The sequence below is a fragment of the Ochotona princeps genome, chromosome 10 (assembly GCF_030435755.1).
Source record: "Ochotona princeps isolate mOchPri1 chromosome 10, mOchPri1.hap1, whole genome shotgun sequence".
Classification (NCBI taxonomy): Eukaryota; Metazoa; Chordata; class Mammalia; order Lagomorpha; family Ochotonidae; genus Ochotona; species Ochotona princeps.
The window spans coordinates 11,993,228-12,136,157 of NC_080841.1; the positions used below are offsets into that span (position 1 = coordinate 11,993,228).

Sequence of the window (142,930 nt, forward strand, 5' to 3'; positions counted from 1 at the left end):
TCTCAAAGTCTGACTTTACTGGGGGAGAAGTTGTCCTCTTAACCAAATGGCCAATGTGCAAACAAGCTCAAATTAACTCCACTAATGGTGAGTTTGGACTGAAAAAAAAGAGAGAGAGAGAAGAGAGTTTACCAAAACCTGACTAAATAAATGGTTCCAAGATTAGCAGTGCTACCTGTAGTGTTGCAAAGTGTTGTTCATATTTGCAGTCATCCCTTTAAGAATTAATGTCTGTCAATGTTATCATCTATCATGTATTTGCAGAGGTCAGAGCAGCCGGGTCTGCCCTCCTCTATGCAAATAGGTGATGACATCAAGGCGCTATGTCACAAGCCTTAGTTGAGTTAGTGGATCTGAGCTGGTTTGGAGTTTTAGCCACTCAATATGATCTTCTGACCCTTGGGTTTACAACTCTCCACTCTCTGTGCTGCATAGCACCTCTCCACTTCTGAGTTAATCATTTCTTCGCCATTATCTGCCAAGAGTTCTTATCTCTTTTGCTGTCACTTTATAACAGGGTCCGCTTATCAACCTGCAGAGAGTCATGTGATCAGACTAAACCTATCAGAAGTTCCCATTCCTCTGATTAGAAACCATCATGAAACTGGATACATGGTTTACAGCAGGTCACTAACGCTGGAAACAGTACAGAGTCCAGGAAAGACTTTCCTGTAACTTTCCAAATTCTGAATCCTTTTTTTTCCCCTTAACTTTCACTAAGGGTTACTGTAGTCTGATGTGTCTTTCCCAAGGCCACAAACTGTGTCAGGCTACACTGTTTCGTATGCTCAATGATTTTTGCCATAAACCAAAGGACTGCCCATGGTTCCAAGGAGAATGTCTTCTAGTTGCAACTCTGGGGGTTTACAAGCCTCTCTCAAGCACGGATTCACGCCTATGGGTAAGTAGGAGTTGCTATTTACCACCCAGTCGTTATTCTGTTGCTCCTGAACACGCTTAACTTAATCTCATTGATGGTTTTATATTTTAAATCACTACTTCTCTTGTTGTGTTTATTAAGGGCCTGTAACACACCCATGCGTGTATATTTCAGTTTTCATTTTTGCAGTTCAAATGCAAATGGCTATTTCATCACATATTATACATACGCTGTTTTTGGATATCATTCTGCTAGCCCAAAAGAGCTAGAAAAAAATTCAAAATATGTCAATTTTATCCTTAATGCTTTCTGATAACGTTTAATCAGAAATAATAAACTCAAACTTGAAAGTTTATCCCACTTAATGATAATTAATGAAACTTTGATAGTTTTCAGATACTGTTAAAAATCCTTTATTTTTCTAGCAAACCAAATGTAGGCAAAAGATCAGATAAGCAATAAGAATTATGAGTTGTTTTTAGTAATAAAGAACTACATGTCTTGCTTTTATAAACAGAAGTACCTAAAGCTAGCTTTCATTGAAAAAACAAACAGGAAGAGTCACAAAGTTGTTCATTTTTCAGCTAGACTCCATTCCATTAGTGACTTCCAGGTGTCCGAGCTGCCTCCTCCGCCCCCGGAGCAGCTTCCCCGCGCCGGGTGCCCCGGGCCTGGGCGCAGTGGGAGTCCCAGGCGCGGGAACCGGGGAAGGCTGGGCTGGTCCGAGCTTCTCCCGGCCCCACGGGGCAGCCAGCTGACTCCACTGAATACAATGATGGCTTTTTTTTTTCTTTAATGGGCCAACTACACTGTGAAGTATTCGTACATCAACTGAGGTAATTTTTTTTAAATATATGTACTTAAGAAAAAGAAAACTCGGGGGAGGCACCCTCAGTGCCACAGAGAATCAACTGCTTTGCAGATAACAAAGCAAACGCGGGTGGGAGGAGAGCCGGAGATGCAGGCGGGACCAGCGCCAGGAGCGGGGCTCGGCAGGGTGGGGTCCGCAGACCCCCGGCGGGCGGGGACTGAGGAGGGAAGGGGGAGGTGGGGCCAGGCTCCCTGCTCGCAAGCTGGAGCGTTCTCCGTACCCCGAGCACGGCCAGGGCGGGGTAGGGCGGGGCCCAGCACGCCCGCGGGGCTCCCCCCATCCCACTCCACCCCGGGGACCCAGCCTGGTTCGGGAGGCATTCGCCTGCCTCTGCGGGCTTACCCTGATGTCCTGAACCCGTCCCAACCCCCCTCGGCACCCAGGACGCAAAGTTGTAATTTTCTAGTCCGAGAGAGAACTCCCTCTTTCAGGATGTCTTCCTCGCAGCGCGCTCCTGCCCCTGCAGCGGATGCGGCAGCTCCGCGGTTGCAAGGTTGTCCCTTTTGGAGACGCCTCCTGTGGGTGCCGAGCCCCGCCCCCCGCCACCGAAGCGCCGAAGGCCGTGGCCGGAGATTTCTTGGCCAGACAGAGCCGTCGAATGGGGCCAAAGGAGAGGGCAAACAGGCCGCTTTCAGCCGGGAAACCAACGGCTGGGGCGAGACTGCCCCCTTCGCCAGCTGAGGACTTCCCGTAAGTGGATCTGACAGTCCAGGGCTGAGACGCCCAAGTGCGGCTGTAGGGAGGCGCAGGGGTAGGTCTGCGTGGCTTTGTGAAGGTAAAATGCGTCTGGGGTAGGGATGGAGGAAGGAGGCGTGAGGGAAAGCTTCACAGAAGGGAGCCGTTTCCTCCGCTGTGCGCCAATCCCTCTTGCCCTGGGGCTATAGCCATTTGCTTGGGTGGGGTTACTGGGGCGAGCAGAAGGCTGGGGTACGGCTGCTCCCTCTGCCTACCATCCTGGTAAAGGAGGATATGCGGTCCTACTCTGCCAAGCCCGTTCTACTTATCCATTATAACTGCACACATCTGGGGAGAAAACAGTTTCTCCCAAAGTGTCTGCCAACTTTGCACCCCATTCCACTGCACCCGCCTTAGGTTGGACCCGCATTAAATTTACACAATTCTGCAAATGAGGTGCATGTGATAGGCTATTAATGCATCTCCCTCCCCAGACTACACGGTATCCACAGGTCCTTACGTGTGCATAGTTAAGAGTGCAGAACACAACACCAGGAATTGTGTGGTCAAAGGTTTGCTCTCTGCCTCCCTCCCCCACCCCACACTCTGGGAGTCTGTTTTCCTTGGGAGAAAAGCAAAGAAAGCAAGATGTGTGCCCCCCTCGCACCGGGGTGGGGGTGGCTGAAAGCCAACTCGACTGGTTGGCGTTGCAGTGTGCAGTGCCAGCTCCCTGACCCATCACCCCAGCTCACTGCTACACCCTTGCAGCTGGACTTCAGTTACCAGTTTTGGAAGAGTATGGAGGCTTGGAAATGGCCCATCTCCTGTACTGAACCTTTGCCAGACACAGACACAACCTGAATTATCTTAGATTTGGCCTGGAACTTGAGCTGTGGAGGGGGGAGCTGGGACAGATACAAAGGTCCCAGCTTTCCCCCCACCCCACCCTCAGGCACCTACAGGGGTGGTCTGGGCTGGGCAAGTGTCACAGGCTATCATGCACTCTCCCCTCCAGCCCCCTCCCCAACTTCCAGGTGAAGGACCCACATCAGCAGAGTTACTTCTTGGAGTTGAACTTCCTCACTCTTCATCTTGGGTGGGGGTGAGAAGGAGGAGGGAACCTTCTTTAGGAGTTGGAAGGGGTGAATTGTCCTCTACAGGGGTTCCCACGGGTGAAATAAGACAGGTGAGAGTCTAAGGGATCGAACCCTGAGACTGAGCAGGTGGGCAGAAATTGATCAGGTACATTGACAAAGGCTGGGTCTTTTTTGGTGTTTTGAGAAACTGCTTTAGGCATGTTTGTGTGACTGATAAGTAAAGATGCATTCAGTATTTAACACCCTTGAATACAGATGCCTGTGGGACCTTGTCCAGCTCCACAAGCCAGCAGTGCCTCTCCCCAAGGGTCTACCTTTGATGAGTGTCTAGTGGTTCGTGCTTTGTGGTTCCCTTCTTTCCTCGTGGCTTCCCTTAACAGAAAGAAGAGTTTGAGTAGAGTCAGAGGGAAAGATGAAGAATAACATGTTAACAGTAGGGTGTACTTTGCTTTTGCCCATTTTGCTGCTTGGAAAGGTGGAATCGGGAAGGTGTGGCGGCTTGTCAGGTGAGAGTTGCACAGGGAACCCCAACGACCAAGGCTCGAGGTAGCAACTGACTGGTCCACACTCCTGCTGATAATAAGTCCTGATGGTCGACTCAGGCTGTGAGCTGACAGCTTCATCTGCCTTTTCATTCTCCCGTGGAAGTCAGCTGTGGACTCCTGTAGGATTCAGGAGGGCAGATTGGTGCTGTCAATGGAATAAGAACAGCTTCCTGGAGAGGATCTCAGAATCGGATGCAGGGTAGCTGAGGCAGAAGTGCCATGCCATGGCCATTCACAGGGCCACCCCCAGATGGGAAGACCAAACCCAGGGGAAATCCAGGGTTGTTAACAGGGCCAGTTGGGCATGAGGAAGGCAAAGAAATGACTGTAATTGAGCGAGGGAGTTCAGATAAAAGAAACATAATGTTGTCCTAGGGATGAGGGTGGACTGACTCGGGAAGATACCCTTTAGGCACCTGTGTTTAAAAGCACTTTGGGGTAAACCCAGCTGTGCCTCCTGCAGCTTTGGTCCTAAGCTCAGCCCCCCTCCCTTCGCCCCACCCACTTTCCACTGCACCTGCAGGATCTCTCCCCCACCGCAGTCCCGAAATGTAAACCTGGTCAGAAATCTATCCAAGCTAAAATCCTGGGGTAAGAGGAAGGTGGTGCAGACAAAGCGGAGTGCCAGGCTGAGGTGCAGTGTGGTCACCCCAAGAGTCTGGAATCCATCCCACCTTATGCTTTCCCCTGGCCCCAAGACTGCCACTCCTGGTCCCACCTTTCCAAGCCTTCACTTTCTTTGCTGTCTAAGGGGTCCCCAAGTGGTTGGACCAGCACAACTCTGCAAGGCCAGTGGCCCACAGGGTCAGGGGACTTCCCAAAGGGACAGGCTGAGTCTGGGACCTGTCCATTCCAGCGCTGTAAAAAGCCAAGGAATCCAAAACCAGGCAGGATATGTCTTCAAGAACCTCCCAGTATGGCTGCCTAGCCTAAAGGAACCAGTTCCCAGGCTAGCTTGAGGATGGAGTAGGGTGGGGCGGGTGGGGGCAGGGTTGCAAGATGGGAATGGCCAGGTGGGGCTGGGTGGCCTTTATCAGTGTGGGTGTTCTGGCTGGTTGCTGCGGATGGAGTCTCTGCCCCCCCTTTTACCCCCGCCTCACATCTCCACTTCAGTGGAGGGAACGGAGGGATGACCTGGGACTCGCCATCCCTGGATCTCTCCTCCAGAACCCTGCCTCCTTCCAGTCCTGGTCAGCCTTCCATTGGCACTGACTCCTGACCCTGCCAAAGTGAGGAGTGCAGAGCCCCCTGAGTTGGGGCAAAATTCCCCCTCCCACCCCAGGTAAAGCTCAAAAGTTCCTCAAGCACCCAGCGTCCTGGGAGCCAGGCCAGGCTTTTCCAAAACAGGCTCCTTGCTTTAGGGGCTGGAGGGCGAGCTGGGGAGTGGGGCGCGGATGGGGGAGTCTGGATTCCCTGGGCTCTCCCAGACAGGAACCTGGCTGAGCTCTGACGCGTGCAGATAAGCCCCTTGGCCCCCATCCTGACACGCACTGGGAATCAGATCCTCTATGTGCTGAACAATTTTTAGTTTTTAAGGGGGCTGTGGTTGGGACACTTTAAGATATCATCCATAGAAATAGCAGAAAGGTGCTGTTCCTTTCCAAAGGAGGTGCCACCGCCTACCCATTCAGGTTTGTTTTTTGTTTTTGTTTGTTTGTTTCCTAAAGCTGGGGCCCAAAAGCTAACTTATGCGCAACTTCACCCACCACTTTTACAAAAACAAAAAATTGCTCTGGGCGGGGTGGGTGGAGCCTAGGGGCGGGGGCGGGGACCTGGGTAAACTTAATTTTCAGAGAACGGCCACGACCGCCTCTGAGGGGCTTTTCAGCTGGGAGGGGCGGGAAGGACAGTCAGGGACCCAGTCGCTTTGGGAGCGCAAGTCCAGTGGAGACCTTCTGGAAAATAAATATATATATATATATAAATAAAGAAATCTGGGTTTCCAGAAAAGCAACTGCCCCGTTTTCTGAAAAGCACCACAAGTAGGCATAGAAAAGGAAACATCGGAAATTGTTCACCAGGAGGGTTTGTAAGTTTTGTGCAAGGATAGGCGGGGTCACCCGAGGCTCTCTCGGCCCAGGCACGCGGGAAAACGGTATCTGATCCAACGGAGCCTGCAGAGCCAGGACCTCTATGCAACCTTCGCAGGTCTCCGTCTTTCCGACCCCGGGGTCCTCACGAGTTTCGCGCGCCGACGCTTCTCGGGGCAGGGCGCGAACAGGCTTCTCCCAGAGCGCGCGGCGAGCTGTGGCGCAAAGGTAGAGTCGCGGGGCGGAGCGCGCGGTGGGCTCCTCGTGGGTGGGGAGCGCGAGACCTTCTCGCCTCCAGGCAGCTGGGTGAATGGGGCGCGCACCGCCCCGGAGCGCCGAGCCCGGATAAAATATGCCAAGACTGCGCTTCTTGGACTCATCAAGGCTGCGGGAGCCTCCCAGAGCCATCATCCATCGTAATTGCAACCGTCAATCAACACTTTAAGACAAAGTCAGAACCGGGAAGGGCGAGCCCTTGGAGACTCAGCTCGTCGGAAAGGAGGCGGCGGGGTGGCGTGGGGGGACTGGGGGAGAATTATTTTTTTGTCAGAAGTTGGTGGAGGCGGTAAGGCGTGCAGCCGAGGGCCCTGCGGTGGGTAAAGCGAGAGAGGGCTGCCGCAGCAGTCTCCTGGGGCGGGGCGAGGACTCCATTCCCAGTTGCCAACTCAGTTTCTCCCACTACAAAGCCGGGGGGGAGGGGGTTCCTGTGTACGTCTACCCCGGAGGCGAAGTAGCCCGGGAAGGAGGGACGGCGTCCAGTCGTCCAAGGCCGGGAATGCGAGTTGTTCGTCCAGGCTGCTGCCCTTGTCCACCTGCTGCCCTCTCGACTTGTCTCTTCCCTTGGCCAACTGGCTCTTCTCCCAGATCCCGGCCTCGGGGCCCTCGCACCTACTCCAGGATTCAGACCTAAGACCCTGCGAACTCACACCCCTTCCCCAGCTTTTCTTGGGAGCGGGGCCCTGGGAATAGCCCAGGGCACCTTAGCCATCCGAGCAAGCGGTCCAGACTTTGGGGGCGGCGGCACGCAAGCCGGGGGGGGGGGGAAATGGAAGGGTCGGGGGGGGGGGGGACAGCGTGTCCGGAAGCGGACTGTTCACAAGGCTAGCGACGCGCGCCTGGAAGCCGGTTGGGAGCGTGGCGTCGGGTGCCTGCTGGGGCCGCCCCTCCCCGCGCCACTGCCCAAGGCTTGGAGACCTCACTCGGAGCAGCGCGGGGAGAGGTCAGTGTGCCCTTTGGGGCCCCAACGAAAACCAGCCCCGTCCACTGCAGGCGGGGTTTTCGACGTCTCTTGAGGGACTCAGAAAGGGGCTGGCCCAGGAGAACTTGTTTCCTTCCTGGAGGTGTTCGCCGGGAGCGATGGGTTTCCGGGTTCGGAGATCCTTTGCTTGTCTTTGTGCCTGGGAACGGAGCTTTTCCGGTGCCACCGCACTACGTGGGCTGCCGATGAGACAGAAGGGGCTGCCCGGACCAGACCCTCCACGCGGCCTGAAGGATCTGATCCTTTCCCCGCAGGCCCTATCCCCATCCCAGTGGTCTGGGAACTGAACGCCAGCTGTTGGCGGGCGGGGGTTGGGGGTGGCAATCGGAGGGGTCTGGACGGAGAAGTGGCCTGTACACCCCGCCCTTCCCCACTCCCAGTAGGTCCTGCTGGCCCTGAAGCCGCTGACCTGGCGGATTCGCCTGGGACTGGAGGTAAAGGCGAAGTTCCTCGCCACACGTGAACTCCGCCTTACTTCCTTCACTTCCCCTGGCCTGGTCCCTTCTCCACTCAGCATTCTGCCCTGCTACACCCCAGCTCAGGGTACTGCATCCTTGCCAGGCTGGCTGCTGGAAGGCACTGCCCAGAGCTCTCGGATAAGCAGTGCTAGGCGCTAGTTCTTGGAGTTTTGAGAATCGATTTTTCAAGTTCACCACTAACCCAAAGCACAGCAAAACTGAGCACTGATTTTGAGCCCGGGGCACCGACTCCCTTTGTCCACTCACAATGATGCACACACGAGTGCAGACTGTCACCTTGACCTAGCTGCCAGGCTCTCGGCTGCTGAAGGCCACTGTCCCAGCACCTTCCCTCCCCAATCCTGTGGACAGCGCCCCCACCCCGTTTGTGTGTGTGCAATCTGAAGATGCCACTGGAGCTGCGATTTAAACCACTCAGATTCTGATCACAGATTTTTATAACGCAGCAACTCAGTCCGAGGGTCAGCAGGCAGCCAAAATGTCAGCTGTGGGTGGGCCACCAGTTTCCTACCAAAGTGTAAAAAAAAGTGGCATTGCAATGGTTGAAATATTCCAATTCATCAGATCCCAGGCGCGGCCGAGTGCCCGCGTGAGCACTACTCAAATAGCATAAATCCAGACCTTTTGAGATTCAAATTCACCCCCTTGTGGGTGGACGCTGATAATTACCCGTTTGCACAGCAGACCCTGAAAACGCATGCTTTTCGCCTGCAGTCAGGGAAGACGGGGGGGGGTGGGGGGGACTTTTTTTTTTTTAAATCTTGTTGGGATGACATCTGAAAACTCTGTAGACATGGCAGAGCTGGTGGCCGGATAGCTTGCACAACAGATGGTTCTTTAAAAACTTTTTTTTTTTTTTTTTTTACTGTTAACACTGAGCCCCTGGGTCTCCTACAGCTCCATTCCACCAACCACCAAGGAGACGCTAGGATGAAGTAGGCAAGCCCGGGCTGATGTTTGCAATTTATATGTAAAAGCAGTTCATTAAAGCTATAAGTCGCCCCCCCACCCCCATCCGCCCCGAAGTTAATCCTGACCCGCGCCCAGGGTCAGGGGTGGGGTGGGGGAGAAAGAACTCGAGATTGGGGGTGGAGAATAGGATCCGAATGGCGTGACTTCCACACAGACCGCGTGCCTCGCGGAGTCGAGGGCGGGAAGACTAAACCGGCAGACACCCCTCCCCCGACAACCGACCAGCCGCGCAGGGAGAACTCAACACCCCGGTTCTCCTTTAGGTCTTCTAAGTGGGTGTTTAAGTCCCCTGAGCCTCCTCAGTCGGCGTGCAGCCAGAGCGCGCAACACACCCACGTCCACGCGCCCCAACCTTGGGCTCGCGCAGCACCGGGCTCCTTTGCCTCCGCCGCGGCGCTCAGAAGTCGCCTCTCGCCAGCTGTTAAGACCCTGCCGCGTGTGCAGCCCCCGCCCCGGGCCAGGGTGCGGTGGGAGGGGGTAAGGCGGGTGAAGAGGTTGGGGCAGCCAGGGGACAGGAGCATCCTCATTGGCTGGCCGCTAGTGTCCCAAGTCCGAAACCTGCGTCCCCAGCGGCCGTAGGCGCCCCGCATCCCCCCCAGGCTTTCCCCCACCCCTGGCCCTACTTACCTCCCGTCTCCTCCTCTCTTCCCCTTTCCTTCCCAGCACCGCCACCCGCGGGGCTGGAGCGGCTGCGCTCGGACGCGCGGGAGAGCAGACGAGGCAGGGGAGGGAGGTCGGAACTTCACAACTCGGCACTTGTGATAGGGAGCACGCGCGATACGCTGAGAGCGATAGAGGGAAGGGGCGGAGAGGCAAGAAGTGTGGCGAGAGGAGAGAGAGACCCCTGCCGATCCTGAGCCAGAGGGCGAGTGGCGGGAGGGGAAGGAGGCGCCCGAGGCGTCCGGGAGCCACGACAGCAGCCCTGCGGCCGCCTCCGCCGCCCGGCCGCCCGCAGCGCTGTCCTCCGCGGATCCGCGCCGCCGCCTGCGTCCTGGCCGAGCCGAGCCGGAGAGCGCGGACTCGGTGGGCTTCGCTGCTTTCGCAGCCCTGACCACGTCTCGCAGCTCTGGGGGGCGGCTGCAGACGGGGCTTGGAGGTGCTGCTCGGAGCCCCGGAGGAGCCAGAGGGCGAGTGAGCGCCCCGGGCACCCCTTCTCTCGGCCGGAGTTGAATCTCTGCTGCCCGTGTCCAGGTGCTGGGCTTCCGGACCGACGCGGACGCCCCATTCCCGCCGGCGGCCGCCTTGTCATGCTGCCCAAAGTGGAGACGGAAGCGCTGGGACTGACTCGGTCGCATGGAGAACAGGGGCAGATGCCGGAAAACATGCAAGGTAAGGCGGCGCCGCGGCGCTCCAGCCCCGGAGGCTTCTCCGCCCCCCGGGCTCGCCCAGCGGGCTGCAGCCTCGCGACCCAGCGGCACCAGCGCGGGCGCAGTCACGGCCGCGGGCGTTGGGGGAGCCGGTCTGGGGGGCGGCGCGCGGCCGTCTGGCCCCCTCCTCAGGGGCAGGCATAAAAGTTTATGGCTGTTGAACAATGCGGGGGCAGAGGTTTTCCAAGCAGTAGCTAATTGGTCGCTAATAATTAGGAGGACAGGCTCGGAACTCCGTAGCCATTCAAGCAGGGTCGCAGAAAGGCGGAAGGGTGTGTGGGAATAAAAAGATCATCCTAAGACCGGGGATGTCTGGACGCCCTGGCAGGCTCTGTGTTCCTGGAGCCTGCGCGCACTCGGGCCGGTGCTCGGTGTGGAGAGCGAAGACTCTCCACCTGGGGCAGTCACTCTCAGAAGGAGGTGATTTCGAAGAGACTTGCTGCAGCCTGGAGCACCCCAGAATCCCAGGTGGGCCCTCAAGAACCGGCTAGGATTTGGACAGTCAGAACTGTTGGCAGGATCTGAGGCAGAGTTACTCCCAAGAGATGCCCTGCGCGGGTGGTGCTGCGGAGAGACTGGGGGTAGCCCAGAGCTTACCGCCCCCGGGTTGCAGTCCAAAAACCAGCTGGGAATACGAATGGCCCGTTCCTTTACCCAGCTAACAACAAAAACAAAACCCAGATCTCTGGCGATATTGTCTGCATGTGCCAAGCCAGTCATTCCAGATCGGGCTTGTAGGCACCATCTCAGAAGTTTATCGCGTTTGCTCCGGCCCGGGAAAGGAACAATGCTAGGAAAAGTCACCGGCGTTCTTCCATCCTCGCCCTAGCCAGCGCGCAGGATGTGCGGGCCGGCCGGCCTGTGATCCCCGAGCGCTTCCTGCCATCCCCCTTGCGCGAACTTGAAAGGGCCGGGGAGGTGTTGAGAGCAGAGTTCAGGGCCGGTGCGGGGGAGGCGGCGCGCGCCGGGCGCGGGGCGCTCGGACCGGGAGATCTGACGTCGCCCGGCTGCGGAGGAGGGAAAGGGGGTGGCAGGCTGGCGCCTTGTGTGCCCCCCACCCCCCACCTGAAGGGGCTCATCCGCTGTCTCCTCTCCTGGGGTCTCTGCAAGCCTCGGGTAGGGCTGTTGAGAGCCCCCTGAGACTCGGTTTGTGGGTCAGTCTTCTGGGGGACCCGGCTAGCCCAAAAAGAGGAGTCTCCGGGCGCGTTAGAGTCCCACGGCGTGAAGGGTAAGAGGCGAGGGGCGCGGCGAAGCGGTCCGGGACGCTCTCCCCGGTAGGCTGTGGCGAGGCCTTTCCTTTGGGCCGGGTTGGGAAAGAAAGTTTATCCTGCGCGGGTGAAGCAGGGGCGGATTCGGAACCTGGGGCGAATGCCCTGTCACACCTCCTTTGTAAAGGGCCAGAGGGGCCCTCTTCTCCGGCCGCTGGAGCGGGCCGCTCACTCAGCCCTGGGTGCGAAAGCAGCGTGGGAAGCGCCTAGGCACTGCTTCCTCCGGGGCTGAGGCCTGCGGGTAGGAGGCCCTTGGGGACCGGGTCCCGGATTCCCACGCTTGGCTCTGCTGCCAGCCTGGCTCGCACCCGTAATCTGGCCTGGGGTTCTCTGAGAGCGCACTCGCCCCTTTGTGAGGCCCTGACGGAAAGACTCCCGGGTCCCCTCTCCCTTCTCCCGACCAAGTCGAAGCGGGGTGGAGCGCGAGGCGCAGCGACCCGGACCGATTCGCTTCTCTCCGCGCTTCCTGGGCAGCTCCAGGGCACCCTGGAAGCCCGGGAGGATACCGGGCAGCCCATAGCGGCCCCTCTGTTCCCACCTCGGCTCCTGTTTGGATTTTCCGCGAGGGAACCCACCCCCGGGGCTCGATCTTTCTGTCTCTCTGTTTTGTTTGTTTGTTTGTTTGGTCCTCTGTTGGATCCCGGGGGTGCGCAGGGAGTACCCCTTGTTAGCCTTTGCCCAGCTGCGCCTTGTAAAGGAGTGCGAACAAGTTGCGTTGTTGCAGCGGGGGGGGGGGGGGGAGAAGTAGGAAAAAACACGCTTCATTCCCGGCCCAAAGCCGCGCTCAGGAGTGCAAGCACGAGTTTGGGGAGAGCTGTGTAGTGTCCCAGGGCTGTAAACGAACTTCTCCAACTCTTCATCGGCTCCCCAACTCCTCCAGTCCTCAGACCCCGAGCAGGGAGTGTCGGATTTGGGATTCAGGCCGGCCCCGCTGCGAGAACCCCGCTGCAGGCCCTTTATTTTTCTAGGTTGCCGAACCCGAGGCTCCCGCCTCTGATCAGCTATCTTGGGTTCTCTGGCAGAACCTACTCCCCACCGGGTTCGGTCCCAGCCCAGGTTCCCGCGGTGCGGGAAGAGCCGCTTCCGAAGCGTGCGTGCTCGGCAGACTGCAAAGTGCCATAAGTGAACTCCACGCGTCCCCAAGGCCACGGAGGGAAAAAGTTGAGACTTTAGAAAGAAAAGCCTTCGTCAGCGAGGCGGTAGAGAGGCGGGGTCCACGGGCCTGGGGTCGGAGACTGTTTCTCCCTTTCCTTTTTGGTAAACAAATCAAGAGAAACTTGGGCCCGGCTGCGGGCTCCCCACCCCCACGCCGCGCCCCACCCCACCGTGAGCTGCACTGATTAACTTAAAACAAACCGGGCCGGGCGTTCGTGCGCCCTCGGGGTGCGGACGGTTAAGCAAGGGGAGAGCGCGGGGTGCGTCGGGCGAGGACGGGCGGTGGCCGGGCGGCTCGGATCTGCCCTTCAGCCTCTCCGGGACGGGACTCTGGCGCGTGCAGAGCCACGGGGAGGAACCGGATCAGGTATGCCTGAGGGGTTTCTCTCGCAAGTTCCTCTGCTAGATCCCAGGCACAGCCGCGAGGGTCCTAGGGAGTTAGGCTGTTTGACTTGTACTGGAAGCTCTCAAGGTGTTTACGTTTTTTGCAAAGACTTTCGGAAACACCTGAAGTTCATTGCAAACCTTCCCGCACCGCACGGTGGCGGATTATCCAATCCTGCCCCATCCCATCCTCCTTCCTGCGTTCTTTTCTCCCGTCCAGCGTCCACACTTTTCCTTTTTTTTTTTTTTTTTTCTTTTTAACAGATTTTCCAACGGGAGTTGGAGCAGGACTTGTGTCAGATGGGAACTGAGTGTTTGGGTGAATGTGTAAGCTCGGGGACCCCCGGGAGCCCCGGGCTGTGCACGTGTGAGCGCCCTGGCTCCGCACCGAGGCTGGCGCTCCACTGGGCAGCACCAGGTGCCCCGACGCGAACTCCCAGTGGTGTGTGCCCCGAGCGAGCGTTTGCCTTGAGAGACCTGGGAGTTGGGGAATGGACAGATGTGTGCAATTCCAGATTGTTTATGTAAATTCGCACTTCTTTTCCTGGTTAGAGTTTAGGAGACTGGTGCACCGGTCGTGTCCGGTTGAAACTATTAACCAGAAAAGTTGGAATTTTCTTTGAAGTTTTAATAACAATGATGCGTACTGTTCTCTGATACCCAAACGATGTTTCACTTTGACTATGTAAAAATAACAGTTCAGTATGCCCCGGATTAAAAGAAAAACATACCGACTGTTTGTAACTTTACATTTGACCTGAGCATTACCAAAATGCTTGTGCTGCGGGATCTGAGTCCATATATGGTGAATTAACCGACCCCTGGTGCCTCTCCTTCTTGCTGTTGCAGTGTCTCAGTTTAAAATGGTGAATTACTCCTATGATGAAGACCTGGAGGAGCTCTGTCCCGTGTGTGGAGATAAAGTGTCTGGGTACCACTATGGGCTTCTCACCTGTGAGAGCTGCAAGGTTTGCTCCCACCTTCCCCTGACTACCCACGACAAAATCAACCCCGGGGTGACTGCCCTGTAGTTCGCATAGCCTTGTGGGTGTTTTTCTTTTTTTCTTTCTTTCTTTTAAGACTCAATTAAAAGTAAGCAAGTGAGCCAGTCTGAGGGAGGCGATTCCTGCCGGTAGGTGTCTGGCTCCACTGGCAAAGCAGCGTGTGCTGTTTAGAGAACCCTGCCCGGCTCACGGCTTCCAGATATTTTAGCGCAGTAAAGTGATAGAGCTGTAGAAAGACTTCCCTTCCTAACAGTCCTAAATATTGATTTTGCTTGACTTATATAAATTTAAAGCATCGTTATTCCAGAGAGGGACCATGACAAAGTATTTCCCGAGTATGTTTTAACTTCCGAGTATTCAGTGCTTTGTGCTACACATTTTTTATCCACAGACATAAAAGTCTGAATTCACAGCTGTGTGATTTCACTCTGATTTATTCCAAAAATAAATTTAAAGATTTTGGGGAGAGCGGGGGAGCAGGGAAATTTCTATCACGGAATCAAGAAACCCAATTTGAGTGTTCCATAGCTTTCCTGAGGCTATGACCTATTCAAGCACAAGGGATTTTAATATGTAAAAAGTATTGTAAGGTCATTAATCTTATCAATTATTCCTTCAAAGATTTATCTCAAACCTTTCTTATTCCCAGTAAGTGCAGCATTTGCAGTTTTCCAACATTTTTTTTTTTTTTTTTTTTGTAAGTACTAGTATCTTAAACCATTGCCAGAAAATTCTCTTCATTTCCTGTGGGGGGGAAAAAAAAAAGATTTCTCTTGATGACCTGTAGGACAAGCATGGATACTATGCTGGTAAAACTGTGGCTGTATTATAAAACAACCAGTATTCTTTTTGATCACTCCTTTTTCCACACACTCTGCTGCCATCCCTCCTCCCCCCAGCTGCCCGTGTGAGCTTTCCCTTTCGGTTAGTCTCTCCTGCTTTTGGAAACACACCCCGCGGAGGGGCTCGCGGTGCAGTGAGCAGCCTGTCCCCATCCTCTGTGGCTCAGCCCTCTGTGGAAGACCTGAGCTGCTTTGTCAGCTTCCCGCTTGGCGTTGGTCTCTGCCATCGGGTTCTGCACCAAGTTACTGCAGATTCTGGGGGAGCAGATTGCCTTGACAGGGTCTCTGCTGCCTAGAGGAGGTATTTTTCCCCCCGGGGGATGACATGTTTCATAGCCACATCTCCCCAAGATTTGGTGTAATTTTGGAGGGGTGGGGAGCTGACACCAGAAACATCTTGGCTATCACGGGGCTGGGCTTGGGAGAGTTGATCTTGCCGAGGTGTAAGATAAACCACAGACACACACCAGGGCTCAGCTGCTACAATAGAAGGATTTACTGCTGATTTCCTCAGAATGAAACAATGGAAGAGACGGGTGTTGGGGGTTTTACAACTACATCTCACTGTTTTCTCTGTCTTACAGGGTTTTTTTAAGCGAACAGTCCAAAATAATAAAAGGTACACATGTATAGAAAACCAGAACTGCCAGATTGACAAAACCCAGAGAAAGCGTTGTCCTTACTGCCGGTTTCAGAAATGTCTGAGTGTTGGAATGAAGCTGGAAGGTAAGCTTTTGCTAAAGAACACTGCCTGTTGGCACTTTCCAAGGACATGAAGCTAACATTGCACTTAGAACATGCTCACCCCTTTCTCGAACCTTCTCAGCCCTGCAGGCTGTGCTGTGAGCTGATCTTAACGTCTTACCTGCAGAAGGAATAGGCACCGTCTCATGGAAACGTGACGTCACTTGTACAGGAAAAAAAAAAGTCACGTTGCAGAGTACTTCTTTTCTTTCCATGTTTCTGTAGTTTGGGAAACTGGCTTTTGGTTGTGAAAGGAAAAGGGGTCACCTGAAAACAAAACTAAAATAACAGAACTGAGAACACATAAAATTAATTTGCAAAAAGATTGAAAAACAGGATTACGTTTTTGAAATCAGAATGCTCTACTCAAAGTTTGATTTGCGTCTTTTAATAAGTGTGCCCATCGTAACTTTTACTGTTGATTTCATAGTTCTCGAGCAAGCAAAAGAGATCTCTCTTGTGGAATGCTGTTGTTGGTAGCGTAGGAGTGCATTTTTTCCAAGATAATAATTGGAGAGAGAATATCATCATTGAGGAGCAGGAAGCATAAGAAATAAGGAGGCATTCAGTCACCAACGATAGCTTGGCCAGCAGGAGCCAGCGATTCCTGCACACACAGCCACTGTCGGCTTGGTGGAAAGAACGCAACCTGCCGGGCAGCCTACAGACTGGCTGGCAGTGCGGTTAATGTGTGACCCCTGTAAATCATTGGTGGCTCATGGGCCGCTCTGGTGTGTTGCTGTGGTCCAGCCTTGGACATGCTGGCTTTCTGCTGATTAAATATGCTGCAAATAAAGTACTAATGAGGGATCCAGGTCACTCGGGGTGTGGGATATAGGAGTGCATCTGGTCTGATGCATGAGCGTGGGTTATTTCCACTTCAACTTTTAGGCTTAGGGAGCTGCTGCGTGGTAGGGATGCTGAATACAATCCAGGTGGCTCTACAAGGTGGCCACCAGATTCCTTTCAAATATCAAATGTCTCTCTGGTGGCCTTGGGGACTGCTTAAAGTCAATAATGCTTGTAAGACGGAATCGGGAGAGGAAGGAATTGATGCTTATTCGCTTCCTTATCAACAATTGTTTTACCCTGTCCTGAACAGCAAGATACACTCTAAGACACACAAGACAAAATAATTTTAAAAAGATGTTGTGATCTCAGTAGGATGTCATTTGATTTTTGTTTTCAATGAGAGAAAAAAAAGTTGTATTTCTTTACCTTAAAATTACTTTCTTAATTATCCGTGGGTCACACATGGTGCATAACCACATTACCCCAGTGATGGGAAACAATTGAGTGTTCAATAAATTATTATCCAGATGAAAACCTCTTTTATGATCTTGTGCAACATTCTGGAATCCAAGAATTCACAATAAATTTTTAATGCACTACTAATCCTCAGATAAAAAGCTCAAAAACTTAACCTCGAGCAATTTCAGTATGTCACAGGCTGTCAGAGGTCGCCAGTTTTGTTCTAATTGCCATTGGCCACTGTGAACTTTAGAGAGAACTGCTCACTGACTTAGAGGCCTGGGCCCAGACCACATGCACCGTTGTGGCAGAGGACCCTTTGCTGCTTCTGAAATGATTTTAATTATGTCCAATTCTGCCCAGATTGAAAACAGTAGCTGGAGGTTATTGGGGAGGAGGGGGTGTGCTCATCAAACCCAGGTGAAAACGATTTTGCAAGAAGCAGTACAGGCAGCCCTTTAGCATCCAGGGAAAGACAATGGCATTGACAGAAGGGAGGTGTTCTAAAGGAAAATACAACTTAATCTGAACCTGGGTCCTTCCCCACCCAACCCTGGAACAAGACAAAACCCACAGTGGTTTGGGGTTCACAATAAAAAGGACCTCCTGTGTTATTATAAAGATTGTGAAATTTGTTAGTCCGTGCAAAGCTGAATATGTCCCAAGGTAACAAAAATATTTGATGACAAAACACCCTTGAAGGAAAGCATTGGGCGAGAGGCTGTGCAGTTCCGGGTGGGGGCGGGGGGTGGTCTCTGTGGACCTGGACACTGCCAAGTTTCTGGAACCTGGTAACATTTACATCTTGTTAATACCTTCCTTCCCACTCTCTCTCTGTTGTTTCCCGTCTTGCCCTAACAGCTGTGAGGGCCGACCGAATGCGGGGAGGAAGGAATAAGTTCGGGCCCATGTACAAGAGAGACAGGGCCCTGAAGCAGCAGAAGAAAGCCCTCATCCGGGCCAACGGACTGAAGCTGGAAGCCATGTCTCAGGTGATCCAGGCCATGCCCTCGGACCTGACCATCTCCTCGGCCATCCAGAACATGCACTCTGCCTCCAAGGGGCTCCCTCTGAACCACGCTGCCTTGCCTCCCTCGGACTACGACAGAAGTCCCTTTGTAACGTCCCCCATTAGCATGACGATGCCACCTCACGGCAGCCTTCCAGGTTACCAAACCTACAGCCACTTTCCAAGCCGGGCCATCAAGTCTGAATACCCAGACCCCTATACCAGCTCCCCCGAGTCCATCATGGGCTATTCCTACGTGGACGGCTACCAGACGAGCTCCCCGGCCAGCATCCCACATCTGATCCTGGAACTTTTGAAGTGTGAGCCCGAGGAGCCGCAGGTGCAGGCCAAGATCATGGCCTACCTGCAGCAGGAGCAGGCGAACCGGAGCAAACACGAGAAGCTGAGCACGTTCGGGCTGATGTGCAAGATGGCCGACCAGACGCTCTTCTCCATCGTCGAGTGGGCCAGGAGTAGTATCTTCTTCCGAGAACTAAAGGTATGCGGGAGGCTGTCGCGCCAGCCAAAACCCCTGCCAGCAGGGAGACCTGTGTTCATTTGCATCTCGTTCGTACATGCCAGCTGCTACAAATATGTTTTCTCTCTTGTTGTGACTTAAAAAAAAAAATAGCAGTAATTTATGCCCTTGACTGCGGGACTATTATAGTTTAACTTGTTCAGGGTTTTAATTTGGAGGGAAGGGAATGGCACGTAGCAGCCGAGTACAGGAAACTTTCTGAAAAGTGAGATGACTGTATTCATCCCCTGTGTTAGGTGGTTTGTGGTTAGCACCTAGTATGCTATTTCCTGTCTTAAATTACCAAGAAAGCAGCATTATCAAAATGATGTCAAGTTGAAGGTGTCTTTCAAAGGAAACATGTTCGCACGTGGCTGTGTTTAGGTCCTCAAGAAGTGATGCTCGGGTTAGTCGTATCTACTAGGTGTTTCCAACTCTTGTGGCTAAGCTGGAGGTTGGCAAAGCCTTGGATTTCGCAGCTGATTCCAATAGGATGTTTGGTGGGGACTGGGTGAGTGGGTTGTGCTGGTCAGCCCTGCCCGGGCTCCTGTTCGTCCACTGATCTTAATAGATTGGTGCATTGTCAAGACAGTACCTGTGTGTACAAGGATCTGTGTTGGACTGTGCTATTATTTTGTTTTCTGAAAATGAAGACTGAGTTTGGGTGCATAGTAGTTTGGAGTCAGAGTGGCTAAGAAAGTTGACTTTGTGGTTTAAAACACAAATCTTGCGCTTGACTTCCCAGTGAAGTCTGCTAGAGAAAGCTGATCTGCCTTTGACTGTTGCGAAGGCAGATGTGGCCGCTAAGTACTCGTGGACTTTCGATTCTCCAGGACAGTAGATTTTAACATCTCAGAGCAAAGTGCAAAATTACAAAAGCAGACTTTTCGTTGTAAGGACTGCTGTTAAAGGAGAAAGCAGTCTGGGTAAATAGACTAGGCAGTGTGGGAGCCAAGGGCAGCCGAAAAACAGTGCTGCTCCTGGGAGCCCTCATTAAGCCTGGTTACTTTGACACAGAACCACAGAAGTTAGTACATGTATGTAAGTTAATGATGTATGCCTCAGTGCTGTAAAGACCATGACATATCTGTTACCCCTGCCCTTTATTCTGCATCAGAATGGTTGTGGAGGTGGTTGCCTCATCCTGCGGAGGCCCAGCAGGTGTCTGTAATTGCCCTGCGCTCATCACAGCAGTGTCATCCACAAGATGCAGCCACCTGTCCCAGTACTGTTCCATCCACAGTCATGTCCTCACAGACTAGAAAAGGTGCTTGAAAAGAAGTGGAATCTGAGTTAGACCTGCAAGGGCAGGTTGTGCAAACTGAGCAAAACCCCGCACTTACAAGACAGATGGACCTGAATTGTACCTTGAACATTTAATCACTGAACTTCCATGGACAAGCTGTGGCCCTGGAGCCTTCAGGTTCTTGTCTTGTGAAACTGTGTGTGTGTGTGTATGAGATATTGAGGAGTATGGAGCAAGTCATAATACTTGGGTGGGAAAAGTTTTGTAAAGGGAAAAATGAGGCATTTAGGTAAAGCAGCCAGGACTGGGAGCTGGCATACACTCTGGGTTCAGTCAGTTGATGCTACCCGTAACTGGTTCTTAACAATTGTTTCATGAAAAACAGGCTCAGTCTTTATACCATGCTTTATTAAAACACAGGCACTTGTAACTAAGTTGCTTATTTTGGCATTAGGTACCAAGGTTATGACCTTGGACAGGGTATTATAATTGTATGTTAATGAACCGTTAATCAATACTATTAACTGAGTGCCCAAAACTTGCTGACCATTAAGTGGTATTATATAAGACAAAACATTCCTCTCGGTTTGTAAGAAGAAAATTAACTAGACAGCTCAGTAAAATCAACAAGGAAACTAAGAAAGCATATTGTGCCCTGTAATTAAGCATCACAACATGAATGGAGCTTAAATTCCCCCCCCACCCCCGCGCGCCTCCCCCTCCACTCCTTCCAAATTTCCTCTTCCCCCTCTGCAGCGAAGCTGTGAGTTTAACTATTTGGCTAAAGTGTGAGAACCTTCGGTCCTGATGCTGATTGAAGCACGTCCAATTTGTTCTTCTGTTGTGTGATGCACTTTTGGCCCTTCATGCGTCTTAGGAGGTGTCCCCAAGCCACAAGCCTCTCCCTGTGCAGGACTGTGCTTTGAGCAGGAGTTCTGTATTTAAATGATTTTCAGAGAGGAAAAGCATAGAACTCAGAGCTTTTCTGTAGGAATGGTTCACCAGGTGACTATTCATGCTGCAAAGAATTGCTTTTCCTTTTATTTATCCAGTTAATTTGCCTTGTCAGAAAACAGCAAGTCATTTGAATCCAGCATTGAGACATCTGCAGGGCTGTTGATCTCCGTTTTGTTTTGCTTTGTTTTTTAAACCATGACCCGCAGCAGGAAATTGATTTCATACTGTGCATTGGTGCCCCAAACACACCACACTCACACACACACACACACACACACGCACATGCAGGCACAGGCACACACAGAGACACACAACTGAATCAAAAGTTTCATTCTATGATACTTGACATGCCACGCACTCTGGAATTTTCTGTTCTATTCTACTTGAGTCTAATTTCTTTTTTTCTTTTTAAATTCTGGTTGTGACTCACTGCATGATTTCACAACCCACAATTGAGACATAAAGAGATACTGAAAGCTCAGGGACCGTCCTGGGGGCTTCCTCACCTGCCACTACTAAGGACAATGCCTGAACAAAGACCTTTAGCGCCTGCTTGGCCAGAAACATCCTTCAGTCTGCAGCCCAAGTCCTCAGCATATGTTTCTGAGTAAATTGTGTTTATGACATATTTATTTAATTGAAAGGCAGGAATAGAGATCTGTTACTTCATTCCCCAAATGGCTACAATAGCCAAAGCTGGGCCAATCCAAAGCCAGCAGCCAGGAGCTTCCTTCAAGTCTTGCATGGGCCTAAGGATTTGGACCATTCTCTGCTGCTTTCCCAGGCCATTAGCAGACAGTTGGATTGGAAGTGGAGCAACCAGGACTCAAACTGGTGTCCATATGGGATGCTGGGGCAGGCACAGGCTTTATTTGCTATGCGGCAACACCAGCCCCAAGTTGTGGTTTTTAAATATCAGCTGGGAAGATGAGCAGTTTCTTTTCTTGTTGATTAACGTCACCGCAAATTACCTGCCAGGTGACAGGGAATAAGGGAATTTTGATGCAAACACCCGCTTGCTGCTTCTCCCAGGGCAGCTGACAGGACTCGCCTTGCCGGAGAAAATGCAGAGTTCGCCCATCTGCTGGTTAGGAAGAGTGAGTGGCCGGAGGTAGTCTCCGTACATCTGCTGGGCGCACCAGAGGTGTTCCCATTTCTCCTCAAAATACTGGGATGAGAAAGAGGACGCTACATCTCCCAGAGTGTCCACTGTGCAGCGTACACAGGAAAAAAAAAAAAGAAAAGGAGGGTCAGGTGTTGGTTGTTGCACAAAAGTGACCTGCCTGGGACTTCCACTTCTCACTTCAGGGTTCCCAGGTTCGAGTCCTGGCTGTGCTTCTGATTGCAACTTCCTGCTAATGCACACCCTGAGCACGTGGTGCCTTAGGTCCCCAGGCCTCTGTCACCCAGTTCATGGCTTCTGGTGTCTGCTGGTCCCCCCGCTCCCCCCCCCCCCCCAGCGTCTGCAGGTATTGGGGAATTGAATCAGGTGAGAGACGCTCTCTGTAATCCACTTTTCAAACAAATGAAGATTGTTTAAAAAGCGTACTCACAGAAACTCTTGCCTTTCAGAGACAGGAGCCAGAGAATATACAGTCCTGTTGGAGACCCAAGGTTTCTTTTTTTCTTATTTTTAAAAAAAGCTGTTGGGTTTGTGTATGTATTTCTGCTTTTGGATATGTGTCTGTTGACAGTTCTGGCCTTCACCCAAAGTATCGCCTGAGGAAGGTGAAATTCTTGCCAGGATCCCCATTGCTCCCAGAGCTGCACGGGTGCTGGGCGACACTCACACGAGACCCCACCAGCCCTGACAAGCCAGGGTGGAGGCCCCCAGCAGCAGGTGAGGGCGCAAGGCATGGCCCAGATCCCGCAGCCATATGCTGGCAGACGTGGAACTGGTGGCTTCAAAGGAGCAGTGCCTCTGTACACAGCTGCTCTTCCCTCCAGTTCTCACACACAGAGCGCAGAACCCCTGACCCCTAACCTAGAGACCTCAGCTAGTCAGTGAGGCAGAAACGGAGCGCTAGGTTATCAGAGGTGCCTCACACCGCCCAGTGACTAAATCGCTAATAATTGGGAGATGAAACCCCCGGATGAAGCCTCTGGGAGTGTGCGAAAGCTTCAATAATTCTTGCACACTTCTGCGGGATCGTTGAGGGCTGCTCTCCCAGGCAGCAGTTTGGGGACCTTGAGATGATTAGCTGAATCCTGAAGCCACCCTCTCCCCATCACTCCTACACAAGGTGGGCTGTCACTGGAGGATCGGATTCAGTGATGGCATTGGCAAGGCTAAGAAAGGCCAGATGGCCTTTGGTGCAATGCTTGGTATGGGATGTGTATCGCATGGGCACACTGGATCAGGTCTCCAGGCAAGGACAGGCAGAGAGCAGACACAGGAGGGGAACTGGGCATCAGGTGAATTTCCTGAGATAAAATCTTGAACTTCCCTCTCCATGAACTTTTTGGAGTCTTCTTGCATTCGGTGTAACTGGGAACATTAAAAGTGTCATCCCCATGAGAAGGGCTTACAGAAGGGCTTACACGCTGGTTTTTTTTTTTTATCTTGTGTTTTGGGGAGTTCAAGAGTGAGCTGAGGGTGCCCCCACTGTGCCGGAACCCCCGCCACCCCGCATCGTGAGCCAGGATGAGTGTGACTTTTCTCCACCTGTGACTTGCGCAGCAGGTGGGGGATTGCACCCGCTCTGCTTAACAGCTAATGAATCTGAAAGATGTCTGACCTTCTGAGACCTCCTGTCTTCTGGGGGTTCTGGGAATGGATTTGTAAGAGCTCTTATGGCTGAAGGATTCTGATACAAATAGCAAAGCAAAGTCTCCCTTAATCCCTGACTCCTGCCCACCTCGGGTTTGTGTGCAGAAACTGTCTCAGAGATGCATAGAGTTGGTGCCAAAGGAATTCTGTCATGCTGAGGCCGGGTTGAAGGCAGAACCCAGGCAAGAAGAGGGGCATGCAGGCCTCCTGCCCTGGACTGTTACTGGAGCTTCCTGGGCAAAGTTGTATTTACTTACTCTTAACATTTAACATTGTGCACTCCTTTCTCCAAGCCACTATTCACCTCTCCCCAGCTATACAGGCCTGTATTCTGAGAGCTTATGACATCTGTCTGAACTTTAGGATATTATATATATGTGTGTGTGTGTGTGTGTGTGTGTGTGTGTGTGTGTGTGTATTCTAGAGATTTGTTTGAGAGAGAGAGAGAGAGCTCTCCAAATACCAAACACCAAATACCAAATACTGGTTCGCTTCCCAGATACCCACAGCAGCCTGGTCCTGAGCCAGGAGCCCCATTCTGGTGTCCTGTGCAGGTGGCAGGAATCCAGACCCCTGGGCCATCATCTACTGCCTCGCAGGAGCATTAGCAGGGACCGGAGGGAGGCACCTGGATAGGAGATGTGGGCATCCCAAGCCTTGCCGCGGACCCCCGTGTCCACGGAGGAGAGGCGCCTGCGTGGTGTTCCCATGCTGACCTGTTGCACAGCTCCCCTTCGGGGTCTGGAAGCCAGAGGCCCACCCCACCACTTCTGCTCATTCCTGTGGCTCTGCCAAGTCACAGTCACTGGGCTGTGCTTTGCTTTCATGTCTCTGGATGTGAAGTTGCTAAATCCGCAAAGGAGATGGTCGAGCATCAGGAAATAAAGTAGTTTTCCTAGCTAAGTTACAAATGTAATTTCAAAGCAGGTCTCTTGCCAGTTCTCCTCCTCACCCCAAGCATCCAAACAAATTGACCTCTAACTACGTTTACAAGGAAGTGGGACGACTGGCTTTAGTTCTGCCAGAGGTGGACGTTGGAAGTTGTTGTCTGTCTTGGTGAACCTTGGAGGATGACAGCATCCGCATGTTTGACCTGGTGGTCTCTGAGACCCCAGAATGCTCAGCTGCTGAGCATTCTCCAGGCCAACTCGAGACAGCAGCCTTGGTACCCAGACAGTACCATTGGTACCCAGAACTCTGCTCTTCTGGGCTGGTACCCCGCACCATCTTATGCGTCTGTGTAATCTATTAAGGCACGTGTGTCCTTACTCAGGATGAGTTGGTCCTGCTCTGTGCATACCTGCTCGTGCTGTGGTCAGGGCACAGCTGAACACACGCACAGATGATCCCAGGGATCGGCATCACTCATTTCTGTTATCTCTCCATGGGGTATCCTGGAAGTGCACCTAGCCCCCTGAAACTGCCATGGGCTCATTAGCTGTTTTAATTAAGCCTTGAGTCACCTGCCTTAGAATGTAGCGGCACAGAGCAGCTCTGCCATCCTTCAGGATGTCCCTGTACTCCTCTCCCCACTGCCTCGTCCCCCGACCACACCAGTCTGTTCTTGGTTTTGTCCATGGAGTATTCAGTCACCTTGGAGAAACGAATGAACTTGCTGCATTCCTGGAGGGTGCACCTGCTTGCCGCAGCCTCCGTGGGGCTTCCTTCACTTCCCAAAACTCGGGGTTCACTGTGGTCAAGCATCAGTTGTTTCTGTGTGAGCAGATCCATCCCAGCAGCTGGCAAGTTTGGTTCAGGGTGTCAGCTGTGGCGGTTGGAGTGCCTGGCCGAGATTGCTCGTTCGCACATCTGATACATTTCTGTTGCTATCAACCAGCCTTCCACTGAGGGCATGGGGGCAGGGCTTCAAACAGCCCATCACAGCCCAGAAATGTACTTTGCTTTCACCAGCCTGGCCATGGTCAGGTGTCTGAACATGACCATTAGAGGAAGAAGGAAATCCTCAGAGTGTTGCTTGCTCAAGGTCCAATAAGGAAGGAGAAGGTCTTGTCTGCCCCAGCCACCCAGCAGTGTGCTGTAGGGCAGTGTCTCCAGCTGCTTTGTTGGGTCCTCAGGGTGGTCTGGGGCTAGAAGCACAAACCGTGGGCTCCTTGTGGTCAGCATGGGGACAAAGGGAGTGGGTGCCATGTCCTTCTGGGGGACACACCGATTCCCTTCTCACCCTTGAGGTTGACCTGAGCCACATGAGCACTGGATTGAATAGTAAAAACAAATCCGCCAGCTTGATTGTTAACCAGCCATTTTAGACCAGTCATGTCTTCCCATCGGTAAAATCCATCAGGGCTTGGGGGCTGGCCACAGGTGGGGTGGTGGCGGTGGCGGTGGTGCCCTCTGAACATCACAGGCAAAACAGACCTTATTTTCTAGGGTAAGAGTGGCTTTGCTCTGGCTTATTCTCGCACAGCCTGGGAAGTAGGTCATATGACTCTTTGAGAGCTCACCATCCGTATGGAGAATGCATGGACTTGGCACTTACACTGTTCTTCACACCAAAGACATTGGGCTCTGACTCCAGAAGCCACCCAGGCACAAACACCTGGGCGCACCTGTGGGGTAGCAGGCCAGCTTCAGAGGGGCAAGGGTGGGAGAGCAACCTGTGGCCACAGGCTTAGCAGGGGTGCGTCCGGATGGATCCCAGGCCAGTTTGCTGCACAGGCAAACTTTCAAATCCCTTCCCTGTTTCCAGATTGCTTAGGGGTTCTGTGCTAGACCAGGCATTTCCGCTTCCGGCTCTCAGCCACACAGTTACCCACGTCGCCCTCCCTTTTCACTTCCTCCTGGGAAGTCACAGCCCAGTGGCAGGAACCGCAGACCCCCTTGGCTAGAATGTTGACAGAGGTCAACCACGATTGCGCCACAGCCGGGATGAAGGTTACAACCCGACTTGCACAAAGTTCTAATCCTGTAAGAGGGCCTGTTCTTGATGTGACAAGGGGCTCGTGACCATTGGGTGTAAAGTCTGCCCTGTGTCCTGCAAGGTGAGAGCACAGTGGACGCGGAGGCATCATTCCAGCCAGTAGGGCCAGCCCACTCCTGGTGTCTTATATGGCAGCAGCATGGGTGGGGGCTGCAGGCGGCCTTTGGCCAGTGTCAGTTGTTGCAAATCTGAGGCGGGTCCACAGCCTCAAATCCACCATCAAATGCCCCGTTTCCAGGTTGTTGGACTGGTGAACTCTGGGGATGTGCCAGGAATGAGAGGAGGGAGCCAGAACTGGCCCGGGGACAGGTGATGGCATGTCGAAGCAACCTCAAGGGAGCATGCCGAGGGATCCGCAGGTGCACAGAGCGAGCTTTTAAAGGTTGGTGTTCACAACAGGGGTGAACACAGGCACGCTCAGCGTTCCCAGGATAGAAGACAATTCTGTGCAGGTATGGGCTTGGGGGTCCCCAAGATCGTCCTTGGCAGCTCCTCGGTGTGTGGGGGGTCACAGAGTGCGTTTGTAGCTTGTTTTTCACACTCAAGTGTCAGCTGCTTCTCAGGCGTTTCTTGTTTTGACCACCGTGTCCCGACATCTTTAAGATGGCCAGCAGGATGTGTTGGCCACACACACTTTCCCCACACTTGCACGTTCATTTGTCTCTAGTTGCCATGAAGAGGTGCCTTGTGCTGGGTCACTTTGGACAGCCTCTAGCACTGTACTTCCCTCATAAGATGATGAGAGGCGCTAGTGTTGGGGCAGCAGAACTGGCAGCGGGATGCTGAAGGGCTGTGTGAGGGTGTGGACTGGCTAATCCGGTGGCTGTCAAGGTGCAGAGCGGACCTCACACAGCTCATGAAAGCTCTCTGTCTCTCTCCTGGTGTTCTCTCAGTTACAGATCTGAGAGCAAATGGCAGCTCTGCACCCTGAGAGGCCGGTGGAGCGGCTGCCTGCTCCCTGCTGTGTTAGCTGGTCAGCTTCTGAGTCTGGGCTTCACCTGATCCCCGGCTGAGGATCTCATTGCCCTGACTGGGGGGGGACGGGCAGGTGCACAGGCACACACTGTGGCACAGCTGCATCAGGTGTTAGCAGCAGGCTCATGTTGCAGAGGGGTGAGTGACAGAGCTGAGCTCTCTCATCTGCTGGGTCACTTGCCAGTGGCCGCAGTGGGCCAGAGCTGGACCTGGCTGAAGCTAGGAGCCAGGATCTTGCTCCAGGTCACCAATGGTGCAGGGATGCAGACACGTGGACCATCCTCTGTTGCTTTCCCAGGTGTATCTGCGGGCTACTGGAGCGGAAGTGGAGCAGCTAGAACTCGAACCAGTGCTCCATTTGGAATGCTGGTGCTGCAGGCGGTGACTTAATGTGCTATGCCACAATGCTGGCCCCTTTCAGAAAGCTCTCATCTGGCATTGGTGAATTTGGGATTCATGGTAGTGAAGGGTTTCTTTCATAGGGGTCTGATTTGCCTGTTGAGAATACTCTTCATTGTTTTCATCCATGAAACTGTTGCAACCTTGAGAAGTCCAATAGTTTCTTTCTGGTCCTATGTTTAGAGAGTTGCCTGGGGTTTTAGCTTTTGAGTAGGCTCAGAACCCTTGATGCCTGTGTTTCCTTAGAATGTAGCCGGTTTTTCTTGGCAAGCTTGAGCCTTGCTCTCAAAGTTCTCCCTAAAACGCTTTCGCCGTCAGTAAGTCATCACCTGGCGCCGGGACTCGGCTCCAACAGCGCACAGGTCTGACTGCTCACACCGGGGCTGACTGCAGCAGAGCTGAGAAGTGCAGCTCCTTCTGTGGAACACCAAGCTAACCCACCCCACCCCACCTCCTGCCCTGCAACATGGTGTTCCAGAGCGCACCTCACCCAGATCAGAGGAGCAGGAGAGCAAAGGGCGGAGTAAACACCCCTGCAAGGCAGAGCTGTGACCCATATGGAAAGATGGGGGTTGCAGGCTGCCTGGGTGGCGCTGCTAGCAGCCACCTGCTGGTGCCGAGGCACCGGGCTACTCTTCGTGGGAACTTGGAACAGTTTGCTGCTCCGGGGAAGGTGCAGGAGGCACAGCTGGAACTTGGTCAGGTTTGTTGTGGACTTCTGGACCTGTGGCTGCTGTGAAGTTTCTCCATTGTTGGTTTTTCCTTGCTTGCTGGTGTTTCACTGCAAATGAAGTGTATTTCAAGTTTTTTTTTAACCTTTTTTTTATGTTCCACTTCAGCTTTGTCGTTGTAAAGAAGGTATATAGGTGGTGTCTTTTTTACCTGTTACTGAGGGGTCTTTTGCCCCCAGGTAAGCTCCGGTTGTTGGTGACGTGTGAATTAAGGCCTTGCCACTTGTTTCATGTTGAAGTCAAACATTGTAATGTTTGAGAATTCCTCCACATTGCTTTTGACTACAGCAGTTTTTGTTTCTCCTCTTTAAGCCTCAAATAGATTTATTGTTGATTATTTCACAGTCATTGATTTTAATGGCACCAAGTTAAATTTTCTTTTTGATTTGGAAGATTTATTTATTTATCTGAAAGACAGAGAGGGAGGGAGAGAAAGAAAGAAGAGAGATCTTCCATCTGCTGGTTCACTCCCCAAATGGCCAGAGCTGGGTGGGCCTGAAGTCAGGAGCCAGGAGCATCTTCTGGATCTCCCAGGTGGGTCCAGGAGCCCAAGCGCTTGGGCCCTCCTTGGCTGCTCTCTCGGGTTCATTAGCAGGGAAGTGGATCAGAAATAGAGCAGCCAGCATTCCATCCTGCCCAAATGGCAGGTGTACCAGGTGCCAGCCACTTGGGGAGGCTTTTAAGCCCAAAATGCTCCTCTGTCAGCTCATTAGGCTCGTGCATTCCCAGGCCTCATTCTGGGTCTAATGAATTGCTCGCTCTCTCCCTCATCCCATTCTCCACATGTTACCTGGATGCCCGCTGGCTGTCCAGTCCTGTCCCGTAGCGGAGATGCTCAGTGAGCAGGCTCAGCAAGGCTACCCCCGTGGCTGTGCTCCCACTGCAGTGGGAGGGTGGCCACTGGTGACAGGCCAGCAGAGATGAGCTGAGAGGACAAGCAGGTGGAAAGTGACCACAGGGCAGGGCCTGTTGGGGTTAGAAGAGACTGTACAAGTGTGGAGCTGGACTCCGACGGAGAGCCGGCTGGGGTAAACCTGGACACGCTGTAGCATGGGCATAGGAGCAGCTGGTGCAGGAGCCCGGGGCTGGATTTCACTTGAGATTGCCAGTGGTCAGGGGGCAAAGGTGGTTCTGGTAGTTAAGGTGTCTGACAAGGCCTGGCCCATAGACAGCCTGGGTTTTACTCGCTTTATGCAATGCAGCAACTTCATCAATCAGAATCTCCCTGCAAGAGCTACTAGTCCACTTCCCAGCCAGCTTCCTGCCTGTGGCCTGGGAAAGTAGTCAAGGACGGCCCAAAGCCTTGGGAGACTCTGAAGACGCTCCTGGTTCTTGGCTTCAGATCAGCTCAGCTCTGGCTGTTGTGGTCACCTGGGGAGTGAATCATCGGATGGAAGATTTTTCTCTCTGTATATCTGCCTTTCCAATAAAAATAAAACCTTAAAAAAAAAAAAAGAAAAAGATACTGATCTGGGGCCAGGTGATGCTGTGGCATAACATGAGAAGCTGCAGCCTACTGTGCCCATATGCAAACTGGATACCAGCTTGAGACCCAGCTGCCCAACTTCCTATCCAACTCCATGCTAATGCACCTGGGAAAGCAGCTGAGGATAGCCTAAGTGCTTGAGCCCCTGTACCCACATGGGAAACCTGGAAGAAGCTCCTGGCTCCTGGCTTTGGCCTGGCTATGGCCTTTGCTGCCATCTGGGGAGTGAGCCAGCAGATGGAAGATCTTTCTCTATGTTTCTACCTTGTTTGTCTTTCTGTCTGTATATCTGTAACTCTGCCTTTCAAATAAATAAAATCAATCTAAACAACAACAACAAAAATACAGCTCTGGCTGTGAGTGACAGATGGGTGCAGAGAAGCGAGAGAAAAAGTGAGAGTCCCAGCAGTGCAGCAGGGAGCAGGTGGAAGGCCAGGCCAGGGCATGCGAGCGGAGGGGACACACAGCCAGTAGAATTTGCTTGAAGATCTTGAGGTGTTGGGCACAAACCGTTGGAAGCCACCGGTAGAAAAGGGATCAAAATCCCCAGGGACAGGCCCTGCCCATTTTCTGGTGAGTTCCCTCCACAGGGAACTAGCCTCTGTTGGGAGAACTGGTGACATAGTCTACATTTTTTTTTTTTTTTAGATTTATTTATTTGGAGAGAGAATAAAGGAGACAGAGAGATGCGAGAGATCTTCCATCCACTGTTTCACTTCCCAGATGGGCCAGGCTGAAGGTAGGAGTCAGGAACTTTCTCTGGGTCTGTCACCTGGCTGCAGGGGTCCAAGGACCTGGACTACCTCCGCTGCTTTCCCAGGCCAGGAGCAGGGAGCTGGATCAGAAATAGAGCAATGGGGGACTTGAGAACTGGCACCCATGGGGTATAGCACTGTAGAAGGCAACTTTACCTGCTGTGCCACAGTGCCAACCCTCAGTAATTTATTCAGATTCTTTGATTCAGACTGCACAGCTGCACTGCCCCATGCAGATGCGAGCTGGAGCTCTGCCCAGAGGTTTCTCAGCAATGGGACCTTTCCTCAGGGATCCAGCAAGTAGCCTTCCCAGTTCCATGGCGCTCAGTCCAGCCTCCTTCCTCTGACCTCCTTCCCTCTGGGTTGGTCAGTAGTAATGGTGGGATACCCTGTCACTGTTTGCTTAATTGTAACCGTTTGTTCCATTGTAGCCACACAAACAACTAAAAATACTCAGTCATTAGGGGGATCCAACTTTATCTTCATAATTAACATAGAGAGGGGTCACGTTAAGGCAGGGTCTCTTTGGCACTGTGGCATAGTGGGTATAGCCGCTGCCTGAGCCGCTGACATTCCAGATGGGCTCCGATTCAAGCTTCAGCTGCTCCGCTTCCCATCCAGCTCCTTGCAGATGCCCCTGAGAAAAGCACCTTAAATGGCAGGGGCATGGGTCCCTGCCACTGATGTGGAAGACCCAGAAGAAACTCCTGGCTTTAGCCTGGCATAGTCCCAGCCTTCGCAGCCATTTGGGGAACAAACCAGTGGATGGAAGATCTTTGTAGCTCTGCTTTTAAAAAAAAAATGGAATGGATCTTTTCCTGAGAGACAGCCAGTGGCTGCGCACACTGAAGTTGAGGTGGGTGCCAGGCAGAGTGGCTGAGAGCATCTCGAGGCTTGCACTTGCGTCTCTTCCGCTTCTAAGATGAGTCAGGAGCCGAGGCAGAGGGGGAATGCCAAACACCATGCCTTAAACACCTGCAGTGTTGTTTTCAGTTTTTCTTGCTTCAGTGTTATCGGGGTCTCCCTTCCCACAGAAGAAATCACCCGACACTCCAGGCTCTGTCTCAAGAGGCAGTCAGTTTCCCAGCCGGTCGACCCGACTTCTTCCTCCCGTTTCTCTTCCCGTTTCTCTTCCCGTTTCTCTCTGCTTTATTCCCCAGTCTCCTCGTCGCCCCCCAGTCTTCTTCTGTCCATCCCAGTTGTGCCCTGTCCTCCGTCTGTCCGTCTCTCCGTCTCTCCGTCGTCTTCTTCCTCTTCCTCTTCCTAGCCCGAACCCCCACCGCTTATATACCATCCTAATCCAATCAGTTTAAAGGTCACTGATGCATGCCGCAGGCACACCAATCCTAACCCTGATCACGGGCAGCACACACGCAAGGCATGCGGCTACGGGCCAATCAGAAGGCACTTCCTGAAACCTGTTTACCGCCAAGCTCCGAGAGGAGGAACGGTCTCGGCGCCATCTTAGGGCAGGGCACACATGCAGTGCTCCCAACAAATGTGAATTCCATAGGAAAATGGGGTCGAAGTTCACCTCAGCGCCCTGATGTCTAACCGTGAGTAACCCTTCTGAGGATGAAGCTGTCGGCTGTTTTCCGTGTTCTTTCTATGGCACCTGCAGTCCGTTAGCCATCTTTGCTGTTCCGTGAAGGGGCCTTTCAGCTCTCCTGTGTTAGCACCGACTTTATCAGCCTTCCCTGCCCACCCAGGGCAGAGCTGTGGATTCGACAGCCAATCCAGGGATTTGTCTATAAAATTATGGATGCTTGTAAATGTGATACTTATATGAGCACTGGAAGCACTGATGAATTATTATTATAATTCTTAACTTGATTATGTGCAGGATGACAGAGAATCTTCCATCCATTGGTTCCTTCCCCATTTAGCACCAGCAGCCAGCCTGAAGCTGGTGTCCCGGAATTCCAGCCGAGTCTCCCACGGGTGTGTCAGGGACCCAGGCACTCGGGGCCATCAGCTGCAACACTCCTTGGTGCCTCAGCAGGAAGCAAAGCTGAGGGGCTCCACGCGCTGCTGTCCTGTGTGCCGGGGGCCCCAACAAGGTTTCCTAGCTGTCGTCATTCTTCAATTTCCCAGCCTAGCATCAGGACGTGGTGTGCCGCGCTGCTTAGCACATGCCTTCATTGACGGGCAGGCATCGCGGGGAAAGAGCTGAGATCTGTTTCATCTGACACAGCTACAGCTGAGAAAGCGCCTGGAAGGGTCCTGGAGCCCGTGGCAGCCGTTCCTGCTCGCGTAGATGGAGCTTGGCTTTGTGGGTCCTGAGGCTTACACTATTTAGAAAGCTCTTGGTGACAAAGAAGGCAGAAATACCTCACTTATGCACATTTAAGAAATTGTTAGTCTGTGTGTCCCCTTGGTGGGGGATGGGTCCTCCTGTGATTCCTGGGGGTGATGGGGGAGGGAGGAGCCCTGGTAGAAGTGCCCACAGAGCAGAGGATGCCTGCGATTCCAGTCCTCCCTTAGTTTCAGGAAGATCGGCTTACTGTCCAGTCCTGCCAGGGTGTTTCTTGATGTCATGAATCTTTTCGGCTTGGAAGGGGTCAGAGTAGGAATCTACATAGATGATGAGTTACACATTTGGTCTGGGGCCTGGCCAATGGCTCAGTGGCTAAACCTTCACCTTGTAAGCACCAGAATCCCATATGGGCACCAGTTCTAATCCCAGCAACTCCACTTCCCATCCAGCTCCCTGCTTGTGGCCTGGGAAAGCAGTCAAGGACAGCCCAAAGCCTTGGGACCCTTCACCCGTGTGGGAGACCTGGAGGAAGCTCTGGGTACAGTGCCTAGGATGCCGGTTGGAGGACTTGGTACGGTGGCTCAATTGGCTAATCCCCCCCTTTCAAGTGTTGAGATCCCATATGGCCACTGATTCATGACCGGACTACTCTGTGTCCTATCCAGCTCCCTGCTTGTGGCCTGGAAAAGCAGTCGAGGATGACCCAAAGCCTTGGGACCCTATTCCATGTGGGAAACCTGGAAGAGGCTCCTGGCTCCTGGCTTCGGAGCAGCTCAGCTCCAGCTGTTGTGGCCACTTGGGAAGTGAACCAGCAGATGGAAGATCTTTGTCTTTCCTTCTTTCTATAGATCTTCCTATCTAATAAAAATAAATAAATCTTAAAGAAAAAAAACAAGCCAGTTGTAAGACCTACGTATTGTTTTGAACTGTGTGTGATGTGGAGTTCTGGCCTCTGCCTCTCGATGCCTGGGAGGCAGCAGGGGCTGGCTCAGTATTTGGGTCCCCGACTTGGACGGGGAGTATGGGAATAGCGCACCCTGGTTTGGACCTGGCATAACCCCGGCTGTTGCCAATGGCAACTGGGGAGTAAACCAGTAGATGAAAGATCTCTCTGTGTCTGCCTTTCAAATTAAGTGAAAATAAAATAAATTAAAACTTCTTTTAAAATTTTTTTTTATTTAAAAGGCAGAGTTGCAGAGGCAAGAGGGAAACACTTGGAGAGATTTTGCATCTACTGGCTCACTCTGTAAGCAGCTCTACCAGCTAGAGCAAGGCCACTGGACGCTGGGAGCCAGGAGCCTCCTCTGGGTTTCCCACGTGGGCGTCAGGGCCCAAGGACGTGTGCCATCCTCCACTGCTTTCCCAGGGCACAAGCAGCAAGTGGGCTCTGAAGGGAAGCAGCCGGGCTGGTGTCATGCGTGGTCGCTGTGCCTGCTATATACTGCAGTGCCGGCCCCAGTAAAAACTTGTTTAAAGAATATATTTTAAGAAAAAGTCATACCTGTCGATCTCTACGGGCTTGGGTCAGCACTAGAGTCCTCTTCAGAGGCCCTTCTTTCACCCCTTAACCTTCTCCCTCTCTCCCAGCTAACGCTGGTTGATAGCAGGCCCATCCTGGCCTGTCATTTCCTCTTCACTCTTCTAAGACATTTCAAGTGTTTAGCAAGTATGTTTCAAGAGAGAGGACTGCTAGACCTTTGAGTTCTGATGAAAGATTGCATACATAACATCTTCACTGAGAGCGGAGTGCATAGCAGTAGCATTTGGCTATAGCTGAAGGTTGCACCGTAGTCTCTTTAGACTAGCACGGAGCTTCTCCCATGAAGATGATGAAGCCTGTTTGGAAGACTGGGTGGGGAGGGAGCCCTCATGCTTGCAGAAATATAGCGGTTTCTTCCTTAGAAGAGTCAGATAAGAACTTACAGGTAGAGTGTGTGTATATGCCTTATCAGATAGGGTTAAAGGGGAAGTGTTTGCAATTTCAGAATTATTTTGGACTTTGGGATACTCCCCTATCCATCATGACAGGCTTTGGGTTGGGAAACACGTGTGAATACAAGGTGAATTTGTGCTTCCTGGATGCCTGCTGCGCAGAAGCCTGCTTGACACAGTGACTTTATTTAAGTGCCTGGAGTTTGACTGAGACTCATCAGGTGAGATGAAGAGGAGGATTTTCCATCTTGGAGCCTTTTAGGGTGTGACTTTTTGGGTGCCTGGTGCATGGGTCTTCTCTCAGTTTCTGTTTGCTTGCCTGCCCAGTTTTGCCTTTCATGTGCAAGTGAAAAGGTGAGAGTTTTTAAGTGACCCATTGAGAGGAACTTTGGAGAAGGATGTCTTCATCATGTCTCAAGGTGACATTCAAGTACCCATCTCTACAGTGGCTTTAAAATGGGATACTGGTGAACATTTTTTTTTTATAAATAATTTATTCCTAAGGTCCAAGTTGAACATAAATTTAAAAGGCACTGATGAATTTTTTTTTAAGATTTATGCTATTTTTATTTGAAACAGTTACATAGAGAAAGAGGGGGGAGAGCAAGCGAGCTTCTGTCTACCACCATTCTCTGGTCTACTCCTCAGATGGCTGCAGTGACCAGAGCTAAGCCAATCTGAAGCCAGGACTTTCTTCCAGGAATCCTGCGTGCTTGCAGGGGTCCATGGACTTGAGCATCCTCTGTTGTCTTCCAAGGCCGTCAGCAGGGAGCTGCATTAGAAGTGGAGTAGCCAGGACTTGAATCAGCATCCATATGGGATGCGAGTGCTGTGGGGGTGGCTTTGCCCACTATACCACAATACCAGCCCTGAGAAAATTTTTCAAAGACAGGATAACCATTCACTTTGACTATTGCTAAAACAGTGAAGTGAATTTCTCAAGTGTAAGGTGATGTGACTGACATGAATCCTACTGAGGACCTAAGGGGGTGATTTTAGATGCAGTTGGCAGGTGTTCATGAACATCGACTACCCTGATCTTACTAATTGCTTATACTGGGTGAAACCTGTTCAAAGAATTCATGTAGAAGCAACCCTGGATTCACCCAGCCTGTAGTCACTGGCTTTGGCACCGTGACCAGCGCTGCCCATGGAGAGCCACAGGGTACCACGGGGCACAGACCCTGTGAAATGGGAGGATTCCTCAAGAATCAGTAGCAATAGCAGCAGCATGAGTAGCTCCTTAGGATGAAAGCCAAGCTACCTACCTTCCCAGATATACATCGTTTTATGAGATAACTTTTTTCTGCAGGTGTGTGGGCGGGTTGTTTATCTTTTTTTCCAGGTGTGTATGTGTGTGGAGTTACGTTCATCTTTCTTGTTCAGGTGTGAGCGAGTTAGGGGGTGCTGTTGGCTTTTGGGGTTAGGATGTATTTATTCAGATGACTTCACTGGTAAGAATTCCAGATCAGTCAAGTCGTTTGTGACCTGGTTTGATTCATGTTTGTTGTTTTCTAAATCAAGTAAACCAGACAAAATGCTTTCAGAGAGAGAGATGGAAAGGAAGAAGAATTAATATCCACCAAATGTGTTTCCCCATCTTCTGCTGCAGGTCTTCCCCCATGGTGAACCCCAGAACAAGTGAATCTGTCCATGGCTAGCTTAGATCTGAAGCACTTTATTGCACAGATGCGGTGCTTTGTGATGGCTGCTGAACAGTGTTCATTTCATTTTACCCTTATCAAAATAAAACCTTAGGTAAAGGACATGTTGAAATGGCGTCACTGCAGCCGTGCTTACAATCTGTCGTCCCTTGACGTGTGAGTGTCAAGCACATCTGGCAGCTAGAAGAGCCCTGATTCGGAACCCGCGGCTGGCTGCCTGCGAACCTGCTCAGTCTCGGTTTGTTCAGTTTTAGAAAAGAGAAGTTTTTGTGGAACTTTTGAGATTGAGTGCTTCTAGTTAGCTGTCGATGATTTTTTTCCAACAGGAGTTGAGATTTTCAAACAGCAGTTGTCTTCCATGGTGAATTCTGTGGTTGCCATGAGAGGCAGAGCTCCTCCCCAGTGGGACCAAGGAGCTGCCACCCCTGTGTCAGCCGCCACCGCGGGGCCCTCACGGAGACTGGCACAGTATTGAGCAAGTTTTATTTTCTGTGGAACTTTAAACACTGAGGAGTTATAAGACAGCTGCACACAAACTCCCTTGAGTTTGACTTTATGTTAAAACAGTCTGTCCTGTGTGATAAAAGGTAGGGTGGATAGAGCAGAAAGAAATTGATTGGTGTGTAATGACAAGACACATGGTTTAATTCTCAGCGAAGTCCAGGTACCAGCTCAGCAGCATGGGGTTCTGGCCCTGCGCTTCTACTGAAATACCTCGTTGGTTTTAAGGGAAATTCCTACAAATTCCTGGAAAACGGTGAGACACTTTTTTGAGACCCTATTTTCTAGTCAGCCAGCGGGACATTTTTTAATAGTATTTTCTGATCATATTACCCAGCAACCAGAGATATTTGGAAGCTGTATTCTAATAGTCCTTTTGCTTCAGTTTCTAAGATTTGAATCTTCGCTTTACCATAAAAAGTGAGATCTTCATCAAAACACCTAGAGGTCACATCATTGGATTTCACATAAAAAAAAAATGGAAGGAGAACATAGTTGCAACCTCCCTCCCCTGATTGAAGTCTGTTTTTAGTTAACACGGAAATGGGAGTAAAACCTTTTATTGAATCTAAATATAGGCACTTATATATTAAAAGAAAAGCTGTTTACAACCAATTTGTTCCTAAATAAAATCTTGGATGGACACTTTTAATTACTGAAAAGGTAAGACAACAATAAACAAAGGAAATATAAGTGAATAAAGTATTCACCATGGGGGATTATAAATAGCAGCCCCCACCCAGCCCTGGCACTATTCTTAGCGAGTGTGAACAAAAGGGGAGAGCCAGAAATAGAGACGGAGCAGCTTCTGCCCAGCCTTGTAGCCACCTCATAGGAAGTGTCTCTACCAAGTACGGATTTAGGGGGTTAATTGATTTTTTTTTAAAAAGGACATTTCCACACTGTCCCTTTGCCAAGGAAATTCTTTTACTGGCATGTTTGTGAAATTGGCAGGCGGAGGTTTCCTCTGGTGATACAAGGTGTGATGAAGAATTTTATCTTTACTTCCTTACTAAAGTCAGCACTGATTGCTGGTCTTTTTGTTAACTTATTTGGTTATCATCAGGGCACGATCAGAGGAGCTGCAGGTGACGGCAGGAGTTGTTGGAGGGACGGGGGCATGAGCTCTGTGATCTTGGTGAAAACCTTTGTACACATAGATGTAGGTACGTAGACGGAGCTGGGCACTCCCAGTAGTTCACAGAACATGGGATTAAAAGTGTGTTTTGGTGCAAGAAAGTTTTGGAATCCATGGACTTTTTTACTTTCTTTTGTTTTTCATTTTCTCAAAATGCATATTTTCCACAAACCTCTTGGAGACCCCTCATCCGCATCTCCTCTTCGCCACTCTCACCTGATTAATGCAGCCAACATGTAGGGCCCCAATATGCTCATGATGAATAATGGCAGGACAAGGGTAAGGTAAAGAGACCCGCGGCTTGCTCACAAGGCATGTGGCTGGGACCGATGCGTGCAGTTGGCTAGACCTGACAGAGGAAGGGATGGAGAGGTGACCTGAGCTGGAAGAACCCCACAGGGCTTACAGAAGCTCTGAGGGATCTCAGGGACAGCTTTGCTAAGGCACTGGTGAGAATGGCTCTGAGGAGCCAGCCCTGGGATTTACAGGTCCATCAAAAAGCATGCATGCCAGTACAAACAGGCTGTTGTTCCGTATAACACACATGATAAATTCCCATTTTCCTCTATCCCCTGAGTGTGTGGTTAGCACAGATCTACTCCTCCCTTCCAAATGCCTGTGTATTATGCATTTTTGTTCATTTTGATGACTAATTATGAGGTTATTTGAGAACTGATTATAAAATGAAAAGTGAAATACAGAGCTCAAGTATTTTTATTTATTTATTTTTTTTACTGTTTTTAATGCATTTGGACAAGACTCAAATGAAAGAAAAATAACTTCCAAATGCACACAGGTTTTCTCACAGAGTAAAGATAGACTGAATTTGTTTTATAGTTCTGTTTTTCAGCAATTTTCAGCAGGTGGAATTATGACGCTGTGGTATGAGTATTTTTTAATAGGTCATTTCTTAATACACAAATTATGTTCCAACAGAAGATTACCTTCCAGGCCACGTAAGTGCGCAGATCATCTCATAGAGGTGTGTGACTGTCCTCGGCAGCTCTGTGCTGGTTTCATTTAGGGATTTGAGCACCTGTTACGTGAAAGGCCGAAGTCAACAATGCAATGCTGAATCTACTCTAACACAGGAACCATTTTAGGATGAAACATTTGACAGTCTGTATATAAATCAGATATCCAGCACATATTCCACTCCCCGGTGAGCTTGTCTTTAACCACCACAAAGGCAGAAACTTCTTTGCTTTCAGATTCTGCAACTTATTTCTTTGCCTTCAGATTGTGCAATTTAGAGTATGCAAATAGTTGGAGCCTATAGTCAGTGAGCTGCCCTGGCTAGTTCACTTCCAGCATTGCCTGTGTTGAAACTTGAAGGCCACACGGAGAGAAAGTGTGAGACAATAGAAAGCTGCCCCCTGCAAGTGACTGGTGACTGATAGGCTGGCATAAGTGAATACCCCTGCAGCACAGGTTCAAATGCAAGCACAGGCACTGTGCGTCTGAGTCTTGTCACCCCCTCTCCATGGATGCCAATCCCGTTGGCCATTCTCCCAGCCATCCTCCTAAGACTGTGGACGCCCTGGGAGGATGTAGGAGTCAGGAGACAGTTTGAACCTGCGGCCACTCAGGCTTCCAAGTAAATGCAAACAGGGCAGGGTGAATGAAGGAAAAAAAAAATCAAAGGGTATATAAAAGCCCTTCTGATTTCATTTAATTTTTTTTTTTTTGGTTGTTGCTACAAAGAAACAATAGTGTTTATTTATCATAATTGACTGAGAATTCTTTGGTATTCCATTTCTTTCCATTTCAACAAGAAACTCAATAACATCTTTAAAAAACAACCATTCTCAGCTGAGGGCGGGTGAGGAAGTTATATGAAGATGGAGTGGGAACCTCAACCCAAGGACATAATGGACAAGAAACATTCCCCCTCCCCTTTCTTCAGAAGTAGTCTTCCGCATGGCTTAATGTGCTAACATAACCCCGGTTCCAATATTTCAAAGATACAGAACTTCCCAGCATGGTGATGAAGTTTTCCTGTGTTCCAATAATAAAACCTCAGCGTCCCAGTGGTTTCCAGTCCCTTTGTGCTCCAGCAAGTTGTGAAGACAAACTAACTCCTAAGTGCCCGGCCTGCAGTATCAGTGTGGGAGTCGGAAACAGATGTTCGTGGGACAATGCCATTTGTTGTCACTGTCGATACTATGTGGCAACTTTCCCAAATGAAATTGTTTGCGGATGGAGAAGAATGTAAGCGCTGATTCATGCCCAGGACTTTTTTTTTTCTGGCTGCAGGCTAACCATATTTTATTTGTTTTAAATCATAAAATGCTAGTGGATTAAGAAGGTTAGGGTATGTTGCTTTTCACGTGGCTTTTTCGCTTTTGTCGTCCTGCACTACTTCTCTTCTAAAAGGAGTGACAATTTTAGATGGCTTTTTGAAAATATTAAATACTTGTATGTATTTGGGAATTCTGAAAGCAGCGGGACATTTCCTTAGCTTTGGTTATGTTGTGATCCGGCATATGTTGGTATCGAGTTTGTCTGTAAATGAAGAGTGCGTCTTGCTTAACTGTTTTTGTTTTTTGATTTTTTTTTTTAATTTGGAAGTAGAGAAAAAATTTGCAATAATCACACTGTAAGTGGAAACATACTTTTCTGGTGACAGCGTCACACGATCCTGGTTTGGGAGTTTTTGGAAGAATCACAAAGGCATATCTGCTAACTCATATTTACAGTAAGAAAGTCTGGATTTATCTGTGCAACTTGATTTATAGAGAAGCTTGAAACAGCCTTACCAGGAACTAGAGACAAGAGAGTTACATAGAAAAGGAAAAAAAAAGACGAATTGGGCACACGTGGTCACATGGCACAGTTCGTTTCAGGAGGAAAGTCAGACTGAGTTCAAAGTGCAGATCCGTCATTCTAGTGCCATTTTCACAAAAACAAATTTTAATCCACAAATGAAAGTCTTTCTGAACGTTTATTCATACCAACAGATGCCTAAGGCTGTGATTACAAAATGTTTTATGTTCTTTTAAAAACATATGTATTTCTCGTAATGAGGTCTCTCCATCTATTCTATTTTAAGGGACATAAGACAGAAATATGACTTTTAAACAAGAACCAAAGGCGAGGTTGGTGTCACGTGTGGCCGAGGAGGGCCTCCCGCAGGAGGCGACAGCCTGTGTCCTGCTCACGAATTCTCAGGAGTGGTTGTTTGCACAAGTGGCCAGTTGTGTAAGGCTCCTTCTTTCTCATCTGCGCCAGGGCTGATCTGGCTGGATCATCGCGAGACCAGTGTTTGGGTTGGGTTGGGTTGGGTTGCATTGGGGGGTGGTCCTAGTTTAGCAATAGGTATTTTCATGGTTTCACATTCTGTTGTGTAGAAGTCACTTGCACACATTGCCTGAATCACAACCTCCCTTGGAGTATCTGATGAAAGCTGTTATTAATCTTCTTAGGAAACTGCATAAGCAGACACTTTTCAACACGGGGTCCAGCCCGTGGGCCGGTGGAAGGCCAGGGCTGTTGCCACAAGGTCAGCTTCCTTGTGGTTCTGTATGCCAAAGGGGGGTGTCTGAAATTGCTCCAAACTTGGGCAGCAGAACTTGCTGGTGATTAAAAAGACAAAGCCAAGTGACATTACAATTCTACTAGCCCCCATATTAGAACATTGAAGAAGGAAAGGAGAACAAACAAAAAACCACGTAGTAGGCGGTCTACCAGTGGCCAAAGCAGCACTGGAGGGGCGGCCTCCTGGGGTGCCCTCATGGAACCCTGGGCAGCAGGTCTTGATGCTGGCTCCCGGCTGGGGTCCTTCCTCGCTTCAGGTCAGGAGAGAGATGCGCTGAGGTGTGTCTCCCTCTCCTAGCTGTTGTCATCGTCTTTCATCTGTGAAAAAACTGCTGGTAATTCTCCATTTCACTAAAGTCCGAATCACTTGGAGAATGCTTTGAGTTTTTTCCCTCCATTTTACCTGAAACACACACACACACACACACACACACACGTTCGGTTGTATTTTGTATTGTATTTGCTGCTTCCCAAATGCTCCAACAGTCAAGCTGGACCAGGCTAAAACCAGCAGCTTGGCATTCTACCTGGGTGTCCCATCTGGGTGGCAGGGCTTTGCAGCAAGTGAGCTGTCACCTGCTGGCTGCCTGTGTGTGGGGCACATTAATAGGATGCTGGATCACAAGTGGAGGAGCCACGGCTTGAACCCAGGCAGTTTGACATGCGATGTGGGTGCAGCAAATAGCAGCTTAACTCCTGATCCACACACTTCCTCCAACTTTGGACTTTCAGAAACTAACTTCATGCATGTGCTCTCATCAGATTCTTGACAACCTTTCCTTACAAATGTCCTGCATAATAAATATATTGAGATTCATTTTAACTGTTGTGTCATAGAAAATTCACTAAGCCACTTTTGGCCTAGCAAATGTATAATCTGTGACAAACGCCCCCATCCCCTAGTTCATAGCTACCGCTTTTAAGGATTCGGGCGAACCAATTCTTTGTGGACCTATGGATACATTTTTCTACTCATTTCTCTCTATGAAGCAAGATGGATTTCTGTTGCCTCTTGTTGGGCATTCCCAGCAATGACATGGCACGATCAAGGAAGGAGAAATTCTAACCAGGCTGTTACAGGAAGGGCCAGGATTGTTTTTGACGGAAAATGATTTCAATTAGAGAGGCTCTAAGCTCCCTTTGCTGTTTCACTCAAATATGACTGGTACGGGGGGCAGTCCTTGGGTACCAGATACCCCCCATCGCCCCACACTGCAGGCTTCCTCCGAGCGCCCTGCATCCCAGCTTTGATATCCAGGCGATATTTTTCTCTGTTATGTCACAGAGGTCACCTGGCTCATGTGTGACAAACTGCCTGCATAAGTCACAGTGCCAGTGGCAGAGATTTGTAACCGTGCCCCTGGTCCATTGCCTTTGAATTATTTCACAGGCCCACTGCTTTACATTTACACTCTGTCGGAAGATGAACAGGGGAAGGGAGTGCACTCAAGGGCAGGGTCTCATCCTGAAGGACAAGGGGAAACAGGTGGAAGGTTAATGGCCCTGGAGCGATTCCGCAGGCCTCTCAGCCTTGATATATGGGCCTCGGGCCTCAAACGGGCATTGGCTTTCAAAGATATATTATTTCATTTGAGGAGAGACATTCCGGAGTTCCTGCATTTGTCTGCTGATAGATGAGCCTCTGTCCACCAGCGGTTCTGGCGGCTGAGTTTTCCTTGGGCCTGCTGCCGCACATAAAGATGGTGGCGTGCACCCCAAGCTCGCTGTCGCGTGCCAGGTTCCTGTAGGAACGGGACGGGTGTGAGCAGTGTGAGCCCGTTGGCTGGCTGGCGGATTTTTTTTTTTTTTTGGCTGCTAATTTAAGAGGTCCTTTTGGAACCAGGAAACAAGTGAAGGGGCATGAAAGATGCTTTTGCTTGTTCGGACATAGCTTGATAAGGGTGGCCTTAAAAAAAAAAAAAAGCTTAGGAAAAGCGAGAGGGATATTGGAAATCCAACGACAGTTCTGTGAACTTCAGTGACTGTGGTCCAAGCTGCCCTCGGTTGGGTCTGAAAAGAAAAGGTAGATATTTCCAGGCAGTTTTGGACTTCATAACCATTTTTGCACTCCCCCGCAGCGTTTGGTGTCTTTGTTTAATGTTCGCTGTGTGCCTTGGTTTATTTTCATCGGCTCAAGCCAGGCCCCCAGATCCTGGTCTCCCTGGGGACTGGCAGGGGCCTGAGCTCTGTCATCTGCTGCCTGCCAGGATCCTGAGCAGGAAGTAGGATCAGAGACAGAGCAGCTGGTGCCGACAGCAGTACCCCGAGATGTGATGTGGGGTGCTCAGTGGCCACTGCCTTTGCCGTCAGACTTTTAACAGATGGTTTATTTTTTTGAATTTAATTTTATTCTAAAATATTAGAGAGAGAGAATCTTCCAACTGCTGGCTCATTCTCCAAATGGCTACAACACCTGGAGTTAAGCCAGTCCGAAGTCAGGAGCTTCTTTCGGGTCTCCTGTGAGTACAAGGTCCCAAGTACTTCAACCATCCTCTGCTGCTTTCCCAGGCCATTGCTAGCAGGGAGCTGGATCTCAAGTGGAGTATCTGAAATTCAAAGCAGCACTTCAGGCACCTGCTTTACCTGCTGTGCCACAGCATGGACCCCGCCCCCTCCCCCAAATTATTGTTTTCGAAGACTTTGATGTTATTTGGGAGTAAGTTTCAGTGTTCTAATATGCTTCAATTTGTTGTATTTTGAAATTAACCATTAACTCTAGTTTGGGGTGTGTCTGTATAAAATCTTTGTATAATTCCTGATAACTCCTATACTAGCCCCGTCAGAGATAATACCTGTTTTTATGACAAGCACTAAGGAAAAATGAGCTCTGTAAACACAAGGGATCTGCCACCCCTCCCCCACCACACTTCATTTTGTCTTTCCCTGCCTTTGTTTTTTTGTGAGCTCTCACACCACTGCAGGAGATGCAAAGTGTGTGTGTGTGTGTGTGTGTGTGTGTGTGTGTGTGTGTGTCTGTGTGTAGGTTAATCTTGTGTAACTTGTCAAAAACAAGCCAAATGTTTCTTGTGTTGAAATCTAGCAGCCTGGACACATTGGCATTTCTCTAAGTAAGAAATGCTGATTAGCTAGCCGATCTGATATGTCTGAGTATCAGTAAGAACTCAATTTTTGAATGAGAGGCCCTGCTGTGGAACAGCTTACTTGGCCAAGGGGCCATTATCAGTATGCTAATCATAACACCGTCAAGCCCAGCTCTGACTGGGAAGACTCTGTGAACAGTGGGTTGTAAAGATGTTCTTTTCAGTTCTGGGAGATTGCAGTGTGCACTTGAGATGGGGGGAACGTGGGTAGTAACTGCAAAAAGTAAGCAGAGTTTTTTTTTTTTTTTTAATTTTAAATTTTATGGTACAATTTTATAGGGTCTGGGATTTCCCTACCTCCTCCCCAAATTCCCTCCTCCAACTGATTTTCCCCAAATTATTATAATAGCATATTCCTTCATAAGCAGTTGAGTCCGTCGTTTTGTTTATGTCCTGACATTGCTGGTCCAGCATCCTGTTGTCAGGCTGTATCCAACAGCAGAGTGACGTTAGAGGAGGGTTTCGGCATCCCTGATGAGCTCCAGGGGAATGAGCAGTGCTCACAGTCCCATGTGGCTTCCCCGAGAACTTGTTGCTTGGATTGATCACTGGATGCACGGGCTGCATGGACCCCAGAGCCAGAGCTGAGAGTCCAAGAGTAGGGCAGCTTCCCAGCCAACCAGGCATGCTTTCCTGTGGTTGCTTGTGTACCAGTTATTTCAGAAGATCATATGTATATAACCCACACATGGTTCAGAGGGGCTTATTCCGAATGAGTGAACAATGCCATCGGCGTCTGTGGAAGCCCCTGGCTCAGAGGGGCATCTCTAGAAGCTGAGCCTTAGGAAGCCAGAGACTTGCAAAAAGCCCCTTAATTGCTCATTTGCAGTTGGACAAAATGCTAACCGCAGAAAGACTTCAAAGCCAGTGGAATCTGCATTGAAAACAGGATCTCAATACACATACTCGCTTATTGTTGCGAAATTAGAATAACAAATGTTCCCAGCACGCAGCCAACATAAACTTGCCAGAGCATTATTCAACCTGAGATGTACTCGAGTGGTTTTTGTTTTTAAACTGCGATGGACATACTTAGCACTCATTTGTTATTCTATACTGTTCATTTTAATGATATATTTAGGTTCTGGCCACACTTTGAATTTTTACGTGTAATTACCCATATTAAAAAACACTCATTAGTGTTCTGTTCCACTGACTTAATTATGCCCCTTAATTAAATCTTGACTAACTGGGGGTCACTGCGGTGTCAGTGAGATTTGTCACTGTTTGTCAGCAGGTGTCTGGTTGCATCTATTTCTGCCTTTCCTATGGTTTGAGTCTATTTCTGAATGGCCCTTTTTTCTCAACGCCAAAGAGTCTTCGTTGCAGGAACAAACAACTTCTCCCAAACAGCTTGACTGGAAGGGGAAAATTTTTGCCTTCATCATTTTAGAAAAAAAAAAAAATCTCTGGATTAAAAGATGCCGAAAACAGATAGAATACATGAGATAGCACTTTTAAAGATCAATATGTTTTGCATTCTACAGATATTATATTTGTGTATACATTTCTACAAGCTCCTAGAACAAAAATATTTGCTTTTACCATGGTTATGAGAAAAACTGCACGTTAGGGTGTTTTTTTACTTTCATGTTTTGTCATTTTCAAAGCGTTAAATGAGAAAAGTGGAATCAGGCAGAAAAGGTGTCTTTTAATTGTCTGATGCACACACTAAGTTCACTAGGATGAGTCAAAATTTAATCTGCTTTGGTTCCGCATTAGAATGTTCTAGACTCATGATTTTAGTGTATTGCTTAAGAGAGGTTTTCCCATGTTTCTGTGTATAATGGGCACCCAACATTGACCTGAATAATTGATTTGTCCAGTCAGGCTTTTATAATTAGTTAGCTTTTCAACATAAAATCCTCAACATAGTTGCTTGAGTCTTTAAAGATTTTACATTTATTAATCTATTTTTAATCTAAAAAGGTATATGACCTATTATTCTAAGAAGTATTTACACATTTTTTTTTCTGGAGTTAAGGTGACCTTTCTTACACAAGTCCTAAGAAATTAAAATCATACTTTTGTCTAGTATTGCTAGTTTTTAAATCTAGAAAATTTTCAACTGAAATCGACTTTTTTAGAAAAGTTTGTATTTGAAAGGCAAGGAGGGATTATCTTGCATCTGCTGGTTCACACCCTGCAGGTCTCTGTAGCTAGACGGGAAAAAGCAGGAGCCCAGCACTCTATCCGGGTCTCCCACTCAGGTGACAGACACCCTTGTACATGGGCATCATCTCTCCCTCCCAGGTACGCAGCAGGAAGCTGGGTGGGAAGTAGCATAGCCAGGTCTGGAGCCAGCATTGCAGCATGGGAGTTGGTATCCCAGCAAACACCTAAACCCATTGGCTACAGTGCTTACCCAGTTCAGAAATGCTACTTTTTAGAAGTCGTACCTGTCTTCATTTAAGTAAGGACTCACAATTTTTTTCTAACTGTGAGTAAGTTTCTTAGAACTCATTCCTACTGGTAAGTTTAATGAGATTAGGTTACAAATGTCAAGTTCTTAAGCATGAACACTAGTGTAACTTAGCTTTGTACATAAGCAATTTTACTTTTGTTGGTTTACCTGTAAAAGGGGCAGAATAAGAAAAAAATGTTTAAGTAGTTCAACTTGCTGTTTCTGAAATCCCAATCAATTCATTTCATTCTGAAGGAGTCATTCCACCTGCCTCTTCTAAATGAACAACTGTTCTCTTCTGAAATGCAAGTAACGCTCTAGTGCTCGTGGGATATTCCGTCTAAATTCTCCTTTCACTTCTGCATAACCCCACATTTCAAAAGAGAGGTATGCATTTTTAAACCAGTTCAAACAATGAGTTTTTATGTATTAAGTGAATTCCAAAACTAGATTGTGTGTGTGTGTGAGAGAGAGAGAGAGAGAGAGAGAGAGAGAGAGAATGACCTCCTAAGCCAGGAGAACTCCAGACTCCCTCCCATGTGCACAGTTGAGGTAATGATGTACACTTGAATTGCCATAGGGTTTTTTGGTTGCGATTTTTGCAGTGCAGGTGTCTACCATCTGCTACAGGATGCGCATTAGCAGGAAGCTGGAACTGAAAGTGGAGCCAGTACTTGAACCCAGGTGTCCCAACTGGTGGCAGGACCTCAGGGTGAAAGGCCTGCTCCCATTAGATATTCTTGAGATTCCTTCTTTCATTCATTAAATATTAAGTGTGAGTGGTGTGCAGTGTGATGTGTTAGAACTTGGAACATGAGGAGTGTAGAAAAACAATCAGTACTTTTGAGGAGCGTATTCTATATGTTTTAGCAATTGTGAGTTCTTTACGCACTAATTATGTCATGAAAAGCCTTAGTGGTTTAGCGTGCCGATGGAATGTGGGATGAAGATGGTGATGGAGGCGGTGCTTACTCTCCCCCTTCTGTCACAGACACCTCGCCAGCTTCTCCACCCACACTGCGTGGTAAAGGTCAGATACTATTTCCGGCATAAACTGAAGGATTCTTTTGAAAATTGTTGCTCCTTGAAGCTTGGAGTCAAGGTAGAAGAGGGGGGAGGGAAAGAACAGTAATGATTTCAGGGAAGAATAATCAATAAGTTTGTAACTGATAACTTCGTAGAGTGAGCTAATTACAGAGAGGGGCAGAGTCCTGTGATCAACGGCGCACTCCTCGTGTTTTCAGCTGATTGATTGATTAGCAAGAGTTGCAGAGAGGAAAGCAAGAGAGAGTTCTGTCCATTCGTTCACCTTCCCAGATGGCCTGAATGGCTGGGGCTGGGCCAGGCTGGGCCGAAGCCTTCCACACGAGTGCAGGGGTCCAAGCACTTGAACCATCCTCCACTGTTTTCCCAGGCCATTAGCAGGGAGCTGGATCAAAAGCGGAGCAGCCTGAACTCAAACCAGGACCCATTTGGGATGCTGAGGTCACAAAGGATAGTTTTACCCACAATGCTCAAATGATAGATTTTAAAGTATATGGTTGCATGTTACAGCTGAATTACAGCCATAATGCAAGCTTTCAAATAAACTCATGAGGCTCTTATATTTGCAAACATCCATACATCTGCTGTTATTCCTGCTGGATGGGTAACAAGTCAGATCATGAAGTTTCATTAAGAATGTATCCCTCCGTTTGTAGTCGTATCACTAGTGGATGTATCTGATAATACAAGAACGATAAAATTTTTGGAGTAAAAGAAAATTCACTATCAAAGTGTGCTAAGAAACAGAAAACAGATTTATCAAAAAAGAGTCTTAAGAATGTGGTCGTTGATTCAGCCTGTCTTTAACAGAGGAAGGGTTCCGTCACCATGCCATTCTGGGCCTTCCTGAGTCCCAGTAGATCGGAGAGGACAGGAGGTGGCCAGGGCTTCCTGGATGTCCACACGACCATCCAGGGTGAGTGAAGACAGGTGTCCTTAGTCCCAGTCCTGCCACGTGCCCTTAGGATGCACGCTGGTTCTGAACTTTGAGGGCTGCCCTTGTCTGTCACGTACAGATCAGGTGCCATTGACAGGGAATTGCCGACCCAGATATTTGTAGAGAAGTGTGCTGCCGTCTGGATGCACGCAGGGGGAGTGAAGCGGAGTTTCAAAGAGGAGAGTATACAGTGGGTAATGAGGGAAGATGCTGTTTTTGTGGGGTGCCACGCTAGAAGGCAGTTTCTGAGCTTGCCTCTCATATCGCCAAAGCAAGAACTGCATTTCAGAAAGTCATTAGAATGACATCCGCTGAAGACCAGCACGATGGGGTTGTTCTAAGCACAGATATGTGTATCCAGCTCCCTTTCATCTGTCCTCGGGAGAAGGACCCGCCTCTGAGACCACAGTTGGGGCTCATCACTCTGGTTTCTCTGGCACCTGCTGGTGTTCCAGCCGGTTCTGTGGGCCAGATTGGAGGGAGTTATCCACGCAGAAGTGTCTGGGTCCCTCCGTCTGTCTAACCATGTGGTGAACAGCCTGAACTGCTGGATAGAGAAACTGAAGATCCACCATGTAATTCAGCAGCTTTCTGCTCTGCTTTCATGCGTGTGTCATGCGAGTCTTATGCCAAATCATTAAGTCCATTATTAATGGAAAGGTATGAGGGCGGGGAGAGAGAGGAGTTCCGGAAACTTTTATAGAAATTAAAAAAAAAATAGTTGTGATAATGACATTACAATGTGGTGAGTGCAATAATAGAAATTCCCGAGGGGCAGAGTACAATGTAGGTCCCTTTTAATCCTCCGTAACCCTGATCTGGGTTAAAACTGGGAACAAACAAGGGGCCCGATCAGCCTCTGGTTTCCGAAGTAAATGCTGGAATGGAGGGATCCTATTCCAGCAGCCTCTGCCCTGTAGCTGCACACAGTCCCTCCACCTGCACCACTGTGCGCACTCGGGGCACGCACACAGAGAATTCCCCTCCAGACCTGTTCTTAAGAAGGGCGCATCCCATTCTGTGCCCAGGCTTCCTTTCCAGACTTCCCGCCTCTGTGGCTGACCCACCGCTCCCCATGCACTCTCTCTGCATCTGCCAGCCTTCCCATCCCTTTATTTCCACTCTGCTAGCTCTGTCCCACTTCACACGTGTGAGCAAAGTCCTCCCCTCAAAACAAGCAAAACGCCTGCCTGCGCTGGCCTTGCACCTGTCCCTTTCCTGAGCCGGGGACCTTTGGCATCAGCACCCCCAGGCTCTTGGCATCACCACAGCTGACCTCATGAGTGGGCAGGCTGGGCAGGATGGAGATGCACCTACACTGCTCTGAGGGCCCCGTTCTCACGGCACTGCGGAGGTCTCGGAGGTCTTGGCCAGGTCTTCTTGGCCCTCATCCCGTCTCCGCCTGCATCCCTCGAGCCCTCCACCTCCACCACCACCCTCCCCTCCGGCACAGGTCTGGGTTGTGTTCACCAGCACTCCCTCCCCATTGCTTCTCACTGTGTTCCCTCTCTGACTCCTCTCCCTCCTCCATCCAGCCCTTCTGCTTTCTCCCCTTGCTTCCCACCCTGCAGGTGCTTGGGGAGTTCTCCCATAAGCGCAGTGACATGGTGCCTCCCTCAGCAGCATGTGGAATTGCTGGCTCTGGGGGTAAATGCTCACCACCTCCAGGAAGCCTGCTTAAGCCCTGCAAGTTTATTCTCTCCTGGAACTCAGCAGAGGTTGAGAGAGCAAATGAGCAAATAACATCATGGGGTGACTGGGGTCAGGGCCCCCCTGGACCAAGCAGTGAAAGCACTGCTGTCAGTGTCTTGAGGTTGCTGCCAGCGGAATGTAACTGCTCCCTTGGAGCCTGCAGTCCAGCAGGGCAGTGGGGTAGCGGGAGAGATCGGCAGCAGAAGGAACCCTCTGCAACTGGGGGTGAGGGTGCCCCACTAAGGGAGGTGGGTGTCAGTCAAGCCAGGGACAGCCCTGGGGGCAGCACAGGTCAGTGTGCCAGTCAGGGAGAACCATAAAGAAGCATATCCTACATAACAATCTTTACCTGCTCCCCAACACACACACACACACTATAAATCCCTTTGGCTGTCGCTTTCTGGGGGACCCTGTCTGCTTTGTACTGTTGGATTGAGCTAGGCCTTGGGAAGCAGCTCTGAGCTTCATGGAGCAGGGATGCATTGTAACAGCCTCGGCTGCTTACAGAGCCCAAGCTTCGCTTTTGTTCTATGCAGTAACCTTCATAGCAGGTGAGGGGTGAGAATGAATTAAGATTTGACTGCAGCCAGAATGCGCCCAGCTAAGGGCACTAAGTCATTTGCCCAAGTTCACCCTGATTGATTTTGGCTCCTGGTGGAGCCTGGATATGTCTTGGGTCTGATTTGGCTCTTACCTCTGGCCATCCGAGACTGTTCTCATCTCGTATACCTGGGTCTAAAATGATGGAGGGCGTTTGTGTGTGTGAGATTGTGTCTGTTCATAAACATGCACATGTCAAAGACAGACATGATGTTTCTGCAATTTTCTGGGATGTTTTGCTGGAGATGTGTTCTATTAGCCATGGCGTCGATTTCTTCTGTCCATTTGTTAGCAATGCAGAGTCTCCAGGCCCACAGAATCAAAAGGTGTGTCTCAGCAGGCCCCCCAGGTGAATTGCAGGCTCATTAAAGTTCAAGAAGGCTGGGTCTCCAGCCCTGTGGTGTTAAAGAGAGAATTAGGTGCAGCCATTAGCAGGAGCTTCCCTACTCAGAAATGCATCCAGTATGAAAAAAAAAAAACCAGGATCGCTTAGGGGCTTCTGAAGAGAACATGGTTGATTTTTTTTTAAGATTTATTTATTTTTATTAAAAAGTCAGATATACAGAGAGGAGAGACAGAGAGGAAAATAACATGGTTGATTTTTAAAGCTACTTTTATGCTGTGTTGCCCCTGTTCTCACATCTCACACACTGATTGTGCAGAACCCCCTCAGCTGCAGCCAAGGTGGGCTGCTTGGCTTCACAGTTGTTTCTGAGGTCCGTCTGCCGTCCGCCATAGCCATATCAACAGCACATCGAGATGGAAGGTTCTCTTCCAAGAACGTGGTTTGTGGTGGCGTCTAATTTGTACCACCGGGCAAAGGTCATGCAGAGGAGCTTGTTAACACTCTCCGGTCTGGGATCAATTGCCCTCCTTCACCACATCGATTGGAGGGCACGGGGGCGCCTCCTGCCTTGAACTGTTCAGCTCCGGCATGGAGGCAGATAGAGGCTGGCGAACCTGAGGATTCCAGTGCGGGTGCCACCCCCACCAAGGAAAATGGCTGCTTTTCATTTTTCAAGTTATTCCTAAACATTTAATTTAGGTGTGAGAGAGAAAGCGCCCACATTCCTTTTCCTCCTCACCTGCTGGCTCATTCCCCAAGTCCCTTCAATACCAGGGCTCAAGGCAGAAACCTGGATATCAGCGCAGGTCTCACACGGAAGTGGCAGGGACCTGCTCACTGGAGTCGGGAGCCTTGGGCGTCTGATTGGGAACACAAGATGTTAAATGCTAAGCCAAACGCCTGCCCCCAAAGTGGGTGTTTCTATTTGACTTCAAGTGCTCTGTCTGGTTCCTACAGTTAAGGTCTTATTTTTCAGTTTCAGGAAAATCAAAGCTTTTAAAAATAAGTAGATTGCTTTCCCGTTAAGCATGGGTTTTTCTCTTATTGATTTTATAAGGCACGCACCCCAAATCAGGAGAAGTTGGCCTGAACACAGGCAGGTGGCTTGCCCTCCAGAAGTGTGCCTGCTCCGTGCAAACTTGGGGACTCGGAGGTGTCCCCTGGTTATGTGCTGTCAGTCCTGTGTTGAAGTGGTGCCACAGTCCCGGCTTGGCAAGGGGTGCCCATGTGAGCTGCTCCCCTGAAGTCACGGTCCCTGTGAATTCTAGAAAGGTAGAAACAGGCCAGAAAGGACACACATTGCCCATGTGAACAAAAAGTCATGCAGGCACGCTCAGAAGCCTTCTAACTCTCAGTCATGCTTTCCAAGAGAAGCTGGGGTGCTGTGGGACCAGCAGCTCCCACATACCCCAGGCGCCAGCTCTGTTCCTCTCGCTGGCTTACAAGCCAGGCCAAGCGCATCACCGGGCTGTGCCATGGCAGCTGCCTTTGATCTGTCTAGATTTCTCTAAGACATCATGGTAATAGTTTTGAAAATCACATTTTGCCTTGAGAAAGAGTGTGAAGGTTGAGTCTAGGCCAAGAGACAGAGAGAGAGAGATCTTCCATTCATTGGTTCCCTTCCCAGATGGCCACATTGGCTAGGGCAGGGCCAGGCTGAAGCCAGGAGCCAGGAGCTGTTCCAGGTCTCCCAGTGGGTTCAGGGTCAAATGGCTTTGGGCTGACCTCAACTGCTTTTCCAGGCCACAAGCAGGGGGCTGGATGGGAAGTGGAGTAGCAGGACACAGCGCAGTGTCCATTTGAGGTACTGACGCTGCAAGTGGCGGTCTTATCCACTACGCCACAGTGCTGGCCCTTGTATTGCTTTCTGGTTTGACCCAAACTGGCCAGCCCTCTCTAACACAGCAGTCAGCATGACGCTGAAGCACACAGGATGTGGGAGCTTGTCGGGGCATAAGAAGCCATAAGGAGACCTCTCAAACTGAGACCCACAGCCCCTCTCCTTCCTGAAAAGCGGTTCCTTTTGCACCAGAGCAGCAGGCACAGCAGACAACATCAGCCAGTTCCTTCTCATTGTTGGCACCTGCTTTCTGTTTGATCTGTACGCTGAATAAAACCATCCACTTAAATGTGAAGCCCAGAGACAGGCAAGGGGACTGTAGTCTTTCCTTCTCCCTTCTTTGGATAGCAGAGGGAAAGCTTGGAGGAGAAAAAAAGGAACCCCGGGCAGTCACTTGCCTCCAATCAAGGCCAAAGGGTGTCTGCTGTTTCTAGCTGATTGGGAAGGTGGAATTTTTGATGTTTGACCCGACCCTGCAGGAGTCTGGGGTCCGTAGTCCTGGCGTGTGGGAGCCCAGCTGTGTGAGTGATTGCTGTGGTTTGCATGTGCTTTGCGACCCCCAGGGGTTCATAGGCTGGAAGCATGGATGGTTGGTTCCCCTGCTGTGGCTCCTTTAAGGGGTGGGACTAGCGGGTGGGGGGTGATCAGGTGTTTAAAGTGGCGTTCTGAAGGCGTGTGCTCCCACTCTCCCAGGAAGCTGTTGTCAGGGAGCTGGACCACCTGCCCGTGGTCTCCCTTTTCGTGTCCTTCCTTCCTCGCACACTCGTGCCTTTTTGCGTGTGGCCAGTCCCGCATTCAATCTGCTGCTCTACCAGGTTGGGACACATCCAGCCTTCAGCAGGAGCTGTGCTGCATGGACCCAGCAACCACATGAATTGTGAGCCACTAAACCTGTTTTCTTTTGTGGTATGCCCAGCGGTAGCGTTTGGTGGTCACCACATAGAATAGAGAGCTATGGAGAACAGAGACTGTCTTGGGACTGACCCATAGAGTCCTCCCTTTGTCCCTGGCCGTGGCTCTGTCTTAAGAAGGGAGGCCGTGTGTGTGTATTTGGTGGGCGCCATGCAGCACTGGAACCTGTGTTTTCCCCCTGTAATCCAGAGCGTGCAGAGGTGACGGGTCCGAAGGTTGAAGCCTGTCACAGGTGCAGTGAGTGAAGTGTGTTGTTGCTGACAAGTGTCGCTCATCTGCTTTCCATCTTAAAACCATTTTCTTCCAGCTGGTTCCCCCCTCCCCCCAGTTAACTGGTCAGAGTAGAAATGAGTACAAACATGTATTTTACGGTGCTGGTGGATAGAGTTCCCAGAATGATAGTGTACCTGGTGTATGGCTTGGGGCGGGGCGTTCCTGTTCATCCACCTTGCTGAGCAACACACAGTTGCAAGAAGGGGCTCTGTCCACTCGCCATCACCTGAGCGTCCCTGGGACCATGGCCAGGTACCCAACGTCTTCAGGGGAGATGGCTGGGGCGTCACAGAGCAGGGGAGTGAGGCCAAGAGTCTGGGAGAGTGGATTCCAGGCACTGCTCCCCAGGGAGCCCAGCTGGGTAAGGGTGACCCCGACCATCTGACGGGTTGGGACAGCAGCAGGTACCTTTCCGCCAAGTTCTGTGTGGACTGCCAGGAGAGGGGTCCCCGGCTGGTGTGAAGAAGCCTTTATTTACATAAGCATCTTGATAAAAGAATTTAGTCGATTCTGTAATAGCTCATTGCTTTTTTGAAAAAAAGGACAAAGTTGGTGTTAAAAATTTGTCCTCTGTGCCTCTTCTTTTGCCTCCAGTCTCCTTATGAGAACCTGATGGGGATTCCGTGCATGCCGGTGTCGGTTCATCCCACCCGGAGACACTGATCCGTGCTGCATTGGGGAGAGGCGCCTATTTGACATCCAGATGACCCCAAGGCTGTGTCTTGTAGTTTGTGAATTTCCAGAGGAGTTCATTTCCCAAACCGCAGATTGCTTTTTGTTTGAAACAGAGTCATCCAATTGCCATTAATGTATTGCTCCTTTGGAAAGCAATTGGGGTGAGGTTAAATTCATTGGAAGCCAAGAAGGTCGTTGAGTGGGGAAAGGTGCTGTGCAGAAGCCTGGGCTTGGATTCTGGCCTGCCCCCAGCACCTGCGCCACCTTACACTAGTCACAGCCCGGCCAGCACAAAGGGACGCTGCACCGCGCCTAGCAAGTGCAACTGTGCCCAGAAGTCCAGGGTGTGACCAAGCCTGTGACCAAATGGAGGGGCTCCCCTAGTGCGGGTTGTGAGAGGGGATGCTGAGCATGGGGGCTGGGATGGAAGTGGGGGAGCCCTGTACATGTTCACGTGCTGCAGCTGTGCCACTGGGCTGTTTCTCAGAATACACTGCTGAGAGGCTTGTCTCAAAGCAGGGACTGTTGGCTTTACTTAGAACATACGTGCTGTGCTTGGGGTCTGGATAATTGCTCCCCACTTTCCACGAATGCACACCCAGGCGTCTCCAGAGGCCCAGCTGGACTGTGCACCCCGCTCCGCTGCCTTCGCTGTGTGAGGGGGCCGTGGCCTCTGCATGCCCCCGGGAGCTGGCCACAGGAATTCTCCCTGGAGCCACTGGGCCCCGAGAATTCCCATCACCGAGCGGCCCTTGGGGGCCTCCCTGTGTTTCTGCTCCGATTCTCAGTGATATTTTTGTGGAGTAATATTTAGGCCGCTTGGGCTGCTTTCCTCCTTTCTTTGGCCAACTGCCTGGTTGACAAAGCCAGCCAAAAAGGACCCAAGGACATTCCCGCCTCTGATAAACCTTTTCCCAGGCATCCAAATGCAGTCTAGAAAGGAAGAAACTGTGGTGGAGCGACCTCATGGGAGTCACGGAGCAGGCCTCCCTGCCTCCCGTCTCCCACCCGGCTACCCCAGGGACGGGGATGGCTGCGCCAGGTGGAGGGCACTGCATGCCAGATGATGTTGTGGCTGGTAGCTTTGTTGTTTTTAGATAGCTCATGGAAAGCGAGAGGTTCACATGCAGTTCTCTTACATTATTATGAAAGTGACAGCCACCATACCAAACGCTTTTTTTAAAAAAAGAAAAACCTTACCAGTTCTATTTTCTTGAACAAGCACAGTCTCAGTCTCCCATCCACCGCTTCATTCCTTAAATGCCTGTAGCGGTCGGGGCTGATCCAGTGGCAAGTCAGGAGCTGAGAACTCAGCCTGGGTCTCCCGTGGCAGGTGCTCGGGCCCTGACGCTGTCATCTGCCCCTCGGGGTGCACGTCGCCAGGAAGCTGGTGTGGACAGCAGAGCTGTGACTGCACTGCCTCTGCTCAGGATGTCCCGACTGGCGGGTTAACTGCTGTGCTGAGCAACCTCTGCCCAGGTGCTCTCTTGACATTCCAGGCAAGCCAGTGGCAAGTGGATCCTGACAGGTGTTTGGTCGGCATTGCCTGATCATCACCTGTGTGTTCAGACCTCTGAGAGCAGGTCTTTCATTTCACAAGGGAGATTTCCAAACTAGATTACAGGAAAGAGACTATAGTTGTAAGTCATCTGGGCAAGAGAAAGCACTGGAAAGTATTTCTAGAGCATAGACCTTTTTCTTTGAATAGTTATTTGTGGACCCAGCACAATAGCCTAGGGGCTAAAGTACTTACCTCGCACACACCAGGATCCCATATGGGTGCTTGTTCGTGTCCCAGCTGCTCCACTTCCCATCCAGCTTCCTGCTTGTGGCCTGGGAGAGCAGCAGAGGATAGCCCAAAGCCTTGGGACCCTGGACCCACGTGGGAGACCCAGAGGAGGCTCCGAGCTCCTGGCTTCAGATTGGCTCAGGTCTGGCTGTTGCGGCCTCTTGGGGAGTGAACCAGCAGATGGAAGATCTTTCTGTCTCTCCTCCTCTCTGTTCTGACTTCCCAATAAAAATAAACAAATCTTTTAAAAAAAGTAGTTACTTGTTTGAAAGACTGAATTATAGATAAAATGGGAGCGAGATCTTCCATCCACTATTCACTCTCTAACTAATCAGAACAGCTGGGGCTTGACCAGGCCTGACCCAGCAGCCTGAAGCGTCATTGGAGTCTCCCATGTGGGCGCAGGGGCCCAAGCAGGTGGTCCCTCTTCCGTTGTTTTCCCAGGCACATTAGCAGGGAGCTGGATTGGAAGAGCAGCAGCCGGGACTTGAACTAGTCCCCACATGGGATGGCTTACCCCACCTTACGCTGTTGACCCCATACAAATACCTCCCTCATCTGATGTTTTGTTTTCCAATGTACTTTCTTTAGCCCCTTCCTTGCCACCTTTTGCTTACTTAGGTTTAACCGGGTGTCTGCTGTGTGAGGCTACAAGCTGGGCACTTGGCTGAGGTTTATGGAGTTGAAGTTTTGTGCCCAAAGCTACCTGGCGAGTGAGTGTGATAGAGCCCTGGGACTCTGATCTCCAGAACCATGCCTTTCCTTCCGGGTGCTGCTTTCCTGACTGGGCCTAGAAGACACACATCCCTTGCATTTCCGAGTAGGCTCATAAATCACCTTTGGAACAAGGCAGGTAGTGAGAAGGGTGTGGCCTTGTGCCTCATTCGCTTGGCTCTTCATATTGCCCTATACCAAAGGAATGAAGAGAATGAACTCGCAGTGTCACGCTCTGTGCCTACTGTAGGGACCCTGTGGGAGCTGAGTGGACCTCAGCTGCAGGGGTCCTCCTGGGAGACCCAGAGAGTGAGCAGGTGCCCTCCAGGGGCCAGGACCAGGAGAAGGGGCCCAGGATCAAGTGAAGAAGCTACTGTTTGCATAAGCATCTTGATGTAACAACTTAGTCCATCCTTTAATAGCTTGTCGATATTTTTTTTTTAAAGAACAAAGGCTGTATCAGCGTTCTGTCCTGGCTGCTGCCACTCCCGCCTCGCTCTCCTTGTGAGAACCTGTCGGGGATGCCAGGCGCTTCCACACAGTCTATCTCCGTGGCCCCTGCACTAATCAGCGTGTGCCTTGTGATTGATTGGGCATCTACTTGTAATCAGACAAGCTGACAGACCCCCAAGTTAACCAGGTCCTTCTACAAACCACCCTCTTTCCTGGCAGTCTCAAAATCTAGGGCTGGCAATTCCTGGGTCCCTTGCAGCCTCATGGACCCTCCCCCTACAAACCAGCCACTGCCTTGCACTGCTGGCGTCTCCCTGGACGTGCAGGGGCACGACAAACCTCCTAAAGGGGCACAGACCCTCTTCTCTTCCTGTTCCTTTGCCCCATGGGTGTTTAACCTGCAGCAGTGGGGTGTGAGAGACTCCCCAAGGCACAAGCAAACAGGCTCTGTGTGCCAGCCAGTGCCCACCTCAGCGTGACCCCTGGCACTTTTATGCGGTAACTGGTGAGTCAGGGCAGGAGTGTTGAGTGAAAACTCCTGTTTGACCTCCCCAGATTCATCTAAATAATGTATTATCACATTTATCTAAACAACGTTGGCATTTAACATATGGCATTAGCATGTCCTGATGTAGCAAGATGCTGGATACTCGGTGTCCCTGCAAAGTGAGGTGCACCGAGTACATCAGGGTTCTGAACAAGTGGGGTTTACACTGGGGGCTGTGGGACTTCGCGAGAAATGCAGTAGGTTTTGCAGAGAGGTCCCTCGCGCAAAGCACTTCCGGTGGCTCGCTGAGCCTGTTCCCAGCAGCTGCCCTTCCCGGAGGTCCGTTAGGGGGTACCTGAGACCAAGAGCCCCTGACTTCTGGTGCTGAATCTGTGTAGGAGAGCTGTGGAAGAAGGGCAGTGCCCGCCTGGTTTTCTGGCTCCTTCACCTGCTGACAGCTACGGAAGGGACAGGACCGCGGAGGGCCCTGCCTCCCCACTGACAAAGGCCGGGAGCTGTGCTTACAGTGGACGGGCCCGTTCCGCATGAACGTTTTCCACCATCTGGCCCCTGAGAAAGTTATCAGTTCCCACGTTTTGAGTCCCTACTCCAAGACATTTGAAGAACACCAGTTGGTAATGTAGTACACCTGTTACCAAAGGTGGCAAGGCCACATGGGATGGAATGCGTCAGGGAGGACTTCCTGAGGGAGGCAGCATTCCAGAAGGGTTTCTCAGGGACTCGAATGTTCTAGGTAGGAGCAACGATACTTGCCTTGCTCCAGGCAGGGCGTGAACTTTTCACGTCACAGGGGTCACAGGGAAGTCCTGTTTGGTTGAGTGACTGTGAAGATGCTAATTGAGCTGGTGCACGTGGAATGCCAGTCAATTGTTTCCTCGTGGTGGAAGTAAGAAGTCATGAGCAGGACACCACAGAAGGATGGATGCGAGAGAGCGCGTGTAGGAAAGGGTGTTTGAGGAGCTGTTCCATGGCCCACATCGAAAACGTACTTGCAGGGCACGCAGGAACGAGCAGAGCGAGTGTCACTGGCTTCCCACCACCCCAGGCTGGAAGGTCAGCAGCACCTGGGTAACCTGGTTGGGGGAGCTCTGCCTTAGTGGAGGACTTCTCCAAAGGGTTCTTGTGCCAAGTGACAGCGTGGTCACCGCGGCTGAGCCTCACGCCCATGGGAGTGATGGGCCGCAGGCAGGAGAGGCACAGATGCGAAGCGAAGTGAGAGCAACTCCTAGAAGGGGCTGGTGCAAGTGCAAAAGCAGAGGCAGAGTTGACGGAGTTAGTAAACTGCTCTGCCTGCTGCTGCCCGCTTCCTCCTCGCAGACAGAGCTCGGATCCCAGGGGAGAAAGAGCCTTTGTTCACTGCACCGGAGGCATGAGAAGGGGGCCAGGATAGCTCAGTTCCTGGCAAAGCGTTGTGGAAAAACAGCAGCCCAATTAGAAGGGCACCGGGATGGCTTCCAGGTATCTCGGAAGGGACCAGAACTGGTGGCTGTCAATCCACTTGGCAGCGATATGATGGACCCAGCGTCGTTGGCTGCCACCATTTTGCATGGTCTTGTTTTTAGAGCCCGTTTAATCATTGCTAATGTGAAATCCTTTTTTTTCTTGGACTTTGTAGCAGGTTGTCATCAAGATTGCAGATAAGCCTCAGGGTGCTTGATGAGAACAGATAAGGACTCCAGCCTGGGTCCTGTGTCTGCCCCGCCCAGAGCGGGCTCCCCCCTCCCCAACACACACACACTGGCTGAGCCAGCTGGGGTCTGCTGTGGGTCTGGTTTGCCTCTCCCCGCTTTAGACTGTCTGGTACAGGTCATCACTGTCACCCAAAGAAGTGGAGAATCAATTCCATGGATATTTTGCTTCTTTTTTGCCAGAAAATGGGGTGAGGGGAACCCCCAAAGATGGGCAGTGTTTCTGGAGAATCTCCAGGAACTGTTTTTATAGGGACCTCTGGGAATTTATGCATTTAAAAACAATCAAAAGGAAACAGAGAAGGGATGGTGTATGGGGTGAAGGAGGAGTCCCTGCCTGATTCTGTGCGGCGGGCACTGAGCTGCTGCTCTGAGTCTGGGCGGCCTCTTCCAGGAGCAGGTGTGCTCCGTGCTCCAAGCTGCTTGTGCACCTGCAGATACGCCCTTCGCGTCTCTCCTTGTTTGCCTTGGTCTCCACATTACCCCAGCCTTCACACACCAAAGTCAGAAATAAGAGATGTGGCTGCACCCACATTAAACCACCAGTCCATCCTTCTAGAAGGTTTTCCTCGATGTGTCCTACTGAAGGCTGAGCCCCACAGTGGTTTGTGGGGTCTGAGTCCCCTAGCCTCTGCGGAGAGGGAAGGGAAAGGGACAGATCAGCTGCTGAGCTGTTCAAGGGACAGGGGAGGGTGCAGAAGTGCGCTGGGGAGGAAGTGGCCTGGAGAGAGCCGTCAGTCCATTTTTCTTCTCATTGTTTGTCCACCTGACTCTTCCTGTGAGAAAGCATATGCTTCTGATGATTAACATTCCTGAGGTGTGGGAAGTTGTGCTTGGTAACAGTATGGGACTTGTGTCCCTGTACACGCTCCTCTGTGATATCAGGATGGTTTCCCTGAGTAACCAGGCTTGGAGATAAGACTTTCCTTTTATTACAGCTGATAGCTCGGGAAGATTCCGAGCGGCGTTGTCAACTCCCCCCAGAACATGCTGGAACTTGCATGCTACCTTACATCCCTAGCCCAGCTATCTAGGTGATATCTTAAATTGTCCATTGACAGCATCCATATCTGGAAAATGGACTCCAAAAGACGATCATTTTCTTGCCCTTCCCCCACCCCTCACCTTATAATTTCTGTTTGCAGGAGAAAGTTCTTCCCAGTACATGTAGACACTAGGCACCATGTGTATATCGTCTCTACCCTGTTCTTGTGTCCATAGACCTGCATAGAATCTTGTTCCCTAGCAACCACTGTGGAGTTTGCCCATTCACCAATTGCAAGATCACATAAAATATCACATAATCAATTATGGAATATAATTAGATGGCATGTTGGTGTGAAAAACCTCCTTGGAGAGCATTAAAACAAGGAACTGATGGCTCCAGAGGGGGGTGTTCCAATTGCTATCAGTCAGAAAGTCTTGCCCGAGGCTGGGGGGAGCCGGGTGCTGGTGCATTCGCTGTGGTGTAAAGGTTGTTGCAGAGTCTGTGAACATGGAGGAGTTGCAGGCTTGGCACGGGCATGGGACAGCTCCCAGAGACCCACAGAAGATGACGGGGTGGAGGCCATGTGGTGATCTTACATGAAAGTCCTGCGAGAGCCACTTGGCTGCCAGGCATGGCGGGAGGTGATGCGCTGTCCTGCCGGCTTGCTCGGGGAGGGACCACAGCCGAACACTTCCGGCGTGCAGTGAGTAGGGAGGAGATGGGAGATCCTGGTGGGCACAGGGGTGAGGCAGCCATGTGAGCCTCCCAGTGGGAAGGACTAGTGAGGAGGGAGACATGAGTGAGTGAACCTGAGTCTCACTTATTCCTGGCCGTTCCTTTCCCTTCTGTTTTAAAGACTATATCAATCGGCATTTATGTATTTATTTTCTCTGGAAGGGAGGCATAGGGCATTTCCTTATTCTGATTCACTCCCCAAATGTCCACAGCGTGCTGAAGTCCCAAGCCTGGAACTCGGTCTGGTCCTCCATGACAGTGGCAGGGACCCAGGGGCTCAAGCCATCACTCACTTCTTCCCAAGGTGTCCATCAGTTGGAAGCCAGATGGAAGGCAGAGGCGGGAGGAACCCAAAGCCAGCAGCTATCACAATGGGGGATGTGGGAGTTGCACCTAGCATCGCCCAAGTTCTTGGGCCGCATTCCTGCAGTGTCTAAAGCAGCAGGGCAGCTGGGGGCTGCTCTGGTGCCGGTACCCTGCGCATCCTGCTGGGTGACTGGGAAAGGTCCAGTCACTTTGCTTACCGTCACTGCTTCTGTTAGTTCTCTGTGAATGACAGGGACTCATCATTGCAGTGATGCTGTCTAAGTAAGATGTTGCCCAAAAGCATGCCACTCTGCTGTTTCTGGAGATCGATTGATTTAAAAGGCAGAGTTAAGGAGAGACACAGAGAAGTCTTCCATTCACTGGTTCACTTCCCAAGTGGCCAGGAGCCCCAGGAGCTTTTTCTCGTTCTCCCAAGTAGATGCAGTGGCCCAAGCATTTGGGACGTCCTTCAGAGCTTTCACAGGTGCATTGGCAGGGAGCTGGAATGGAAGGGGAGCGGCTGGGGCTTGAACTCCCAGCACCCTATGGGATGCCATACTGCAGCACTAGCCCAATATGCTCTTGATGGACACCTCATTTTCTTCACTTCTTCAGGTTATCAGGTAGTCTGAGCTCATTTGTTTCTCTCAGCACAACGGGGATTGTTGATTTTGTTGCTGCGTAAGCAGATCCATAAGTTCGGATCTCCATTGAGGATCCACAGGTGGACTTTGCAGAGTCCTGCCCCATGTTCTGATGATCTACAATCCTGACACTGTGAACTAATGGATAGTTGTTTCCAGGCACACCATCTGAAAGGTGCAGCGTTTGGGGCTTCCCCGAGAAGAGTCATATGTTAGTAACTGAAACCTTCCACTGGACACAGTAGAGTTAGGCTGCTGTCTTAGGCTGAGTCTGAAAGGAGGTGCTGATGCTGTGTGAGAGTGTGCTGAGGCCCAGAAGGGCAAAGGGCACGTGTTGTGCAACCTCCACTTGGCACCCGAAAGGGGCGATTCCAGGAACCCGAATGCACATTGGGTGCAATGACATGCGTGTTGCCAGGGGTCAGGCCACTGTTGCCTGGTCAACTGTTTACACAGTGTGTCTGCGTTGAGCTACATCTGCTGGTGCCCATACCCAGAGTTGGAAAATCGTCCAGCACCCTGCATCTGGGCAGAGGAGCCCAACCTTCCCACTATCAGTTCTGCCATGTTCTTCCCCACGGGAGAGGTTGCCACCAAGGCAGGGACAGCTGTCACCCATGAGGCTCCTTCAGAGTGAGGAAGAAAGATGGGAATGTTAAAAACAACTGTGCAGGGCTGATGTTGTAGCACTGCAAGTTAAGCTGCCTCCTGTTCCCTAGGAAAGCTCCAGTTCAAGTCCCTGCTGCGCCTTTTCCAATCCAGCTCCCTGTGAAGGTGCCTGAGAAAGCAGCAGAAGATGGCCCAAGGACTTAACTGCCACTCAAGTGGGAGACCCAGGTGGAGTTCCTGACCTCCTGGTTGTGGCTATTTGGGAAGGGAGCCAGCAGCTGGAAAGTTCTCTCTCGCTCATATTCAAATAAGCCAACACATTTTATTTATCTAAAAGGTGGAGTAATAGGAGGAGACAGAGCTCTTCCATCTGCAGGCTCACTCCCCAGATGGTCACCATGGTCAGGACTGGGCCAGCAAGCTGACGCCAGGAGCCTGGAGTGCCAGCCGGGCATTAGCGGGAGAGCAGCCAGGACTGGAACCAGCTCTCTGGTGGATGGGATGCCAGTTTTGCAAAAACATTCACTGTGCCTTTTAAATCAAAAGATCAGGGTCATCTTGTACTTTTCCACGAACTTCTGGAAGTCCCTTCACATCTCAGGCCTTGGCATGTACACCCATGAACTAACAGGCAGGCTGTTCACTCAGCAGATAAGCATCTCCTGGTCGGTTGGGATGGTTGATGGAGCTGTGCTTTATACGACAGTATAGCCTTGCCCTATAGACTGGCTGCCCAGCTCTACAGTTGACCTTTTCCCCTCTGAGAAGCACACGTCCTCAGGGGAGGGGCTCCTGCATTTGGGTTCTTCATTTATGCTTTGCTCTTCCCTTTGCAAGGGGTGTTCTCATCCACACGTTTGTCCTCACAGTCCACCCTTGTGCGGGTATTCTGCAGGCGAGAACACCAGACTCCGGGGTTCAGTGACCTGAACTCTGAAGTGTCAAGTTCAGTCTCAGTTGAGAACTCTCCTGACCACAGGTCACTCTGTCCTGGCCCCCTAAGGAATGAAGAGCCACCTGGACGTAGACCACAAATGTGTCTGTGGCCACTAGCCAAAGTCCCAGGGGATTTGTTAAAGACAAGTTTGTGACAGCGAATTGATTTTACTTAGCAAATTCTTGGACTCGTTGATATGATTTAGAGATGAATCTGGGTATGAAAGGGAGAAAAGAAATTTCTTCAGGCATGTGCGTGAATTGTTCCTGAGAACCCCACATTCTGCTCTGAAAGTTGGCTGTCACGGTACTGGATCTGCAACTTGAGATGTATGCTCTGTGACTCTCGTCTAAAATCATGCATTGAAACTCCTTAAAATATCTCCCAACATAAATGTCAGGTGTCTTTTTTTAAATAATTGCATAGTGTAGGTCCACAAACAGGGCCATGAGATCAGGGCACACTAAACATTGTGGCTAGTTTCATTGTAAAGTGTTCCAAAGAGCCATGGCAAAGGTTCCATCTCCCCTTCAACGTTAGACTCTGGGTATGTGGACTGAACATGAGATCTGTGCGTTTTCATCATCCAAGAAGACGGCTCCCTGGAGGCCGGGGGGCACAGATAGGATGCCTCACAGGGATGGCACTTTTCGCTCCCGTTTTAGCGCCAGCCCTGTGAGAGAGCTCTACTTTTGACCCAGTGAATGAATGTTCTGATGGGGAAACTGAAGCTCAGAACCTGCAGAGAAGTTCTCCACATCCTACAAGCAGGTGCAGGCGAACTACATAAAGTGAAGTGTACATAAACACATGTTGTAGGAAGTCCAAATCTGGGAGTCTGTACCCCCTGCAGACAAATTCGGGTGGTTCTGTTAGCGCCTCCCAGACCAGGTGAACAGAGTCCCTTCTCACGGTTCATTTGTTGTAAGTATTTTGCTTGAGTATTTCTCTGTGGCCTAGAAGGTATCTGCCAAAGGAAAGTGATTGTAAAGGAAGAGGGGTGGAGTTTGTGGGCACCTGTGCCTTGTTTACATAGGGAATTCCCGCACAGGGAAACGTGCGCAGAAACAGAGAGGTCGTGAGCAGCTGTGTCAGTCTCCTGTCCCGTGTTCTGTTCGCAGGTTGACGACCAGATGAAACTGCTGCAGAACTGTTGGAGTGAGCTGCTCATCCTGGACCACATTTATCGGCAAGTGGTGCATGGCAAGGAAGGCTCCATCTTCCTGGTTACCGGGCAACAAGTGAGTATGGAGACCGGGGCAGGGGGAAAGTGTCCTTTTATTAAACATGCTCGGAATGGCAGGGACTTCACTGGATCAGAAGTGCTCTTGTGCTTTGAAAGGCAAGGGGCTGGCTGCAGATCATTTAGCGATGACTCGATGTGTCATGTCCCCACTCGGATGACTGCAGTTAAGCTTGTGGAAGCTGGCTGGCATGGAAGGCTTCCTTTCCAGGGAACCGGACAGCAGCTAGCTCCCCAGCGTTCCCATGGGTGACAGCAATGATATGCAGGTGTTTGCCCTTGAGCTTCTGTCCCAGCCTACCACGCTGGTTTGTCAGTTGCTTGGAGACGGTAAAGTCCCAGTTTGTGGGATCCTCACTCTTGTGGAATGACACTGGTGGAAGAAGGGGCTTGAGATGGCAAATAGATTAAAATAGTTGGCATACAGCATTTCTGCTTTGTAGAGACAGTTATTGGAAAAAAGGTAGATGCCTGTTGGGTTAACTGGTCCTTGCTGAGTATCAAGCTGTGTGCTTGTCACTGTTGTGGGGCTGTGGCATCAGCGTAATGAACAAAGCGACGGTTCCTGTCCTCTTGGAACTTAATGTAATAGCAGGAGAAACGGGTGTAGACAGAATCCTGATGAAACGTGATGTGTCGGGGGAAAAAGTGTTGTTGAATAAAAGAGGGACCAGGGAGCAAAGGTCTGTGGCAGAGTGACATTAATGGAGATGCAGGGACTTCAAGGAGGAGGGACGGCCTTGCAGATGTCTTGGGGAAAAGAAAAAATCTGCCCCACGCACCTAACTCCCGCTCTCCAGGACTCGGGCGAGTCCTTCTGTTTCCTTAGCTGGTTACATCGGGGGCTGGTGACAGCCAACACAGGGAGCCCCTGGACTGGGTGGGGCACCCGGGGCCTCTCTGTGTGTCGCGCAGCAGCAGCAGCAGCGCCTTGAGCACGCAGGCCCTGTGGTCTCCGGCTGGCAGCCATAAATGTTTATGTGCTGTGAAAGCACAGCGGCTCACGCCTGGAAATGAAAGGCAGCTCCACATCATTTGCTCAATTGTGAATAAATCACATTTCTCAGGTCAAATTAAAGGCAGGCAGTATTTCAAGAGTTTTTGCACATTGGATCAATTCGGCCATTTCCATGTATGTCTGGTCCCCATGTCCAGCACCCGTTGGGAGAAGAGCAATCCCTTGAGGTTGTCTTCCTGTGCATTCCCCTTTTTGTGTGGTATTTTCATCCTGTGACCCAAGTCTTGGAAGGACATGGACCCACATGCAGGGTCTAGTCGTTGGGCTATCTCCCACCTACCCCAGCCCCCACCCAATGAGATGCTGCATTAGAAGTACGGGACTAGCCCATAAATTAATTCACTTCCTTCCGAGTTTAAGGAATGGGATGGGTTTGTGCGTAGCTTCTCGAAGCATTACCATCTCTGCCCTTTAGAAATACTCCCCATTTCACATTTCTTTCCACTTCAAGTGCTGCACCTTGGTAAAGGGAATTCCTACTTAGAGGAAGAGGGGTCTTCTCCTGTCCTCCTGCCACGATGGCAGAGGATCTCAGAGCCCCCTCCCATCACTGGGATGGGAGTCTCCTTTCTCAACTTCTCTAATAAATCTTACTTTAACACTAAAAAAAAAAAAAAAAACCCAGAGGAAGTGCATTTGTTTCCTCTCTTATGTCCAGAACCCAGAATACTCCAGGAATAAATGGTACCAAGGTCTTTAGTGTCCATTGTTGCGTCTCTGTTCTTGTACTTTGCCATCAGAGCTGAATGAAGGACTCCCTACTGGAGAGATTTTTTTTTTTTAAGAATGGTTTTTTTTTTAATTTTTTAATTTTTTGGAAAGGCTGGCTCGCTCCCTACATGGCCACAGTGGCCAACTCTGGGCTGGTCCAAAGCCAGGATCTTCCTGCACACGGGTCAGGGGCCCAAGCCCTTGGACTGTCCCCCACTGTTTTCCCAGGTAGTAGGTAGAATAGCTGGGACAGAAGCCAGCACCCATATGGGATGAAGGCATCTCAGATGGAGGCTTAGCAGGCTACGCCATGAACTAGGCCTCAAGTGACTTTTCCCACATCCTGGCTTCATCTGGCGCTCCTGCTTCCCCCACTACCCACCCCGCGTACCCCCACTGTGTGTTTCTTCCCATGCATTCCAAATGAATAGCCTAATGTTATCATAACATGATAATATGTTGAATATGTAAATAGAATAATCAAATACTCTTCATTTATGGCAGTTATGGAAAAGATCTTGGATTTTCTTCCATGGGTAGACAAAGCATTTTCAGCATTCTCCTGGGTTTCCCATGATTTCAAAAAGTGAAAACCAAAATACTACAAAGGAGACTTCTGCAAAGCACCTGACCTCCCAGCGGATGGGAAAGAGATGGGGTTGTAGTCACAAGGACGGACTCGAATACCACCCCCTGCACCTGCTCTAACCGAGGTGCAGCATGGACGTTAGCTGGTCGTACTAACCTCTGCCCAGTCGAGTGGTGCTGTCTCTAACCTCGTTGCTTCCTTCAGATAGCTGAGCCAGAATAACCAGCCTCAGCATGCTCCCACATCCCGTGTCTTCCCTCTCCCCACGTCCGACTCTCCCTGGACCCTGGATCCAACAGTGGATTTCCATTTTGCTCTCTTGCTGTTGCTGACCACTGCCTACCCTGTGGCCCAGGAGGATGACCGAAATGTTTTTGAATCATTAAGTTTTAAATATTAATAATTTTCTTGACAGTGGTAAAGTCTTCTTGGAGGATAAGAATGGGGAGAGTAGATTTTTGTTAAAGACAATAATAGCAGTAATCGAAGTATCAAAGTATGAGGGGTAAGATTGATTGTGGGAAGATGGTAAGACTGATGAAAGAAGGAAGGACTGTGTTTAGGTGATAACAGTTGGACCATGGGGGGTGTATTTCCACTAGTGGAGATAGTCTGCTGCCTTGTGTGGACTTGGGGGACAGGGGTGTGTGTGGTGGAGAAGCAGCACAGTGTGCGTGTGTGAGAGAGATCAGCCTGTGATCATGTGCCCACCCTGCACTTGCTGCCTGTGATGCCCAGAGCATGTCCCTCTTGGTCCAGCGTCCTCATCACCATCCAGTGGGCAGTGGGCTGATTCCCACCCGGGCAGTGAGGCTTATAGGACATAGTTCTGTGCATGACGACGTAAGAATTAGAAGTCGTCACAGGCGGCCTAACGCACAGCTTGACAGAGGGTTAGCGACGCTGTCAGGAAAACGCCATTATCGTCCCCATATGCAGATTAGAGACTGAGGTGGAGAGAGAGGAAGGAGTTGTCTCAACTGGAAACACACTCACCAGGTGGCACAGCGGCATTCCACCCCGGCAGGGCCTGAGCTCGTGTCTTGCCCCGTGTGCCACGCAGGCCTGTCCCAAGTGCTTTTCTGCGTGGCCGCCTCCGTGGAACTTCATGCGGAGCTGACTCCTCCCCCTTTGTATGGAACTAGACACACAGCATTCCAGCATTCCTTATGTTTCTTTGTTTTTACATGGCTGTATAAGCATGTCACATGGATTATCCAAAAGCAATTTTAATGTGATTATTACTGTTAGAAAACTATATGAGGACAACTAAAAATTAAAACAAAATCACTCCTAATGTCACCTCTGTAAATGAGCCTTTGTTGTTGTTGTTGAGTTTTCTTCTGATCTTTGGGGAACAAAAGTATGTCTTAAATACTTTTCTTTTTTAAAAAGATTGATTTATTTGAAAGGCAGAGTTACATATAGAGAAAGAGAAGACTTCATCCACTGGCTTATTCCTCAAATGGCCACGGCGGCCGGAGCTGAGCCAGTCCAAAGCAGGAGCATCCTGGGGGTCGGCCATGTGAGGGCAAGGACCCAAGGCCTTGGGGCATCCTCTGCGGCTTTCCCAGGCCACAAGCAGGGAGCTGGATGGAAAGCAGGGCCGCCGGGATTAGAACCAGTGCTTATATGGGATCCTGGCGCATTCAAGGCGAGGACTTTAGCCCCTAGGCTATTGTGCCATGTCCAGGCCCTCTTCCTTTTTTCTTCATAAAAATGAGTTGCCTCTCACACAGACACACTGACCTACTCCATGGTTGTTGGAAAGTGAACTTTCAGACGGAGATAGAAACTACGTGTAGTGCATCTTATCAAGGTTTCCGTTTTGGTGTCGTGAAGGACAGGTGGCGTGGTGCAGCTGGCAGGCTTCCCCTCCAGACAGCTTGCTGATTCTCACCTACTGGCCAGGCATACTTTTTTGTTTCCCCTTCAGCTGAAACGTGTTTCTGTTGAAAGGGGAAGTGTGAGGGTGAGAACAGTGATCCGCACAGTGCTGTAGTCAATGGCAACGAGAGAATTCACTGACCCGCTGAGCGATGGGCCCCCGGCTGCCACCTCGCTTGCTGTGGTGTCCCAGGTAACCCCAGGCACACAGGCTCTGATCAGGTGTGAGGGGAGTGGGGCGGAGGAATTGCAAGGGGAAAGGGATTCGTGGGCATCCGAGCCGTCAGGTGGCCCAGCTTCTGTAAAGCAGTCCCTTCACGTTGGGGAGAGAGGCTGTGTTCTGTCTGCAAATGGGGGCCCAGACTGTGGCTGGACACCTTCCCAGAGTTGGGGGAACAGTGGTGAGGACTTGCTCGATGAACGGCCCCTCTGCGGCCTCTCGGCACACCCTGGCCGGGTTTGCTTCTGGGGTTTTCTTGGCTGTCAAGCCGCAGCTTCGAGGATAGCTAGAAGTTCGTACTTGGAGATTGGAGGATCAGCAAAGAGAGAGATTATATGTGCCCCGTCCGCAGTGGTAAGGCCACATTCCAGACCCAAGACAAAGCCCGAAGAACAGGCATGTGCCACCTTCACTGAGGTGTTTTTGTGCGTCCACACTTGTGTCCCTGCCCAGCCTTAGATTTTTCTGATTGAATATACTTTATACTTTACTGTCAACAATGAGGTGTTTTTAACTCGGCGGTGAAGGAAACCAGCACCAAGACTGAATTAAGAGGAGGAGGCATCCAGGGAACTGCTGCTTAACTCTGCAGCTTGTGTCCAAGACCCAGGACGGGCAGGTGCCCCCGGTCAGAAGGTCAGAAGCACCGAGCCCCTCTGGTGCATCCAAAGCTGGAATGATGGTCACTGCAGGATGCCATGACTTAGAAATGAAATGAAGAGTGGAGTGGTCGGCCAAGTTTTCCCCCCACCCCCTGAAATCTAAAGTCAACAATTGGGTTTTAATAATACGTGTTCATTCCTTTTAATCAGGCATCTATGAAAGTGTCCATTAAACAACCTTGTTAGAATGGAAACGATGATCAGTAATATTAAGTGCTGGCAAGTCCATTTTATTAAGCATCTTTTATTTATAACAAGAACTTTTTCCTTTCGGGTGCTTTTAACACGTGGGTAAACACATGCATCTCTCTAAACATACACACACAATAGAGTCCTCTGAAGCGGGGTCGGGTTTCACTATTTGCATATTGTGGTTAATTAACAGCCACTGTGACATTATCCTAAGGGATAAGTCTACCAACAACTTAATATTTTCCATGACCGTATTAAAATGACAGACATCTTATAATATACAAGTCATCAGAACTAAAAGCAATTTAGTTAAAACTGTTTCTCCCTCCATGATGAGTGAACATTTATCCAAGGGGCCCCTGGCATAGAACATTTCTTCAGTATTTCCCTCAAATTTAGTTGCACGAAGATTACATGTAAGAGAGCGATAAATTCATTTTACCAAGTACAGAACAGACCAGGCCAGCTGCTCCTACAGTGAGCGCGCACGGCCTGCATTCAGCAATGAAAATATAATTATGTTTGTGTCGTAAAATCGGAGGAAGTTGCCGATCCGGGTGCTGCTCGGGGAGTAATCATACGTTCCCCTCTGTAGCCATGCAGTCGGATAAATTATCCTTGAAAGAAATGTTCTCGGAGCCCTCCATTTAATAAGCATGTTTGAGCTTTCAGATTAGCATGTAAATAAATGTATAGCTATAAAGTTGTTGGTGTGCCAATTGATTTCCTGAGGTCCAGCTCACCCAGGATGTCTCGCTGGAGACGTCATCCTGTGGAATGACTTAGTTCCCTTCGATGACAGTGTACTGTATTTTCAGATGAACTCTCAGTATTTAAACTTGTTATTAGAGACCTGTTGGAAGTGCACAGGCATCAATATAATTATACCAAAGGAAAAAGGAAAAAAAAGTACACAGACATCAATTTGAGTAATAAAAAATTTATATCACCTTATTAGTGCTTTATTTAGTTGTTTATGTTATTATTATTTAAATATATCATTGATTTAAATATTTATTTATATGGCCTGCCTGATTTAAGGTCTTCCTAGTGAGTTGTATTAAATAATACAAGGTCTCTGGAATAAATATGAGGTCTCCCTAGCGAGTTGTGCTCAAGCAGGGTGGGCAGTTAGGCTGCTGGCATCCCGTGTGGGAGTGTGTGGTTCAGTTCCTGCCTATTTCTCATCTCCAACTTCCTGCTGTCATAAACCTCGGGAGGCGATAGTGATGGCTCCAGAAGTTGGGTCCCTGCCCCCACCCCGGGGAATGGGTTGCGTTCCCACCCCGACTTCATCCCCTGTCTGCTTCCCCTGAGCTGTTGCAGGTGTGTGGGTAGGGAACTAGCAGACAGGAGCTGTCTGCCTCTCAGTAAGGATATGAAGGAGGGATACATGCAATTGATACGGCAGCACATTCACTTAGCACCAGGCATTGTCCCAACTTGATTATCACAGAAGTGGGGGCACCTCATTAGCCACATCCAACCTACCTGCTTTATTAAGGGTGCGGCACCAACCGGCTGGCTTGGTGACGGGCCTTCATTTGTAAGGGGTGGTGGCATTGGCCTGGAGTTTTTCCTTGTCCAAGCTTCTTCCACCACCACTGTCCCACTGTGCCTTTCTGCTAGCCTGTATGTAGAATCTGTGTTACAGATTACATGTCCCTTAACCAAAATGCTTAGTAGTACCAGAAGTGTTTTGGATTTTGCAATATTTGCAGATACATGATGAGGTACATTGGGTGTGGAACCTGGGTGGAAATGTGAAGCTGGTTTGTTTTTGTAAAGGAAGTAATTTTTTGCAATGTTTTATTTTAAAAGACTTACTTAGAGAAAGAGATTCTTCCGTCTGCTGGTTCACTCCTGAACAACCACAAAGGCCAGGGTTGGGCCAGGCTGAAGTCAAGAGCCACCAGCACGGTCTCCCACATGGGTGGCAGGGGCCCAAGTATTTGAGCCATCTTCTGCTGCTTTCCCAGGCCATTAACAGGAAGCTGGACAGGAAATGGAGCAGCCAGGACTCAATACAGGCACTCATGTGCTGCCCGTGAAGTAGGCGGAGGCTTGACACACCAGGACGCCAGCCCCTGTGCAGTGTCTTTGTTGCACCTGCCTTGTAACCATCCCATCACCTCAAGTCTGGCACATTCCAATTGGAGCATCACTAAATGTCAGATTCTGGACTAGTTTGGGTTTTTGTATCAGGGCTGTTCAACCTGTGTTAACTACATGGAGTAGTTTGAGCACTTTCTAAAGGATGGAAGCTCAGGCACTGTAAGTAAGCAATGCCTGGGGGGAGAAAGTTACCCTGAAAGAGAACTGGCATGATTCCAGGGTGGCCCTCGGCCGAGCTCCGTGGCTTGCCCCTTCTTCTGGCTCCAGGCTCAGGCACCGATCCCTTCATGTGCACGCTGTGGCACAGGAGCCAGAGGAGCTGGCAGTACCCCCCTCCGGGCTGGGTTTTGTGGGCAAGCACGGCACAGAGCTTGGTGCCAGTACACTTCCCCGTGGCTTTTTCACGCACAGTTGGCTCTCCATAAGCTGATTGACACCTTTGGGGGCTGTCTTACACGGACTCATAATTTTCCTCACTCTTGAAAAAGGTTTCTGTACCCCCAAGTATTCTCTAGTTAAAGCTGAAAATTCAACTCATCATATTTACACAATAAAAAAAAATCTATTCTGCCTTGTTTTTAATTGCAAATTCCACTCCAGGGACTCGTTCTCCCGTGAAGGAGGCGGCCCCGCGCCTTCTCCTGGAGAAGCAAGTGCAGTCAATTATGGTAATGAAATGTCAATAAATATAAAAATTTAATACAGTCTGCTCTGGGTGAGTGGCAGATGAGGACTTGCCTCCCAGACAAATTTGCTGCTGCTGCAAATATTAAATGCCCCTGAAAGAGTATCTGGTTGCCTGAGCACTCGCCAGTAAAAAAGGATGAGACAACACCAGGTACCAAACGGATTGCGCCATTATGCTGTGATTGCCACGGCAACGCCAGCCCTGCCCCCGACAGCAGTCCAACATCTTCACTTCTTATTAGAAATGGAATTATCTAAGACCAATGCATCCCTTTTTTTTTTTCTTTAAATAAAAAAGCCTCCTCTTTCTTGTTTTCCAGGTCAAGGAATTAGTCTTGTTACAAATACCATCACTCCTGTCGATTTGATGTTAATTATCTGGAAAAAAAAAAAAAGAGCAGGTTTATCTCGTTGCTTTTTATGTAGCAACATGACTAAAGAGTACTTCGGTTGTGATTCTTGTCACCCGGAAGCATACACGCTGGTTTTTTAAAGATGAATTTATTTATTTGGAAGGCAGATAAGCAGGTGAGGAGAACCTCCCTGTGCTGGAAGGGGCACAACCAGGAGCCGGGCATCTCTCCTCGGTCTCCCACGTGGCCCTCAGGGACTCTAGGAGTTGGTCCTGCCTCCGCTGCTCTCCCAGGTGCATTAGCAGCGGGCTGGACCGAAAGTGACATATCCCGAGCAGCCGGGACATGAACTGGCACCTGCCATGCCACAGCACCAGCCCCCCAGATGCAACCCTGACCCACAATTACTTCAAAATACTGTTTCATGGAGCAAAAAGGGACGTGGCACCTGCTGTGTCCACATGGACTGTTCTGAGCTCTCTGCTTACAGACAATCCATTCTTCTTTCAATGAGAGGATGTTTTAATAACTTCATGAAAAAAAAAAGTGAAGTAAAAGAAGTCTTTGTGCTGTCTGTCCCCTCTTCCCTGCCACCCCCAAATGGAAGGCGTGCAGTCATTCCAGAGCATGCATTTTCTGTAAACTTGATTTTCATCAAATAATGAAATTTTCTGAATGAAAAATCAATTTCAAGAAATTTCTAGCCAAATCTGTTCCCTATCAAGCTTTGAAATGATTAGCTTTATCAGGATAAGCATTTGATATTTATCTATAGTTGACCATCTCGAGCTAGTACTGGGGACAGTTGGCTCTGTTGGCAATGTGCTCAGCATGATGGCTTTACCTGCGACTCTCAGGAACAGGACCTGCAGGTTTCGTTTGTGGTCCTAGAGTCGTTGAAAGTGTGGTTCTGTGTTGCAGGTGGACTACTCCATAATAGCTTCGCAGGCAGGGGCCACCCTCAACAACCTCATGAGTCACGCCCAGGAGCTGGTGGTGAAGCTGCGTTCTCTACAGTTTGACCAGCGGGAGTTTGTGTGTCTGAAATTCTTGGTGCTCTTCAGTTTAGGTAAGAAGTCCTTTGCTCATTCCACCTGCAACCAGAGAGTCCTACTTGATGCTGAACTTTTGAGTGTCTTCAAGTCAGTGTACGGGGTTTCGGTTTTGATTGTCCTGCCTAGATAATGCTCTTTCTTGCAAATTATGAACTGTTGAAACATGGGTATGTTGTCATGTATATATATATACTTCTACATGATTCGTAGCCCACTAGCGGCTAGGCTCGGGGTGTGGAAGGTGGAGTATTTCTTGGTATTGGGACATTGGTCCAAGATGGGCAGAGAAGCAGCCTGCCAGGGCCATGGCAAGAAGCTAAATGGGGCTGGCGCGGGGAAGTTGGATGGTATCACATTGTTTGCCATCTCTGCCATGGTCATATCTGAGTGGGTGCTCTTGGCTTCAGTTCTTTTGCCTGCTGCCATTCTTAATCTTCTAGGATGTGCACAATAATTAGTATCCAGAGTTTTCCAGTCTCTATCCGGGTGACTAGAAAATGTGTATAGCCGGACACACCACTCTGCAAGGATCAAAGATGGCACTTGTCAGGGGGACAGATGGAAGGCTTTGGAGAAGAAAGATAACTAAGCTTAGGCAAGGTTCTCGAAGAGCAGTGGAGAAAAATCACCACTGCCTGGAATGAAAAAAGGATTAAGGAGATGGATTCCTATTGACTTCAAAGGAACAGTTTTTTCTGCCTGTCCTGTACTTGATTTCTGTATTATGTTGGCACCATAAAGCCAACTTAAATAAACTTTTCTCCAAGTCCCTTTATTCCCTTTTTGGCAGACAGCTGATGAAGGCAACCTCCCTTGAATGAAAAAAAGGAAAGAAATCAGATTTACCGACATATGCTTTTTCTTTAGTCTTCAGTTATAAGATAGTTGTGAATTCATATTCTGAGAAATAAACCAATAAAGCAAACTGCAAAGCGAAACAGATGTGCCTCCTCTCCAAATTTGGTCCTTTCATTTTCAAATCCTTCCCGACAGCACGGCACAACTGTTGCTAATAAAGGAAGAGTTGCAAGTAATAGACCCAGAGTGAAGTTTTCGCATGTAGTCAACATTTAAAATAGCAAGTGCGTTTTTGTATTTTGGAAAGTGTGATAAACGCAGCCAAAAGAAATGTTACTGAAAATGTGAAATGACAAGAGAATTTCCGAAATGCAGTGTTCAAAGGTCTTCCGTGCCAGAGCTGGATCCTGTGTGGTTTCTGTATTGACCACAACAAATAGGCGGGTCCCAGGCAAGTAAGTCGGCATCTTTTACCCACAAATGGTGTTTGGAAAGTCCAGGGGAGGGTGGCACAGGCCTGCTTGCTGTGATCTCACAAATTATCCTGGTTTATGGCGATCCTAAGTCTTTTCAGCTGGGACATTTGATCAGTCATTAAATGGAAGATGTGGTTGTGTGTGTGTGAGAAATCTTACAGCATCCGAGTCATCAAATATTTAGAGCGAATCATCTCACTTCAGTGGTATTTTAAATGAGTGCAACAGCTAGATCACATCTGAAGATGCACACATCAGCCTGGAGCCAGCTTCGGTTTGCATCACTTTATCTTTCCTTCGCCCTTATCCAGAGTCAGCATGTTCTTGGTCAGTTCTGTGTGGGAGAGGAGCTGACCCTGAAAGCGGTCAACCTTGGAACCTTGTAGATTACCTTTCTCATTGGCTGGGCTGAGGGTTGACCACAACCTTGGTCACTTGCCTGGTGTCTTGTTTAGTGTGTGCATTGAACATCTCAGCGCTGTGAGCCGTCAGTGAATGGCTAACTTAAGTGCCATTCAAACCAGTCTGTTTATTGGCTAGGGGAGAAAGAAAGGAAAGTGTGGCTTTCAGGTCAGAGATGAGTAGGTTTGGGCCACAAATTTTTAAAGAAGCAGGCAGTTTCCAAATTGTGAACTTTCTTCCCCACAAGAAACAATGGATTAAATATATATTTTAAATTTGCATCTCATTGAGTTATATATCAGCTCTTAGGTTCCCAGGCCATTGCCCAAACACCTGGCTTACTGTGACTGAGACGGAAATCATAGAAAGACCATCATTTAGAGCCCAGCCTGACCCTTAAGCTGGTTGCCTACTGTGCCCACTTGGATCCAGCTTATGCTGTGATCCCAGCCCTGCCTTGAGTGTCTTTGAATAAAACAAGGAGATTGTGGCCTGGTCAGAGACCAGAGGCCTGCTGAGAGATCACCATGGCATGGCAAAGTTTTCCAGAAGAGAGATTTGGTAAAGAAAGAAACTGGGCTGTGATCCTAAGCAGGTGCAGTCATTGCAAGCACGGAAAAGAGCCAGCACGGGAAAGAGGGGTGGGCAGGCCCTGGGGAGAGGGTGACCAGCAGAAGACTCTGTTCTGGAGGCAATTAAGGAATGCTGGCATGGTGCTTAGGGGCAGGAAGGGTGACATGCGCCTGATTTGCATTTTCGGTAGGTAGCACTGTGGGAAGTTGACTTGGTGCGGGGAAAGGCAGGAAATCCATGTGTGAGATGGTACCACGGAGGAAGACAGGTGAAGGGCACCTGTGAGCCACAGAGCCGGGGAAAGAGCTGGCAGGAAATGGTCTGGGATGGGATTCAGTTTCTGAGTGTAGAGCCAGAATAAGAACATCTACTGGAGGTGGAGCAGGTTCCAGAAGCCCCTGTTGTCTCCTCAGGTCATTCTTCACTACAGCATACTCCAAGTTCCATGAAAAACTGAGCGGTGGGACTAACATTACAAGTTACTAAAATTACAAGTTACCTCTGGGCAGATACCAGTTAAACTGGTCAAAAAGAGGTGTGCGTGTCTGAGAGAAAGAAAAATATAGACCCTGGAGGTGCAATCTCTGTATTGAAATTCCGTTGACTAGGCATATTTTGTTGCCTAACTATAAGATACTGTCACCTGTGCCCATAAAAAACTTGGCAGAAAAAGGAAATATTCTAAGCTGGCCATTCATACTTGATGACACAGGAGAGGTCAAAACAGATTTTTCAGTGTCTGTCAGGCTTGTAATACCCCTCACTTCTAACAAGGAATCAGAGGTGACAGCGAATGACAGCCTGGTCATCTGTCAGCAGAGGAACAGAACCAATAGAGGAAGATGCATGCACTGGTAGGGTGCGTTGGAAAGACAAGTGGAACTCCCGCAAGCGTTACCTCTTGAGAACACAGGCAGAGCAGGGAGGCACCCCTGAGTTTGAACTGTGGCATCCTGAAGAATGTCCCTACCAGCTCAAGCTCCTCTTGAGGCTGCTGGGCCCCCCTGCTGGGTCAGGGGGCAGCAGAATGGGCTGGGTACCTGCTGTTTCCTGCTTCCCCTGGAGAATGCTCTCGACATGCTGAGAACATTCTCTTAAGCTTGGAGAACATTTCCTGTCTGAGGATACTTCATCAGGACTGGGGCCAAGGTGTGGGATGAAAACAGTTTCTTTTGGTACAAACACGTGTTTGAAATCCACACATTGCGTTTTCCTAGTTCAGATTTCCCGTGGCGCCTCCAGTGCGTCTTTGGGTAGGGCTGAGTTGAAATGCATGTTACTCTTTGAGAGGATTCCCAAAGTCTAAAAAGGGTTGTGTGCTTGCCTCAAATCTCTGTGATCTTGAACTCTAATTTCGATGTCAGCGTGAGGATGCTTCAGTAGAATCGACTGACGCGCATGGCAGCCTCGACTGGAGTTAGAATTGTCCCATAGGTTTTCTGTGTGCTTTGTGTTTCCAACACAACACTTAGTACTAAGTCAGGACTCTCCAGGTGTTCTTTACTGATAAACACAGACGAATCAAGGGACTTTGGTTTTGTTTTTGCAGTTGATGTGGGTGGCACAGAAATCTCTCATCCACTTACTTCCCCAGATGCCCTCCCTGGCTGGGTCTGAACCAGACCTCAATCCAGGTCTCCTGTATGGGTGGCAGGAACCGAAAGACTTGAGCCGTCATGCTGGCCAATGGGGCAGTGCAGCAGCAAGGAGCTTGGGTCGGGAGCCAGAGCAGCCTTCCCAGCCGGGCATCCTGCACGTGCCTAACTGCTCAGCTGAAGGCCAGCTCTGTCTCACCGAGCTGTCACCCCAAGGCCTTTCCCAGGAACTCCATCTGGAGCTCCGCACAGAGGTGCTTCAAAAAGTCATTGGAAATGGAATTCATGGAAAGGTAAATTTCTTTTGGTGCAAAAATGTTTGAAATCCATGCGGTGGTTTTTGCTTTTTTGTTTGTGTGTTTTGTGGTGTGCATTATCCATGAGCTTTTTGAAGATGTCTTCCAGACATGGGATTCAAAAACAATTGTTTTAAAGAAACCCCTTCTTTTCATTACAATTTTGCGTGAAACTTTTGAAATCCCCATGTGCTTAAGATGCCATTTATACAAGCAGAGTGATGAGCATTAGGACACTGTCGCATCAGTGGGAACCCGAGAAGACTAACCATTCCCCAAATAGTTATGACAGTTGGGGTGGGCCAAATCAAAGCCAGGAGCCAAGAACTCTGGATCTGTCACATGGAGGGGTAAGGAGCCCATAGTTTGGGCTGTCTTCTGCTGCCTTGGCAGGTGCATTGGCAGGGAGCTGACTCAGATGTAGGAGCAGCCAGGACTGGACACGTGCTGTGATGCAGGACACCCGTGTGGCAGGCAGTGGCCCTCACAGCTGTGCCGTAAAGCCAGCCTCTGTGTTTATCTCTGTCAGTGCTGGGTTCCAGAGACGCCATGAGCTCATGAAGAGCTGTAAGGTGCATAGGATCTGTGCTCTTCAAATAATCCCCTCCTGATACTTTATGATTCTTAAAAAAAAAAAAAAATCCTTCTTTGTTTGAAAGACACAGTGAGCTCCCTTCCACGTACTCACTCTCGAAATGCCCCCACTGCCTCACCTGGCCAGGTCTCAGGCTCACACGTGGAGCCAGGAACTGGGTCTTCACACGTGGGTTGCAGGAGCCCAGCTAACCGTGCCACACAGTCACCTCCAAAGATCCAACGACACATGGTTTCTGACATGACGGGTACTTGCTTCCTTAATCTGAATTTCACCGGTATTTCTTCTGCTCTGGCACTTAGAGATCTGGCACATACCTTTTCTCTTCACAGCAGTACACCGTCTGTCCACTTGGGCTTTCAGTAATGGAGCCTGGTGAGGGGCAGGGCAGCTGGTAAGCATGATGCCAAGAAGGAGACTGCCACCCAGGGCCTCTGTACTGAGTTTAAGACTGAGGTCAAGCCATCACAGAGAGCAATGCTGTTTGACTGTATGTGTGAGAGCGAGCACAAATAATCCCAGAGTAACTGCTGACATCAGGGGACGTGGAGACCCACACAGATGGTAGACAGTTGGCCATTGCAGTGTGGCCAAGGAACGGCACCCGTGTCAACCCAGCCCCTGTCTGCCCGGTGAGGCACAGTGCAGGGGCAGCCAGGAGCACATGCTGCTGTGGCCCCGATGTGTGCCTAGGACACCTGCCATGGCCCTCCTGAGCCATGATGCCCCGGAGCTCCCTCTGCTTGGGGAACCCCTGGGAAGATCTGCGGCCAGGGCATCAGGATGGGGCGGAGGGCAGCTTTTCAGAGGAGGTCCACGCTCCTGGGTTTGTTTGGCCCCTGCTGTATGTGGGGTGGGTAGCACCATTCCCAGCGCAGAAACAGCCGGGAGCCGTGAATCCCCCTTTTGCTTTCCTGCAGTGTGGAGATCAAGTGAAGGGCTTCCGAGTCACACAGTGGGCCTGGAGCCTAGTGCCTGAGCCCTGCAGCACAGTGAGAGGATTGCCCCCCTTCTCGATCAGAGGGCGACACAGCACAGGCAGCATTTGCCACCCAGCTGCTCTGCCGCTGTCCAGAAGCCAAACCAGAGAGGGCCCTCATGACGCCTTCCTCAGGGCCCCTGTAACGGCTGCAGGAGGGCCAGAAACGGGTCAGAAATCAAACGTGTGTGACCTTTGATATGCAAACATGAACATCAACTTCATTCTAAAGCAGGACAGTTTGCATGTCAATAAAGTTCTTACATATCATCTCCGCGAAGATGGGGTGGGGGCCGCCTCGTGCCGCGTGTGGTGGCTCCTGCTCACGGCCTGGTCCTTCAAGTGACATCTGAAGACGCTCTTGCGCCCGCACCTGCTAACGCCCCATTGGTTCACGGAGCCCAGGGCTGCAGGCGACTGGGCTCCCAGGCTCACCCAGGCGTGGGAAGTTCAGTTGTTCCCCTCAAGTTAGATGAGCCAAAGAAATAGCCCAGGGCGCTGCTGACAATTAGCGTTCTGGCTCTGAGTTGACCTTTTCTTCTTTGGCGATATTCTAATTCAGAAAAAACACTCGCTAGACACTTGTCAGATCCCCGAGCTGGTCCTCATGCTAATGCGTGGCTGGGATCTCTGCCACTGAGGGCCTCGCTGGCAACTCACGTTTCCTGGAATTTATATAATCATTTGAAATTCAGAAAGGATTGATTAGCATTCACGAGGTGCCGCTGTTCAATATTTACACCAGAGAGATTTGGCAGAAGCAAATAATGGCCCATAAAGTTGATGCTTGTCTTAATTAAATGCAGTATGATAGGTGTCGTGTGGGTATTTTTTCCCCCACCTTTTAGTGAGCAAAGCAGTTTAGCGATGACTAGATATAACTCATTTTGGAGTTCTGCACTGGAATGTAATCAATAGGTGTTTACAACTGTGGGAGAAGTGATGATTGTTCTCTGCTGGCAGAAGACTATAATTGCCTAAATAGCATTTATTTGAGCATATTTCTGAATTAGCTTATACTCCCAAATATTCATCACATTTTAGGTGTGTTTGCGCTGATGTTGTTATTTTGCTGAGTGTCACTGTGTAGGGAGGTGATTGTTTTCAGAGCAGCGATGTGGCCAGGAAGACTGGGATGAGCCAAGGGGGAGATTGATGTGTGAGTTGAGGCTACCCCCTCTGCCAGCCTCAGCCGTGCAAATGCTGTGCCTGATGTGGGGCACCAAGTGGCTGTCTGATTCGGAACTGATTCGGAAGGGGTTAGGAAGCCAGCACGGTCTGTTCAGAGCTCGCACATTGGTGCACTCTGCACAGCCCAGGGCCCACGTCTATTCCAGAATGGAGCCAGTCAGTGAGTCACATCTGAGTCAGTTGTTAAACCTTTATTCCAGTTTACTGATAAAATCTGATGGGTCCCATCCTGAGTCCCGACCATGTTTGGTTAAGAGGGTTAAATTCCACATGGGCCGACCCGAGCCGGGCCAGGCCAGGGTCAGATTCGAAAGTAAGAGTCTTGCTGGTTGTCGTTGACAATGGTGAGCTGCACAGCGTTGGTACCTGCAGATCTTGTCAGCTTCTTTATTTGCTTCTGAGGCAGAGGTACGGAGAACCTTAGAAAGGTGTCTTACCTGCTGGCAGATGCCCCAAGTGCTTGCCAGACAGAAGCCGAGAACTCCGGCTCAACACAGGTCTCCCACCTGGGTGGCAGGGACACAGCCTTGTGGGGCCACATCAGCAAGTAGCTGGAACCCAGGCACTCTGACTGTGGCGTCTATGGCTTCTGAAGAGGCTTCTTAATACCTGCCCACACTTTTTTTTTGCAATTTTTAAAAATTTTGATTATTGTAAAATTTATAGAACATCAAGTTCACCGTACTAACCGTTTTCAGTAGTGGCTGTGTCTGCACTTTGAGAAAAGTGCTCTTTGTGAATAGCATTGCCCTCTCCATGATACATACCCTGAACCGAAGCGGTGACCTGAGACTGTCTGTGCTCAGAGGCTGTGCAGGGAGCCGAGAGCACCAGGCCGCCTGGCCCCGCCTTGCTGTCTTCACTCTCTCTGCCACACCGGAAAGGAAGTTTCAGTGCATTAACCTAAGGAGTAAGACCATAAGTGGGAAGTGGAAGCTCATGCAGGCTTGAATTCAGATGTGGCCTGGCAGCTGTGCCACGCTGGGCACAGCATCGCTGTGATCCACAGCCTCGTTGTGAGGGCTGGGTGGGCGGCACTTGGTAGAAGTAAGTGACGTTCAAGACACTTCCTTCCATCAGGGAAGGTCATACAGACCATGTCTCTTCTTGGACAGCACCTTTAGGGATACAGAGTCCAGGGAAAAGCTCTTTCTTGTGTCACCATCATTGCTGCATTCACTACTGAGCCCTAGTTAAAGTTCTCTGATCTGCTAGCCAAGGGTACCGTCGTCACCCTGGACGTTTTGAAACACGTCGGAGGAAGCAAACCCGAGGCACCTGGCTTCATCTTCTCTGCCACCCATCCCCACATGGGACCCAAATCACATCCTGGAGCGTGTCGTCCGAGGTCGGCGCAGGGCCCAGACAAGGAGGATTTAACAGGGGAATCTGGGTCTCCCACCTGCTCCCCGAGAGTGCTGTCCCAGGAAGCTCGCAGGCCCTTTGTCCTTTGATTGTCAGTGCCCTGTGGTTCACTTTAGTTGCCTGAACACATTGTGGTTCTGTCCTGGACCTGCTCGTGCCTCCGCTCTGGAGTCTGGAAGGGAAATAGAAATGCCTGACTGAGATGCGGAATCCTCACGGCAAAGGCTGTGTCTTTGGAGCTAAAATCCTGGAAGTCTCACTTGTTTCGAGGGAATTGTTAGAATTTGAGAATTCTTTCAGGCAAATTAATCATTTGTGTTTTTGTTTTGAAATTCGGGCTGTGATGGTAATAGTTCTGTTTAGGAACTGTGTAATGGGGACCTTGGAGTCTTCCCACCCCCATGTTTGCATCAAACTCAAAGGACTAAGTGGGATGGAAGCAGGGATGAAGGCACAGCTTGTGCACACAGTACTGTGTTTGCACAGTCTCAGAAATGTGGCTTTTGGAGTCCAAAGTCCTTGGTTCTGCAAGCAGAGTAGTCAGGGCACAGAGGAAGCAGGGTCGGTGAGCTTCCGCTTTCTGCTAGGAATAACCAACGCCAGTGCGTGCCTCTGAGCATGCGCGGGGGCTTCGTCTTCCTCGTCTCCATTCAGGAGGGCACTTTCTTGGATGTCTTCCCCAGCTTCATAGCCACACATACACCTCTTTTTCTTTCTTTTCTTTTTTAAGATTTATTTATTTGGAAGGCAGAATTAGAGAGTAGGGGGTGGAGAGGGAGGTGTTTTCCGAACCAGGCTCAGGCCAAGAGCCAAGAGCACTGTCTGGGTCTCCCAAGTGGATGCATGGGCCCAAGCACTTGAGCCATCCTCTGCTACCTTCCCAGGCACATTAACAGAGAGCTGGATTGGAAATGGAGCAGCTGGGACTCAAGCTGGTGCCCATATGGTATTATCCGGGTTACAAATGACCACTTACCCCACTGCTCCACAGTGCCAGCCCCAAGACACACATTTCTTCCTCTGTCACCAGTTTCTACTGATGGCTATTGTTTCATATGTTCAACAGCTCTGTTTTTGTGCTGTTTTGCTAGGCTTAGCCCCTTGCCTGGAATACATTGAAGTCCCTGGGTCTGTTCCCCAGCTTTGCCTCCTGCCAGGGCAGACCCTGTGAAGCCGACCTGAGGATGGCATAAGTGACTGGGTTGCTGCCACCCAAGTAGGGGGCGGGGATGGAGATCCTGGGTCTTAGCTTCCACCCGGCCCAGCCTTGGTCACTGGTGGCCTTTGGGGATGACCCAGTGGAGAGGAGCTGTACCCTGGAAGCAGAACACAGCCTGCAGTTGCTCCTGATCTCAAAGCACCCCTTCCAGGACAGGTCACATTCATTAGCTCTCTCTGGTGCACTACCTTTGCTAAGATCACCCAGCTTGGAAGAGGTAGAGCTGAGATTTGCTGATGTTAGACCCCAGTCTTCCCCACTGCTCCCTGCTGTCCTCCTGGTTAACTGAGTCAGTATGGGAACCTGCAGGGCACTATGCCCAGCGTTTGAACGGTGATGAGCCATTCTGATTGGTCTTGTCAAGAATTGGGAGGAAATCTGATTCTTTCAGAGTGTACTGCGGAATGTACAAAGGGCCGAGTACCCATCCTGCCTTCCTAAAAGGCTCGCAGGTCTCTCGCCAGCATGCTGCCCAGGCCCAGCTAGGGCAGTGTCAGCTGAACTGCTTGCCTAGCACCAGGTATAGGAAGGGCTTTGCACGCCTCACCCATACCATGCCAGAGGCACTGCCGAAAGGGCAACGCACGTGTTCTGCACACTGTTGGGCATCTGGTGCGTCTCTTTCCCTGGGGGAAGGAGCCTCTGGTGTGCCAGTTCCTGTCCTGTGAGTCCCAGCATGAACAGAATTTGATCACCAGTCCGAGGCTCTGGGCTGGAACTGTTCAGTCTCTACTCGCTGTTCGTCTCAAAGCCAAGGAATGGACTCGGTACAAGCCTAGGGCACAGAGGGGAACACAGGAATCTCTGTTTTCCATTGTCCAAGTCTCATCATAAAGTCTTCGGCATGTTCTTGATATTCCTAGCTGTAGTAATTAGCAGGTTATTCTAACAAGAAAAAAAAAACTTGTTGCTTGTATAAGAAATGATGGGACAGATTGGATAAACACATGTGCTGGCATTTGTCCAGAAACAACTATCAAAAGGGGTTGGTACTGTTAACAGTAATGTGTCTAATTATAACTTCAAGGAAATTCCACTCTCAGAGAGGTGGCTATAGAAATGTATTCTTGTCTTGCAAAAGGATACGGCCACGTTTAGGATTTGAAAACCCTTGCCTTTGTCCTTTTTGCTTGTTGCCACCATTTTCTAGGTTTCTATTTGTGTTTCAGTAACTCTGAAATCCTTGAGAACTCTAAAGCCTGGATCGTTGTTTTCACTGATTAAACAGTATTTCATTTTATAATGTACCTACAACATATTCATTAACTCTCCATTGATGGGCATCAACTACAGACAAGGTTAAAGGGATTTTTAAAAGTTTTATTTATTAAAGGTAGGCTAGGGGAAGGAACTCCATCTACTGATTCATTTCCCCAGTGGCCAAGGCTAGACCGCAGCCAAAGCCAGGAGCCAGGAAATTCATCCACGTCTTCCCACATGGGTGTCAGCACCCCAGTCGGCAGGAGCCAGAGCCAGGTCCTGACCCAGGCACTCCAGTCCGGGATGTGAGCATGCTAACTGATGGGCTCGGTGCCTCCTTCCAGACATGGGTTTTATTCCTCCATATATTTCTGTAATATATAGTAGGGCAATCTTTCAATTCTAGAGTTCTGAATTGCTCTGCAAAACAGATGTGCCAGATCCCTTCCTTAGCCAGTGTCCTCTGTTGTCATGAGCACTCTGCAGCCGCCATTCTGTCTTCACTCCCAGTGAGATGATCCTCTCGTCTGTATCTGAAGCATCCGCTCAGATCCTCTCCTCATTGGATGAAATGGCTTTCTGCATTGACTTGAAAGCCCTTTTAGTCATTCTGTCTAAAAAGAATACTTTGGTTTTTCATTTTGTCTATCTTTTCTTTCACAAGAGTAGCCTTCTTTGTCACTATTTTCCTTTGATTCTATGTATTACATTTTAAAAATCCTTCCTAAATTAAATACACTGTCCTTCATCAGTTCATCCCATATACTAAAACCTTGCTTTCCATATTTATATTATTTATAACCACAGAGCTTACTTTTGTGTACACTATAAGAACTTGACTTTACGACTTTTTAACGCTGCTTCTTTTGTGCACTCAATATCTATAAAGCTCTGAGTGTCTTTCTTTACTTTCTCCATCATTACGTTGGTATGTGATTGTATCAGCACCAATCTCTTGTGTCTTAAGCATTCTTGGGAGTCGATTTTGATACTTGGTTGAAGGGTGCCTCTGCCTGGTATTTCAAAAACAGTCAATTATTCTTGGGCTTTCACTTTCCCATTCACATCGCAAGTTTGACATGTTGCTGTGCTTCCAGAAAACAAACCTGCTTGGGATGTTTGATATTATTGCCTTATGTTTAGAAGCTAATTGAGGCAAAGTGCTTTTCTTCAGAGTCGAGCTCTCTCCTGTTCATGAACATGGTTTGCCTTCCCTTCACACAGGTGTACTTTGGTACACTTTCATAAAGCCCCACCCTGGTGTTCTCCCCAGAGGTATAGACACATGATTTGTTATTGATTCATCAGGAACTCCTTATGGAACTTGTTAATATAATGCAGGTTTTTCCAATTGGTTAATATCCATGTAACTTAATTTGCTTTTTAATATTGAACTTGTGCTAAACAGACCTGTCAAATTCCTATGCTTTGCCTTGGACCTTCTGCATGGGCATTTATGGTCTGAAAATAAATAGAGATTTATTTTCACCCCTGTGATTTCCTTCTTTTGTCGACTAGGCAATATTGACTTGAAACTGTGGTAGTGTTACCTTACTCTGATCTTTAATGGGAGTAAACTTAAAGTCTCACAACCTCATAAAAAAAAGTTCTGTCTGTTTTATTAGCCTTCCTATCAAAAAAGAAATAAAATGTTGGTCTTGGAGATCCAGGAGCAATTTTTTCTTTGCCTCTGTTTCAATAAATCCTCCTCTTTTATTATTTTGTTCTCATTCTAGCCTTCTTGAGTTGAACATTTTGTTCATTTATTTTCAGCCATAAATTTAGTTATTTTTTTTCTTCATGGAAGCATTTAGGGTTAAAAAAGTAGCCTCTTGGCACAGCCATAGTTGTATGTGCAAAAATTTGAATGTGGCAAACCTGTCACCTTCAGTACTGCTGCAGCGCTATGCCTGCATGCCACAGAACCTCAGGGGCACCACGCACATCATGGTCTTTGTCAGTTGTACCAGGTAGAGTTGTGTGTTGTGAATGGCAGTATCTGGAGTCCCACATTTAGTTCCAATTATCTGTGATCTCCATGGTGTGTACGTGTGTTTTAAACCCATGAATTATTCATTCGTGGATTTTGAAGTTTCCAAGCAAATGGGAATTAGCCCTTCACTTGTGAAGTGTGAGTTGTTTACATCATAAGGTTATGCATACCATTGTCATTCTGTGCATGTCATGTCTAGCTTTTGTAGCAGCGTAGTCTCTGTTAGTTGGGTGCCAAATGTTACTGAGGGAATTCTTGATGATTTTGCTACAGCTTCTTGGTGTCTTGTCTTTTAGGACTGCATGTCTCTCCCCCACCACCCTTAATCCTTTTATTTCAGAATCATTGTGTCTAATAAAAGAAAGTCTAGTGGGTTTTTAAGAATCAAGGATGTGTTTCCCTCTCTTCACTTTCACAGGTTTGGTTGAGTTGGTGGGTTTCTCAGGTTTCCATGATTTTGGATAGGTTTCCAGTAAGTGGCATATTGCTGTGCTTTTGTTTTGCTTCTCTTTAAGCCACTTTCTAATCTATTAATATTGAAATCACATTAAGTTTTCAGGAAATTGAAAAAAAATCTAACTCAGGTTTCCCTGATGGCAACATTTTACATAACGGTGGTCAGTGTAGAACCAAAAAGCTGGCTTTGGTCTAGTGACAGTTGGCACGTATCCGCAGTTTCGCGTGCTCTTATGCATGTTGGGGTGGGAATGGGAGTCTGTGCTTCCATCATGCTTAGGTTTGTATAACCGCCAACATACTCACAATACAGAACTTCCCTGTAACTTCTTCCACTCCTTTGCCCTGTACTCACCACTGGTGACCAACCACAATTTGGGGCTTTCAACATGTGACATAAGTGCAGTTAGAGCACACCTAGTCTTTTGGGGTTGGTTTTCTTGACTTGCCCATCTGTGAGCACATAACACTTGTTTGTTCCATGGCTCTGTAGATTCTGCAGTATGGATACACTGCAGTTTGTTTTACCCATTGATAAACTGGAAAGACAACAGGGTACAACCATTTAAGACTTCTTGCATCTATTTTAGATACCTTAAATTTCCCTTTAAGGTGTGTAAGTTTAGAGGATACTGGAAAATTCAACTATTCTCTTTGGTGTAAATCCCTCTGCTGACTACATTAGGCAAATGTTGGGGTCTCTCAGTTAATGGGAGACCTGGGAGAGGTCTCATTGTTTGCTATTTTTCTCTTCATCTCACGGTGGTACTTTTTTTTTTTTAAGATAAACATGTATGTATAATTTGAACGACTTACAGAGAGAGAGAATCTCCGTCTGCTGGCTCCAAATGGCCACAATGGCCAGAGCAAAACTCATCTGAAGTCCCAGGAGCCAAGGTCTGCTTCCGGGTCTCCCACATGGGTTCCGGACCCGAGCACTTGGGCCATCCTCTACTGCTTTCCCAGGCACATTAGCAGGGAGCTGGATTAAAAGTGGAACAGCAGTAACTTAAGCCCGTGTCCCTATGGGATGCCAACCCTGTAAGCAGACCTTGCTTCACCACTGAGCCAACACCTGTGGTACATTTTTGCATTAACATATTCTAATTCCCTTGTCATATATCTCATCTAACATGTATTTCAAAAATTAGACTTTTTCCTTGCTTAATTATTTCTGTTTGAAATTTTTCTAGTAGGTTCTTTTTCACCTACTATTGTGATTCTTTTTGGCTCATTACATCATTTTTTTAAAAAATGAATAGTATCTCTTTTTGTCCTGTACTGTCTAAACTAACTTTGACATTTTCATCTGATTTTGTATAGAAATAATTTCTTCTGGAGTGAAATGATGTCCAAGTTGCTTTGATTGGCTTCTTCCTTAGCCATTTACATCATTTTGGTTTTCACATTCTCTTTTGCAGACTTGTTCTGAGTAGTCTAGCTACAGCTTCTCTTTCCCATTTTTGGCATTTCTCTCTTGTCCACTTGGTGCCCACTCTTCTTCTGCTGCATTTCTGTATGTGCTTCCCTGAATCCATGGTGACACTGAGCCTCCTGCACTTCGAGGGTAGTGCAGACCTGATTCCTCATCTGGACACAGAGACAGTGGGTGACTCACCTCAGTTCTCACCCCAGCAATGCAGTTCTCCCCTGCCATGTTCCACAACTTGCCAAGTAGAGAGCTTGAATAGTGAATGAGGAATAGTATTCCTTCCTCCTTCCCTTTGATTGAGCTTAAGCCTTCTGGCTAATGTCTTGCATCCTTTTATCTCTATTACTTTATCACAATCTACAATACCATTATCAAACAGCTTATCCAATCCAAACATGCATAAATTGCATGTTATGCTGATGTCTAGACTTTCAAGCTGTGGACGGTACAACAGCTTCCCTCTGTTTGCTACTAGGGACCCTGCTCTTGGAGTGCTTAGGTGTGGCCATGGTGTTTAGAGGCAGGCAGAGACTGTTTACCAACATGATGCTGCTGAGCTTTTAAAGCCTGTAGAAATAGCCTTCAGCATGCACCACCCAAACCTCAGTCATCCTTCATCTCCCTTTCCACTAACGAAGAAGACTCCTGTGGCTTTCCAGCTGTTAATATGGTGAAATAAGAAGCACTAACCAAATAGTGCAAATGGCTGGGACAGGTGTGGTATTTATTTGAGAGGTGATGTGGGGGCAGGGAGTAGAACAGAGAGATCTCCTTTCTGCTGGCTAACTCCCCACATACCTGCAACGTGTGGAACTGGAATCATGCCTCCCAGGAGGCTGGCATCAGACATTATTCCGTTGTGGGGCACCAACATTTTAACCAGCATTTTACCTGGTAAACCAAATTCCTACGCATTTTAGTACTTTATAAAAATTTTTGTTTAGAAACCATGCATGTGTCTGTAATAAGGTTACAAAGACTAAGTACTGCAAAAGTCATTTTTACTTCACTGTACACCAACTCAGGACTGCAATAGCTATTTTATGATGAGCAGTCTAATTGGCAATAAAATGTATGTTTTTGATCACAAAGATACCAATTTGGATGGTTACTTGGCAATGATCACATTATAAAAATTCAGATGAAGACTGGAAATGCTATTATAGGGTAAAAACATCAGTGAAAGCACTGATAATAAGGGAAAATGTCAGTAAGACAAAAGAGCTGAAAATTTGAACAAAAACTTTTTTTTAAAGATTTTTTCATTGTTATTGGAAAGCCGGATATACAGAGAGGAGGAGAGACAAAGAGGAAGATCTTCCATCCGATGATTCACTCCCCAAGTGAGCCGCAACAGGCCGGTGCTGCGCTGATCCGATGCCGGGAACCAGGAACCTCTTCCGGGTCTCCCACGCGGGTGCAGGGTCCCAAAGCTTTGGGTTGTCCTCAACTGCTTTCCCAGGCCACAAGCAGGGAGCTGGATGGGAAGTGGAGCTGCTGGGATTAGAACCGGCGCCCATATGGGATCCCGGGGCGTTCAGGACGAGGACTTCAGCTGCTAGGCCACACCGCCGGGCCCACAAAAACATTTTTAAGCAAGAAAATTTCTAGGTCTGTGGTGCCATGGTTGGCATGTTGTCTGGGATGCCTTCATCCCATACCCAAGTGTTTGGGGTTAAGTCTCAGCCCTGCTTCCAGTTCTAGCTCATGGCTAATGCATTCCCCAGGAGGCAACAGGTGATGGCCCGTGGGCCTGGGCTCGCAGCTTTACCATGGTCTGGCTCCTGCTGTTGTGGACATTTTGAAAGTCCAACAAATGGAAGATTGCTCCCTCTTCCTCCTCCCTCCATCTAAAAAAAAAAAGTTGTTAAATGTAAAAACAAATTTAAAATCTCTGTGGTACAATTTATGAGCCTATAAAACGAAATGAAAATTGCTCTCCTGGCCCATGGAAAAGCAGTAGGGATTCTGTGGGCAGGATTTTCTGTTCGTAAAAGGGTGGAGTTCATTTTCTTTATCTCACAGTTCCTGCCCTGGCTCAGCCTTTGGTGCACAGTGCACTCGTGGGCCCAAGCCAACGTGTTTGCATTTTGCAGTGCCCTGTGTTCACACCCCACACTTAAGATGGCGTATGGCTGGCAAGGGTAGGATGCAATAGCTGGTACGTGACTGAGGATTCTTCCCACCCCGATGGGTCCCGCGGACAGATGAGGTGTGTCTTCAGCCTTGGTCACAGCGGCCCTTTGGGTTGTAACTGCTTGAGATGACATGCCAGCACTGAGGCAGAACCCCTCTGTTATTGCGATTGTGACATGTCAGTCACCAGTCTTTGGGAGCAACCACAGCTGTATTGTCACATCCACGTGTCCCCCTGTGGCACACTGCCGGGTGTGAAAGGGGGATCACTTCCTACGGTGAAGAGGCCGTGCACAGAGTAGCCGGCAGGACCCAGAACACCTGTGTGAGTTCTGTGTGTGTCACCATGTGGGTGCACACAACATCATCACCAGCACAGAGCCCCTTCTGGGGTGCCTTTTTATTCCAGATGTGCTTAGCACGATACCAGCAATGCAGTGAGAGCCCTGCCTGTGTTGTCTTGGCCTGGGTGTCTCTGCCTCATGGACCCCTGTGCCATCCTTTAGTGCCTATCCCAACAGAGAGCTTCAGGGCTGTCTGCTTCATGCTCTCATGGCATTTTGTATTCGATCTGCACACAGTGGTTGTGACGTCCAACTTACGTGGTTGGACATCACTTGGCCATCACACCAAAGCGTGCAGCATAGGGGGTATTCAGGCGGTACAAAGGGTGGAGGGTAGGAAGGTTGGAAGGTTGATTGATTAGAAGTCAGGTCCCTCTCCCTCTGGTTCTGCTCCTGCTATTTCAATTGATGCAGTTCTCAGAGTGATACATAAACAGCCGCTGGAGCCAAAGTGCAAACCAGGAGCCTAAACCACCTTGTGCACCCTTAGGGAGTGCTGGGAGGGAGAGAGAAGAGTTTGTTTTGTTCACCCAAGGAGTTAAAGCAGCTTGGTGCAAAGACCAAGCCAGGCCTATCGGCTGGTAAGTGGCATCCGTATTTAGTATTGCAGCAGTGGGACAGGGTGACCATCAGCACCACTGACAAATCCAACTCCGGGCCCGGTACAATAGCCTAGCAGTTTAAGTCCTTACCTTGAACACCTGGGATCCCATATGGGCACCGGTTCTGATCCCAGCAGCCCCACTTCCCATCCAGCTCCCTGTTTGTGGCCTGGGAAAGCAGCCAGCGACAGCCCAAAGCTTTGGGACCCTGCATCCATGTGGGAAACCTGGAAGAAGCTCCTGGCTCCTGACTTCGGATTGGCTCAGCTCCATCCGTGGCTCCCACTTGGACAGAAAATCTTCTCTGTCATTCCTCCTCTCTGTATATCTGCCTTTCCAATAAAAATAAATAAATCTTTAAAAAAAAAATGAAATAGCTCCATGTTCACTAATCAACGCAGCCGAAGGGAGAGAGATTCCAGCCCTGTGTGAAGCTCCAGAAATTCAAGACTAATCTTGGGATACTCATGTAATGGCTAAACACTGAAGTATAGCTGAGAGTTGATCCTGTATATATAAATACCCCTCAAAAAAGAATAAATTGGTACAGATGGATGAAGAGTTAGAGAGACAGATAACAGGATAGAGAGGTCTAGACTAGCTTAGGGATTGTGACTACAGATTTTTGGTGACCGGTGTTGTGGTGTAGCCTGGTGAGCCACCACATGCAATGCCATTAGCTCATGTGGCTGCCAGTTCAGGTCCCAGCTGCTCCACTTGCAGTTGAGCGCCTCGCTAATGCACCTGGGAAGAAAGAGGAAGATGGGCCCGAGGACTTGTGCCCCTGCATCACGTGAGAGACCCCAGTGAAGTTCCTGGCTTCGTTCTGGCCCAGCCTTCAAAGTTCCAGGCATTTTTAGGAGTGAACCAGTAGACCAAAGATCATCTCCCTCTCTCTCCCTCTGTAACTCTGCCTTTGAAATAAATAAGTGAATCTTAACAAGAAAAAAAGAGTTTTAAGACCCGGCAGAGTGAAGCCTTCCTGACACATTTTTCTGTCCTTATTTCTGAACACTTAAGAATGTCCCCCCTGAATCACAGGACACAGGTATCTTGAAAAAGATATAGAGGGAGAGACAGAAACCTTCCATCTGCTGAGTCACTCCCCACATGGCCTCAGTGGCCAGAGCTTGGCCAGGCTAAAGCCAGAAGGCTGGAATTCCATGCAGGTCTCCCATTTGGATGCAAGAGCTGCAGCACTTGGGCCACTTTCCGCTGCTTTCCCAGGCACGGTAACAGGGAGCTGGATCGGAAGCGGGGCAGTGAGCAGCTCTGTCTGCTACTCCACTGGTGCCCCTCATACCTTTTTGGAAATAAGAAATCCAGTTACCTCTTCCTACCCAGTGACAAGACTCTTGCCGTCAGCAGCACCAGTTCCAAGTTGAAGGTTTTCATCCTGGCTCCTGGGAGTTAGAATTAATGGTGACTCATTCTGTTGATTTGCTCTTTTCTCACTTAAACTCTGGGCCTATGCCACTTGAGCCCCAGAAGAGGGGCAGGGGAGTGCGCAAATAAATTGATCCCCTGACCATAAGCCATCTGGGTGAACTGCCCCCCTTCCACTGGAAAACAACCAGACATCTGCGTGAACCGCCGTCTCGTGTCTGGTAGTGCCTCTGAGCAGTCCACTGTTAGGATGCTCTGGGGGTTTCTGGGACAGTCCCCGTAGCGGAAGCCCCGCGCCTCAGGTGTGCCGGGGTCATCCATCAGTTCTGCAGAGGGTGCTGTGATTTACTGTTAAAGCATGGCGTCTTCTCTGATTTTCTGCCTCCTGTGAAACATTGTGCTTTCCTTTCCTATTGATGTATCAACTCTAATAGTTACAAGCAGCTACAGAAAAATCAATAGGGAGCTTTCATTACCGTGTACATCAAATAAAGAGGCCCAGGCTGCAGGAGCGCCCCTTGTTAGATGCTCGCCAAAGCGAGGGGCCCAGTCCGCCACTGTTCTCTTCCACACCGAGTTTGAAAAATCACCTACAGGGAATTATTATTATTATTATTTTAAATATTGTCCCTACTCTGCATGGCAGCATGGAAGTCAGGGGCAAGCTCTCAAAGGCATGGACAGGGAGCACTTTGCAAAGTAAAAGTAGCACTTTGTAAGGGAACATAATGGCATAAGTCCCAAGTGTTGTGTTAAGCAATTATCTTTTTTTAAAAAGAATTATTTATTGGAAAGGCAGAGTTACATAGAGATAGAGAGATCTTCCACCTGCTGCCTCATTCCTCAAATGACCACAATAGCTAGGGCTGGACCAGGCTAAAGCTGGGCACTCCATCTGGTCTCCCGGGAGGGTGGCGGGGTAATTGAGCCATCTTCCCCCTGCTTGCCCAGGCGGTACGTGCAGGGAGCTGGATCGAAAGTGGAGCAGCAACGGATGCTGGTGCTCACACAGGCAGCTTAGTCCCACGCCCCATGACACCAGTCCTGGCCACTGCCTTAGTGGGGTCAGCTGCCCCGTGGGAGCTGGGGGTAGGTTAATGTGTGCCAGGTGTGGTGCTGCTCCACACCCAGGCGAGCAGTGAGGAACCTCCCAGCACGTGAACGTGAGCTCATATCGGCCTGCCCAGCCCAGCCAAGATTGAGGTTCCATTGCCTTTCCAATCACATGGTTGGTGGGGGGGTGGGATGGGTGAGGCAAGAAAAAGGCAGGACTTTAAAGCAACAGATACCTTCATCTGCCTTTGGGAGTGCGTGAGCCACCAATTAGTGTGTGTAAATGAAGGATGCTGAAAAATAGAATGTACTTGCTGATGGTCTGCCTAGCATTTCAGCATCCGTCTGAGCAAAAATAAGGAGCCAGGTTCCTGAAGCCACTCCTAGCAGGTCCTAGCTGTGGACCCGTGGGCCCCAGCCTCAATAGGAGCAGGAGCTGTATTCAGGTCTGTATAAATGTTAAGTCATTTGCCCAGCACTTTGTGGGTACAATGCTCTACATAAAGGGTTTTTCCTATCTCACCATTAAGATTCCAGTCCCGGGCCCAGCGGCGTGGCCTAGCGGCTAAAGTCCTCGCCTTGAAAGCCCCAGGATCCCATATGGGCGCCGGTTCTAATCCCAGCAGCTCCACTTCCCATCCAGCTCCCTGCTTGTGGCCTGGGAAAGCAGTCGAGGACGGCCCAAAGCTTTGGGACATTGCACCCCTGTGGGAGACCTGGAAGAGGTTCCTGGCTCCCGGCATCGGATCGGCACGCATCGGCCCGTTGCAGCTCACTTGGGGAGTGAAACATCGGATGGAAGATCTTTCTCTCTGTCTCTCCTCCTCTCTGTATATCCGGCTTTCCAATAACAATAAAATCTTAAAAAAAAAAAAAAAAGATCCCAGTCCCAATCCCATTTGCCTCTTTATCCTGGAAGATGATATATTTAGCAAGAAAACACAAACCTGTCTTGATCAGTTTTGTGTTCATATAGAGAATTTTGAGGAACTTAATTTTTTTTTTTTAACATCTCACAGCAGCATTGAACAAACCCCAAACACATATGCACTAAAGGTGTGAGTGGCAGGTCACACTCCCCCGAAGCCATCACTGATGGGAAAGGAAGACAAGTTTCCATGGAGCCCGTTTCCTCTCTATTTGCTCAGCTTCTGTGGGATTTCTCCTTCCATGCTTCCAAGCAGGGGAAAAATCCTGTAGTAACTTCAAGTTTCCCTTTGCCGCTCTAGCAACGGGAGCACCTGCCCTCCACTGTGGCCGTGGCAGCCGTGTTCTGAAAGGGCTTGCTTAGGTCAGCCCAGCCCACACCCAGCCCACGCCCAGCCCCCTGGGGGAATGCTGGTGGACTGGCATGGGACTGTCGGCTGCAGAAGCGCCTGAGAGCTCGCCAGGTGGCCAGGTGGTGGTGACAACTGTGAGGTTGGCCTTTCTCTGCTAATCTCTAACTCTTCAAACAGTGAAAGTAATAACAGTAATGGTAATGATTCCTATCATGTTCATCTCCATTGGATTGAGGCTTCCTGCTTTTGCTCCTCTCCTGAGTGGAGTTTTACATGTTGTTCCCATGCCAAATGTGGGTTTCCTGCCTGTCATCGGAGTCCCTGGCAGAATGGAGTATCTTGCGGCATTACAGGATCTCTGTGAACTCCGGCAGCACCTCCCTCGTGGTAGCATTCATGCTCTTACTAAGAGTACATGCTGCCCACACACTTGTTCTTGCCCAGTGAAAAAGAAATTCTCCCCCTGGCATACTGAACCCCAGTAAGCTGTCGCTCTGCTCCGCCCCACAGGACCCCCTTTGCCATCCTCCTCCCCCCAAAGAGAACATCCCCTCTGAGAAGGTGGCAGCAGCCCCAGATGGCTCCCACACAGCACCACAGTCAGAGGATGCCAGCTCCGGAAGGAAGCCCCCAAGCAGGATATTAGGCACAGTAGGGGCTTTCCAAGGCAACCGTCCCAAGCCCTGTAGGGTCAAATTAATGGGGGAAATCCAGAATGACAGCAGATTTGCCACTCGCTCAGGTGGCTCCCTGCCAGAGAGGTCGCTGGTCAGATGCCTGTGTCTGTAGGTTTTAGGGAGAGATTCGCATTTTAAGCAGGGCATGGAGAGTGCACCAAGGAGGAGGCAGTACAGAGCCAGAAAGAAGAGGGAAAAGGCAGGTTAGACAAGGGAAGCCTTCTTCCTACTTAAGACAAAATTAGAGGACGTGTATGCGTCGACATGAAATTGTGCTGCTGCTGTGGTGGTGTCGATGTTATCCTGTGACCTGACTGTGGTAAATTCTGCCTCGCTGTTCGTGCCAACTGCATGAGTGATTTGAGATACCTTGTGAAACCCCAGACACGCCCTGCGGTTCCACTGCATTGTCTCCCGAGGTGACTTCGCATCCCAGGAGTACCCTGTTTTCTCTTGCTTGCTCCAGCTCTCTTGCTGATTCTGGAAATCCTAGGGCTGCACCTGTGAATGCCTCATTAGGGGGCCTGGCAGAGGGGAGCACCTGGTGTCCAGCCTCCCTGGGGGGTGGTCTTTCCAGCCATGACTTCTGCTCGCCAGTGGCCGGGCTTACACTGGATGTACTGGAGGAGGGATAGGACCAAGGCAGAGGCCATGTCGCCTGCCTTGAGGTCCCCAGTGCAGCCAATTTAGCATGAGAGGGAACCTTGGACTACACAGTGGTCCAGTTGGCAGTAATGGCCAGCCCTGGTGAGTCCCCAGGAGCCCTGCAGGGGACACGCAAGAGTCAGAGGTATCCCCTGCATGGGTGGGTCCACAGCTGCCTGCCACTTGATGGCAAAGAAAGTGACCATCAGAGGCATTAGTGGAGGTCTAATGAAACATGTCGCAAGGGCCTCATCAGAGATGATGGTGGGCAGGTGGACAGGGGGCTGCTTAGTGCACATGCTGACATCATGCAGTGTTGATGTCTGTCCTATACACATGTCCCCTCTTGTGGGATCTGCCTCAAGGTTCAGAGGCAGGACCAGAGTCCATGGAGCGTCTGGCTCAGGCGCAGGTGCCTCCCTCACCTCCACTCCCACCAGGAACTTGGTTTTCCATGGCAGAAGCACAAGGAGCAGCACCTTAGAATCCAGCCAGCCTGGGTTCTCCTCCCGGCCCATCAGTTGGGTGATGCTCACAATGGTGTCTGCTTTGCCATAGTGCTGGGAAAGGTGAGCGGTCACTGTGTTTCCCTCATACAGTCTGAAAATTTTCGCATTTCTGTGTTGGAGTGAAATAGTAATAGTTAAAGTTTATTCTTGCATTCGAAAGAGTGGTAGAGGCAGAAAGAGGGAGAGAGAGGGGGGACCTTCCATCCACTGGTTCACTTTCCAGATGGCCACAGCAGCCAGTTCTGGCCCTGGCAGCAGCTAGAAGCTGGGAACTGGATCCCGGTTTCCCAAGCGTGTGGCATCTGCCACCACTGCCCAGGTGTATTTGCAGGGAGCTGGACCTCCAGTCAACTCGCAGACATGGTATGCTGGCATTGCAAGCAGCAGGTTAGGGATCAAGAGGCAGCTCAGGAGGCGCTGTTCTCCCTGACTGTCCAAGTAATGAATACAGTCTTGGGGGTGAGAATCCTGCATCTCCAAAATCACTTTGAAGATGTGTTTGATGTGTCAAAGGAGTGTTTCTCTTAAAACTCGGGGACGTGGAAGTGCCTGTGTCTCTCACAGGATTGACCGCAGCTCAGCTGGCTCTTGGAAGAAGCCGGCACGGAAGTGAAATGTCCTAACGCAGTAACTGCCCTTGATGGCTGCCAGACCTGCTGTCAGCTCTGTTATCCCTGATCACGTCAGAGCTTCAAGCCTGCCCTGATGTTCTCTGTTGATGGAGCCCAACAGACAAGTGCCCTGGGAAGTGGGGGCCCCAGAGGACCTGCACCCCATCTGAGAGCACAGTGGAGCAGGCCAGGGGGCTGAGCAGAGCTGTGCTTCTCAGGAGCTGTCCAACACTTCAGCCCCCTGGGAGCAGGATTTGAGCTTTACTCTAGAACAGCAGGGACAGCTTTTTGTTCATTGGCTTCATCACAGCAGGAAAGACGAAGCAACTGACGCAGTGCCTTACAGGGACTAGAGGTTCTGTCCTGCCTTGTGGGTGTGACTGTTGCGACAGGTTTGAAAGATGGGGAAGAAGTGCCTATGTAGGGCCGTGGTTAGGATGCCCCTCGAGATTTCTGTTTCACACTGGATGCAGTCTCTAGGTTTGAGTCCCAGCTTGTCTTCTTACTCCAATTTCCTGCTGCTGTGCACCTGGGAGTCAATGGCTGATGACTCAAGCAGTTGGAACCCAGCCACCCCTCTGGGAGACTTGGATTGGGTTCCTGGTTCCTGGCTGTGGGCTGGCCCAGCCCTGGCTATCATGGGCGTTTGGTCGTGTGACCAGTGGAGTGTTTGGATTTGAAATCACTGGTTTTCATTCTTATGCGTTGTGGAAATATGAGCGTCAATAATTCCCTTGGATAATCAAGAACTGACTGTAATAAAACTGAACATAAACATTCTCCCACATTTAATAAAATCTGGGTATAAAAAGGTCTGGTGACCACACCTTTTTCGTTTCCTTCCTGTACAAGACTTAGAATTGAGCATGGCATGTATATACACAACTTAATCAAACATAAGCTACTTTACTTTCATCATCTTAGCAAAGTCTACATTCCCACCAGAAAAGGGCAATTGGGGCTGGCATTGTGTCATGATGGCATGTTAAACCATGACCTGCAATGCCAGCCTCCCACATGGGCACCTGTTTGAGACCTGGCTGCTTCATTTCCATTCCAGCTCCCTGCTAATGTGCCTGAGAAAACAGCAACAGAGTCACATGAGATTCAGCTGGAGCTCCAGGCTCCTGGCTTTTTCCTGGGGTACCCCTGGCCTTTGCAGCCAGCTGGGGAATGAACCAGAGAATGAATGAACCTCTGTCTTTCCCTCTCTCTGTAACCCTGCTTTTCAAGTAAATAAAAATAAGTAAATCTTTGTAAAAAAAATGAAAAAGGACAGTTTCCTTTGTAAAATGTTTCCAGCTTACTAAGCTCTTAGACTATTATTTCCAGGGTTTTGGTTTTTTTTGCCATGTTTATACAAATGTAAAATTGGTAATATGGGTATTTTTTCCCACACTAAAACATACGCATGTGAAATTGGTTGAATCATTAGTTTAAGTTGTAGCTAAAAGTGTGTGTTTGGCTCTAGGGATCTTGGTAAGTAACCAGTTTCCCTGCCCTCTCATTTGCCACCCCAGACTGAGTGATTCAGAAAAGCACTGGTTCACGGGCGACTACCCGCCTTGAGTTCAACCTCTGATCTCATGAACAGAAGTTTAATAAGCTCAGGGAAATAATGTAATAAGGAACAAGTGTATCTGGCTCTTAAAAAGTAGCTTTATTTTAACTCTGCAAACTAATAAAACCTTGGATATTTAGAATGGGTGTATGTAATAGCAGCTCTCACGTGTCACATGTCATGTGAGTTCTCATATAAAGTTGGAAGAATCCTAGTGATGGTGATGTGTCACTCTTTAGAACAAGTGGAACCAGAACATGTGGAGGGAGCAAACCTTGGTCATTCAGAGCGCTTTAGTTTGGCAAAAGGCCTTTTTATTGCTTACATGCAAGTTTAGGGGCCTCACTCCAATACTTTGTCCAAAGGAATGCAGCTAGTCCATATGAAGGGGTTAGGGGCGTCGATACTCAGCTGAGACACCTTGTCCTTCCAGCTCCATCGTTCATTCATTGTATATCTTCTCAAAAAGGAGAACATCTGATCTGTCAGAAGTGCTGCTGACAGAGGAAGCAGGTGAATGCAGTGGCTTTTGTAATTCACCCTGTGCCCCTCTTGGAAGTATCAGAAGTAAAATCTGTAACTGGATTTAAAAAGATGGGCTTCAACATTTAAAAATCAGATTTTAGGGCCCAGTGTGATAGCCTAGCAGCTAAAGTCTTCACTTGGCACGCTCTGGGATCCCATATGGGCACCTATTCTAATCCTGGTGGCCCCGCTTCCCATCCAGCTCCCTGCTATGGCCTGAGAAAGCAGCCGAGGACAGCCCAAAGCCTTGGGACCCTGCACCCATATGGGAGACCCATAAGAGCTCCTGGCTCCTGGCTTCGGTTTGGCTCAGTTCTGGCCATTATAGCCACTTGGGGAGTGAATCAGAGGACAGATGATCTTTTCTGTCTCTCTTCTTCTCTATGTATCTGACTTTCCAGTAAAAATAAATAAATCCTTTTTTAAAATTTTGATTTTAAGCAGCATAGTAATCATAGTCTTGATTCCCTGAATTTGGGACTTAAATGTGCTAGGTTTAAATAGAATGTCTTTCTCATGACTTTCCTGTGAATTCCTATGGAGATGATTACAGAAGACACTTGGCAGCTGTGCTGAGACGCCGCTTGAACGTCCACCCCGCACTGGCCTGGCTGCCTGGGTCTGAGCCGCAGCCACAGCTCAGGTTCTGGCTTCCTGCTAATAGACACCCAGGATGCAGCAGTCACGGCTTAAGGACTGGAGCTCCTGCCGCCCACGTGGGAGTCCGGGTTGTTCAGGGCTCTCACTTCAGCCTGGCCCAGCCCGTGGCTGTCAGGTAGTAAAGCAACAGATGGAAGATCTATTTCTCCTCTGCCTTTCAAAGAAAGCAGGGTGGGGTGGTGAGCAGGGTGATTGTGAAAATATGTGCAACTTTAAAATTTGAAAGATGAAGTAGATTTTTTTTAAAAAGGCCTAAATACAGCGTCTCAAGTAGTGACAGGAGCAGGTGTTGTGGAGTCTGAGTGGATTGAGGTGCCTGCATCCCACAATGGGGCGCTGGGCCTAGTCCCAGCTACACTGCCTCCAAAGCGGCTAGCCACGAATGTGCCTAGGAAGCAGCCACGATCCTCCCTGGGAAGCAGCCACGATCCTCCCTGGGAAGCAGTCAGTCCTCCCTGGGAAGCTCCCAGCTTCATTCTGGCCCAGTCCCAGTTGTTTTAGCCATCTGTGGACTTGAGCTAGCAGATGGGAAGATATCTGTCTCTGCTTTTCAAATAAGTGGATCTTAAAAAGTGAATAAGCTGAAATAGAGTTTAAGGTTTTGAGTCCGCATCGGTGAGCGTGTCCACAGGTGCCACCGTTGTAGGGCTGTTTTGCATATTCTGTGTTTCTTGCTGCTTGGAAGGCACGGCAGCAGTTGGGTTGAGCATTCTTGTAGTGACCTGACCTCTGATTTCATTTTTTTAAAAGCATGATTGAGTCACTCTTTGAGACAGCAAATATGTCCGTGTCCTGGCTTCCTTGATGCGGAAATGAGCAGGGTGGGAGCCGAGGCCTGGGAAGGCATGACTCTGGTGGTTGACTGTCGAATCATGCACCTCCATGCAGATAAAAAGCCCAAGTGTTGCAGTAGGCATCACAGAGGGAAACTGCCATGGGGTGAGAGCTCAGCAGGATAGCAGAGACCACACCTCAGCCTGCAGGGCACCACCACATGGTCCTCCCCTGTCTTAGCCTTGGCGTGTTACTGAGTTTTCTGTCCCATCACAGATGTGAGCTATAAGCCATGCACATCATGGTTGTTGTGGAGAGGTCCAGACAGGGTGCTTTGAAAAGGGTCTTCCACCAGTGCCGCTCTTTGGTCCCATGCACTGCCTTTCCCCCATGGCATCTTGCTCTTCACCCATGTCCAGTTTCTGCAGAAGTTGCTCAACCCAGAGAGCTGCAAGAGAGAAAGCAAGGGACTCGGCTCCCTGCCCTGGGAAGCAAGCCTGGAAACAGGAAGCTGCTCCTGGGAGCCCAGCTGCACATGGCCCACAGAGTGCTAGGAGGAGTTTGAAAGGAAAGGGTTTGTTTAAAATGCTGAATTATGGACAAGTATTGATCGCTTGGGCAGAAGGACCTAGAAGACTACGCCTTCTGTCTTTGAGGCTTGAGCTGTAATAGGGAGCAGCATTTCCAGCCCGCCGTCTGTTCTAAGTGTAGTACCTTGTCTGCTAGGCAAACGTTGAGATGCTCGACTGTTACCACCTCCTGCCATAGAAACAACCTCCTGGAAAGCAGTCAGGCCTGCGTAGCACGCCCGGAGCTGGGAAAGTTGAGCTGAATGGGGCTCTTAGCCACACATGCACACAAAATAATATTTTAATTGGCTGGACTAATATTTGATCCAAGTTCATAAAAGTTTGAAATCAAATAATTAAATGCAAATACAGTCTTCATCCCAAAGACGATAAGAATGCCTTTAAGCTAATATTTTTTAACAAGAACTGTTCACCGGGTGCTGTCTTGTAAATTTGATCAGACCCGAGGCGGTTTTCCTCATTCGATTAGCTGCAAAGCTGCATTTATCCCGAGGCAAAGCAGACTTCCAGTACAGGCTAAATTCAACAACTGCAGCTTAAATTTGGCTTAATATATCCCCACTTGGATCTGCTTGTTTAATTCTCTTTCATATGATAACGTTGGTTTATTCATAGTCCTGACTGGCCACCTGAACAAACCCAACCTCGTATCTTATTCTAAGAGGATGAGAAAATGCGGCCAAAGCCACAGAAGTTCCTGGACAGGAATCAAACGCAAACGTGTGGCTTGGATGTGACTGTGAGTGTGGAAAGAGGCACTGTCCTCCGGGAGGGCTGCTTTTCATGGTGCGTGGGCTGCCTGGGCCTTGAGGACAGGTGGTCTCTGATGAGGGGCTGTGCTGTAACTCTCGGGAGCCACCCTGTCCTGGGCCTCAAGTGCTCCAGGCCACCTCTTTAATCCAACATTGTGTGTACTTGGCCATGCGGTTACTGTTTGACACAGACTTTTTATTGGAAGTTTATGAACAAGCCAGGAAATTGCTACTAGGTTTCAAACCTTTCAATTCTGTTTACTGGCTGAAGATACTCAGTTCAGACCCAGTCACCATCCTTGTTTGTACTTTTAATTTCCCGGGCATTTTATTGGAGCTTTACTTGTCTCCACATACATAGAGGTTGGGAACAGCGTATGATCCGTTTCTTGGTCCTAGACTCTGTCTAGGTTTCCCTCCTGACTTTTATTCCCAAGAATTCTGAGAAACAAATGGAAGATTTGTGACTGAAGGGGAAAATGGGGATGCTGTATGCCAGCTGATGCGGTTCCTAACCTGGCACACAGCACCCACCCCCCCCAAAAGGCTGTTTCTGGGGAGTGCTTGGAATCAGGGTACCCAGCTGTCATCTCTAGTGCGCCCCCTTCTGTTGGGTGAACTGTTTCTCCCATTTCAGATTAAAGGACTCTTGTTGGAGATCCATTTTAGGAGACGCAATCAATAAACTGGCTAGGAATTTATGAAGAGGCTTTTTCAGGCTCCTGCAGAGCCGTGTAATGGCAGGCATTGGCACAAAGAAGTGCTGGACATGTTTCCACCAAGTTGTATTGTTGGGTCCAGAATTTATCCCACTGCCTTGAACAGAGGAGTTCCACACGAGATCGTACAAAGGCAAAGGAACTTTGTTAGCGCGCTAGGTTCCAAGTCTCACCCAGCGCAGTGGAGTCTTGGCAAGGACCCCGATCATACATTCCACATAGTTCATATAGGGTTTTGGCTGCAATTCCAAGGATGGGCCACTGATTCTACGAACTAATTGGTCAGTTTCTATTGCCCCTGGCCACCCTGGTGGTCAGTCTTTTATCCGTGCCCACCCCAGTGGTGAGCCTCTATCGCCATGACCATCTGATGAGTAGGGACCTTTCAGGTCTCCTCTGATTGGTTGGCTCTGTCTAGGGTATGTGGTGACCCACTTCAGGGAAGCAGGTGCCTCAATTCTAGGGCCTGAAACTTAGGTCTAGCCTTTCTGAGGCCTGTCCGTGCTGGTCATGGCTTTACCTTGATTTCCTTGTAGCAAGTGAAGCTCTCATTATAGAAGCCAAACTTAACGGTCAGCTTGACAATTGATCAATCAACATCATTCTAACATCATTTATCCTATGTTCTAATTACCATTACTTATCCAACCCTCTACCAATTACCATCTCTTAACACCTACATGTTTGTTTTAATTACCTTATTACTAGTTACTTATTTAATGCTATCCCTTGGCCTTAATCTCTATATTCATCTAATGTTCTTTTAATACGTCTATATTTTCACCATTAACTTTAGTTTATTACTAGACGTTCATTTATTTTTTAACTATTTAATACTACTCCCTAATACTATTTCTTATTACTATCGTTCCAGTACTATTTACCTGCTGCTTAACACACGATTCTCTTGATTCATCTGTCACTCAGCACACTTTAGTACTACTTAGCTCTTACTTTAGTTCCGTAGTCTCACAGTATATGCTTTCCGTTCTTGCTCAACAGCAGGTGCACACTGTGTATGAGACACACACAGCATATACACTCCTTGTGCTGCATGGGGGTGCTATGATGTGTAAGGATCATTAGGCAGAGCTCTGCCCTCCCAAAGGATGCAGCCTGGCAGGGGAAAGCGAAAGCCAAGGACAGGGACTGGCAGGGGCCAGGCTGGAGGACTGGAAAGCAGGGAAGAAGTTGCCGTAGCAGCGGAGGTAAGTCCAGGACAGTGAGAACGCAGACTGAGGGGGAGAGTCGGGGTGTTAACACTGAAACACTTGGCAGGATGGATCCCTGTGTGACTGTATTCTTGTCTGGGCAGACAGCAAGTGATTGGATGGATGCCGATTCAAGCATTGTTCTTGGGACAAAAGGGAAGGCGGTGGGGTGGGGGGGAGTAGGTTGAGACACCGAACTTGCCATGTCCAGCAGGTGGCTGTACCTGGGGACGCTGACAGAGGGTCTCATGCAGCTGTCAGCACTAGCGCCGTGTGGCCTGGTGATGGTGGGAAACATGGTAGGACAGGTGCACTGTTTTATGCCAGGCTGCTCCTGAACAGTTAGGACTACCAGGGGAAGGCCAGCAAGGCCTCCTCCCTGAGCCCCTTTCTTTGGAAAGCATGACTCCTGGTGAAGCTTGTGCTTTTGGCTTGATGTTAGTAACCATTTTTGTCTCAGCAGCATGGGCTGAGAGAGATTTCAGTTTAGGGCATCAAGCAATATCCGCACAGTGAGCATCTCCTGCTGGGGGTGCTAGCGAGAGGAGGGACACGGGAGCCAAGCCCACAGTTCTACCTTCACCACTTCGCTCCAGTGGCAGTGACAAGCCATGTGGAAACATTAGAGGGGCCTGCCAGTGGGCTTCAGAACATCTGGAAGGTTTATAGTATGAGGGAAAGAAAAAAATCTGTTGATGTATTTCAAAATTATTTTGTACCAAAGTAAGCATCTTTTACGTTTTTTATCTGAAAGAGATTTCAATCTGCCAGTTCACTTCCTAAATGATTGCAAAAATGAGGGCATAGGCCAGGCCAAAGCTGGGCTCCGTCCAGCAGGATTCCCAGGTGGGGGGCTGGGACCCAGGGGTTGGGGACCAGTCACAGCTGCCTCCCAGCATCTGTTTTAACAGAAAACCGGAGCCACAAGCTGGAGCCAGAACTTGGAGCATCTTAACAGGCTAATTGCCTACCCTCTTCCATGAACTTTTTGAGGTCCCTCCTAGTAAAATGTCAGGTGAATCACAAAACAAGAGAAAGGAATGCAAAGTTCAGGGATGCAAGGGCAGAAGCAAGATGGAATTGATCTCTGGGGAGGAAGATACTGCTAACCTGCAGGTGCTGGGGAGGTTCTGTTTTCAGACGCATGGTGGTTCATGAGTGTGCCTCATAGTTGATTTTACAACTTATCTATCTTAAAAATGGATAACTGTGGCCAAATACACAACATAAAATTTGCAATCTTTTTTTTTTTACCATAGATCTTAAATCCTGTTTTAGGTAGCAATTAAAAATATATATAGTATCTTGAGTTTTAGGCTCACAACAAAACTGAGTGGAAGGTACCAAGAAGTGTCCCCCTCGATTATCCACGCCCCACACAAGGATGTGGTACATTTGTCATGGTGGATAAGACTGCATTGATGTGGCATTGCCACCCAAAGCTCTTTGTTTCAGGCTGCCTCTTGGTGGTGAGCCCCACCATGTGTCCTCTGGGCAACAGTGTCACTGCCCTGCCACTTCTGCTGCACCTGTCCCCTTCCTGCCTCCCTTGAAGCCATGGCATCTGCTGACCTCTTGACCATCTGAAAAGCTGTGCGTTGTGCAGAAAGTCATAAGTTTGGGCCTGTACGGGACACAGCCCTTCCAAACTGGCTTCCAAGCTTTGCATCTAAGTTTTCTCCATATGTTTTCAGAGCTCATTTCTTTTTAGTGTTGAGGAGTATATTTCGTTGTCTGGCTGGATCCCAATTTCTTTGTCTATTTACCTATTGAGGAGAAGCTTGGTTGCTTCCAGATTATTGGTGACTATTAATAAATCTGTAAATGTCCATGTGCCAGCTTCTGTATGGATATACATTTTCACCTTAACCATTTTAAATGCAAGGGTTCTCCAAGCCGCCACGTTACTTTGTGTAGGTCACAGAGGCGGACTTGAGCAATATTTGTATGTAGCATTGCTTTAGTCCCCTCAGCACTGTCTTGTCCATGGCAGCAGGGATCAGGATGACATTCCTTTGCATGTATAGGGCACACGTTGCTTCTGCAGTCACCCAACAGCAACCATTCAGTTGGTCCTTTCTTCTGGCTATTGAGGGTGGCAATAAACATGAGCTTGCAACTATGTTTTTGTAAAGAAAGTACTAGAGCAAAGAGGACACAGCGGACAGTAGGGACTTCTTTGAAAGAGGAGATCATGAAGTGAGGAGGGGCATCCTGTGCAGGGGTGGGACAACGGTATAGAAAGCGGTCCTGAGGCAGAAAGGCAGGTGGTTAGCGAAATCGCAGCAGGAAGCTTGAGGGGTAGGCGGGAGCAAGCAAGGCCAAGAGGTGGGACTTCCGTTCTGTGAAGAGATGGAAGTGTACGTTTATATTCTTATGTTCAGAATATGAGAGTGATACTCTGTGAGCCTGTGTAGAAGCTTCCGCACGCTTTTGCTTTGTGTGTGTAGAAGCTACGCTGTTCCCTATGAAAGAGGGGGCTCCTCTTCGATAGGGAATGGCGTGTGTATGAATCCAGTGGCCATGTTTGGATTGTATGCCATTCAGAGGATTGAAACAACAGGTGGAAAAGTGATGGCTTCCTGAGCTGGTTGTGTCTCCAGCAGGAATCCCGGTGATCACACAGCTGCAGGACAGCCCCAAGGGGGTGACAATGGAGAGGCCACTCCTCAGCTGATGGAAGAACTTGAGACCCAGTGTAGTGGCCTTGCCCGTCATCTCGGTTGTTGAGCTATGATTAGGCATCAAGGTGTTTGAACCCGGCCAAGGCCACTGTGTTCTTTTCCTCAGCTCAGTGTGGAAATGATGGCCAGGAAACAAAATAAGCGTACCAGAAGTTCATTTTAGCGCAGCAGCAGAACAGCACACCACTGTGTTGGCAAAGACAGAGCAGAGTGCTTGAGCAAAAGGGGGGATTTTTCAGATGCTTCTGTCCAATCAGGGAACTTGCTGCGGCTTTTCTCTATTAGTGGGAGTAGCCCAGGGGCAGTGGCTCTGTAATCTACAACCATGGATACTCACTACAAAGTGCTTGCATTTCTGTTCCTGGAACTGTGCAAGCCTGAGGCCCACCCTTGGCTAGCTAAGCTGATCAGTGCTGGGTTGGACTGGCAGGGTTGGGCTACCCTGGAGCGGCCTCACTGAGGATGGATATGTGTTGATAGCAGAATTGGCCACGGAGCAGTACCAGTGGCCCAAACCTGGCTTTGCTGGACATCTACAGGACCCTGGTTCACCCGCATTTTGTGCAGGGCTCGAGGACTTTATCCCTGAAAACATTATGGAAACTCTTTTGTAAGTTGAATATGTGCTCATACGTTCTTGAGTATGTGTGCTGAACTTGGCCAGGATTTCCTCAGCCTTCCCTTAATTTTGGAAAACTTCACTGTCAGGGAATCTGTTTTCGTCCGCACAACTTCACGACAGAGAAAGCAATCAGATGGTTGTTTGGGGGAAAGTCACTTTGTTGTTTACAGGAAGCAAGTCAGATCCTATTTGAACTACAAAATTGTGAGAAAAGTGCTTATTTGAGTGGTCCTAGGCAAAAGGGGGCTGGAGGGACCTTCTCAACAGCTTCCCGCAGCGTGGCATGTGAATGGCAGGTGGCTTTCACGCCTCCTTGGTCAACAGGACCTTTGTTCTAAACACCCAAAGAAGGAAAATGAGGAGGAACTCTGTCTTGCACACAGAGCAGGGCCAAGGGGAAAAGGGAACCTGCCAGCCTGGGCATCGCCCAGAGAAGTCCCCATGCAGGGACTCTGTGACATCACACTGCACTCAGTGTATTTATATTCAGGAATTGTGGCATTTAGGTTGCCAAGCTTCCTTCACCATCACCCAAAATCGAAGTCTGTTACCTGCCGGGGGTAAATGTCAGTAGTACAGGCATGTACCACAAGGTGTTTCAGTTAAACCCAGGCCGTATGAATCGATGTAGTCTGGTAAGGTACCACCTGGTGACATCATAGGCGCCCGTTTGTACAGGTGCACTCGCTCCATCTTCTTTATGCAAAGTCACAAGCACCTGCGCCCTTCAGTCCCTGCGCCCTTCAGTCCCTGCCTGCCTGTTTTCTCCTCCTCCACATTTCATGGGACCCTCTGGCAACTACGCTGTCCTTAACCAGCACATCCCATTGCCCAACTCAAGCAGGTGACAATAACTGGGCAGGTCTGCAGGGTCCAGTCCCCACACCGTCTGCCGTCCTGCAGTGGAGGAGGTGGAGGCTTGAGGAGACAGGCCTGCTCAGAACCTCACAACCTGCTGCTCATTGGTGCCATTATCCTAGACAAAGCCATCAGCCCCTGGAAGAATGAGATTGTTCATCTGGAAAATGGGTATGGCAGTACGTTCTCCACTATCGAGAAAACACATGGGGAAAAAAAATACTTCATGCATGGAGTGGTTTTTGTTAAGTGCTGCTGCCTCAGCATCTTCATTTCATAACGCCTGAGTCTCAAGGTGGAATTCCTTATGAATTAGCCTTCTTTTGGCTCCTCCTCCGTCACTCCCCTCCTTCTCTCCGGACCTGGTTGATCCCACCTGTTGACCCACAAGCCCGGGCCTCTTGTGTCCTTAAATAAGCTCAACCTTTAATTCATTTTCCGCAAGCATTTTTGAGGTCCTCTCACGGATACTGTTGTGACTGCTAAGAAGGAATTTAAAGTCTTTAGGGGAAAGGTTTTCTAGAAATGGGGAACAGAATCTAATCTCCAACACCAGCACCTGCAGTCTCCTGCCCACTGCACCCTGTCACCCGCTCCTCCCTGGACCCCAAAATGGCCCAGGCTGCCTTTGTAAGAGCATGTGGCTCCTCTGGGACCCCACCTGTCACTCTGCCACCTCCCCTTACCAAACTATGTGTGCAGATTATTCAGGCGCAGTACTACACATGAAATCCTAGGAGAAAACTCATTTTTTTTCTCTCCTTTCCTGCCTTATCCCAGACAGGGGTCTCTTGGGACAAAGAGATATTCTCCAGGGGCCGAATCCTGTCCTTTTTTTTCCCACCATGGCTGTCTTTTTCAAAAACCAGGTTAATTTCTCTTTTGTGCCACTGGAAAAAAATGAACAATGATTTTTTTTTAAAAAAGGTGGAAGGTAACCTGCTCCGTTCAAATGGTGCTCCTTGTTCCCCCCAACCCCCCATGCCTGTCCAAGGACCCGTCCCCGGAAATGTGTAGCACAAGCTGGTTCCTGGGCCGTGGCCACCGCTGCAGCCACCAGGGGCTTCAGAGTGCGTCTGGATGCTACGCCTGGCTGGGGAATCTGCTTGCCGCCGTAATGTATTCAAGAAGACCTAAGGGTTTACTTTCCAATAAGGATGGAAAAAAGAGAAAACCTCTGAGCACCCCACTGTGAGCTCCTTGTAATGCTGCTTCATATAAAAGTGGGTAATTAATCCCTGAGTGAATAAAGCAGAATACAATGATAAGAGATGGGTACTAGCAGAACAGCACAGTGCGCTCGTGCCAGTCATCAAGATTTAAAGGGATAAAGAAAGAGTGGGGGAGGCCTCAGCCCGGGTACAGTTTCCAACTCAGAATGTGTAATGATGGGCTTCATTAACGGGTGCTTTAAAAATTGTATGAAAATGAAACTCATCAATTTCAAAGGGGCTGTAAGCACAAAATGCCACCACAAAGCTGGCAGGACTCCACTTTGGCCCTGCAGCTGGGGGTCACTTGCTGAAATCCAGCTGTTGAGTCACCTGTGAGAGCACCCCGAGCTTGCCTCAGAGGGCCTGGCTGCCGGTCGCAGTTCCACTCCTGACACTAGCCTCTCCTGCTGCCCCTCGGAGGCAGCCGTGATGACCATTCCAGCACTCAGGCCGGCGAGGTCCCAGCTCTCGGGCCAGTGCTCACTCACTCAAAAGATTTTTAAATACCAATATGAATTCCAGTGTGGGACCATGCCATGCACTATGGGAACCCAACAGCAAATCTCAAAAGCCTGCATTTCTGAACACGCCTCTGAATTCTCTCTCACTGGAGTGTTTGCACTCCCACGTGTGTCAGCTGTCTTTCACAATTAAAGGAGCCTGATGGACTCCTACGGTGGTAGGTCCATAGTTAAATTACTTAACTGTCTATGAAATACAGTTCCCAGAGTTTCTGGGCACTTCCTAAAATGTAAGTGAAAGTGAGTCACACAGTACCCTGTGCCCTCCAGGAAACTGGCACCAACCTTCTTGGTTGCTTTTTAGTCCCTGGGAACAGCCTCAGCTCCAGTAAAAAACCCAGCATCCACCTGTGAGGCCCCGAAATTCCCAAGACTCAAGGCTGGTGGCAGGGTGAGTCCGGTCCCCATGAGTACACAGCCAGGGGGACCATCCCAACTCTCCCTCAAGACTTGACTGACTGGATCACAAACAGTTTCACTGTCGGATGACAAGAGAGATGTCATCAGATACTTGGAAATTGGCGCGGACACAGCCTAGAGTTTATCAGTCTTGAATAATACGGCGACAATGTCAAGTGACAGTTCCTGGCCTAGTCTCTGGGGAGGCACAGGCCTCACCCACAACCCCTTCCGGGGGAAGGAACAGTGAACTAGACCAAGTCAGCACCAAGGCGGCCGGGAGTGCAGTGACCCGGAACTGCTCGGTCAGCAGATGAGAGCAGTCAATCAGAACTTGCTCCAGTTTTTTCCCGTTCCCTCTCCTAACCTTCCAGCGGGACCGTCAGAATCACTCCACCTGTGTAGACAGAAACAAAAGCTACAGGTGATTGGCAAGTTAGACTTTCCGGGTGTACCAACTTGAGGTATGTTCAGCAAGTTTGTGGGCTGTGTAGTTCAGCGGGGTGAACTCTGAGGAGCTGCAGGGGAAAATGGCATCTTTGGGCAAGATGCGGTTGACCTGCGTGTTTGCCTGCTCAGAGGGGGGTGTGAGTACTTTCAAATGTGCGGGGAGCCGAGGCCGGGCTGGACGAGGCCGGGGATGGAGACCTGAGCGCGTCATTCCAGGACAGCTGCTGGTGAGCAGACGCCGACAGCCGCCCATCATCCCGTCATCCCGTTTCTAGGTTGGTGTCATTTTTACCTTTGTCCTTGACAAAGTGGCATGATAAAGCCCTGGCCCTCAAAAAGTACAGGTATAAAAAGTCTCAGCTACAAGTTTCTTAAAAGGCTGTGATTTCACATTTCTCCCATCTTGCCAATCCCTGCCTCATCTCTCTCACCATTGTGAGCCCTCCTGGCTCGGAAGAGGAGGTTTCACTATAGCATAATGCAATACTCTCAAGGTTTTCACATTGCGATCGCGAACACAACTCGACTCCTGGCTGTGGCAGACAGAGGCACCCCGTAGCCAGGCCATTTCTGATGCTTCGCCTTTCATCATCTGGAAGCCAGTAGGGCTGCAGGTCCATAGCCTTGTTTAAGGCATTTTTAAGCAATTTTACATCATTTATAAAACTGTTTTCAATAAGAGATAGGAAAAACATCACATACATAAGATGGCAGGTGGATACCAACTTGCTGACAGTTTTACGTGGCACAAGCGGAGGCACAGCTCCAAGTTGGGGTAACACTTGAATAACTCATCAAAATCTTTTTTCCCAGCTCACTTTAAAATGAACGTGGGTTCCCAGGCCCTCACTGCATGGCCATCTCAGGACCCATTCCTTGCCATCTGTAATTTGGGTCAGAGACTGATGTTTAATGCAAAGATACAGTCCGAACCCAAACATATCATCCTGGACAAGCTGCAGCGACAAAGCCCAGGGAACTTGACTGGAAACCCCCTGCATGAGTAGAGGCTGAAAGTTTAAAAGCTAGCTGTGCCAAAAAAGAGGGGGCATGAGTTACCATGGCAACCACTCCCTGAGTTTCCTGCTTTTGAGTCGTAGCAGCGAGTGGTTCCCTTCAGAATCCTCTGTACCTTCATCTAGTGCAAGAACTGTGGGCGACTTCACGTGTGTTTTCAGACATCTATATGTTTCTTCCAGATTCTTTTACATTCATTATGGGTATGTCATGTGAAGAGAAATTCCAGCGTAGGATTTTCCCCTCATGGTCCATGTGCCTCCAAGACAGCTATCTTAAACCCCCGGATGATCAGCAAAAGCTGAGAAGGATGACCTGCCCTGCTCTGTCCCATCAGTGTCAGCAAATAGCAAAGGTGGAGGAAGGGAAGGCAGGGTCAGACTTTAGAACCCACATCCAGGTTAAGGGGCACCAACCGACAGTGCTGCCTCGTGTTCTGCCTGCAGGCCCAGGCCTTCATTTGCCGGCAGTCATTAGTCACCAAGATCTATATATTTCAGAGTTCCCAGTAGCGCATATTCCATTGGCAATCATTGGAGTGTACCAGATGGCTCATTAGCATAGGCTCAAAAAGTCAAAGGCTTTCAGAATCATTTAGGAAATGTCAAACAGAAACAAGAACCCTGTCACTTTTTATTAGAATTAACTACATCATACCCTGGACACAGATTTCACCTTGGGTCAGAAAAATTAATACAGAATTATACGAATTGTGTAATATACTGGGGTAAGATAGGTCTCTCTCCAGGGACTCATTTGCTGGCAATATATTATGATCCCTCTACTGGAGGAATCCTCAAACCTTTCCTTTTGTGCCAGATAGGAAGAGAGCTGACCTTGCTCCAAACCCATTGGTGTCTAATTGATGTGAGGTAGAGGCAGAATTTCAACAAGACATTCTAAAGCCCCCTCCTCTTTTTTTGTGATCATTTTTCCCAGGAAGCTTGGTGAGTGGGGCCTTACTGAATATTCAGCAGCATGCAAAGTATGCATTTTTGTCAAGAGGAAAACAAATAACTCCATTAATTGAACATACTGCTTTCGTACACAGGAACTGAAAACGCCATTGAAATGGTTGTTTTTTGTTTTTGTGTTTTACATGCAGATGTCAAAAATCTTGAGAACTTCCAGCTGGTGGAAGGGGTCCAGGAGCAAGTCAACGCCGCCCTCCTGGACTACACTGTGTGCAACTACCCCCAGCAGACAGAGAAGTTCGGGCAGCTGCTGCTGCGACTTCCGGAAATCCGGGCCATCAGCATGCAAGCTGAAGAATACCTCTACTACAAGCACCTGAACGGGGACGTGCCCTACAATAACCTCCTCATTGAGATGCTGCATGCTAAAAGAGCCTAAGTCGCAGGAGCTCTGTGAAGGGAGGGGAACAGCAACAAGAGGGGAATCGTTTCAAGAAAAATACTCTGAACTGCTCCAAGCCACACTCATGGGAAGCTTGGTTGAGAGACGGTGACTTGGCAAAGGCATAATAATCAGATACTTACTAGCGAATAAATGATGTATCAGGGTATTTGTATTGCAAACTGTGAATCAAAGGCTTCCCATCCCCAAAGGATTCCACGTAAGAGGCGTTGGGAGGGAACGGACTGAACTCACAGGCGGATGCTGACACTGTCAGAATAGAAATGGACAGAACGTTCTTGTACATTTAAATTGATCTCCGCTATGAAGAAATGTAGGAACCCATCTGTATATCAGCCAGGCATGTACAGCGTTGGGCGAGGGGGGGGCTCTGGGATCACAGGCCGCCTCCAAGGGACAACTGGACTGGTCTCTCCGGGAAGCTGCACCTGCAGCAGCCCGTCGTGTGCCCTGGGAGCTCAGAATTCTCCACCAGGGCCTACATTCGACCAAACGCTTAGTAGCAGCTCCACCTGATCGCGAAAAGCCTAGACTCAACTGTACCCTGGACCGCAAGCAGCCCAGAACAGCCTGTTTAATACGTTAGCGTGCCACCTACAAGATGCTCTTGGGTTGATTTTTGTCATGCGTTCCGTGATGTTAACAAGCAAACAGTGTCCCTCTTCTGTGTTAACATGAGCATTCATTCATTTGAAGGGAAATGACTGCAAACTGCGAAAGCACACGCTCCCCAGCCAAACCAAGTGACACCTTATTTCCACTACCGTTGTTGAAATGTGTGGCTTTGGCACTGTTGGATTTCATTAAAAATAATAGTCATTTCTGGCCCAAAGGCTTATTAGGATGCATCAGTCTTTCTAATCATCAAGGTTTGTAGTTCGTTTGATAACAAAGCGTTCCTCGTGCTTTAGCGGGCAGGGATGGCAGTCACAGTCCGAGGAAGTGGGAAAGCAGCCGAAGCACGTTGAGCAAACAGGCAGGAAAAGACGATGATGTCACCGACTCAAGGGTCTGGTCATGTTGCAGTTGCACCTCTCCTAAACTCACAGCATTTTACTTACAGCCGGGAAAGGAATTAGAACCCTGCAAACCTTCTGCAAAGGGAAGAGACGCGCGCTGGGCTTCTTAAAGAGACCAGATTCAGCTGTAGAACAAATACTGGGGGGACAAAATGGGCAGACAAACTCTGCAAATCACAGTATCAGTATTATTAAGATGCAATGCCACAGGTAGAAAAGTCTTGCCTTATTTCACCATTCTTCAAGGTAGCTGTGCAGGTGCGGACCAACAGTTGTCTAAAGTATTAACACTTTTAAGTAAAAGGCAACCTAGTGTTTACATTGTTTAGGGACGGCGGGCACAGGGGGTGGGCGACTGTGATATCATAACAATGAAAGCAGTACTTTTCCTTAATTCTTTTTAATTATTGTATGTCGTGAGACACTAAATCAAAACACGGGAATCTCATTTAGACTTTAATTTTTTGAGATTATCGGCAGCACAATCATTTGTGGAAACTAAAGAATAAAGATATCTCCTGGTCCCTTAATTTTTTTTTCATAAACGTTTCTGGCTTTTGAATAGTTTATTTATATTGTATATCATAGTTTCAACTGTAGACAATTATGATGCTAATTTATTGTTCCTTGGTTTCACCTTTGTATAAGATATAGCCAAGACTGAAGAAACCAAATATATGTGTTTACTGTAGCGTGTTTTCAAGTTAGTGGAACATAGTTCAGGGACATAGAAGGGTCTTCATGACTTAAAATCATTCACTTGATTAAATGTCTGTAAATCTTCATCATTCTTACTGTAGTTTATTTAATATCTATTGTAAATTATGTGACTTGTAGCCTCCTCTGTTTTTAAGTAAATTTAACAAGACAGAGTCTTAACCTGGTTTTCCTTTCCAGCCATTGTAACTTGTATACCAAAGATATGAGTTCTTGCTTCAGTGTGTACAAAGAGGATTATTTTATTACTTAATCACCTCTAATACTTGTCCACATGAAGGGTACACGTTAGCTAAGCTGGGCATCTCGGTCACCTGTGGTATCCTCATGGCTCCAAGGTAGTGAGAAGTGGCTGGGCAGCGCTCACACCAAAAGCACACAGAGCGGCTACATCGGTGCTCTCTCCCACTGCGCTGGTCGGCGGAGAACGGGCAGCGGGAGGGTGCTGGCCACAGGGAACGGGATGGTTCCACTGCGGTGTGTGACAGGCGTGGGAAGGAATGTGAGATCCGGAGGGTCTCTAACATTGCAAAACCAAATTCACTCTTAAAATACAGACTACACTGAGCCCTTATTCAGTATTCCCCACTGAACATTAAACCCAAATAACGTCAAATGCAGATACATTGCTGACCTACTCGGTTAGAGTTAGGCAACACTGCCACCGACACCCAGGGCACAAGATGCCAGACTCGTCCCACGTGGGCAAGAGGACCATCTCATGGTAACTGTGAACCAGCTTGCAATCAGACATTTCGCTTAGCAACCACCTGCTCCATTACAAGACATAGCATTAGGAAAAGCAGGTTGCTTCTAAAGGCTTTTTGGCTTAGCTTGGCTTATCATGGTCAATCTGTAAGCAGACAGTCTGTGACGTCTGAGCATTTGTGTTACGGAATTCTGCAGCTGCCTCGGATCTGAACCCACGCAGTGTTGTGAGCGCGAGGCCGACGCTTGTTGATGCTTTCTTACTGTGTCAGTGAAACACGTGTCAGTTCTTGCCAGGAACTTCTCGACAACATGGAATTTTTTTTCAGTGTTTCAATAAATATTGATATGCCCAGCCTGATCATTTTCTTTAAAAAGTGTTGTTGTTGTTGTTACCATTTTATTGGGTGCTAACACTTTTAAATCATTCTGATCTGAAAAATCCCACACAGATAGCTACTGTCCTCTCTCTGGCTCATCTCTCAAGTGGCCTAACAATCTCAGGAGATCGAGCTTTTTCACAGAGTCTGCTACACTCTTTCTGAAGGACTTTGTTAGCCTGTTCAGAGTCCTTAGAGCAGCTGTACAAGGCAACACCCACCTGCCACAGCTCCTGGTGCAAAGGGCTGCACTGGCCAGGGAAGGAGCAGAGATTTGAACGCAGGCAGTTGGACTGCATTCAACACTTAAAACATTACGCAGTTCCACCCTGGCAGGGTTTGCTTCCCATGGCAAAGCAGAGAGAAAAGCAGGCTTTGGGTCACCACTAAGGACACCAATACTCATCAGTAACTCAGAAACACGGTTTTAAAACCAGAGTGCCTGTGTTCCAGAAATCCACAAAGACTGGATTACAAGATAGTGCAGGAGACACAGAACACATCACGCTGCTTAGGCAGTGTCACAGTGCAGCCCTCCTCCACCACAAGCCATACGACCTGACCCCACCCCAGGTCAGGAGCAGCAGGAAGCCTTGGTGGTTTACCAAGCAGACACCAATTAGACCCCAAAGATACAACACATTGTGCTTGAAGTCTCGCAGAGCATGGAGCTAAGTTTTTGTTTTTCGTTTTAGGCACATATAGCCACAGTATGCCAGGACGAAAAGCCAGGAGCCTGGAACTCATTCCAGTTCTCCCACATGGGTGGCCTGGGCCCCAGCAAGGAGCCATCACCCACTGTCTCCCATTAGCCTGAGCAGGAAGCAGAGCCAGAATCCTGAACCCGACACGTCAGTATGGGATCTGGGCATCCCATGTGGTGTTCGAATGCTGCTGCTTTGTTTTTGTGTGCAAGTACAGACAGGATGGGCTTGTTCACTCCCCAGATAACCACAACAGCCAGAACTGGAGCCAGGAGTGCACAACTCCATCTTCCTCTCCCAGCGCATGGCACGGGCCCACACGCTTGAGCCATCATTTGCTGCCTCCCAGGCACATTTAGCAAGAAGCTGGATCTGAAGTGGGGAACTGGGCAACAAACTGGCACTCTTACAGAATGCAGGCACCCCAAGAGGGGGGCCCCAACACCTGCCCCCACCCCAAGCATCATCTTAGCTGCCCCCCCAACACCAAGATTTTTAAGCAGTTTAGGCGTGGCCTTCAAAACATGGCTGCCCTGCCAGCCTCTAAGGCACAACAGCTTCATCAACTACTCTGGTTGGCACTCCATGAACTAAGAGAACAGATTTATTCATATCTAATCAAAGTATCATTTGCATGGAGAAATTGCCTAGGTTGGGAAATATATACATGTGGATCCAGCCAGGTAAATTCTCATACAGGTCAAGCAAGAGGGAAAGCATGGGTTCATTTTTAAATAACATATTCCTTTTTGAAACACTGGTAGAGGGTGTCTCTCAGGAGCACCCAAGGAAAGGGGCCTGAGGTCACTGATGAGAGGCCTGACTCAGCAGAGGGGGTAACACACACAGTTGCTGCATCCCTCACCCTGGGGCCGCCCCGTGAAGAAAGGGCTCATGTGGATGTGCCCCTGTTCTGTTTGATACTGAAAATAAATTCGAAGAAGCTCATGCCTTTAACTGAGTTTGACATCCAGTTTGAAGCCATCTCTGATGTGCGTTTTTATGAGAAACATGTGGGGAGTTTGTTCAACATAACACAGGTCACACTGCTGCAGTATTTAGCCATCTTGACATTTCCCTGGAATAATAACCACCAATTTTTCCCCGACGCTGCACAGGAAGTGTAGCGTTCAGCCACTCAAAATAAATACACCGGTGATACTTTTCTCTGGTTCACAGAGGCGGCATTTGCTGTCAGGGACCGAGCAAGGCAGTGGTGGTGGGTTTGTTTGTGGCAAAGCCTTACAGAGGTGCTAAGAGGGCAAAGAGGCAAAGAGAGCCATTACAAAGTGTAAGACTGGGCTACTCGGCTTCTGAGCTGGTGCCCAGGAGGCGTCGTGGCCCCACACCCGGCTCCCTCAGACACTGGGTCAGATATGAGCCTACACTCAGGACCACGTTGGTCAGAAAGAGCCACAGAGAGAAAGGACATTGTGTCCTCTTCTCCCACTGGACACAGCCCTGTCTCATCTCGCCTGACCCCACTGCCCACATCCACTGAGAATCAAGTCCAGCCTGTCCAGCTGCAGCCAGCCAGGGCCTCCCTCCTCTCGTTCCCCACCTCCCAGCCACTTACTGCTTCCCTCCTGCACCTCACACCTCCACGGCCTCAACATCTAGACACTACTGCTTCCTCTCCAGGTCCCCTCACATCAGGTCACTCCTCTCCTGCCCTGGTGGTTTTCTAGAAATCAAACAATGGCCGCCAACTGCTCTCCTGCCATCAGTGCCAGCCCACACCCGGCGTCTCCCTGCCCCCCACGCTAACAGTGCTGCTGCTTTGTTCAGCATCCTCTGCCAGCCAACCTCTTCAGGAGGCAGGTCCACCTTCCCACCCAGCACAAGGGCCTTTGCAGAAACAGCCACTGCCTGCTTTCCCAGGCTCCCTGCCCAGACCTCCTGGTACCCACCCACAATGCACCCACCTCCTGGAAGGACCTTCCTTCTGCTGCCTGCTCCCAATCTTGCATCTCTGTGGTTTCCAGATGCCCCGGCAAACCACATTCAGCTTAGAGAGAGCCCACATTATAGTCCCTAACCTCTGTGAGATTTGTGTTCCAGCCTGGCCCTATCTTGCTTACTAGGGTTGCCCCTCTCCGCTGGGAGCAGAAGGACAAGGGTGGGGGCTAGGTGATTTCTAAGCCAGCAGCACAGTGCCTAGCACTAAATAGACCTCATGCAATCAGTGAAGTCCCCTAACTCGTAGACCACACCGCTAGATGTTCATCTCCTTGACATGGTGTGGGTGTCTTCATAGGGCCGAGAACAGGATGGAGAAGTGTTCACGTGCCTCACTGGCCCACAGTGCAATAGCACCAGTCACAGGGCTTCCTTGCAGGGGGCGACACACATGTGTAAGCAGGACAGCTGCCACCCCAAGCACGTGGTTCCTCCAAGGCCACAGGCAGTGAATGTGGTACAAGGAACCGGGCCCCACTGTACGCCATCTTAAGAGTGAGCTATGAAAGGCATCCACCTGTGTGTTCTGTGGCCTCAGAAAGCCGGTACCTCCAGAAGTTACAACAGGGGTTCCTATGGTGAAGAGACCTTGTCATGGTGTGACAGAAGCACCAACAACTCAGGCTGTGCCAAAGTGGAGCCATGTTCACAGGAGGCTGGCGGTCTCAAGGGAGCTTGCCTCCTGAAGGCCAGACTGGCTGACAGCAGGGCCCCACATAGGGTAACCTCAGTGACAACCCCCCAGAACTGACCACCCAGGATTCCCCCACCCTGGCCAGCCAAGCAGCCCAGCCCAGAGATGTACATGTGTAAGACCTGATTTGACAAAGCACCCGTCAGTATTTACTGATGATGCAAGACAGAGATCACAGCCTGACCAACATGCCAGGCCAACATGTCCGCACAGGACTCCAGACAGGTCAGTGTCCACGGCATTCTGAATACAAAGACATGTCACCTCTTCACAAATTGTGTTCATGCATCCCCAACAGCTCCTCCTGCATCTGCTGTGTGTCAGAAACGCGTTGGCACCGCAGACTCAGCCCCCGGCGGTAAGGTCAGTGGCCGCCTGTGCTGGCTTCTTTACACCAAGGTGTAACCACGTGGGTAAGACAGGGCTGAAGGCAGCACAAATCCTGAGTCCCTTCACCTTAAGAGCCAGCCACTTGCCCTTGGCTCTGCTTTGCTGCCCTGGATAGATCCCTGGTCATGGGGAGCAATCCAGAAGACCAGGAGATTAAGGAGCCACGAGATGAGAGTCACCCGCCTCCCTGAATGGCCTGGTAGAATCAGCGTTGCTGGGAGAGAAACATCTTTCTCATTATTTTCACTTTATTTGAAAAGATGGGGGGCAGGCAAGAGATGAACAGGCTTCCATCCATTGCTTTACTCCCCCAAATACCCACAGATTCATGCCTGGGCCTAAGGCTAAAGCCAGGAGATGGGAACTGTCCTATTTCCTGAAGACAAGCAGGGACCCAAGTCCTTGAGTTAGCTCCCAGGAGGCATGTTAGCAAGAAGCTGGAATTGGGAAGTGGAGGATCCAAGGCTCGAACCCAGGCTCTCTGACCTGGGAAGCAGGTGTCTGAAGCAGCAACTTCAGCACTGTGCCGAATGGCTGCCCCTGAACTCTGTTAAGCCACTGGATACTGGAGTCTTGTTTCAGCATCTTGGCGCTTCGCCTATGATGGATGAGAGCATGACTTCATTCAGTCATCACAAGCCTTTCTCGGGACTGAGGAAAGCGGCCTTAGGTCCAACAGCTTGTGCAAAGTCCAAAAGCAAGTGCATGACCAAACGTCCCCACAGACATCTCACTGGTCCCCGACTCCGTGCCGCACTGCCTTCCTGCAAGTCCTCCTACAGGGCCAATAGCCACTCCTGCCCCAGGATGCAAACACACAGAGAAGCAGAGACCAAATGATTTCTAAACTTTAGAAATTGTCCTCATCTCAACAAGGTCCTAGACAAGCTGGCTTATAACCGCTACAACAGGTGTAGACTGTTCTGTCTTAGGGGACACCCACAACACAGGCATTCTTAGAGTCTTCCATAGATGGGAAATGGTGAGGCGGGCAGGGAGAGAGGCCGTTTGGTTTTATCACCCCAACAGGCAACACTGCCATCACCAGTCCCTGCTTCCCTGACCTTGGTCCTGACCTGTTGCAGTTCATGCTTTCTAGCCTGTTTGGTTACCAATTTCCCCAGGTGCTTCCTCACAAACTCAGCTGAGACATGTCCTGAGGCACGCAGGATGACAGCCTGTGCAAATCCAAAACAAGAATGTTTGTGGGAACACATTTTGTGCTTATCATTTCTGCCCACATTTCATTTTCCCTGGTGCCTCTAGAAAATACTCCTTACAGAGTATCTTTATTCTTAAGGTTGTTCCTCCAGAAAAAAATGATTAGAACTGTGTGAAGTTCTCTGCCACAGAGGTGGAACAAGCATCTATAAATGAGAAGTGTGAGGTCACGTGTTCCCCTCCCTGGCTGTCCCTGTCACAGATTCTGTTCCCCCTCTGCTCCTGGTTGTGGCCTCGTGGCAATTGAGTGTCCCACCGTCATGTGCTCTGGATCCCAGCCACGGGTCTGGGAAATGCTCAAGCAGATCCAAGGGTGTGCTGCATAGGGGACTCCTAACCCCCTTAAGGAAGTCTTACTGTGGTACAGCCCTCTGGGGACTAGGGGAGCCACCAATATCCTGACCTGGATGACCACAGCTCCCACCCACTTACACTCTCTCATAGCTGGGCCTCTGCCAGGACTAAGCCCTCCTTTAACTGAACTGTGTCCTTGAACTCTTCCCACACCCATAAAAAGTGGGCATAATTACAGTCGCTCCGTGAATGGCCTCACTATGAACCCATTACATAGCTGGGAAGTGGTAAGAACAGGATACAAACGCAAATCCATCTGACTACAAAGGCCAGGCAATACCACACCTGGCTGTGGTGTACAGGGTAAAGCCTCCACCTGTGGTGCTGGCATCCATATGGGCACCGATTTGAGTGGCCTAACTGCTCCACTTCTGACCCAGCTCTTTGCTAATGTTTCCAGATAAGCAACAGAAGATGGTCAAGGCCTTGCTCCCACGTGGGAGACCCTGATGAAGCACCTGGATCCTGTCTTCGGATTGGCCTGGCTCCAGCAATTGTGCCAATCTGGGGAGTGAACCAGCACATGAAAGATCTCTGGCTCTCTGGCTCTCCCTCTGTCTGTAACTCTGTCTTTCAAATCATTTATTAAGTCAATCCTGAAAACGTGAAACATGGAAGGGATAGAGACTTCCACATCCCCGTTTTCGTTTTACTGATGATTTATAGAAGCATCTCCCTTTCCTCAGCATCAGTTGGTTTATTAGTTTGTAAAAGTTTGCTTGCTTGTTTATTTATTTGAAAATTGGAGAGCGAGAGAGATCTTCCATCCATTGGTTCCTTCCCCAAATGGCCACAAAGACCATGTCCTTGGGCCATCCGCCGCTGCCTCCTCAGGAGCATCAGCAGGGTGCTGGATGGAAGCAGAGCAGTCACAGATGCCGTGTTGCCCACCATGCCACAGTGCCACCCTGGCAGCTGTCTGCTTTTTAGGCTTATTTTTGTGTGTGTGTGTTGCTTTCTGCTTTGCCTCAATTCTTATGAATGTAACTTGTTTTCAGGAATGAAATGGGCACATCACATGAAGCGACACGTATTTCCTACAGTGTAATTTAATAGACAAGCACGACCAGACTCGAGCAATGAGCCTTTGGTCACCTCACACACATCTCACTTCCTCGCCTTCCCAGCTGCACTTTCTAGTAACCGAACCACCTGGAAACCAGTTGCCTGCTGCTCTACCCAAGCCTCTGGCCACGCTTCCCCCTGGCTCCACCGTCCCCCTGGCCTCAGGTGACCGCTGTTCTGCTGCCTACTCCAAGGGCTCAATGCCCCTAAGCTCCACCTGGGAGTGACATCATGTGGTCTGTCTTCTCCTGACAGAATCTTCTCGGTGCCATCCTTGCTGTTTTGTCACCTTGACAAGTCAAGGGGCCTCAGCAAGGTCCTGGCTGGCTCCCCTCCCTGTCTGTGCCTAACACACACTACTACCAAAGAGAATGCTGCAGAAGGCATGGTATTTATGAGGCATAAGAGGCTGAAAAACAGTCAGGCACTGAAAGATGTGCAAAGCAGGACCCCAAACCAAGGGAGACACACAGATGGGAAAAGAAACAGAGGGGGCCCTCCAGGAGCCACAGGTGGAGCAGGAAAACTGCCATGCCATGACCCCACCCTGAGGCCCTAAGGGATCAGTGTGCAGTGGCCAAGGTCAAATGCTGGATTCACATTGTCCCTACCTCGATACAGGTGTCCTCAGGACCCTTGTCTCTAGCACCACAGGCACCCCAGGAGCTCTGAGCACCCCGTGAGAGCCCACATAAGGGATTTCTAAGATCCATTTGGACTCACCACCCACAAAGATGGCAGGTTCGTCTTTTTATACACTGTGGAAAACTTCCCCAAATAAAATCTGGTTCACCTCCCACCAAAGCTTCCTAACCAGCTCAAAGCCACAAGGGAAGATTCCAAACACCGGGTCAGGTGCACAATGAGCAACCACAGGAAGGGATCTTAGGGGAACAGGAGCTGTAATTATGGGAGAAGTCGGTACAACACGCGATACGAATAACAGGTGTCTGCTTCTGAATCTCACCAAACAACAAAAGACACGAGCCTGCCCGTCTGTCACTTAGCAATCTCACAGGGCCAGGAAGGAAAAATGACTCCTGCCACTCAGCAGGGGAGGCCGTGGCATAGTGCTCCCAAGGCAGCCAGAACCCTGCTCAGCTCCCCATTGCTGAGTTCTGCCTTTGGCCTTTGCTTGGGCAACTTCAGGACTCCCTCCTACAGACCTAGCTGTGGTCCTGGTTCTGACGCAGGTGCCCCAAGGTAGTGACCCCTGTGGCGGCCCCTTGGCCATAGCTTCTTTCAACGAAATATCTGGGCCCAGTGTAACGACACCCCTTGTAAGTGTCAAGATTCCATATAAGTGCCATTTCTAATCCCAGCTGCTCCACTTCCCATCCAGCTCCCTGCTTGTGGCCTGGGCAGGCAGTAGAGGACACCCCAAAGCCTTGGGACCCTGCACCCATGTGGGAGACCTGGAAGAAGCTCATGGCTTTGGATTGACTTGGCTGTGGCCACTGTGCCCACTTGGGGAGTGAACCAGCGGATGAAAGATTTTTTCTCTCAGTCTCTCCTCTCTGTAACTCTGCCTTTCCAATAAACAATCATTAAAAATAGATACCTACACACACATGTGGATAATGCATCTTCAGAACAGCTTGGTGCATGCTTGGCCCACACACCAGTTCTTTCCTTCTTCCTGACACCCCTTGTACCAGGAAGTCCTGGAGCCTCTGTGAGCAGAGCCCTCCACTGGCTCTGCTGGCCCACGTGCATCTTTCACGACGGAACTTTCTCATGTCAGATATCGAGCATGATTCACTTTTTTCATTACACTTGATCTGTATGATTAGAGTCTTAGATCTTAATAAAGACCTCTTCAAAAAGCTCCTGGCTTCGGATCGGTGCTGCACTGGCCGTTGCAGTCACTTGGGGAGTGAATCATCGGACGGAAGATCTTCCTCTCTGTCTGTCCTCCTCTCTGTATATCTGACTTTGCATTAAAAATAAATCTTTAAAAAAAGTGACCAGAGGTGCATCCTTGCAAGACCAAGTAAATTGCAGAGAAACCTGTTTATAAATACGTACCTGTGCAAGGTGAAGTGAGGTTGCATGTTGGGGTCAGAGCTTGGGCGTGGGGCAAGGACTGTGAGCAAAGACTCAAAAGAAGCTCTGCCCTAACCCCACAAATTCCAAGAGGATCGATAAAACCGAGAGGGACTTCAGGTGAGAGCTTTCTGCTGACTCCCCACACGGCCGCGTGGAGCCAGTGGGCCTGAGAAAGGGAAAGATTTCAGCAAAAGCCCGCAAGAGAAACCAAGAACCTATGCAAACACATTGCCACTTCCCACCGTTTGAATTATAGGTTTTCCAAGGGGATGCAGCTATTGGAGGGTTAGCTGTTCTGATACACAAAGCTAAGATCCAGAAGTGCTTGGCCTTCTGAAGCCTGAAGATCAGATTGGTCCCACATCAGAGTGTTTGTGTTCCCACCCCCCCATCCATGGCTCTGTGTGTCACTGACTTCTGGAGAAATCACGGGGCAAACACACCTCCGAGCAGGCCTCAAGGATAGACATATCAAAGCCACCAAATACCTCAGCAACCTGTACTCACGTTCTCGCCCCAGGGGCAGCTCCTGCTAGACTGAGTGGCTTCCATTCCCCAAGAGCCACTTCCTTTCTGAAGCACAGCGCAGCTGGCGAGGAGTCACCAACAGTCATTGCAAACCATGCTCGCTGTGCTAGAGCGGCTGGGATACGAACCAGTGCCCATATGGGATCCTGGCACATGCAAAGTGAGCACTTTAGGCACTAGGCTAGTGCGCCAAGCCCCGCCATGGCAGAACCTCTAAATGGATAGCTATTTATAAAAAAAAAAAAATTTCCAGGAAGCAGCATGTGGTACAGTGGCTTGTCCACCATCGCAACATCCTATACGGATGCCGAAGGGAGTCGCGGCTGCTGCACTTCCCATCCAGCTCCCTGCTGAGCAACCTGATAAAACAGATGATGCCTCATGTGCTTGGGCCCTTGCCACGTGGGAGAGCCAATGCAGCTCCTGGCTGCTGGCCGAGGTTTGGCCCACTCCAGGCTGTTGGGGCCATTGGAAACAAGCCAACAAAGTTCTCTCTCCCTTCCCCCACCTCTGTCACTTCTTTTAAATTTTTTATTTACTTGAAAGGCACAGTTATAGAGAGAAAAAGGAGAAACAGAGCAAGATCTTCCATCTGCTGGTTCACCTCCCAAATGGTTACAATGGCCAGGGTGGACCAGACCAAAGCCTGAAGCCCAGAACTTCTTCCCACACGGGGTCAGCAGCCCAAGCACTTGGGCCATCTTTTGCTGTGTTTCCAGGCACATTACCAGGGAGCTGCATAGAAGTGAAGCAACTGGGACTTGAACCAGCATCAACATGGAATGCCAGTATCACAAACAGAGGCTTTTTTTAAAAAAAAAGATTTTATTATTATTATTGAAAAGCCGGATATACAGAGAGGAGGAGAGACAGAGAGAAAAATCTTCCATCCAATGTTTCACTCCCCAAGTGAACCACAGCAGGCCAGTGCTGCGCCGATCCGATGCTGGGAACCAGGAACCTCTTCCAGGTCTCCCACGCGGGTGCAGTGTCCCAAAGTTTTGGGCCGTCCTCGACTGCTTTCCCAGGCCACAAGCAGGGAGCTGGATGGGAAGTGGAGCTGCCGGGGTTAGAACCGGCACCCATATGGGATCCCGGGGCTTTCAAGGCGAGGACTTTAGCCGCTAGGTCACGCCGCCGGGCCCAACAGAGGCTTAATATACTGCACCACAACACTGAACCCTGTCATTCTCTTTCAAACAAAGTAAACCTTAAAAAAAAATCACAGCACAGTTGTATGTTAATGGATACCTAAATAACATACTGTTAATAAAGTCAAATAATAGAATGAACTTTCCATTTTCCAAAAAGAAAGGATTGTGAAAACAAGGTGGACACGTGTTTTCCTTGTTTAGGTTCTCTGAGCACTCATAGTCCAGCATCTTGGCCTGCACTGCCATGACCGGGAGCTGTCTGCTTCCAGCCTGGCTTCCTCACTGTGGGATGCTCAGGGCTGCCACAGCCAACACGACCTCTGGTGTTCCACGGGTGACAATGCTCAACTGCCAGTATCCGCATTCAACCACCCACTGGGTATTGCTTTGTTTGGGGTGTTGTGTTTTTTTGGTTTTTTTTTTTTTTTTTTTTTTGGAGGCAGGGGTTGGAGACAGCACCAGTGAAGAAAATATTTTTCAAAGCTTTTTTGTACAACAGTGGCAGCAGCGACTGTGACAGCCTCCCTCATTTACGCAGTTCCTGGGTCAACTCTGCCATTTTGGCTGCCATCCCATGCTCAGGGGCTGTGCCCCCTGGCTGCACCCACGACCGGGGGGGGGGGGGGCTGTCCATTAGAAATCAGGATACATTCCCCCATCCCCTTGCAGCCGTCCTCTGCACAGAAAGTTAACTTCAGAAAGCCAGTCCATTTCTATTAGTTTGTAATTAGCTGTTTCAAGTTGCATTCAGCTGAAATCAAAGGTGCATTTTTCCATTTCTCTGGACACAATCTCTGCTGACGTGTTTGCAGAGCAGGCTGGTAAAAGTGAGCCAGAGAACTTCCCAGTGCCCATGGCTTCACTGGGCCATGCCGAAGTCAGGAACTTTCAAGTAACAGGACTGAATGTTCCGCATTCCAGTGATTAGCCCGACAACCTGGAAATGGAGAGGGAGCCCGGGTGCAGGTGAAAGAACCAGCTCTTCAGAAACCCAGTGCACTTAAGCCTTTCTGCCGTCCCCACTGAACCACAGCAGGTCACACACATTTGGCTGAAAGAGAAAGACCCAAGGTTGTGTCCCAAAAGGTTTTCCAGTAATGACAGTACCTACCAGACCCACAAACCCATCACCCTGTTAATTTTTTGGTGTTGGAACTTTGCCAATTTAATCCCCATGTATTTAGGGGTTTTATTTTGGTTTGCTTCCTAATATGGATAATGTAGCAACACATTGGTTAACTATTAAGTGGCCAGTTTTCTCCCTGTTCTTTTCTTTCACACAAGACAAAATTCTATTTTTCCAAGACAAAATTCTATCCAGAACTTGATAATCGATGGGTTAGCTATGAGGGCCAAGTGTGTGCCGGGCAGGATCAGGCTGCACTGCAACACTGATTGGTTCCAGTGGAAGACGGGGCTGGAAACAGAACTGACCCAGCAATTGCAACCAACAGCTGATTGGGGCGATGGACTGTGCCGGGCCCTGTACTGGCAAATACACACAAGAATCAGGTCAGGGATTACCTCAGACAAATTTTATTTGGGGATCTCCCCAATCGAACCACTGGACTCAGAACCACAACCATGAAGAGAAGTGCAAGTTCCATGGCCTGCCATAGAGTGCAAATGCCAGAGCAGAGCCTCCTCAGAGGCTCAGACGGAGCAGTGGACAGCATAATCAGGTGCACATGAAGGATATGGCAGCCTATCAGAGCCTGCAGAGGACACCTAGTACCACAAGAGAACAGAACAAATCAACAAATCAACCCCAGCCACATGTTGGCAGTGAAAAACTGGGCTAACAGAGACTCTAAGATGGACTATGTCAATCAGTGGATTCTGCAGCAACTTCAACGTGCCTGAAATAGCAAGACTGGCAGCAATTCATAACTGTTGAACTATCAAAACCACTTGAGCAAGACCCTTGGAGCATGCCCAAATCGGGGACCTGGGATGGGTGGGAAGACTGGGTGGGGCTTCTCCCTTTATCTCCCCTTTTACTCCAGATACAGAAAAAGAGAGAATGTGGAAACAATAGTCTTACCCACTTTCCTGTACCCCTTGAACCTCTATGCTCTAATTAACCATGTAAAGACTGTCAAAAAATAAAGAAATAAAAAAAAAAAAAAAACTCCAGAAGAGAAGACTGAGTGTTCGGCCATGGGGTTGGGGCGAAAGGAGCCTCTTGCAGCTGGTTGCTGCAGGAGGTGCCCCAGCCAGGCCGGACCCAATGCTGGGGACTCAGGCCATGGTCACTGCTGCCCAGTGGTGACCAAGTCCTAGGCTTTGGGCAACCAGTATGCCTATTTGGCACCAGACTCTGCCTGCTGGCCGCTGGCGGCGAGTACTGGGTTTTTAGGGTATGTAATTGCTGCCTAGGGACTTCCACGGATAAGCCCAGTGTGATTGTAGGTGAGGGATGACTCCTGGGTGATTCCCAGCGACAGTGTCTTCGAACTTTCTGGCAAGCGTGGGGACTGAGTTCTGGCGGTTTGGAGGGGAGAGTCCATAAGATCTATTTGGGCCAGGCTGATTCACCAGCCCAAATGGGAATCCTGAGATGGGCTGTTAGCGTAGAGCATCACTGACTGCCACACACCAGTCCACACAAAAGCTATGGCTGGGGGCCTGTCTGGCAGGGCTAGGTACCAGTACCTGACTGAGTGGTAGAAAAGGGAACGGGTCACACTTGGCAGGGTCAAGACACTAACCAGCACATGTGAGAACCAGGTCCGAGGGTAGATGCTGTGGAGGACGTGTGGGCCCAACCCTGTGGAAATACAAGTTCCTCTAGTTAGCTCACGAGTTGGGATGGTTGATGGGCTGAGCTAGGTATGACCATGGAACCAACAATAGTCTAGGCAGGTCAAGGCAGCAGCACCCAAAGGTACATCCTAAAACAGGATGTGGGGTGGGCTGACCTGCAACTGGAAGGCGGCAGACCGGGCAGGGTTGAGCAAACCTTAACTCACAAGGAAAAACAAAAATCAGGATGGAGCACAGGTCATGCCAAGCTAGGCTCTTTCACCAACTGGTCTTCATGAGCCAGGGATACTAGGCCACAGCATCAAAGGCAAAGGCTGAGACAGGTGAGGGGCTAAGCCAACTGGGTCAGAGCAACCACTGGCACATGCATAATTTAGGGCTGGTTATAGACCCAGTTGGGGAGCTGTGAAAGTACACCTTTGCTAGGTTGGGGATCCCCCTGGTAAGTGTGGGGGCTGGAGTGGGGACTGCGTTCTGGTCTGGATATGGCTGCAATCTCCCTTGGCACAAGTGTGAATTGGGGCTGGGCACACCTAACAGGGCTAGACTCCAGGACCATTTGGTGCTCTGGAGAAGCTGGGTGCATGTAGGACGGACTAGGCTAGGGATCTGCCCCTACTGAGCCATGTGTGAGCACTGTCTGGGTATGGACAAGCCTTGGCTGAGCTGAAACATCCAACAGTAAGAACCAGAATGGATTGAAGGCCAGCAAGCAAAGGCCACTGTTCCTGTCAGCTCAGGAGGTGGACTAAGTAGGGCTGGCCCATGGACTCACCGGTATGCGCAAGAGCTGCCACAGGGAGAGGTTCTGAGGGAGGAGCTTCAGAAAATCCTCTGTCAGGACAGAGTCCCTGCAGGTAAACGCAAGAACCACAATAGGGAGCAACGCAGACCAGGCCAGAGAAAGATACCCACCAGCATACACTTGGCATAGGTGGGGGGCAGACCAGGCTGAACCAGTTCACATCACCTGCTGGCGAATCCAAGCACCAGAACAGAGTATGGGTAGGGCCAGGTTCGGTCGCAACACATACCAGTGCACATTATGGAAAGCCAAGGTGAGGTGAGTCATACCAGACATGGCCACAGCGCCCAAACAGCACACGTGAGAACCACGGAGGGAGAGAGGGAGGGAGGGAGGGAGCGGGCAAAGCCAGCAGGGGGAATGTGGGCTCCCCTGCTGGACAGCCATTCCCACTGGAGAGCATGAGTTGGGATGGGGGCAGACCAGACCAGGCAGGGCTACAACACCTGTGGGCCTCATGTGAGCTAGATCAGGGAAAAGCCAGGCTGGCTAACTGTTCCTACTGGTGCCAGCATAAATTAGAGTGGATGAGGGTTGGTTGGGCTTTGCCTCAGCATCAGCTGGCAGAGGCTGGCACTAGGGGCTAAATCTGTCACGTTAAACTGCAAAACCACCTGGAGAGTGCATAATCTGGGAGTGGGAGTGGCCTAGTAGGGAGATAGTGGGCACCTCCCTCTTGGGTTACCACTCCCCACTGCAGAGCACGAAAACCAGGACAGGGACAGGGGTGGCTAGATAGAAAGGTACCTGCCAGTATGTGTGTAGGCTGGATAGTAGGGTTGGTTGGGTTGAACTAGGCTTCAATGCCCATTGACATGTAAGAGAGCTAAATGGGATGTGGGACAGACTGAACAAGTCTGTGGTACATAGTGGCAAGCATAGGAACCAGGGTAGAGGGCAGGCCTGGTGGGGTTTATGGGGAGTCGCCCCAACTAGGGTGCAGCTCCCATTAGTTTGCGCGAGGGCAGAGTATGAAGTGGGCAGGATCAGGCTGGACTGCAACACCCACTGGTTCACGTGGAAGACAGGGCTGGAAACAGAACTGACCCAGCAACTGCAACAACCAGCATGTGCATAAGGTGACTGGGGCGACAGACTGTACTGGACCCTGTACTGGCAAGCACACACAAGAATCAGGTCTGGGATCACCTCAGACGAAGTTTCTTTGGAGATCCCTCCAACTGAACTGCTGATCTCAGAACCCCAGCCATGAAGAGACTATGACAGCCAGTGGATTCTGAATAGATTTCACCGTGACTGGAACAGCGAGACTGGCAGCAATTCAGAACTGTTGAACTATCAAAACTGCTTGAGCAGGACCCTCAGAGCATGCCCCACATCAGGGACCTGGGATGGGTGGGAGGCTGGGTAGGGCTTCTCCCTTTGTTTCTCCCCTGACCACAGACACAGGGGGAAAAAATGATATTAGTGTGGAAACAATGATCTTATCCACTTTCCTGTAACCCTTGACCCTTTGTGTCCTAATCAACTATGTAAAGATTATCAAGATAAAAATATATTTAAAAAAGAAGAAAAGACCAAGATAAATCCAAATTACAAGGCTAATATAAACTTTTTTTTCCTTTTATAATGGAAAGAAAAACAAACCAGCATGGGATGGTAGAGACAGAAGGATCTGGGACCCCTGCACCCCCAGACTCAGAGTTCCCCTGGATGAAAAGCCTCTGAAAGAACAGTTTTCATTTCTCAATTGCCCAAATAACTAAAAAAAACCTTGGATTTTCAGAATCATTTAGGGGTCCCTTAAGGAGTAGAAGATAGATAAAATTCTGACTCCAAGAAATTAAATGGGTATAATTTAATTTCGAGTTTCAAATAGCTCTGTGAAGGGTTATAATGCAGACTTGTAGGGGTTTTTTTCCCCTGTAACCATTTCATTATATTAAACAATCCATGAAAAGCATTAGTAATGGCCGGGCTGAGACTGCTGGCTCTCCTCGCTGGATTTGGCCGAGCAGCTCCAACACCCTGAGGCAGGCACAATGCCTGACTGTGGCTTTGGGAGGTGGGGCCTGGGCGGTCATGCCCTGCCCTGACACTCAGGGCCTGCGGCCTGGACCACAACAACAGCAGAGCTAGGGCAGCCTGGAGGGTGGCAGCAGTACCTGGAAACTGCCCGGATGCTAAGAGATTAAAATGAGTGACTTCAGTTCGCAAGAGAGGCTCCTTTTCCTGAATGACAAAGGTGATTCCTCAGGCAGCATGGGGCTCCTTCCCGGCCAGTGCCTGCGCGAGCCTGGACAGTTCATCTTGCTTCCTGGGAATGCCACTTCTCCCTCTGCAAATGAGACTGTATAACGGGAAGGTCTCAGGAGATTCACAAACGGTCAACCTACAGGTGTCATACCTGACAGCCAGGAGGCAATGGACCCTAAGTGGGGAATGGGAGCTTCAGTCACCCAGCTGCCACTGTTCCAACGCGGGTAGAGAGAACAACACACATTACAACATCACTGCTAATTTTAAAATGTAAACAAAGGCAGTGATCTGCCATGCTCACCTATTAGCAGTGATGGAAAGCTCAGACATCCAGTGTTGAATAGATGAGGGGAAATTGGCTTTTCTCCATAATGGTGGTCTTAATGGAGATGCGTATTCGTGCATATCCAAAGGTAAAAGATACACGATTGAGGAAGAGCTTCCTATCTTGGAGTTAAGTGTACAGACTGTGAAAGTATGCTAAGCTGTGTGTGCAGAAACATCCATGACATCATTGGGATTGTCTGAAACATAACCACGCATGTCACATACATGTTCATGATCAGGAGAATGATTAAATTACAGAAATTCCACTTATGAGACAGAGAGCAACCACTAAATTTTTGGTTGTGCTGATGTGGAAAATGCTAAGAACAACAAGGACCAGAATGGTGGCTCAATAGGTTAATCCTCTGCCTGCAAGCCTGGCATCCGTGAGGGCACCAGTTCAAGTCCCAACTGCTCCACTTCTGATCCAGTTCCTTGATAATAGCCTGGAAAAGTAGTGGAGGTTGGTCCAAGGCCAGGGAACCCTGCACCCACATGGGAGACCCTAAAGAAGTTCCTGGCACCCAGTTTCTGATCAGTCCAGCCCCAGCTGTAGGAGCCATTTGAGGAGTGAACCAGCTGATGAAAAATCTTCCCCCTCTAATTCTGATTTTCAAATAAGTAAGTCTTAACCAAAAACAAACAAACAAACAAACAAAAAACCAGTAGCTAGTATAATGTGATAAAATTTCTTCAAGAAAAAGGCCTGGCACAATAGCTCAATTGGCTAACCCTCCCTTTGTAAGCTCTGGGTCCCATATGATGCTAGTTCCTGTCCCTGATGTTCCACTTCCCATCCAGCTCCCTGCTTGTGGCCTGGGAAAGCAGTCAAGGACGGCCCAAAGCCTTGGGACTCTGCACCCATGTGGGAGACCCAGAAGACCCTTCTGGCTCCTGGTTTCAGAGTGGCTCAGCTCCAGCAGTTGTACCCACTTTAGGACTGAACCGGAGCATGGAAGATCTTTCTGTCTCTCCTCCTTTCTGTAAATCTGCCTTTCCAATAACATAAGTAACTCTTTAAAAATAAAATAGTATAAAGGTAAAAAAATTAGAGAAATTTTCTTGAACTCTTATTATTTTGGTCACAGGGGATGGGTGGTTACAGGAGCAAGGGAGATTTTCATGTAAGTTTTTTAAGGAAAATACTTAAATTTTTATTTATTAAAGCTGAGTGACAGAAAGAGACCTTCCATCAGCCAGCTTATTCTCCAAATGTCCCCGGAAGCCAGGACTGGGTCAGGCCAAAGCCAAAAGTCAAGTAAGCCCATCAAGAGCCTCCCAGGTAAGTGAGCTGTTCCCTGCTGCAGGCCAGGGGGCGCACCGGCAGGCAGCTGCAGAGGAAGTGGAGAACCCAGACGCAAGCAGGTCCTCTAACTCGGAGTGTCCCGAATGCTGGAAACCTGGGGAGCTACGCCAGCTACCTGGCTCACCCCTTGACGTTGCTTTCTCTTTCAGTCTCTCCCCCATGATCATATAATGTCCAAACACACACACTGAAACAGGGAGCAGCCTTGAGAAGTAGTGAGGAGGAAACGCGCTGCTGGGGCGGGAGCACACTGCACAGGCTGGAGCGCGCTGTCCCGCCTTCCTTCCCCTCCTCCTGGAGTCAGGCCATGTTCTCCTTCCAGAGCCACTCTTTGCCCAGTCCTTGCAGCCGCCCATTTCTTTCTTTTTTTTTAACATATATTTTTATTGCATTTCCTTTTTTTTTAATTAATTACATTGCATTATTGATACTTTTTTTATGCCCTGGGATTTCCTCCCCGCCCCTCCATAAACCCTCCCCCTACAGTGGATTGCTCCACCTTGTTGCATTTCCATAGTTCAAATTCAGTTGACATTCTTTCATTGGAGGTATTTACCAAGCATAAAGTCCAGCATCTTATTGTCCTGGTAAGTTCCATGGTTTCTTGATGAGACCATCTCTGGTCTGAAGGTAGAGCCGGCAATCAATTAAAAGCCCCAACATAATATTTCCAACCATTTACAACATTATGGCATTAAGTGACATGGTATTGATTAACCAATATGTTAATAGGAAAATGCAGGTTCTCAACCACAACCTGTGACTTCTTCATAGACATTTCAATTTTGGTTTACATTCAACCGTGTTCTACACACCGTAAAATGCAGCCGCCCATTTCTAACTGCAGGAGCAGGCATTGCCCCTGCCTGGCCAGGGCATGAAGGCACCCTAAGGATGGCTACAGGGAGGCCTAATGGCACGCTGGCACGGGCCCCCTCAAAAGTGCCCCCACCACCAGCTCACACAGAGGCGCTCTCCTCCTCCCGCCGTTGGGTGCAGATTTGCCTGACAATGAAACCAAAGACAGGAAGGCACAACACGTGTGATGAAACACCGCTTCCTGTGGTCCCCGAGCACCTGGCTCCAGCCAGCGGGGTTTCAACTGCTTTGCTTGTTCAAGATTTTTTTAAGATTTATTTATTTGAAAAGAGGGTGAGACAGAATAGGAGGGAAGGAAGGAGGGAGGGAAGGAGAAAGGAGGGAGGGAAGGAAGGAGGGAGGGAGGGAAGGAAGAGAAGGAGAAAGGAGGGAAGGAGGGAGGGAGGGAGAGAGACTGAGACAGACAGAATTACCTCCATTGTTTCATTCCCCAAGTGACACCTTCAAACCAGGACTGGGCCAGTCCAAATCCAGGAGCCTGGAACTCCATCCAGTCTCCCATGTGAGTGGCAGGGTTCCAAGCACACTTGGGCCATTTTCTGCTAATTTCCAAGGCACATTTACAGGGTGCTGGATCAGAAGTGGAGCAACCAGGACTTGAATTAACATTGGATGCCAGCATTAGAGGCAGCAGCTTAGCCTGCTGAGCCATGACCCGGGCCCCTCCACTGCTTCTCTAAGTCTCAACACGAGCTAACAAGCCCTCCTTCTCTGGGGTAAAGGCATGCTTCAATCAGTTTTATCTGAGACTCCCACTGAACCACCACCTAGACTCAAGCAGCTCCGGAACTCCTTAAAGCATGAACAGCGTCCACATGGCCTTTGAGAGCCTTGCCAGCCTCACGGACACCAAGCAGCAGCTCTTATGAGAAGCAGCTTTGCTTATTCTGCCCTCATTTCCTTCCCCTCTCTCCCAGTCCCGGCAGAGGGTCCCGGGGCAGGCAGAATTCAGGGTCATGTCCGTAGCACAGAGCAACCACTTGGTCTATACGAGACGTAAATACATCTGAACTCCGTGTAATCCACGCATGCTTCTTTCCTCACATGCTGAGTCTTCTAAGGATTAAGACTAGAGGCAGGAGAGTCAGAACCACGAGCCCCTTAGCCTCCACCCTGAACCACAAAGCAGATTTCTTCAGAGCTGATGGATGGAGCTCAACCTTCCGCGGTGAAGCCAACACAAAGCCTCGCTAAGTAGTATCCATCCAAATGACAGGGTTAACACTGAAAAATCACACACATGGGGCAAGCATTATACGAATAGAAAATAATTCGAAACGATCAGCCCCATTTGTGCTTTTTCTATTTCTCATATTTTTGACTTTTCAGTTTGTCCCCAAATTATCCAATAGTGCTAGCAAAAGAAGGGCTTGGGAGGCAGAAACAGACAGAAATGGTTTGTCTTCGGCAGGCTTGGCTTGCTCCTGGCTGCCACGCTGCCAGCGTCTATACAGTCACAAGAGTTCAGGTAAGCTACATGGACAAATTCCAACCCCTCTTTCACAGTTACCATCCACTGACCAGGCTTTCAGGGACCAAGAACCTGCCACACACCATAGGGAAATTCAATGGCCAAGGTGCATGCAACTCCATTGCACTGCAAATGCATCTAGGTTATTTATGCCTCAAGTGCAAGTTTCTAACCCATCTACACACATCCCAAAGACTTGACTGCCAGGCAGAAACCTCACAGACCACTGGAAGATGCTCACACTTCCTTCCTTTTTCACACGTGCCACCAGCTCATGCCCCTCTGAGGCCAGGAGCTCAGGGACATCTCACACACAACATATATGCTCATGCAAGTTCACTGCCAGCCCCCTCCACCTGCTGCCTGTGAACTTGGGAGCTGCAGGGTCTCTGCCAGGGAGACGACTCCGCTCCCTCGTCACACCCCCTGCAGACTCAGAGCCACCCACTGACAGTTATGAGGACACGGCGCACAAGCTGGAGTGTGCGGATCAAAGGCAACAGTGCCAGTGTTCTGCTAGCTCTGAACACACCTCCCGACACTTCCTGGCACTGACGGGCTGCCTGTGCCTGGTGACTCAGTCTGCTTGTCAGGATCTGAGGGATGAAAGAAGCCACAGGCTTTGCATTGCAGTGCAAGACTCTTCGGTCTTCAAGGCAGACACCAAAGGAGGGCACTGAAAGACCCAAGAGGAGACCACCACTGCCACATCTGGCTCAGTTCTTCCTGTGGCTCCATGTTAGAGTCCTATTTTTAAGATTAATTTTATTTTATTGGAAACCGGAAGTTTACAGAGAGGAGAGACAGAAAGATCTTCCATCTGCTGGTTCACTCCCCTAAATGGTCACACAGCCGGAGCTGAGCTGATCCAATCTGAAGTCAGGAGCCAGGAGTTTCCTCCAGGTCTCCCACATGAGCCATCTTCTACTGCTTTCTGAAGCCACAGCAGGGAGCTGGAAGGGAAGTGGAGCACCCAGGACAGGAATCAGCACCCATATGGGACCTGGCACTTGCAAGGGGAGGCTTAACCAACTGAGCCATTGTGCTGGACCCCAAAGTCTTATTTTTAACAAAGTACCGCAACGTTGGTGAATAGCAAAACTCCTGGGGGCCAGAGGGCTGAGCACCTGCAGCACCTATTAGAGGGGGCTTTTCTGGCAGCTTCCTTCCACTCATTCTCACTGGGTGACTGGGCGGCTTAAAAATCCTCTGCAGCTTCTTTGTAAGGGAACTAGTCCCGTTTGTGACATCCCCACCTGGTAACCTAAACTGCCTGGATGACCATTCCCCTGAGTGCATGGGATCTGACATCAGGCAAAACTGGATTCACTCAAAGGACCAACATTGGCACGATGCACAGTGGGTGGCAAGGGCACTCAAGGGAGCTCACAGACGCGAACGTTCTAACCTAGCCTGCAGTGTCTATAGACAGACACATCTGCGATCCTTTTAGCCAGACCATGTCAGGACTGGCTGTCCTTATTCCCAGCATTAGCAAGCACCAATCTGCTCTCCTTGGAGGCGAGTCCTGATCAATCCTTGGCTGACTGCAGTACTAGGTGACACTTAACAAACAAAATAAGGGGGCAGGGGGCAGCACTGTGGCTCAACAGGCTAATCCTCCTCTTCGCAGTGTCAGCTTCCCATACGGGTGCTGGTTCACATCCTGGCTGTTCCACTTCCCATCCAGCTCCCTGCTTACGGCCTGAGAAAGCTGCAAGGACGGCCCAAGTCCTTGGGATCCTGCACCCACATAGGAGACCTGAAGGAGGCTCTGGCTCCTGGCTTCGGATCAGCTCCAGCCATTGACGCCATTTGGGGAGCGAACTAGAAGGTGGAAGATCTGTCTCTCCTCTCTGTAATTCTGCCTTTCAAACAAATTCATGAGAGTCACAAACAGAGCTACCATTTGTTGGTTCACTCCCCAAGTGCCCAGAGAATCCTAGGTGGGCCGTGCTGAAGCCAGGAGGTAGGAACAATTTGGATCTCTTATGTGGGTGGCTTGATTGCTCAAGGCAGTGTCATTCCCAAGGGATCCCAGGATGTACATTCCAAGAATCTAGGAGTCAGGAGCAAGAGTGGCACTGAACCCCAGCACTCCCATGGGAGACATGTGCATCCTAACCGCTAAGCTTAATGCCTACTCCCTTGTTGAAGTGCCCACTTCAATGTTTCAAAAAGCTGAGTCCGCTTCCTCCATGTTCCTGACCCACACAATTGTGATACTGTAAATCTACCCTCCTTTAAAGATTTTTGTTTTTATTTGAAAGTGAGACACACAAAGAGCTCTCCTACCTCCTGGTTTACTGCTCAAATGCCCATACCAGCCAGAGCTGGACTAGACTAATGCCAGGAGCCAAGGACTCAAGCCAGGGTTCCTACATGGCCAGCAGAGACCCAGTGGCTTGTCTCATCACCGGATGCATCCCAGAGTGCACGTTAGCAGGAAGCTGGATTCAGGAGCCAGAGCTGGGGACTCAACACTTGGCAATCTGATGTGTGATGTGGGCACCCCAAGTGGCTTCTTCACCCCTGCCCAATGCTTGCCACCCCTGCCCAATGCTTGCTCGCTGCGATGTCTGGGCCTTCCACAAGGGTACCCAGGGCAGGACATATGGTGAAATCCTCTCTCCAAACTGTTCCTCAGACTGCATCACACACCTGTGGCTCTGCTTCCGATGGGGGGGAGTGGGAATGATACCTTGCACTACAAGCATAGCCATGGCTTTTTACTTGGGTCAGATTAGCACAGGGAAGTGTCCAGCAAATACTACTGGTATTCATCTACTTATTCACTAAGGACCACTTCAGGCAGGAGACTAATGTGGGGAATTAATGCTTCCTGCCTCTAAATGACCTCTCTCATGTTAGCCCAAGTTCCCTGGATCCCACTGGTATCCTTCAAGGATTGCTCTAGCTACACATACCCCAGAAAAGGGTTACACATGAAATCAGTAACACCATAATGTGAGTTAATTCATTCAAGACTAAAACGTCCTACAGGTTGCCTGTGTGGTGAGAATACCAGGTAGAACTGCAACCTACAATGCCAGCATCCTATACAGGCACCAGCCCAAGCCCCAACTGCTCCACATCCAATCAAGCTCCCTGAATGGCCTTGAGAAAGAAATGGAGTACTTGGGCTCCTGCACGCAAGTGGCAGACCTGGGAGAAGCTCCAGACACCTGGATTTTGCCTGGTCCAGTCCCAGGCCTTTTGCAATCATATGGGGAGTGAACCAGTGGATGGAAGACCTCTCTCTCTCCCTCGGTAACTCTGACTTTCAAATACATTTTTTTAAAACAAAAAAGATTTAAAAGCCCATTTCTTTGTAAGACCTCAGTGATATGACAAAGAACAGGTTTATGTCTAGGGAAGGAAAGTTCCAGAAATCTCCCAATTTTTTTCTAGAGTCTAAACTCTATTATAACAAAGAATATTTATAATAAATCATAAGATAGGATTCCTTTCCATCGTAAAAAAGTTTACTTAGTTTTCTGCTTTGTAGGCTGACCAAAAGTCCAGCAAACCACCACCCTCTTGGCTTTTCCAGAACACATGTCAAGCCTGGGAGCCTGAAGCTAGTGCAACTGAGGGAGCCTTGTTTGGAAAAGGATGCAAACATGCCAAAATGAGCTGCCTGTGATCATTATGGGTACAAAACACCTGTAATTACCTGGGGGCATCATCCACCATGACAGAAAAGTGAGCGTGTGTGTGGTTAAAGTGTGTCACCTCTCCAAACTCCACACAACCGTGTGATCGTGTCAGTGTTCATGTGATTGCCAGAAACCATGTCTCACACACACATGCGCACATGCACTCACCCCAGAGGCTGGAACGGGTATGCATGCGTGCACTGGACCTGCAGAGTCTGCCTCGGAATCCCTCAAATGCCAGGCCAGCTTGGCCCCTTCATGGCCTATTTCTCCCCTGCCCTGCCCACTGTCTTTCTCAGGACCCTCTGTATATGCAGTTACCATCTGCCTTCTCCTCTCACTCTGTGGCACTCCATCTTCCAATCTTCCTACCCACTGGTTGGTTTTGCCATGGTCAGTCCTCAGTATAGGTGGTTTTTATTGGTCAGTACTGGGGAGCAACTGAGCTCCCCAGGGACAGCACCCAGGCTTTCCAGCAGGGGTTCCAGGAGGGAGACAATACACAGATACAGGAACAAATAAATATCAGGGGGTGAGGGCTCCCACTCTGTGGAACACCAGGGTGATCCAGTGACCTGGGACAGCAACATGTGAGGCCAGACCTTTGTGGCAAGGAAGCAGCAGCCACCGGGAGTTACTCAGGACGCTCTATCAGCACTAAAGACCTAGGACAGCACTGGGTCCATTAGGGTTTGGGTTAGAAAGAAGACCAGCAGACAATCAAGATGGCGAAATAGGACACGTTTAAACAGAAGGAGAAATATCAGCCAGTGTGAAGCAGAGAGGGCACATTCCAGGAAATAAAAGAGGACAGAACAGCAGAGGGGTACCCAGAGACTGACAGACACAGGAAAGCAGTGAAAACACTGATACCCCAGCGGCATTCAGCAATCAGCAACAGTGATCTGAAGTCCACCAGCAACCAGGTGGGAAGGGATGTTTACCAGGAGCTCAGGAGGTGAACCCAAAGAACTGCTCATTCTGCTCATCTGTTTGATTTTACCAAGAGCAGAGACAGAGCAGAGACAGAGCAGCAGGTCTCAGATGGGCTATGGGCGGTGCGGGAAAAAGGTGGATTTCACAACCCAGTCGGCCTCCTAGAGCTGTACTGGGTGCCATTCCATTTAAGGAGGCAAGGGCTACGGGGCAGGACTGCATATGCATGGAGCTGGGAACGAACTAATTTCTGACTCAGTGAACGGCAACAACGTGTCATCCTATAGGTTCCACCCAAAATAGGTCCGGGT

The 142,930-nt window shown here is 49.6% G+C and overlaps 1 protein-coding gene across 5 annotated transcripts; it reads left to right on the forward strand.

Annotated features, from left to right (window-relative positions):
- The first annotated feature begins 645 nt into the window (after nucleotides 1-645).
- On the forward strand, nucleotides 646-116,177 carry NR5A2 (nuclear receptor subfamily 5 group A member 2). 5 transcript variants are annotated; one of them, XM_004578788.2, is made up of 8 exons: nucleotides 692-901; nucleotides 9,999-10,136; nucleotides 13,831-13,949; nucleotides 15,412-15,553; nucleotides 17,684-18,330; nucleotides 65,951-66,070; nucleotides 75,428-75,575; nucleotides 115,037-116,177. In XM_004578788.2, exons 1-8 carry the CDS (start codon nucleotides 823-825, stop codon nucleotides 115,282-115,284), a joined length of 1,641 nt encoding a protein of 546 aa, XP_004578845.2. In that variant the 5' UTR covers nucleotides 692-822; the 3' UTR covers nucleotides 115,285-116,177. The 5 variants fall into 5 exon arrangements, with proteins under 5 accessions (XP_004578846.2, XP_004578845.2, XP_058524955.1 ...); XM_004578789.2 differs by lacking the exon at nucleotides 9,999-10,136 and having other exon boundaries at nucleotides 646-901; XM_058668972.1 differs by lacking the exon at nucleotides 692-901 and having other exon boundaries at nucleotides 9,688-10,136.
- The last annotated feature ends 26,753 nt before the right edge of the window (nucleotides 116,178-142,930 follow it).

Coding starts and splice junctions, on each gene's coding strand:
- NR5A2 (XM_004578788.2), top strand. CDS start 823: ATGGTTCCAAGGAGAATGTCTTCTAGTTGCAACTCTGGGGGTTTACAA. Junction 15,554..17,683: donor TGTTGGAATGAAGCTGGAAG/GTAAGCTTTTGC, acceptor TTGCCCTAACAG/CTGTGAGGGCCGACCGAATG. Junction 75,576..115,036: donor CTTGGTGCTCTTCAGTTTAG/GTAAGAAGTCCT, acceptor TTTTACATGCAG/ATGTCAAAAATCTTGAGAAC.